At 40.8% G+C, this 144,179-nt stretch overlaps 2 protein-coding genes across 2 annotated transcripts; both read left to right on the top strand.

Moving 5' to 3' along the window:
- The first annotated feature begins 57,229 nt into the window (after window positions 1-57,229).
- On the top strand, window positions 57,230-82,127 carry ARGLU1 (arginine and glutamate rich 1). The gene is given in 4 exon segments (NM_001194022.1): window positions 57,230-57,820; window positions 65,486-65,711; window positions 68,009-68,092; window positions 81,107-82,127. Coding segments are annotated over 4 exon segments (822 nt in total). The 5' UTR covers window positions 57,230-57,473; the 3' UTR covers window positions 81,272-82,127.
- An 8,218-nt stretch (window positions 82,128-90,345) lies between these two features.
- On the top strand, window positions 90,346-134,507 carry EFNB2 (ephrin B2). The gene is made up of 5 exons (XM_015121426.3): window positions 90,346-91,165; window positions 113,184-113,467; window positions 130,079-130,171; window positions 130,895-131,008; window positions 132,421-134,507. The coding sequence occupies exons 1-5, from the start codon at window positions 91,044-91,046 to the stop codon at window positions 132,807-132,809; spliced, it is 1,002 nt and encodes a 333-aa protein (XP_014976912.1). The 5' UTR covers window positions 90,346-91,043; the 3' UTR covers window positions 132,810-134,507.
- Window positions 134,508-144,179: the final 9,672 nt, after the last annotated feature.

Raw genomic sequence — 144,179 nt, 5'->3', positions numbered from 1 at the left:
TAATGACAGCTTGGTGGGAACCTGGCAAGGGCAGAGGACCTTCTGCTTCCTCTGTCATCTCCTCACCTCTGCAGTGAGTGCAGTGAAAAGTCCCAGGTTCCTGATGAGAACTGGGATTTTTGAGGACTTACCGCCTTTGACCTGTAACCTACTGATAACGTGCTTGGTTTCATTTTGTTTTCTTGCTTAACAAAATCTCCCATAATCTCAGTGAGATAAAATGGGGGGCGGGGAGGATACTGGGCTAAGAAGAGAGAGTGTTGTGTGGGTGCAAATCAAGCCGCAGCGCCCAGCCTCAGTAGAAATCAGCATTGCACCTCCATGCTTAAACACAATAAGTATTCTTCCAAAAGTCATGTCACAGTCTACGTTTCCCAAAAACAGTGGCAAAAGTCCCTATTGAAATGGATTGCTCATTGTCTGGTTTGAGACACTGACAAGAACAAACCTGCCGAGGCCAGCTGGCCGTTCGTCACTTTGGTCAAAAGCAACATTGTTCCAGTGGGAAGGGATCCCGAGAGGAGGAAGGAAGGAGACCAGGAGGAAGGTCACTGGGGCAGAAGACCTGGCCTCCTGGAAGAGTCAGCCTCCCAAATTACCAAGTTCAAGGGCCATCTGATACACACCAGGGGCCCAGAACTTTTCTCCACGGGAGGCTTCTGTGCCAAGCGAGTCTGAACTCTCCCCTGAAGACAATGGGAAACCTCTGATAGTTTTTAATCAGGCAACTGATATTATTATAAAACAGCCATGTCTTCACACTATCATATCATTCTAATTCCTAGCATAGCATCTATCCATTCATTCACTTGCTTGAATTGCCTGTCTTCCCACTAAAATGTAAGTTCTATGAGAGCAGGAACTTTGACTGTATTGTTCATCGCAGATGCCTAGAAAATAACCCAGGTAGGACACTGTACACATTCCATAAATATTTTTCCTTGAATAAATATTCGTATTTTAGAAAGCTTCCTCTGGTAGCTTTGTAAAAGCTGTGGATAATGGACTGAGGTAGGGTGATGGGGTGGAAAGAGAGAGCAGAACTGGACACCAAGGCAAAAAGTAGGGAACATGCACTAATTTAACTCATGTCCACTTCCAAACAGGTTGTGATATTGGGGCTGGGAACTGAAGGACAGAAGCCACAACGTACAAGCCATGGGGACTTACAAGGCATGCACAGGTATTGTACAGATATAAGACTTGGGGGGCGAATCGGGAAGTTGGAGGGTGATGCAAACAGGTGGGAAGTTCAAAGAGGCCCGGTACCAACAGAAGGATAAACCAGCGGGCAGGAATCATGGAGATCGGAGGACAGGGCGCAGCATCTGTAGTAGGAAGTAGATGCAACACTCCCTGCAGCCCCATCCCCCCAAAGAAAGGCACGCCAAAGAGGAAAAAGCCTGAGAATACAAACCTTGGGAGAATAAATGTATAAAAGGGGGCAGACATATTAAGAGGGGTGAAAAAGGGGTGGTTGTGGCTGCTGTGATGTCCAGACAGACCCTGTCATCCTCTCCACAGCTGAGAGTGTTGGTGGGTTGGGGGTCAGTTGTCAGGGCTCTCCACTGAGTCCCTCCCTGGAAACTGCTCCCAGCTGAAGACAGCCACCCTGCCCAAGTTCATAGCATCGTCCCAGGGGCAGCTGCATCCAATGACTCATGCACAAAGGTGGGATGCAGGGGCCCGGCCCCTTCCCTCATGGTGGTACAGCTCTGGGAGGCCCTCTCAGGTCAGACTCCATGCAAGATTGACCGAGTCCTTTGCTGCAACTGCAACAAAGCTCAACATCTCCTTCGGCCCAGTGTGACCGCCTTTACTCCTTTATAGGTATACGCACTAAGATCACTCCCCAAAAGACTTTTCATGGAAATTTTTACCTCCAAGTCTGTTTCCCAGAGAACTTGACTCAATATAGTTGGTGCCAGGAGTGATCCAAGAAGATGGATTCTAAAGTGGAACTGCAGAGCTGGTTCATCCTCCTGCTGGCTGGCAGTGAAGCCCCAGCCCTGCTTGCTGGAGAAGTGCAAGTGTCAGAACTTTCACTGGTGATGACCTGGGGTGTGACAGAATACCTTGGTAGATGGCAATCTCCCAGGCTTTTGAGAGTTAGAAAAAGTACCGATCCTGAGAACAATGGACTCTAATGGCTCTGGCCGAGTCACTGGAAGCCTTAGAGAAAGATAATGTGAGGCTCAGGGCTGTGAATCATCATTGAAAGGAAAGTGAAAGGGAGAAAGCCTCACTGGAGGCATTGGAAGAGACTCTCATCTCCCGTAGCAGGAGGACTGAAAAAGCTATGGATAAAGCCCAGGAATTAACTATAAGAATAGCAGCACTTCAAAAAAATTTGAATTCTTAGCTCTGGTTAGTCTGCTATGACAATGTCAGGGGCCTATTAGGGATCAGTGGGACATCAGAATTAATGCTCTCAAAACCTCAACACTTGAGGCCAGGCACAGTGGCTCACTCCGTTAATCCCAGCACTTTGGAAGGCCCAGGCGGGCAGATCACCTGTGGTCAGGAGATAGACACCAGCCTGGCCAACATGGTGCAACCTGGCCTCTACTAAAAATACAAAAAATTAGCTAAGCGTGGCAGCATGCGGCTGTAGTTCCAGCTACTCGGGAGGCTGAGGCACAAGAATCACTTGAACCTGGGAGGCGGAGGTTGCAGTGAGCCGAGATCGTACCACTGCACTCCTGCCTAGGTGACAGAGTGAGACTCTATCTCAAAACAAAACAAAACCTCACACTCCATTCGGAGCCCTCTGGGCCTACAGAGATGGCCCTGACCTCCCTGTGAGAGGCTGTGCTCTGCCCTTGCTTGAACATGATCTAGAAGTCTCTGCGTTGCAAGACAACACACGACTCCTAAGGATCCATCCCCACCTCCTGCCTTGACCAGACCCATCACTACAGTCAAGTGAGAAAGCACGGGGAGGGGAAATGCAGAGCCTGCTGAGCAAAGGAATGAACCATGTGCCTAAGGGCAGCAGGCCAATGTGCAATGGCCAAAGCCAGAGACTGTTTATGGGACTGAATGAGGGAGATGAATCAAAGCAGGGGAAGCATGAAGTTAGAAAAGGGTGAGTTTATTTATATGGGCGCAGTTTACTGTGATAGATGATTTGCCACCCTGACAAGGACTCTTGGAGATGTTTTCATCACACTGCTAGGATGACTCCTGGAACTTTGGAGAAAATTACAGCCCACATTAAGTAAAGTTGAAATGGTGCAAGTGTGTGATAGATGATGGAAGAAGAAATAAAACAGATCTTAATCTTTGAGTCAGTTTATCTGACCCAGAATCCACTAACTCAAAGGGAGGTCAGGTTCTCAGGGGCACCCATGGCAAGGGAACACAGTTACGGTTTCAATGGTTCTTTGCCAAATGTGCCTGTGGTCACTTATTTAAACAACTATACAGTAGAAAAGCAGAATATGCAAACATTTTGAGAAATGCTAGACACAGGGCCTGAGCTGACATTCACACCCAGAGAACTCAGGACTCCTTAGGGCCCTCTATTGGAATAGGATGCTTGTGGGCCAGGAAATAAATGGAGTTTCCGCCCTGATCTGGGTTCCAATGGTCCACTGGATTCATGGACCCACGCCATGGCCATTTTCCTGCTTCCCAAATGTGCAATTGGAGTGGATATACTTGGAAGTTGGCAAAACACCTATATAGGTTCCTTGGCCTTTGGGATAAGAGCTATCCTATTGGGGGAGGCTAAGTGGAAAGCTCTGCTACCGCTCCCCTGGCCAACATAGTCAATAAACAGTATCACACACCTGGGGAAAAGGCTTGGTGCTATTCTTCAACTCCTAAACTATTTGGGGCTGGTGGGCCCCATCATATCCCATTCAATATACCACCCAGACACTGGAGAGTGACAGCAGACGACACCAAACTCAGTCAAGTAGTAAGTCCCATTGCTGATGTTGTACCAGATGTGATTTTTTTTTTTTGATGGAGTTTTGCTCTTGTTGCCCAGGCTGGAGTGCAGTGGGGTGATTTCAGCTCACTGCAACCTCCACCTCCCTGGTTCAAGTGATTCTCCTCACTCAGCCTCCCAAGTAACTGCGATTATAGGCATGCACCACCACGCCTGGCTAGTTTTTTTGTATTTAGTAGAAATGGGGTTTCACCATGTTGGTCAGTCGTGACATCTTTAACCAGAGCAGAATAAGGACGGTCAGAAACAGTTCACATTTACTTGGAACATACAGAAATATGTCCTGCCTACAATCATAATATGATACAGAGAGGCCTGCACCATCCCAACACTCCACAGAGCATCACAGTATATATATATAGTCCACAACATCATTATATCATGTTCATTAGACTGGATGAGCAAGAAGTGGCAAGTATGCTGGAGGCCTCACAAGGGCGCATGCACTTCAGAGCGTTCGTAATAAAATCGATGAACACAAGATCTGCCATATTAGTGAAGTTTTTTGGGGGAAATTAGTGGCCTAGAGAAGCTGGGGCATTTTTCTTAAAGGACAAATGATTGCTTCCTGAGTCACACAATGTGGTTCAGGAAGCAATAAGGAAACACGATGACAGCCTCTTCAGTTTCTGAGGACACCACAGTTCAAATTTGGAAAATACTGCTCCAATCCGCTTACTGGACGACACAAAAGCCTGTCAGCTTGGAGCATAGCTCGGATCGGGAAATGGCTCTGGACCAGGTCTGGGATGTAACACCTAACAGGGTCTGTGGTTTTCATCATATGACCTGGCAGGCCCTATGTATTTGAAGTCTCTGTAATGGAAAAAGATGCTCTTAGGAATTCATGACAAGCCTCAGTAGACTCCAATGTATACCCTTAGGGTTCTGAAAGAAGACTATGTCAGCTGCAGTGAGAATTATAATCCATTTAGAAACTAGCTTTTGGTGCACTAGTAGGATTGCTAGGGGTAGAGCACCAGACTGTGGTACCTCATGTACCATGCAATTGGAATTCCCCTTTGTGAACTGAATTCAAATTCAATAAGTCATAAGGCCAAGTAGCCCCAACATAATCCATTGTAAGATGGAAGTAGTACATTTAGGGTAGTCATGAACCAAAATAATAATAATAATAATAATAAGTTTTGTAGCTTATTTGTGTTTAAAGGGCATTTGATTAAAGGACACAAATAACCTACAAAACCAGATGATCCTGGCCTGCATGTTATCACCATTGCTGCACTTGTGTCTCTCCCTCAAATCTTTATAATGGCTGCATGGAGAGAGGTCCCTGATAATCATCTGACAGAGGAAGAGAAAAGCCAAATTTCGTTCATGAATGTGTGGTTTGGTCTGGGAGTGCAAGCTAAACACAGGTCCTCTCAGGTGTGACATTAAATAGAGCATTAAGGGGGAATGCTCCCAATGGGCACAGTGGTGTACCTCTTCTTCCGTTTTGGTTTCTTGGTGAGAGAGGTGGTCATGGTAAGAATATGTGTAGATAAATGGGCAGTGGTGAATGACTTGACAGGTGTGTCAAGGACCTGAAAGGAGAAAGGTTGAAAACTTGGAGACGCATATGTCTGGAGAAAACATGTGGCTGGATATAAGGGAGTGAGTTCAAAGTGTGAAGATCTCCATGTTACATTTGGATACCCACTCGAGACCCTCCACTGCAGAACAGGCACTTAACAACCTGGTCAGTGGAATGGCTCAGCCAGTTGACATCTGTCATCCTCTGTCTTTGGCTGCTCCAGTTCAGCTGTAATTTAATATGACCAGGGCAGCCATGGTGCAAAGATAGAGACTATACATGGGTTCAAAGCATGTGTTTCCACTTTCCAAAGCTGATATAGCTCCTGCTGCTGAATGTCCAACTCATCAGCACCAGAGACAACCCTCAGCTCCAGTATTGCACCATCCTCCAGGAGACCAATTTGTCTTTTGGTGGCAAATTGACTACACTGCGCCCCCGCCACACACACACCCCATATGAAACAGTGACACATCATAGCTTGAACTGACATATTCTTGGTATAAGTTTGCCTTTTTTCCTTAGCCAGTACCAATATCCAAGGGCTAATATAGTGGTTGATCCACTGACATTGAATTCTCATAAAACATTGTATCACACCAAGAAAACTATGTCACATGAAAGGAGGTGTGGCAATGGGCATATGGCCATGGGATCTACTGGCTCCATCACACAACCAGAAGCTGAACGTCTGTTGGAAAGACCTTTTGGAAATGCTGCTGAGATTCCAGCACGGAGAATATACTCTCTGAGCAAGGGGTGCCATTCTCCAGAATGCAGCATATGGTAGGAGTCAATAGATACCGAGGACTACGAACCGAGAAGTAGAACTAGTGGCCCCTCTTACGATTATTGTAAATTGAGCCCATTGGAGAATTCATGCTTTCCATCCCCATCACACTGGGCTCTGCAGACACAGAAGGCCTAGTTCTCTGAAGAGGTATACTTGTAGCAGAGGTCACAGTAAGAGACACACTAAATTTTAAGCAATGGCATCTGCCTGAACACTTCAATCTCCTCATGCCATAAGTGTCTATCAGTCAACAAAAGGAGTGGTCATCCTGGCAGGAGAGTTGAGCCTAATCATCAAGAGGACAGATACCTGCTTTTACACAAACGGAGGCCAAGAAGAAGGTGTTTGGTACGCAGGTAATCCACCAGGTTGCCTCTTGTTTTTACGATCAATATTAAAAGTAAATGGATAAATGCAACCTCCAAAACCTAAGAAGAGCATTGTGATCAGGATCTTACCCCTCTCAGAAATTAGGGTCACTTCAGCAGCTACCTATATCAGCAAAAGTGGTAACTGGTGGTGAAGGGACTCTAGAATTGGCAGTACAGGAGGACGATGATGACTGTCAGTTGCAGCCTTGAGATCAGCTGCAGAGTTTGTGGTTCATCCTAATAACCTTCCTCTCATAACATACTAGGAAAAGAGACTGCTATGGCTTGAGTGCCCCAGCCACACTTCATGGTGGAACCCTAATTCCCAGTATGGTGGTGTTGGGAGGTGCTGCCTTTAAAAGGTGATTAGGTCATTAAGACGGATTAATCTCTTTATCTGAAACTGGGTTAATTCTCCTAGAAATAAATTAGTTCCCATGAGAACATGCTGTTACAAAGTGAAGTCACCTCTCATGTTTGGTCCCCTTTGCACACACCTGCTTCCTCTTCTACTTCATCACCATGTGGTGATGCAGCAGGAGGCACTCAGCAGAAGACAAGCAGATGCTGGTGCAGGCTCTGGGACTTTCCAGCCACCACAATTGTGAGCCAAATAAACCTCTTTTCTCTATAAATTATCGAGCCTCGGGTATTCTTTTAAAGTAACACTAAACAGACCAAGCAAAAACTTATGGAAGCTGTACTCAAAACTTATTATATGAAAGTAATGGATATGACAGCATAAGGGGAAGATTGTAGTGGATGCTGTGGCGAGCTACTCAGATTCACTCTACAACAGTTGAAGAGAGCTCCACCCAAGTTTTGATCCCCTCCCAGAAAGCAGCTCTGAGCTCTGACTCAATGACTGACCAATGATAATAAAGACCCATCCCCCCATCTCAGGGTAGGACAACTCCAAAGGACCATCCCTACTCCAGAGCTCCCCAGAAGCTCAGAGACTAAGGAAGAGTGGCTAGAAAGAAAAGAGATAACGAATAAGGAGGCATGTCCCAGAAACTAGAGATGAGTTGCTAAAAGAAGAACAAATGGGCCTAATAGACATTTACAGAACATTTCATCCAACGGAATACACATTCTTTTCTTCAGCATATGGATCATTCTCAAGAATAGACCATATGTTAGATCACAAAACAAGTCTTAAAACATTCAAACAATTGAAATAATATCATTCATCTTCTCTGACCACAATGGAATAAAACTAAAAATCAACAACAAAAGGAATTTTGGAAACTATGCAAACACATGGAAATTAAACAATATGCTCCTGAATGACCAGTAGGTCAATGAAAAAACTAAGAAGGAAATTGAACAATTTCTTGAAACAAAAGAAAATGAATACACAACATGCCAAAACCTATGGGATACAGTGAAAGCAGTACTAGAGGGAAAATGTATAGCTATAAGCACCTACATCAAAAAAGAAAAAAAATTCAAGTAAATAACTTAATGATGCATTTTAAAGAGCTAGAAAAACAAGAGCAAGCCACACCCAAAATTAATAGAAGAAAAGAAATAATACAAACCAGAGCAGAAATAAATGAGTTTGAAATGAAGAAAACAATACAAACGATCAACAAAACAAAATATCGGTGTTCTGAAAAGATAAACAAAATTGATAAACTTTTAGCCAGACTAATGCAGAAAAGAAGGGAGGAGACCTACCTAAATAAAATCAGAGATGAAAAAGGAGACATTACAACTGATACTGCAGAAATTCGAAGGACCATTAGTGGCTACTATGAGCAACTATGTGCCAATAAATTGGAAAATCTAGAGGAAACGGATACATTCCAGACACATACAACCTACCAAGACTGAACCAGAAAGAAATTCTAAACATAAACAAACTGATAACAAATAACAAGACTGAAGCTGTGATAAAAGTCTCACAGTAACGAAAAGCCCAGAACCTAATGGATTCATTGCTGAATTCTACCAAATGTTTAAAAAAGAACTAACACTAATTATATTCAAACTATTCTGAAAAATAGAGGACAGGATACTTCCAAACTTATTCTACAAGGTCAGTATGATCCTGATACCAAACTGAAAGACACATCAAAAAATGAAAACTGCAGGCCAATATTTCTGATGAATATTGATATAAAAATCCTCAACAAAATACTAGCAAACTGAATTCAACAATATATGTAAAACATACTTTGTCATGACAAAGTAGGATTTATTCCAGGGATGATTCAACATATGCAAATTATCAATGCGATACATCATATGAACAGAATAAACGACAAAAACTATATGATTATTTCAACTGATGCTGAAAAAGCATTTGATAAAATTCAAAATCCTTCATAATAAAAACCCTCAAAAAACTGGGCATAGAAGAACATAGCTCAACATAATAAAAGCCATCTGTGACAGACCCACAGCTAGTATCATACTGAATGGGGAATAACTGAAAGCCTTTCCTCTAAGATCTGGAACATGACAAGGATGCTCACTTTCACCACTGTTATTCAATATAGTACTAGAAGTTCTAACTGGAGCAATCAGAAAACAGAAGGAAACAAAGGGCATCAATACTGGAAAGCAAAAAGTCAGATTATCCTTGTTTGCAGGTAATATGATCTGTTATTTGGAGAAACCTAAAGACTTCACCAGAAAAATATTAGAAATGATAAACAAATTCAGTAAAGTTGCAGGATACAAGATCAACATACAAGAATCAGCAGCATTTCTATATGCCAATAGTGAACAATCTGAAAAAAGAAACAGAAAAGTAATCCACTTACAATAACCACAAATAAAATTAAATACCTAGAAATTAACCAAAGAAGCGAAAGATCTCAACAATGAAAACAATAAAACCACTGATTAACAAAATTGAACAGGACATAAAAAAAGCAAAGATATTCCATGTTCATGGATTGGAAGAATCAATATTGTTAAAATGTCCATACTTCACAAAGTAATCTACAGATTCAATGCAATCCCTACCAAAATACCAATGACATTCTTCACAGAAATAGAAAAAACAATATAAAGTATATATAAAACCACAAAAGACCCAAAATAGATAAAGCTATCCTAAGCAAAACCAACAAAACTGGAAGAATCATATTATCTGGCTTCAAATTATACTACAGAGCTATAGTAACCAAAATAGCATAGTACTGGCATAAAAACAGACACACAGACCAATGAAAAAGAATAGAGAACCAAGAAACAAATCCATACACCTATGGTGAACTCATTTTTGACAAAGGTGCCAAGAATATACATCGGAGAAAGGACAGTTTCTTCAATAAATGATACTGGGAAAACTGGATACCATATGCATAAGAATAAAACTTGCACCCTATCTCCTGTTGATTTTTAGTTTAGAAAAAACAAATCAAAATGGACTAAAGACTCAAATCTACACCCTCAAACTATGAAACTACTATAAGAAAACGTTGGGGAGACTCTCCAGGATATTGGTCTGAGTAAAAATTTCTTAAGTAATACCCTATGAACAGAGGCAATGAAAGCAAAAATGGACAAATGGGATTACATCAAGTTAAAAAGCTTTGCACAGTGAGTAAACAATCAAAAAAGTGAAGAGACAACCCACAGAATGGGAGAAAATATTTGCAAACTACCCATTTGACAAAGGATTAGTAACCAGAATATAAGGAGCTCAAATGACTGTAAAGGAAAAAAAAAAATCTAGCAATCCAATTAAAAAATGGGCAAAAGATTTGAATAGACATTTCTTAAAAGAAGATATACAAATGGCAAACAGACATATGAAAATGTGCTTAATATCACTGACCATCAGAGAAATGCAAGTCAAAACTACAATGTGATATAATTTCACCCCAGTTAAAATGGTTTTTATCCAAAAGATAGGCAATAACCAATGCTGGAGAGGATGTAGAGAAAAGGGGACCTTCGTGAGCACTTGGTGAGAATGTAAATTAGTACAACCACTACAGAGAACAGTTTGGAGTTTCCTCAAAAATCTAAAAATAGAACTACCATATGATCCAGCATTCCCACTGCTAAGTATATACCCAAAAGAATGAAAATCAGTATATTGAAGCGGTATCTGCACTCCCATGTTTATTGCAGCACTATTCACAATAGCCAAGATTTGGAAGCCACCGAAGTGTTCACTAACAGAAGAATGGATAAAGAAAACATGGTACTTATGCAGAATAGAGTACTATTCAACCATCAAAAAAAATGAGATCCTGTCATTTGCAACAACATGGATGGAACTGGAGGTCATTATGTTAAGTGACATAAGCCAGGCACAGAAAGACAAACATCAAATGTTCTCACTTATTTGTGGGATGTGAAAATCAAAACAATTGAACTTACAGACTTACAGAGTAGAAGGATGGTTACCTGAGGCTAGGAAGTAGAGTGGAGGATGGGGAGGAGGTGGAGATGGTTAACAGGTACCAAAAAAGTAGAAAGAATGAATAATACCTAGTATTCGATAGCACAACAGGGCAACTATAGTCAAAATAATTTAACTGCACATTTAAAAATAGCTACAATGGTATAATTGGATTGTTTGTAACACAAAGGATAAATGCTTGAGGATATGGATACCCCACTTTTCGTGATGTGATTATTTCACATTGCATGTCTGTATCAAAACATCTCATGTACCCCATAAATATATATACCTATTATGTACCCATAAAATTTTTTTATAAGAAGTGTGTAGAAGCTTCTTGAGATTTGCTGTAATATAATCTAGTTAGAGAGGCAAAGAGGGAGAGTTGTGGTGGATGTAAGTGAAAATGAATTGACCATGATAATTGCAAAGTTAAGTAATGAGTACAAGAAAGTTCATTTTCTCTACCTTGTAAATATTGGAAATTTTTCATAATAAAAAGTTAAAAAGCAGAAAGGGAGTGGATATTGATAAATACTGTTTAGATGGCAAATAAAAAATCAGGAAGCCAAGGCTTACCTTTCCCTCATCTCAGTGGCACCATCTTCAGCACCAGGAGTACAGCAATGAACAAAACAGGTAGCAAATCTTGGCCTGATGAAGATTACATTCAAGCGAAGAGAGACAGACAATAAACAAAAATTAGAACTGGGAAGGTATTTTGCGCACCTGTGTGTAAACTTGCTTTTTCTTTCCTCCCCTCAGGGTACAAGATGTAACCTTTGAAGCATATAACTGGTTCAGTGGTCGAGAAAGTGCAGAAAATATTATACGAAAATGCTAGGGTCACAGATTCCATATACAAGCTCTTCCTACACCATGCTGTTAGGTACCCCCAAACTGACTATAAAGCAGGAATATAGTTTCCTCCTTTTCAAATCTTGCATGACTTCATGCATGGGAAGTATCACACATAGAGAACCCAAACCCAACTATGCATCCCTCTGGAATGGTTTTTACTGGAGGCTCTGCAACAGGCCAGTTGGTTAAAGCAGCTTCATACCTACAGCCTCTGTCATTCAAGGTGGCTGGGAGGACTCGAGTCTCTTTCCCAAGATATTAATCAAAAGCTCCATTATGTGTCATTGGCTCTGATTGGGTCATGTCTAGCTATTGTCACCAGATGAATACAGTGCACTGATTGATTTAGGACTAGATCTTATGCTCCTTCCCTGAACTGAGGGCGGATTCTCGCTCACAGACATGAACTAATCATGTATGAATGGCAGGACTTGTTTTGACAGTAGAGTTGACAGCAGTTGATGATGAATTTTAAAGAAATAATAGAGGAATGATTTTCAATAGGGGTGTCACCACTCAGAAGGGAGTTTTGAAAATTTATGGGATTATTTCTGATTGTCAAATCATTAAAGGGGAATGACTGGAATTGAGTAGTCAAGAGCCAGAGATGCCAGATATCACAGCAATGTGCAAAGGTAAAATAGCCCTTTGTCCTGCACAACTTTTGTAAATTTCATCCAAAATTAGGACTGAATGTATGGATGATCTACAATCAGGTAGAGTTGCAAAGAAATGTGTTTTCTATGATACTCCACACCACTCTGACCTACATCATAATAAAAAAATTCTTTTTATCTATATTTACAAATCATTAATAAGGTTGCACTCATTTATAAGATTACCATACTTCCTAAATTTTGTCACTTTAATGGCCTGAGTCTGTAACCTATTGTCTTAGTCTCCTCAAATTGCCATTAAAAAAATCACAGACTGGGTGACTTAAATAAAAGAAATGTATTTCCCACAGTTGTTGAGGCTGGAAGTCCAAGAGCAAGGTGCCAGAATATTAGGTTTTATTCTAAGACCTCTTTTCTTGGCTTATAGGTGCAGCCATTTCACCGCGTGTTCATATGACCTCTTGCGTGTGTGCGCCTGGGTTGGGAGACGAGGGAGAGCTCTCTAGTCTCTCTAAGCCTAATGGATGTTGACCATTTTTAACCCCAATTCCCTCCTTATGGTCCCCACCTCCAAATACAGTGGCATCGACTGTTAGGGCTTCAGCATAGGAATTTAGGTCGGAACAAAACATTCAGTCTGTAACATTTGTCTTGACCTGCTATTCATGTGTATTAGTCCGTTTTCATGCAGCTGATAAAGACACCCCAAGACTGGGTAATTTATAAAGAAAAAGAGGTTTAATGGACTCACAGTTTCACGTGGCTGGGGAGGCCTCACAATCATGGCGGAAGGTGAAAGGCACCCCTTACATGGTGGTGGCAAGACAGAATAAGAGCGAAGAGAAAGGGGAAACATAAAATCATCAGATATCGTGAGACTTCTTCAGTACCATGAGAACAGTATGGGGAAAACTGCCCCCATGATTCAATTGTCTCCCAAATATGGGAGCTATAATTCAAGATGAGATTTGGGCAGAGACACAGACAAACCATATCACCATGTATTCAGTTAAGGTTATTTCCCTCATCCTCTTATTTTATACCCTTGTGGAGAAAAAATCCACAGGCTGAGAAGAATTTCCTCGGGGTCACTGGGGAAAGAAGGGCCTCAGGCATTCAAGTAGGGCAGATGGAACATCCTGAGGCTGAGCAGAGAAGGAAACAGTGAAGTTATCATCAAAAGTTACACACATTTGAGGGGGAAAAGGCTGTTTAAAAGGGCATTGAGGATATACATTTTTTAAATATCATAGCATTTGTCAAGGAAGACATGTAGGTTCTATAAACAAATCACAGTGTTCATCCAGGGAACTAAAGCATCAAGGATCTTATTGTTAGTTAAGATTTTTAACTTAAAATATATGCCGTGAAGATTGCTTGGCTGTAGAGGGGCTGATTTAAAAAAAAAAAAAAAATATATATATATATATATATATATACATACACACACACATATATTGGAATAACTCTGGTTATCCTAAAACTAGTTTTAACCTAACCTTGGCTTTTAATCCAGGGTCTACTTGGCTCTCTGCTCTTTCTCTGCCCTGAACTTTCTGTTGAGAATGATTTCTGATCTTACTCCTGTCATATCCAAATAATTCCCTAAGAGTAGACGCAAGCATCTCACTACTTCATTGTGGATTATATTAGTTACATATTGCTGAGTAACAAATTATCTTAAAATTTGGTGGTTTAAAACAACAACATTTATTATCTCAGTTTCTGTAGGTCAGAAATTCAGGTACAACTCAGCTGGTTTCTCTGGCTCAGGGGCTCTGATAACAGCTGCAATCAAGTGGGGATGGATCCGTGTCTAAGCTCACACATGTGGTTGTTGGCAGGATTCCGTTTCTTGCAGACTTTGGGACTGAAGGCCTCATATCCTCCCTGGCAATGTGCCCGAGGTTGCACAGGGTTTGTTTCAACATAGGCCTCTCTATCTGGCAGCTTCCCTTATCAGAACAAGCAAGAAGAGCCAGAAAGAAAACGGGCTGTGTTGGGGGAGTAGAGAGAGAGAGAAGGATGGAAGTCACAGCTTTTGTAATGCAATCATGGAAGGGACATGCCATCACTTTTGCTGTACCCTCTTCATCAGAAGAGAGTTAGGTCTAACCCACACTCAAAGGCAGGGAATGGCACAAAGGGATAACTGGGAGCCATTTCAGAAACTACTAACCTCATGTTCCAAGTATTTACATATTAAAACATATTGTCCTGTTATATATTGCATACCTTTTATTTCTCCATTTTATTATGGCTAAGGCATTTTATTTATATTTTTACCCGGTGTGTAAGTTACAATGTCAATGAATTTCATTTTGGAGGGAAAAAAAGGAGCAAACATATTTGTGTTAAAAAGGGGGATGTTGAATCTGACAAAGTTGTAGAATACTATCCTAGATGATGGATAGTCCTAATAGGATAATGTATTCGAGAAAGAGAGAGAGAGATTGACAAAATGAGATAGAGATAGGAAAGAGAAGTCCTTGAGAGCCAGAGGAGGTGGGAACCTGAACACATTAGAGGAGTTAGATTTTGACAAAAAACAGAAAAATATGTATTAAAGAAACTCAGAGGGAGTAGGATAATTATTTTCAAATATTTGAAAGGCCATCTACATTGGACAGATTCTCCAGAGGGACATAACTAATATGATAGATGAATATATAAAGGGGAGTGCGTTAAGGAGTATTGACTCATACAAACACAAGGTGAAGTCCCACAATAGGCTGTCTGCAAGCTGAGGAGCAAGGAAGCCAGTTCAAGTCCCCAAATCCCAAAAGTAGGGAAGCCGACAATGCAGCCTTCAGTCTGTGACTGAAGGCCCGAGAGCCCCTGGAAAACCACTGGTGTAGGTCCAGGAGTCCAAAAGCTGAAGAACTTGGATTCTGATGTTTGAGAACAGGAAGCATCTAGCACGAGAGAAAGATGGAGGCCAGAAGACTCAGCAAGTCATCTTGTCCCACCTTCTGCCTGCTTTATTCTAGCTGTGCTGGCAGTTGATTAAATGGTGCCCACCCACATTGAGGGTGGGTCTCCCTCTCCCAGTCCACTGACTCAAATGTTAATCTCCTTTGGCAACACCCTCACAGACACACCAAGGAACAATACTTTGCATCCTTCAATCCAATCAAGTTGACACTCAATATTAACTATCACATCATCCTGTGAAAGAAAATTATATTTGCTCAAAGTTGCCCCAGTTGATAGAATGTAGACTAATGAATGGAAATTAGAAGGCATAGTGATACATGAACAGGAAAGAAAACATGTTTACCCATCAGAAATGTTTACTGTCCAAGATAAACAAGAATTCCCAGGAAATGGGTTTAACAAACCTAATTGCATGCCTGCGTGTGTTCTCACTTATGCTACCTCATCACATGATGGGAGCATTAGAACAAGAACTGACTGGAATAAATCCCATCACAATTCCTTCCACCATGAGGTTCTCTGACTTCATGAACTGACTTTTACTAAGAGACTGTTTTGTGAAGACATCTGAGCTAGATCATTTATCCATTCTCGACAAGCTTTGTTTGTTTGTTTGTTTTAGAAGAGAAGCTTTGCCTTTTTCATGTATGTACTGCTTATATGGAAGCAGAAGTCAGCATCTTCTCCAAGCTTCAGATTCTACAGGGCAAAAGACACTAAAAGCAACAACACAAGGCAAATGGCCGAAGTCCAAGAGAGGGCTAAATGCAATGATTTCTTCATTCAAAAGCATTTCTTGAATACCTTCCATGCGCCAGTTCTGTGTTAATTATTGGAGACTGTGTAAGGGATTGATTACAATTCTAAGCAAGATATCCTCATCTGAGTGAAATTACGTTCCTAACTAGGTCAGGGACACAGAAAGACCTAAGTAGAACTTCTTAACTACCTCCAAAAATCCCAGATGTGATAGACTGGGATATTGATAAAGATTCATTACTAAGTTAAGATGGTTTAAATTTGGACACAGATATGAGAAGTTTTTCTCCAAATATCCAGTGATGAGGCATAGAGCAATTGTCTTGAGTTGGCTGCCTAGAAGTAGAGCCTGAGAGAGGATGTTTGTAAGTGATTTATTGAGAGTCATCAGGGACGTGCAAGGCAGCAGGATAGGGCAGGAGGCAAAGCTCAGTAAGAATATGCATTATTTCAACTGGAGAGGAGCTTCAGTCTGAACCTGCAAGGAGGCTCACTGCACCTTGATGCAAGGGGGCAATGTTTACATGCTTGTGTCATTAAGTCATCGACTTTTGCCCACATGGATTTAGCAACTTGTCACTTATGACCTTCATCAAATCAGGTTCAGTGATGAGGTGGAAATGTACCTATTGAGTGTATCCAAGAGAGAGTGGGAAGGGAGAAATTGTAGACAGCGAGTGTAGACAAGTCTTTTGAGCAGTGTATTAGTCCATTCTCACACTGCTATAATGATACTACCCGAGACTCGGTAATTTATAAAGTAAAGAGTTTCAATTGGCTCATAACTCCACAAAGCTGAGGAGGCCTCAAGAAACTTACAGTGATGGCAGAAGGCCAATGAGAAGCAAGAACCTTCTTTACATGGCAGCAGGAGACAGAAGTGCAACGGGGAAATGTCAGATGCTTATAAAACCATCAGATCTCATGAGAACTCACTCATTATCACAATAACAGCATGGGAGAACTGCCCCCATGAGCCAATCACCTCCCCCACTTGACACGCTGAGGGGATTACAGTTCAAGATAAGATTTGGGTGGGGACACAGAGCCTAACCATATGAAGCAGTGATGCTGCAAATGGGAGCAGGGAAAGAGGGAAATGCAACTGGATACGTACATGGGGTCAAGTGAGTCTTTGTAAAAAGGAAATAATTAGGTCATGTTCCTGTGTTGATATGGATCAACTAATAGAGAAGAAAAGTGGTGAGACTGAGCGAGACAGAGGATTGAGGCGGTAGAAGGAGTAGAAGCCAGTTCACACACGGGGAGCTTGGCCTTAGTGAGGACTGCTTACTTTTAGCAATATGAGGAAAGATGGAGCCCAAGGAAATACTACACATAAATGGGGGCAGGTACCGTGGTAGGAGCATGTGCTGAGTCTCTTCTGACTGCTTTTAGCTTTTCTCTGAAATTAAAAGCACATCCCTCGTGGAGAGTGAGATGCTGGGACATTAAGAAAGCGAGAAAAGATGTGGGAGGTTTGAGGAGAGAAAAGAGAGTGAGAAAATAAATGGAACAGGGAAAGTGATGGTTATTAAATAAATAATTTTACTAATTCCAATAGTTTTTCAGTTGATGATTTGAGATTCCCTAGGTATACAGTCTGAAAACAATCATATCTCTTATTCTTTGTATATCACAGCATGTCCTTTATTTCTATTTCATTCTGATTTTAGAAGCCAGAATTACACAACATGAAGTTCTGTTGATTTTTGTCTCCTAAGTATCTCTCATTCCATCTGCTTCTCTGTCTTGGCTACCATCATGTCAGCACAAGCCTGGACACTACAACAGCCTCTTAATTAGTCTCCTGACGTTGTGTTTGGCCCTCTTCCATCCATTCTTTACACGAGGGCCCAGGTGATTTTTTTAATACACACGTCTGATTCCTTCGCCATCACCCTAAACCCTACAAGGGTTTCCTGCTGCCTTTTGGCTGAAGATGCTACACAATCTTCTCCCTGCCCATGTCACCATCCTCACATCATACCTCTCCCGATCACTCCCTGAGCAGCAGCCTGTGTGGTTTTCCTTCTCAGCTTTCCCAGGAAACCACACTGTCTTCCCTCTGAAACACACTTAGCCCTTCTCAACTTAGCTCAGAGTGCCTCTTCATCAATCATTTCTTGTAAAATATGAAAGACAAGTAAAGAAAAATGGAAAGCACATTGAGAAAAGTAATATTAATGTATGCCTAACTGATGTTTGTAGTGAAGCAAGAACATGAAGAACAAGCAATATTTGAAGAGATACCCAGAATTTTCCATAAAGTCATCAGCACATAAACTCAAGTACGCAAAAAATGCCAACCAGGACAAAAAAAATCTATCCACATCACAGACAAAAAACCCGGACACATCACAGTGAAGCTGAAAAATGCCAATGACAATAAGAAAACAATTTTTAAAGAGGAACCAGAATAAAAATACATTATTTTTTCTAGTTCTGTTGAAGGATAATTGACAAATAGAAATTGTTTATATTACAGAGCACGAAGTGATGCTTTCATACATATGTGCATGGTGAAACGATCCCCACAAATCAGCTAGTTAATATATCCATCACCTCACATAGTTACTGTGTGTGGGCGGGGGGATGGGTAGCATTTAAGATCTACTCTCTTAGCAAATTTCAAGTACACAATGCAGTATTAACAATAATCTCCAAGCAGTATGTTAGCTCTTTAGAGCTTATTCATCCTGCCTTACTTGAAAGTTTATACCCTTTGACCAACATCTCCCCATTTCCCCCATTCTCCACCCCCTGGCAAGCACCATTCTACCTTTGCCTCTGTGAGTTAAACTCTTTTAGATTCCACATATGAGTGAGATTATGCACTTTCTTTGTCCTTCTGGACCCGGCTTATTTCATTTAACATAATGTCCTCCAGGTTCATCCATGTTGTCACAAATGGCAGAATTTCCTTCTTTTTTTAAAAGGCTGAATAACATTCCATTCAGTATGTACTATACTATATATTATATATGTTACATTGCCTTTATTTCTTCATCTGTCAATTGACACTTGGGGTCATTCCACATCTTGACTGTTGAGAATGCTGCTGCAATGAACATGGGAATGAAATACCTCTTCAACATACTGATTTTATTTTCTTTGGGTACATATCAAGTAATGAGGATTGCTGAATCACATGGCAGTTCTCCTTTTAACTTTTTAGGAACCGCCATACCGTTCTCCAGGTAACCACACACTCTTAATTAGTAATGGCTGTGCTAACTGACATTCCCACCAATGGTGTGCAAAGGGTCTCTTTTCTCTGCATCCTCGCTAACACTTGCTATTTTTTGTCTTTTTTATAATAGCCATTCTAATAGACATGAGTGATATCTCACTGTGGTTTTGATGTGCATTCCCCAAATGATTCTGATGTTGAGCACTATTTCATACATCTGTTGGCCATTTGTCTTCTTTTGAGAAATGTCTATTCAGGTCCTTTTCCCATTTTTGTAATTGGGTTACTTGTGTTTTGTTTTGTTTTGTTTTTTGCTATTGAATTGTTTGAGTTCCATATCAGACAGATGCTTTGAAACATTTTCTCCCCTCCTATAAGTTATCTCTGCACTCTGTTGACTGTCTCCTTTGCTATGCAGAAACTTTTTAGTTTGATGCGGCTCCATTTGTCTATTTTTGCTTCTGTTGTCTGTGCTTTTCGGGTCATATCAAAAAAATCATTGCCTAACCCAATACCGAAAAGTTTTTTCTTTATATTTTTTTCTAGTTGCTTTAAGATTTCAGGTCATACATTTAACTCTGTAATTCATTTGAGATTATTTTTTATACAGTGTACAATAAGGGTCCAGTTTTATTCTTCTGCATGTGGATATCCAGTTTTCCCAATACCATTTGTTGACAAGACTATCTCTTCGCCATTATGTCTTCTTGGTGCTTTGGTTGAAAATTAGCTCACTGTAAATGGATAGATTTATTTCTGGGCTCTCCATTCTGATTCACTGGCCTATGTGTCTGTTGTTATGCCAGTACCTTGCTGTATTGATTACTATAGTTTTGAAATATAGTTTGAATGAGGTAGTGTGGCCTCCAGCTTTGTTCATTTGCTGAAGATTGCTTTGGCTATTTTGTGGTTCCACACAAATTTTAGGATGTTTTTCCTATTTCCGTGAAAAAGTTCATTGGAATTTTGGTATGGATTGCAGTGAATTTGTAGATCACTTTGGATTAGTATGGATATTTTAACAATATCAGTTCTTCCAATCTGTGAATATAGGATATCTTCAATTTCTTTGTTATCTTCAATTTTTTTCACCAATGTTTTATAGTTTTCAATGTACAGGTCTTTCACCTCTTGGTTAAATTTATCCTAAATTGGCCTCTATTTTTTTTTTTTTTGGTTGCTATTGTAAACGAGATTGTCTTCTTGATTACTTTTTAGTAGTATATTAATCCATTTTCACACTACCATAAAGAATTACCTGAGACTGGGTAACTTATGAAGAAAAGAGGTTTTATGGACTCACAGTTCTACAGGTTGTGCAGAAGCATCACTGGGAGGCCTCAGGAAAACTCACAATTATGGTGGAAGGCTAAGAGGAAGCACACACATCTTACACGGCCAGGGAAGGAGAGAGAGGATGAGAGGGGGAAAGTGCCACACACTTTCAAACAACCAGATCTCATGAGAACTCACTCACTATCACGAAAACAGCATAGGGGAAACCACACCCATAGATCCCATCCCCGCCCACCAGGTCCGTCCCCTGACATGTGGGGATTGCAGTTCAACATGAGATTTGGGTGGGGACACAGAGCCAAACCGTATCAGATAATTCGTTGTTAGAATATGAAAACACTGCTGATTTCTGTATGTTAACTTGTATCCTGCAACTTTACTGAATTCATTTATTAGTTCTAACAGTTTTTTGATGGAATCTTTACAGTTTTTTATATACAAAATCATGATGTGAAAAAAGACAGACTGTCTTTAATGGAGTGGCTATTTGATTTCCAGATGATTTCTTAATGGCAACAATGGAGACCAGGATTGAAGAAAGATACTGTCAACCTAAAACTGTAGACCAGTAAAAACGTCTTTTAAGAACAAAGGTAAAATAAAAACATTTTCAGACAAAGATTAAGGATTTTCCATTGGCAGATCCTCACGATAGAAAAGCCTACAGGTGGAAGAAAGAGTGACTCAGACGGAATGTCTGAGATAAAAGAATAAGTAAAGAGCTAAAGAGGAGTAAGTGAATAGGAAATTGGAGATGTAAGCCAAAAATACTCATGACAGTTGGAAAGAGAACTTAAAGAATGACTGAGTTTTCTGCATCCTTAAATTTTCCAGATGGAGAACAAAGACATTGATTAACTTTAGACTTTCATAATTTCAGCAGATAATTAGATGTCTAAAATTTCAATCTTTGTATTTTTAACTGGAACATTTATAGTTAATTGACAAAGCTTAGATGTGAAAGGCAAAATTTTGAAACATTAAGAGAAATATGGAAGACACTTGTGACCTTGAGGTAGCAAAGAATTTTCTAAAACAAGACACTAAACCATTTATCACAAAGAACAAGATTGATAAATTGGAGTATATTAAAATTAAGGATGTTTGTTCATCAAAAGCTGCTGTAAAGAAAGTAAAAATACACGACATAAAGTGGCTAAAGGTATTTACAATAAATACATAAAATATCATTAGTATGACAAGCTATAAAGAACTCCCATTGTTACAGGAAAGGGGCCCTGATCCAGACCCCAAGAGTGTGTTATCAGATCTCATGCAAAAGAATTCAGGGCAAGTCCATAGAGTAAAGTGAAAGCAAGCTTCTTAGGAAAGTGAAGGAATAAAAGAATGGCTACTCCATACACAGAGCAGCCCGAGGGCTGCTGCTTGCCCATTTTTATGGTTATTGATTGATTATATGCTAAACAAGGGGTAGATTATTCATGCCTCCTCCTTTTAAACCATATAGGGGAACTTCCTGATATCGCTATGGCATTTGTAAACTGTCATGGTGCTGGTGGGAGTGTAGTAGTGAGGACCACCAGAGGTCACTCTGGTCGCCATCCTGGTTTTGGTGGGGTTTGGCCATCTTCTTTACTGCGAGCTGTTTTATCAGCAAGGTCTTTATGACCTGTATTTTGTGCTGACCTCCTATCTCATCCTGGCAGTTAGAATGCCTTAACCATCTGGGAATGCAGCCCAGTAGGTCTCAGCCTTTTTTTTTAACCTAGCTGCTATTCAAGATGGAGTTGCTCTGGTTCACACGCCTCTGACACCATCACTCAATAAGAAAAACAATAAAAAAGATGTAAGGTGGAATTTTACAGAAGAGGAAACCCAAACGACAATAAACATATGAAAGGTATTTAACCTTATTAACAATATAGGAAATCCTCATTAGAACCACGATGAACCAGCTTTTCACGTCCAACAGTTGAAAAAATTAAAAGTCTGATTATACTAAGGTTATCAAGCATGTCAAGTAATGGAAATGCTCATAGAATGTTTGAACAGTGTAAAATTGTATAACTGTCTTAAAGAAAAAAATGGCAATTACAGTTAGACCGAAAATCTACAATCTTATAGGGCAGCAATTCAATTTCTAGATAATCTCTTACATATATGATATATACAATAACATTCATAGAAGCATTATTTATATTAATAAATAAAAAGGAAAAAACTGGAAACAACCTAATTATCCTTCAATGATGGGAAAGATAAATAATCTGGATATATTCATATAATGCCATACTATCCATTGAACATTATTAAGATACACATATCAATACGTTAGAATCTCAATTCCATAATGTTGAGCAAAAAAAGCAAAAAAACGAAACACAAATCTAATCTTATAATGGACAGAATAATATGTTTTACCAAACAGACAAAAAATATGTGTAGTTTAGGGAGACACACAAATTTCGGGAAACTATGAAGAAAGCCTGATGCGCTCCCTCCCCCCTTCCTTCTCTCTCCTCCTTTCTTTCCCTCCTCCTCCTCCTTCTCCTTCTTATTTTTCTCTCTTTCCCTTTTCTCTCTTTACTTCTCTTCTCTCCTCTCACATCCTCTCTCACACTCACTCACTCACTTCCTCTCTCCCAACTCCTTCTCTCCATTTCTCCCCCTTGAATGAAACTACAACTCAACTTCCCTCCTCTGGCTGGCCTGGGTGCCTTTGCTCTATTAAAGCTCATTATTTTTATTAAACGCTAGGATCAAAAAAGAGACAGAGAGAGAGAGACAGAGAGAAGGAAGGAAAGAAAGTAGAAGGTATGGGGATGATTATCACAAAATTTGGGAAAGTGTTTAAATCTGTGGAAGCAGGCCACGGTTTATGATTTAGAAGTGTCACTTGGGGGACTCCTAGGGGCTGGTAACATTTTATGTTACTATTTTAGACATAGATTTTTGAATACCTCTATACATTTACATATATATAATATATATAAAGAAATATATATTTATGTATGTTTTATATGCTCTTGAATGCATGACATATTTCACAATACATCTCACATTGTGAAAAGTAAATAGCGTATGAGAGACAGCAATAAATGTAGACAACTTTTTCCAGATGTCTTATTGTGAAAACAGAGCCGAGAATGGTGCTGTAGCTAGAAGAGAATGAAGGTCAATAAAAGATCCTTTATAATGAAGGTCACTAAAAGATCCTTTTAAAGAAGGGAAACAATATAGCTTGCTTAAGTGCCCACGGGACTGAGCCAGCAAAGAAGGAGAAATGGATGGTGCAGAGCAGAGAGGCAGGTAACTCCAGAAATAAAGACCTGGTGCAGGTGAGTGAGGAAAGGTGGTGCAGAGGAGAGTTTTTGAAGGCATTTGCCTCTCAAAAACAGCACCCGTGTCTCACCCCAGTGACAAGAGAGAAAGGGCAGAGTCCGGATGTAGATGTAGACAGGTATGTTGATTTGGTAGCAGAAAGATGAGGGATTTCCCATCTGACTGTTTGCAAGTCAAGGGCAGTGGCTAAGAGAGGGAATTAGAGGGGGCCAGGTATAGGGTTTCAAGAAGAGTTGAAAAGTAACAAAGATCTTGGAAAATATGACAGAACCATGAGGGAGTGTCGAGTGCTCACATGGGTTTGTGGTCACGAAATTTCAGTGAAACCTTCCACCTGGTGTACAATGTTCCCAGGGAATTTATTTATTTATTTATTTTTGAGACGGAGTTTCATTCTTGTTGCCTAAGCTAGAGGGCAGTGGCCTGACCTCGGCTCACTGCAACCTCTGCCTCCTGGGTTCAAGCGATTCTCCTGTCTCAGCCTCCTGAGTAGCTGGGATTACAGGCACCTGCCACTATGCTCAGCTAATTTTTGGTATTTTTAGTAGAGATGGGGTTTCACCATGTTGGCCAGGCTAGTCTCGAACTCCTAACCTCAGGTGATCCACCCGCCTGGGTCTCCCAAAGGGCTGGGATTACAGGTGTGAGCCACCGCGCCTGACCCAGGGAACTTTTAACTTCTAATGGGTGAAAGTGCAGAGGAGCTGGATACTTGAGTTGGGTAGTTGGTTCACCAGGGTTGGAGGATAAATGTAAGGAGTAATTTATCATGAATTACTATAAAAGGAAAACAATCAGAGAATTGAGAATGTTAGTAAGGGAGGAAAGATTTGAAACAGTAATGGGTAAGGAAGTAGTAAAGTCAAAGAACTGGGATTCTTGTGTAATTGAAGAATGGTGGAAGGAGACAAGAGGAAATGAGCTGAAGGAAATAGAGGTGGTCCATGCAACACGTGAATGAATGAGCCAACTGCAGACTGTTGCCTACTTTGCACATTGCTAGGAAGAGGTCAAGAAGTCCTCATGGCCACCCTGTGAGAAAGCATCCTTAGGGATTATTTGTCTAAACAGCCCCAGGGAGGCCAAAGAGGCTTGACAGGAGGGCTGCCAAATGGGCAAAGTCAACAGGTGCACCTCCGGAGTTCCAGATGGATTTGTAGGGGAGTTATCTGGAGCTTTGAGAGCAGAGAGAGTTGAAGAGTAAATACTGAGCCCTGCTGAGGTTCACAGCAGTCATGTCCAGGCACGGGGAACAGAAACAGGAGGGGAGCCAAAGGGCAGAACTGAGTAAACAAAGAATGAAGTGCATGCTCAGAGGGCAGGCGGGAATCAGGCGAGAAATCCAAAAGAGTTTTCATGAAAATTGTTGGTTGGATGCCTCTTGTGTTAGTCTAGGATCATGGCACAGGGTCGGTGCTCATTCCTGTGAAGCAGCTGATTGTCATCTCAAGACCCTAACTTGGAAGCATCAGGTTTGGAAAAGACAAACAGTGGTTCACCTAGAAAGGATGATGAGACATCTGTTCACACTTATATACGAAGGTGAGCACTTGAGTGAGTGCCTCTGTGAAAGGTCACTGAGAAATTGTGGCAAAAAAGAAAGTAAGTCTGCAAAGAGCATGAAACCTCCCAGAGGCAGGCTTCTATGTAAAGGCCTTCAAGCACAAAAAAATAATCAGCACCTGGCAATTCTGAAATCTAGACATGACTGCAGTCTTGAGGCTTTTGTACTCTTTCACACTTTTGCCACACCTAGTCAGAGATTTTAGGAATATTGCAGTGCTTCTATTAAGCAAAGATCATGAACTCTAGAAATGGTTGATTTATGTGGGCATTATTCAGCAGATGCTGCTTCTCTTTTAGGGACAAGGATATAGTTCTAAGGGTTGTTAAGTTTAACATGGGGTTCCACGGCACATGAATTGCATGATTCTGTGTCCTTATTTAACGGGTTATGCTTAGCTTCCTCCTAGACACAAAATCACCCAGATTTTTTAAAATAAAAATATTAGCTCTTTCATTATAAAAGAAAGTCTTGCTTGTTGAAGAAAAAACAGCAACTACAGAAAATGTTTAAAATGAAAATTTGTTTTCGACAAAACCACTTCCCAAAATAACCACCATCAATATTTGAAGAACAATTTTCTGGGCATCATTTTCTGTTTAGGTGCACACATACATATATATTTCAATCTAAAATGGAAACTCTGTATATGTTATATATTTTTTATATATATGTTTTGCAATTTTGTTTATGTTTAAAAATATTTGTGGGCATCATTTATGGCAATAAGTACACACACACATATTCATTCTTAACGGCTGAAAAGAAAATTACAAAAATGAGACAATTTATTTAACTGATCTCTTATTTAGGCTATTTAGGCATTATAACATTTGTAGCTTTTTACTATTTAAAAATGTAGTAAGGCCCAGGCAGGCAGATCACCTGAGATCAAGGTGATCAAGAGTTTGAGATCAGCCTGGCCGACATGGTGAAACCCTGTCTCTACTAAAAATACAAAAATGAGTCAGGCATGGTGGTGGGCAACTGTAATTCCAGCTACTCAGTTTGGGGGCGTGGGTGAGACAGGAGAATCACTTGAACCCAGGAGGCGGAGGTTGCAGTGAGCCAAGATCATGCCACTGCACTCCAGCCTGGGCAACAGAGCTAGACTCCATCTCAAAAAAAAAAAAAAAAGTGGTGAAGCTGAAGTGTGGTTAAATAGCTATATATTTGCCAATTTATTTCCTAGGGATAAGTTTCTTGAAGTGAAGTTACTGAGTTAAAGGGAATGCATTTTTAAAGACTTCTAGTGCACTTTGGCAGATTGCCCAGGAAAAGTTTTTCCTTCCTTCTAGCTGCATATAAAAATGTTCATTTCCTTTGACTCTTAACCACATTGGGTATTATCTTTTACATGTTTTCTAACCGGCTGACAAATGTTCTTTCTTTTTCGGTTGATTTGTATGTGATTGCTAATGAGAGTGACACTTTTTTAACGTTCAGTAACTTAGTATCAGATGTTAAATAAGTGACATGTACAAGCCTCAAGGAGTGATAAAATGTTGAACGTGGGGAGAAGCACAGGATGACCTTCATGGGCTTGGGGAGATGAGGGTTCTGGTAGCTGAGATCAAGAGCAATAATAGAAAACTGCATGTGCAGGTTTGGGGAAGACAGTGAAAATGAAGACTCTCCTCTGGGCCAGGGTGAGTCTGAGGGGCTTGGAGGACACATGAATGGAGATGCTCAGTGGGCAGTGTGATACACAGGTGCTGGAACTCAGGAGTTTGGGACTGCTTGTAGGACTTAAGAATCATTAACACACAAGTCTAGTAAAGACTGTAGTTTTGGAGGATGTCATCAAAAAGGAGCCCAGGAGTGGGTCTTCTCTCTGTGTACATCTGTGTCGTGGTCTCCTCCTCCTTTAAGGACACCGGTCATATCAGATGAGGGCTCACCCACATGACCTGATTTTACCATCTTTACCTCTTTAGAGGTCTTGTCTTCAAATACAGTCACACTCAGGTCATGAAGGGTTAGGACTTCCACATACGAATCTTGGGGAGACACAATTGAGCTCATAACACATGCTATACATGTTTTTAAAACTCCCCCCAAGTTGGAATCTGTGACTGTTCAACAGTGCCAGTAGAGAGCTAGAGGGTGCCCCTTGTAATTAGAGGGGCGTTGAGTTGCTCAGGGTCCTGGCAGGAAAGAGACAGCACAAATAAAATAAGTGATTGTCGCGAGTCTAAGGAGACCAAACGGTGAGATCGGAGCTAAGAGAAAGCAGTAAGATGTAACGAAGAGCCAAGCACGGCACCATTTTACTCTGCGGGGCAGAAGAGGAAGTGGCTAGCAGAGATCAGCGCTGCCGGATCTGCTGGTGAAGGCACCTGACAGGGCCAGGGCCTGCCATTGAGAAACACAGACACTGCCGAGCAGGGAACATGAGGCTAAAGCACCCAGTCACTCTCCTGCTGCGGGGCCTTCCCCTTGGCTGAACCCTGAAGGCAGCTAGAGGGCAAGGGAACCCATATGACACATCCCCATGGCCAGCCTTCCTGGTCAAGGGAGAGGCAACTGGAGAATACCTAGCGGTGACACAGCAGACTCACATTTACCCCTGCCTGGAAAACTGCAAGTACAAATCTGGACACCCAGCTCTTCAGCAGTGGAGTGAAGGAAAACCCCTGCAGGGCTGGTTCAGAGTGTGGCAGGATAAACATCTCTGTAGCCAGAGCTGGGCTGCACAGGGGGAGAGTTGACTTGGAGCCATGGTACTCCCAGCCAGGAAGATGGCCTGGAGGGCCACTTGGATCTCCATAAAGAATGTGTGGAGTGGACCCTTGGAAAAGCAGGTGCTCAGGGTGACTGGGAAAGTTAAATATTTCCCATGGCGGCCTGTATAAGTTTCCTGCGGCTGTTGTAATGGGTACCACAAATGGGATGACTTCAGAAAACAGGTATCTACGCCTACAGTCCCAACACTTTAGGAGGCTGAGGCAAGAGGATTGCTTGAGGCCAGGAGTTCAAGAACATCCTGGGCAACATAGAGAGATTCTGCCCCCTGTCAAAAAAAAAAAAAAAAAAAAAGGCAGGTGTGTATTCTCAGCAACTTGGGAGGCTGATGAGAGAGAAATTGCTTGAACCCAGGAATTCAAGGCTGCAGTGAGCCATGATTCAAACCACACACACACAAAAGAAAGATTTCTGGAGGCCAGAAATCCGCAATCAGGCTTGAGTCAGGCTACATTGCCTCTGAAGGCTCTGGGGAAAACCCTTCCTGCCTCTTCCAGCTTCCAGCGGCTCCGGGCGTTCCCTGGCTGAGGCGGCTTCACTCCCTCCTCTGCCTCTGTGGCCGCACAGCCGCCTCCTCCACTGCGTGTGCTTCAGCCTCAGCACAGTCACAAACGTGGCTGACAAGACCAAGTACGGGAGAAGGAGAAGTCGGGAAATGAGGACGTCTCAAGTGGCAAGGTCATGAGAGATAAGGAAAGGCAGAGAAAGTGGCACGGATTGAAGGAGACGTAAGGAGACTTGGGGGATCCTAAAACAGATAAAGGACATTCACAGAAAAACAGGGGAAATTCGCCAAAAAAAAAAAAAAAATCTAAATAACGTTTGTGTTTTAGTTACCAGTACTGTGCCAGTGTTGAGTTATGAGTTTTGATGCATACAACGGAGTCCTGTGAGATGTTAGCTTTCGGGGAAGCTGGGCAAAGGTAGGAAGGAATTCTGTGTAGTATCCTCACAACTCTTCCGTACGCCTAAAATCATTTCAAAATAAAACCACAAAGGAAAAAATAACTCATCTGTTGAAGGCTCCTGTTGGCTAAAAAGGCATATGGGCTCCATGAAGCAAAATCTTAGACCAGCACCAAACGTGCAGGAGTAAACACTGAGTCCATACCAGGGAGGGTGGAGGTGAAACTGCAGCACCCACCATGTGAGGTCAGCCAGGCGGGCTGCAGACAGAGGGCACTGCCTCCCAGCCTCTTCCTCAGCCCAGCCGCCGCACAGTCAGATAGAACCAGCGGGCCTCACCTTCTGATAGAAAATTGAGTTTAAATACAGCAAAAATAAAAAGTAGAACGCAAGTTCGACTTGGACAGGAAATACATTTACTTAAACTAAAGCAACTCTCAAGGGAGTGTATGCTGCCTGCCAGAGAAGTCCAGGCTGAGGTCCAGAAGATACAGGAGGGCTGAGGTGCCAGAAGAGTCGGTGGAGTGAGCAGGCGTGAGTCTGGCTCCCTGACAGGTGTGGCGGAGAAGGGGGGATGGAGAGCGCGTCACAGCTGAGAGCCACAGTGAGAAAGTGAGATGGTGGGCAAGGAACAATTACACCAACTGAAGTGAAAAGAAGGCCTTGTGGAAGGCCTGTGAGAGAGAGTGTGGCAAGGTTTAGATGCTGCACACACCCTCACACATACACTGCACACACCAAACACACACAAAACACACAGTACAACACACATCACACACAACATGCAGCATAACGCGCACACCTATCACACCACACACACAGCACAACACACGCAGCACGCCATGCCCACACACCACACACATACGACCCACACAATGCACACAACACACATCACCAATCACATCACACACACACACACATCACACATCCTTTGCATAAAATGAAAGTAAACACCTCATTCCTTGATCCAAAAATATTACATATGGAAAAACTACATTTGGTTGTAACATAACAATTTATTCATATTTCCATGGTAAGATATTTGTTCCATCTTTCCTGTTTCCTCCCTCACTCCTTCTACTGGGCCTGGTGCCCGGGAGCCCAGCTCCTCCTGGCCTGGAGAGTGGAGCCAGGCCCCTGCAGACATCTGGAGGGCTGACCGCCTGCTCCTGGGTGTCAAAGGGCAGGCCAGCGGTGTCACTGCTCTGTGCACAGATGCCAGGATTCCTCCCCCTTCCAAACCATCCTGTCCTGCCTCCTCCACCCTCGATGCTTTACTTCCTCACTGCTTCTTGCTGTCTCCTTCTAGAAAGACTTCGATTCTAGATCTCCCACTCTCCCAATTCAGCTAGTTGCCATTTTGCTTCTACTTTCCACTGTCTAAAAATGCTCTGAATTCGTCATTCATCTGACATTGTCCTTCCTCCTATTCTTTGTGTTTTTTGTGTTAATTGTTTATACCCTTTTATTAAAATTACTTTTCTGTTATTTCAGTTGAAGATTAGAGAACGTATAGAAATTGTAAATTACATATGTTCAGGGCTCTGTGTTTAAACAAAAGTCCCTATAATACATTTTAATTGTGGAAAAATGTGAAAAGAGCCTGGGTAATCCAGCAATTAAACTGAATTCCTTCTCATCTGAGAAAAAGTTTTGCTTTCATCCAACCTCTAAGTTTTTCAAAATAAATGCACACAGAAGCATGCACAAGCTCATCTATATCCTCATTTGCACCCACCCACACACACTGCAGAGATTCAGAGACCAACCAAGGAGCACTACATTTGAAATAAAGTGATCTCAGATTTTTGGCAATAGGAGTGCTCAGCATGATATACAGCCTGTGTAGATAAAAATCATCATAACTTTCGCCATAGATATAAATGGGCTCCAAGCATGCATGACTTTGCATCTTAATCCTGTCACTATCGAGTGAAGCAACTTTTACGAATCAAACTTAAGCAATGGAAGCTGGTTATTTAAAATAAGCTGGAGTCCCTAGTCATCTAAACAAATAAGAGAATTGTGGACTTAAATTTCTGGGTAGTATCTGGTTTTGCTCCAATCTTCAGACGTCAATCACCCAGCTGAATCTTTAAAGCCATACTCCCTACCACAAGCCAGGCTTTAGAGGACAAGACTCTCAGCTTTCAGAGGCTGCAGCCCCTACCACTCCTGCTCAGAGGCCACCAGTCCCCAGGCTCCCGGCCGGCTGCAAACCCCCAGCCCACTCTGCAACATTAGAAAGCAGTGATGAATCCGTGGCATTTGTTTTAGGAGTGCTGCTGACAGGATTGGCGTGAGAAGGGATGTAGCAGAGATAGTCCCCAGGAAGTTGGAGGCAAAACACTGTAATCTTTCTTTTGTTTTTTTGAAAAGGGGGTGAACTTGAATAAGGACTTTGAGATCCTCCAACTCTAACCCAAAAACAGAACTCCACAAATATAAAATCTTCTGAGGGCAGGCATCTTACCCTTCATCATTACTTCATCTAGAGGATCTAGCACAGTGCAAAGCACATACATTTTTATTAGATGAATAAATAGTATTACTAAGGAAAAGAGTTCAATAAAAACCCTGCACATGTACTGGGTCATTTTACTTTTTTGTTTTTGTTTTTGTTTTTTTGAGAAGAGTCTGGCTCTGTTGCCCAGGCTCGAGTGCAGTGATGCGATCTCGGCTCACTGCAACCTCTGCCTCCCGGGTTCATGCAATTCTCCTGCCTCAGCCTCCCCAGTAGCTGGGACTACAGGCATGAGTCACTACACCCAGCTAATTTTTATATTTTTTAATAGAGGCAGAGTTTCACCTTGTTGGCCAGATTGGTCTTGAACTCCTAACTGCAAATGATTTGCACACCTCAGCTTTCCAAAGTGCTGGGAGTATAGGCGTGAGCTACTGCCCCCAGCGAGGTCATTTTACTTTAAACACTATTTCTAAAAAATTTTATCATAAGAAGTTTTAGGTTTTTATTTCTTAAAATTTAGTAATACTTTCTCTTGTTTTTCCTTCAGGGTCATGTTAAACAATTATTCAATACATATGGAAATGTAAAATATCAAACCACAAGCATAGTTTCATTTTTACATTTAACTATTTAAAATATGAAAAAAAAACCCAAATATTTAAACTATAGATCAAAAAGCAAATGTGTACCAGGGTGTGCAATACATAAAAACGTAAGTGTAAAACCATTTCACCTGGAATTTATTTGCTTATTTATCTATATACAAACAGGTGGAAAATGCAACTTATTTTTCCCCAAATGGTTAGTTAGCAAATTATCTCAATATCAATAAATAAATATCAATTATTTATCCACTGGTATATAATGTCATATTTATTATATACTAAAAGTTTATGTGAACTTGGATTTGTTTTTGAATTTTCATTCATTCATTCAACCATTTTTACTGAGCAAATACTATGTTCTAGGCACTGTTTTAGGCACAAGGAATATGGCACTGAATAAGACAGGCAAGACCTCTGCCTTTTGTAGCTTTTGTTTAAGGAGCAGGCACAGACATGAATATGATTCCCAAAAAAGAGGAAGAGCAAGTCACAGTGCAGGAGCAGGTGACTGTGTGGGAAAAGGCTGGGAGCCATGTGAGCCAGCGTGGGCAGGACGGCCTCTGTGAGGGGTGGTCTTTGGGCAGACACCTGAAAAAAGCAGAAGGGATAGGAATCATGCAGGGAGTTGTGAGTTGGAGTGAGGACGTCAACCCACAAAAGTATGGGGGTAAAGGAACAGGAAGCACAGAGAGCCTGGGGCAGGGACAGGTTGGCATCCAGAGGAGGAGCCAAAAGGCCACTGTGGCTGGACTGAAATAGATGAGGAGAAGTTTAGAGGTGTAGGTTGGGGTCTTTGGGGGCATGGTATTTGAATTCTACTTTATATTTGGTGGGAAGCTAACGAAGACTTGTTTGCTAGGGAGTGTAGTCTGATTCACATAGATTAAACAAGCAATTTTGTTGCTATGTGCAAAGAACTGGCATTTGTGAGGCAGGGACAGGATGAGAAAGGCCAGGTGAGAAGCACTTGGACGGGTATAGGAGACGAGGCTGGGGATACAAAGATGGTGAGATGGAATCAGCTCAAGCGTATAGTTAACTGAGAGCTTTCCAAACCGGCTGATGTATTGAACATAAGGAAGAAATTTGGCAATGGAAGGAAATTTGGAGATGGCTTGAATAAAGGGGTGAATGGTCATGCCATTCACTTAGGTGGAAGAACTGGGGGCATGGGAAGTTCCAGTTAAGAACACCACATTTTGTTTGGAACATGTTAAGGTTGAAAGTCTTCCTATCTATCCAAGTGGCAATGTTAAGCAGGTGATTGGATATACAGTTGATCCTTGGACACTGTGAAGGTTAGGGGTGCCAACCCTCCGTGCAGTGAAAAATCTAACTTTGGACTCCCCAGAAACTTTACTAATAGTCTAATGTTGACCGGAAGCCTTACTGATAACATAAATAGCCCATTAACACGTATTTTGTATGTTATATATATTATATACTGTATTCCTATAATAAGTTAAGCTAGGGAAAAGAAAATGTTATTAAGGAAATCATAAGGAAGAGAAAATATATCTACTATTCACTAAATGGAAGTGGATCATCATAAAGGTCTTCATCCTCATCACTGTCACATTGAGTAGGCCGAGGAGGAGGAGGACGGACCAGTCTTGCTGTCTCAGGGGTAGTAGAGGCCGAAGAGGTGGAGGAGGTGGAAGGGGAGGCACGAGAAACAGGCACTCTCGATGGAACTTTTATTGGAAACAAATTCAAATGGAAACGGACCCACACATTTTAAACCCGTGCTATTCAAGGGTCCACTCTACAAATCCGGACTCAGGGGAATGTTCAGGGCTGGAAACACAAGTTTGGAAAGTGGGATGGGGGTCTCCGGTGTTCAGGTAGTGTGCAGGGCCTTGAGGAACTCCTTGGAGAAAGAGTCTATAGAGATGAGAGGAGGCCCAGGGGAAAGGCAGAGGAATGACCAGTGAGTGCGGAGTTGGGAGTGGCTGGAACCAGGAGAAGAAAATGCTTTGAGAAAGCGATAAGGAGACTCCCTGTTGAAGTAGCTGAGGGGTGAGTGAAACTGGGACTGCACATGGTCCCCTGGACTTGGTGAGCTGGAGGTCACCAGCCATTCTGACAAGAGCCGCTGTCACACAGGAGTAGGGCTCCCAGCGGGGAGAGGAGTTGAAGGAGAATGGGGAAAAGACTAAGAAACAGTGAAAACAGAGATAGGTATATGGAGAACCGCTTGGAAAAATATGTAACCAGGGAGGTTTTCTGTTCATTCGTTTTTAAAGGGAGCTAATTTAGCATGTTTGCACGCTGATAAACTCCAGGTGAAAGATAAAGGAGACATGGCGATCAGAGGGTATAAAGGCAGGGAAAAGAAGTGATAAGATCTGGACCCGATTCAAGGGTTGAACTTTGTTTAGGGCAGGGACAGTTCTTCCATTTCTATTACAATCCCTTCATCTGACTCTCTAACCTTTTGCTAAATCCACAATGACCTAACTCTAGAAATCTATGGAACATTTTAATGTCTGATAAAACAATAGACATTTTGATAAAGTTATTTTTAATCTCTATTTAAAAAGTTTGTCTTGAGTATTTTAGCACATTTTTTCCAGGCAGGTGATCTTAAATTTTTAGTGTGAAAGTAATTTCAACTACTTTTACTAACTGAAGCGACAATACATTCATGTGGTTCAAAATTCAAAAGTTACAAGGAATATACAATAAAAATCTCTCCTTTATTAGTGTCTCCCAAACACATTTTTCCCACCTGGATGGCAACAATGTCACCATTTCTTGAAAATTCTTCCAGAATTATTTTATGCATATATAAACAAATATTGCTATTTTGTTCTCTTTCTCCTTTTTGCACAACTAGTGACATACAGCTCTGTCTGTTGCTTTTTTCACTTAAAATATATCAAAGATGTTTAAATATCAGTAACTAATGAGCATTCTCATTCTTTAAAAAGACAATCTGATTTAAAAAAAAAAAAAGCTTCTATGAAGTAAGGCCACATAAGAGAAATACAAAAACTCGAGTAAGAAATGGCAAGACAGACCGGGTGCGGTGGCTCACGCCTGTAATCCCAGCACTTTGGGAGGTCAAGGCAGGCAAATCACAAGGTCAGGAGATCGAGGCCATCCTGGCCAACATAGTAAAACCCTGTCTCTACTAAAAATACAAAAATTAGCTGGGCACAGTGGCGCGTGCCTATAATCCCAGCTACTCGGAAGGCTGAGGCAGGAGAATCACTTGAATCAGGGAATCAGAGGTTGCAGTGAGCTGAGATTGTGCCATTGCACTCCAACCTTGAGACAGAGCGAGACTCTGTCTCAAACAAAGAAAGAAATGGCAAGACAAAACAAAATAAAGCAAAACAAAAATAAAAGGAAAAATTATACAGAAATGAAGATAAATAGGAAGGCAAGCAAGGGATAAGAGATACTGTTGAGAACACAGTAAGAGAAATAGAAGATAGAAATGAGAAAAACATGCAATTGAAATGGAAATTAAAAGTTTAATAGGATTCAAGAGAAGATGAAAGACTGAAAAAAAAAAACCACTGTACTCACAGACTCTTCCCACCTATAATAACATTATCAATAATAACAATAATAGAATAGAACATATTAATAATTTAAAAACTTCCCTCATATAAAGGAAGACATAATTTAAGTGGAAAAAAAGTCTCCCACTATGTCCAGGAAACTGATTAGAATCATCAACACAGATACATATCCTAGTAAAGTTATCTGACCACAAAAATAAAGAAAGACTCTGTTGGGCTTCTGATTTCTTCACAGCAATATTCAAAACCAGAAGACAATGGAGCAGTAACCCTAAGATTAAAAAAAACAAACAGCAAGAACAGAAAACCTATGACTCAAGGATTTTATATCGAACCAAGCTGTCTTCAAATACAAAGGTTCAGCGATTTGAAATTGATGACCTCCCAAGACATGCTCTTGAGGAACTCTCAGAGCAAGAACTTCAGCTGACTAAAATCACAACAGAATTACTGACTCTAATGTGGCAATTAAGGTTAAAGAGAAGAACATAAATGTCATATATGCTGACGATGTAGAGATGACACAACTGACAAACTTGAGGAGGGGAAGAGAGAAGGAGGTAGAGTCAATCCACACCAGTTGCTGGGAGTGGATGATGCACTTTAAAGATGATATATCAAGTACTAGAGGTGTTAAGCAGATTACACTATTCAGATGTAAAAACTGAGAAATACAGCACTATTGATTAAAAGCAGCTTATAGAATAAAGGGAGGGGAAAGATTCTAATATCATTGCTATTTTTAAAAAGTAAAGGAGTAAAGTATGTGCAATATTACGTTTATCAAAGTAGCCAATAAAACCAAACTTTAAATACAAACACTCTACACATAAAGCAAAGAGAGCAGATTATATAATGAAAGACTTTTTAGAAATACCCTAAAAACTGAAATACAGCACAATATTATGTGAAAGAGCTAATATCAAACATTTCTGTTAATCATTAAGGGAAAATAGGATTAACTCATCTATTAAAAGGAAAAGATCTTCAGATATGATCACGAAACAAAATCCAACCCTATGCTATGCACAAGAGACATGCACCACAAAAGCAATTCCATTCCACTGAAAATTAAAAGATGGGCCAAGCATTACCAAGCACATGCAAACAAGAAGAAAGTTGTGGTCTCAATATAAAGATCAGACTGAGTAGAATCTGGGCCCCAAACCATTAAAGGTGACATGAAGGGTGGTTTTTAATGCACTAAATACGCCACCAGCAGTATTCACCAAGAGATTCTAGGAGACACAAGGAGAAACAGACACAACCCAGCAGTAGAAAGAGACTTTAATTAATTTCTCAGCATATGACAGATTCACAGGACAAAGAAAAGGCAAGTATCAGTCGTCCAAAGATACAGTGATTTCAATATAAACACCGAGGAAAAATATGTTCAGTTATATTCAAGACAAAGGATGGATTTCCTAATATAAAAGAGCTCCCCAATGTTGATGAGAAAAACAAGAAACTTAGAAAAAGAAGCAGGCAAAGGATATAGACCGCTCATAGAAAAACCAGTGTGAATAACCCTTAAATATATGAAAAAATGCACAACCTCACTCATAATATGAAAAATAGTTACTGAAACTACACTGAGATCCATAATATCTAACTAATCAACTTAGCAAAAATCCCCAAGTTCTCCAGCATACGTTGCCAGAGAGGCTGTGGGGAGGGCAGCACTGGTAGCTGTTAGGAGTGTTCCAAATGGAAAAGGCCAACTTTGCAAATGCAGGCTTTGGGGGATTGTCTATGAAGTGCAATCAGTGAGTTCCAGCAGTTCACAGGGTGCAGCAAGAACTTCCTTGACAGAAAGAAACGTGAAAACGATATGCAGTTAACACTGTGAAATTTAGCAAATGAAAATACAAGTTGTTCAGTTACATTTGAATTTCAGATAAACAACACTTTGCTTTTAGAATAAGTGTGTCCCAGGCATTGAGTATGTTCAATGCAGTATTTGTGGCATGCCTATTCTAAAAAATGATTGTTGTTATTTAATCCAATTCAAATTGACTGGGTGTGTCCCATATTTTATCTGGCAACCCTATATATAGTTAAATGTATAAATGGCCAAGAAGTCATCAAGCAAAAGGCATTCTTGATACTTAAAGCTTGATTTTGAGAGTTCAATCATTTAGCAACTACATTTATTTTTTGTAAAACACATCACTGTACAAAGGGCCTAGAAAGTCAAGCCTCCAGCTCCCAGCAGTTCTTTGAGAACAATTCACAAAGCAAAGTGCCTTTTCCTCCCCTGGTCTTTCTTCCTGTTATTAGGTGTGTCACTGTAAATTGTTTATCACACGTGTCTCCACCTTCTGTAAATACTGTAGCCAAGGCAGTTTCACTATCATTGAAGTCTGACTCAATGAAACCCTGCAACAGTCACAGTTATTGTTCCGGCCAATGAGATCTTCACTCACAGGTTGAATGGAAAGAAAATAGCTTCTGCAGGGTAATTGATCATCCTTCTGTATCAAGATCCACAAATGCTTTTCCCTCAGTTTTCACAGAACCAGGAAGAGCAGGATGGTTTTGTTTTATTTTGTTTTGTTTTTAAATCCAGTGATGAGGGGTCTGACATGGTAGCTATTCCAGTGGTTAGCAGTGGTGGTTTCCAAAAAGCTCTCTCTGAACGTCTGTTTATGCAAAATGTAAAATGAACTCACCCCGAGATGTGCACTTTTTAAAGCTGTAAGTGAACAAAAGCTATATTCTCTGTGTTGTGTTTTTAAAAATGATATACCCATATTTTTAAGGAAAAAAATTACTCATTCCCTTGTTAAAGTGCAGTAAGGCAGATTTTATTCAGGGCCATCGCCATAGGAGTAGGGAGCACTGAAATAGGGTTTTGCAGCAGAAGAGAGAGGGCAGGTTCAACTTGCAATACAGTAAGGAAAAGTAGACATTTTCAGCCAAGAAACAGGCTGGAGGTCATTGGGTACAAATTAATAAGAAGAAACATTAGGGGTGAAGGGGGATTTTGGTTAAACTGACCTAATAGGATTCTCACTGAAGGCAGGCTAAAGTGATCAATCACCTGGGAGACGTTGGAGGATGAGGAACCTGATGAGATACTGATAGTGATCAAATATAGAGGGTGAAGGGTTCTGGCTAAATTGACTTAGCAGGATTTTGGACCATGCAGAAAACACAGAAGCCCAAAATTCAGGACCAGTTGAGAAGGGAGTTCAGAAAAGCCTGACTAGAGTTTGCTTGCTCAAGGAGAGAATCTTTGTCAACACACACACACACACACAAACGCATTCACAGCCTTAAAAAAGCAGGCTTGTTCTTTTCCCTGCACTAAGATGATTTTATTTTAATCAGGGTTCTCACTTTTCTAGGAAGGGCCACACCTTTTGCTTTCTTCTGACTCTTTATTATTCATAAAGAACATCCCATTTGTATTATTCCATTCTCACACTGCTATAAAAATACTACCATAGACTGGGTAATTTATAAACAAAGGAGGTTTAATTGACTCATAGTTCTGCATGCCTGAGAGGCCTCAGGAAACTTACACACATATGGTGGGAGGGGAAGCAGACACCTTCTTCACAATGTGGCAGGAGACGGGGTAAGTATGTGAAGAAGGAATTGTCAAACATTTATAAAACCATCAGATCTCATGAGAACTCACTCACTATCATGAGAACAGCATACGGGGAACCACCCCCATGATCCAATCACTTCCCACCACATCCCACAAATAACATGTCAGGATTATGGGGATTACAATTCAAGATGAGATTTGAGCGGGTGGAGACAGCCAAACCATATCATTCTGCCCCTGGCCCCTCCCAAATCATGTCCTCACATTTCAGAAGACAATCATGCCTTCCCAACAGTCCCCCAGAGTCCCAACTTACTCCAAAATTAACCCAAAAGTCCAAGTCTACAGTCTCATCTGAGACCAGTCAAGTCCCTTCCATCTAGGAGTCTGTAAAATCAAAAGCAAGTTTCATTACTTCCAACATACAATGGTGGTATAGGAGTTGGATAAATGCTCCCATTTTAAATGGAAGAAATTGACCAAAATAAGGTGGCTACAGGTGCCACACTAGTCCAAAATCCAGCAGAGCAGTCATTAAATCTTAAAGTTCCAAAATAATCTCCTTTGACTCCATGTCTCACATCCAGGGCACGCTGATACAAGGAGATGGGGTGAGTATGTGAAGGAGGAATTGTAGGCTCCCACAGCCTTGGGCAGCTCCTTCATGGGCTGGCATTGAGTGCCCACAGCTTTTCCAGGCACATGGTACAATCTGTCAGTGAATCTACCATTCTGTGGTCTGGATGACAGTGGCCCTCTTCTCACAAATCCACTAGGCAGTGCCCCAATGGGGACTCTGTGTGGAGGCTCCAACCCCACATTTCCCTTCTGTACATGAGGGCTCCACCCCTGCAGCAGACTTCTGCCTGGACACCCAGACATTTCCATACATCCTCTGAAATCTAGGCGGAGGTTTCCAAACCTCAATTCTTGACTTACATGTACTTGCAAACCCAACACCACATGGAAACAGCCAAGGCTAGAGGCTTGCAGCCTCTGAAGCAATGGTCCAAGCTGTACCTTGGCGTCTTTTAGCAACAGCTGCAGCTGAAGTGGCTGGGGGATTAGGGAGGTCCTGGGCCTAACCCATGAAACCAGTTTTCTTCCTAGGCCTCTGGGCCTGTGACAGGAGGGGCTGCCACCAAGATCTCTGACATGCCCTAGAGATGTTTTCCCCATTATCTTGGTGATTAGTGTTCGGCTCCTTACTACTTATGCAAACTTCTGCAGTCAGCTTCAATTTCTCCCCAGAAAATGGTTGTTTCTTTTCTATCGCATCATCAGGCAGCAATTTTTCCAAACTTTTATGCTCTGCTTCCCTTTTAAACATAAGCTTTAATTCTAAACCATCTCTTTGTGAACACATAAAACTGAACACTTTCAGAATAATACTGGTCACATCTTGAATATTTTGCTGCTTAGAAATTTTTTCCACCAGATACCCTAAACCATGTCTCTCAATTTAGAAGTTCCACAGATCTCTAGGGCAGGGGCAAGAACTCAGTCAGTCTTTTTGCTAAACCATAGCATGAGTCACCTTTACTCCAGTTACCAATAAGTTCATCATCTCCATCCGAGACCATCTCAGCCTGAACTTCGTTGTTCACATCACTATCAGCATTTGGGCAGAAACCATTCAGCAAATCTCTAGGAAGCGCCAAACTTTCCCACATCTTCCTGTCTTCTTCTGAAACCTTCAAACTGTTCCAACCTCTGCCCATTACCCAGTTCCAAAGTCACTTCCACATTTTCAAGTATTTTTATAGCAGTACCCCACTCTCTGCAGTACCAATTTACTGTATTAGTCTGTTCTCACACTGCTTTAAAGATACTACCCAAGACTAGGTAATTTATAAACACAGGAGGTCTAATTGACTCAGTTCCATGTGACTGGGGAGGCCCCAGGAAACTTACAATCATGGCAAAAAGGGAAGCAGCTACCTTCTTCATAAGATGACAGAAGAGGGTGTGAGGGTGTGAAGGAGGAACTGTCAAACATGTATAAAACCATCAGCTCTCGTGAGAACTCACTCACTATCACTAGAACAGAACGGGGGAAATGGTCCCTATGATTCAGTTACCTCCAGTTGATTTTTCCTTGACATGTGGGGATTATGGAGATTATCAGAACTACAATTCAAGATGAGATTTAGGTAGGGATACAACCAAAACATATCACCATTTTTATTCGAGCTCCTAACATCTCCATCACTTTGCTGATAATGTTTCAAGTCATTGGTTTCAAGTGAAACTTTGCAGTCTGTAAAAGTGTCACTGGTTTTAAGAGAGACTTTGAAGTCCTCCCAACTCCTGTCCATACCTACCTGATACCCAAGGAGCCCTGTCACCTGCTGCCATCTTGGATCATTGGTAACCAAGGTTCTGTCCCCACAATCCATAGTCCTCAGGAGCATCTTTTGCTCACTGTGGATGACTGTGGCTCTGGAGACACTGGTGGATACTTACTTTACAGAAGACTATGAGGTCCACCTCTGTGAAATTGTGGACACATCTTTACAGTGGCCATTCCAAAAGGAAAGGGGGTAAGCCTGCCCTTTCTTAGCTGCATTATAGCTTATGCTGACGGTATGTCTCTTTGAGGTCATAGTTTCTCCCTCGAACAGGAATACTGCCTTTAGCAAACGGGTAGTAAATAAACTAGATTTCCACAACAGGTACCACTGTTCCTATGGCCAGAGTGTTTAAAGCTATTTTCATGTTTCTTTGTAGTAATTTTTCTTGAAAGGAACCCTGCCTTTTTCCATACAGCTGGGCCCTGTGAAACCATATTAATTTTTTATCAGATATACAATCTAGAAACGTTGTTTTGTTTTTCATTTTTTAATTGTGAGAAGTCGTGAAGGTACACTCAGTGAAGAGAGTGGTGTAACGACCCATATAACCTCTGCTTAGACGTAATTATTGTTAACATTTTGCTGTATTTGCTGCTTATATTTTTGTCACTGTCTGTAATACACATATCACGAAATTTTATTCCTAAACATTTTAAAATATACCATTAAAGTCTTAAGGCATTTTCTTACATAATCATAATTATCATGGTCATACATAAAATTAACAAAAATTCCTCAACAGCATTCAATACCCAGTGTCCTTCATTGTCTTCAAGGTGCCCTTTACAGGTAGCTTGTTCAAACTTTGATTGATTCAGTGTGGACATGCATTGCATTTAATTATCTTATCTAGGAAAGTCAGCCTCCTTTCAACACCTTGGCTGTTTGTTTGTTTCTCAACATTGATTGTTGACCAGTCTGAGTCCAGACTTTGTCTACAAGTAAACAAAGACCCAAATCAAAATGCTTCATAAAATATGGGAATTTGTTATCCTATGTAACAAAAAATCAGGAGGGAGGGCAAGGCCACAACTGGCAATCCAGTGGTTAAGCCAGTGGCTCAACAACATAATCAAGGTCACAGGCTTTCTCTTTCTTCTCTGCTATCTGCATCATGCTAGCTTTCATCCTCATGCTCATCCTATGGAAGTTGCAAGAGAACTGCAGCACTTTTAAGCATCTTAATCCCATATGTTTAGACAAATCAGAACATTCCTTCCAGTGCCCCTTTTATAGAATGAGACAAACTTTCTCAGAAGTCTCCCAGAAGGATTTTCCTAATATCTTTTTGGCCAGAATTGTGTTACATGCTCACTCCTAAACCAGTCACAGGCAAAGGGAATAGAGCAGCAATGACTGTCTTCAATACATTAATATTTACCCCCACAGGGGCTAAGGAGGGACCGAAACCACATGGCCTCATGACACCTGAACAATGTAGGTTATTTGTGGCAGTGAAGTGTGGAGGGAGGCTGGTGGTTAGGCAGTCAATTGCATTGCAACGAGTCTTGTCCTAAGAGGCCTTGTGTATTCTCAGTTCCACATAATATACATATTATTAAATTTTTCCTTCCAGATTTGGACATCAGTCATGCTCTTGATGCATATTCACAATGAAAAGCAAAAATGCATCTGATGTGCCTTATTTATCTGGCTGCAATGATCAGGGGTTAGTAGCCCACAGACCAGCTGTAAGGTGCATCTATATTATGACTGTCCAACGCATCCCTCTTCTGCAGTGTAGGGATGTACCTGCCTCAGTCCCTGTTTTGTTGCTTATAACAGAATATCTGAAAGTGGATAATTTATAAAGAAAAGGAATTTATTTCTTACAGTTATGGAGGTTGGGAAGTCCAAGGTCAAAAGGCCATCCTGGTGAGGGCCTTTTTGCGGGTGGGGACTCTCTGCAGAGTCCTGAGGCAGTGCAGGATATGACATGGTGAAAGGATGGAGCATGCTGGCTTAAGTCTCTCTTTCCCTTCTTATAAAGCCACTAGTTGCACACCCATAGAACTCATTAATCCAGTAACCCATTAGTCCTTAATTTATAAATGGATTAGTCCAGTCATGAGGGTAGAACCTATTTAAGGCCTTACCTCTTAACACTGTCACTTTGGGGACTAAATTTCAGCACGAGTTTAGGAGGGGACAAATGTTCAAACCATAGCAACATTTGTTTTGGGACAAATTCATCTCAAACCAGATGCTATTGGATCTGGTTTGAAACCACCGGATCCTTATTTTTCCTACAGCAAAATAGAGCCCTAAGACACCGATTCAACTGTTCACGACCTGGAGAAACCTGGTAGAGGAAGAGGGCAGTGAGAGAGGGAAGACAAAGCAGTCAGTAACAGTAAATAATCAAGCCACTGACGCTGTGCGCAGCTGCATCCTAACCCTGCAGGGGAAGCTGGGAAACAGTGTGGAACTTAGCTGGGAAGCATTGCACCTGAGGAGTCAGGGGCTGGCACAAGGGGAAGTAAGCGAGAACCTGGTGCTGGGTATGCATGGAGAACAAGACCATGCACCAGGATGAACGGCAGAGGGTGCGTACTGATGAGCAGTGGGGAAGACAATCTGGACGGGATGGGGCAGTCTGGACAGATACAGGCATCCAGAGGATAGACACCACTGATAGTTAGGTTGAGAAGCTTGGATTCAAGTGGCAGGCACTTACATGCCATTGACACCTTCAGAAAAGAGGAATGAAGTCCTGGGCTTGGATGGAGACTAAGAGCAGAGAGAAAAAGATAAAGGAGAAAATCATTTTGGAGATAGAATGAATAGGACCAGGGCCAGATCCAGGGCCAGACCCAGGGCCAGTTGACCCTGTAGTCACGCAGCACCCTGAGCTCACAAAGGCTAGTACCTAGCTTAATGCTCCACTACTCCCCTCTTGAGATTCTTAATCTTATCTTTGAGTATGTTTTCTATGTGCAGTTTGATGATAAATGAAGCATGCTGTGGAGTGGGGGACCTTGCAGCCTTGGCTCACATGCAACCTACCTTCACCACTTCCCCTGCCCAAGCTGGCAGCACCACATCTAAGGTCAATGACAGAATGAGCCCCCACTCAGATGTTAGCTTGACCCAATGTGGAGGTCATGCATTGGCCATGGATTTTGCATTGCCTTTGGAAAGGAGGTGTGCCTGCCTGCCTCAGTTCCCTCACTCTCGGCTAGGACATGAATCCCAAGTTGGTGGGCAGGGAGTGTGAGGGTGGTAGCAGGATGCTTTTGAGGGTCTGCCTTTGCCTGTGGACTCTTTCCTTTTTCAGGAGGAAACCAGACATTAAATTACAAGAACAACAAAAACAAACATTAGCATTGAAGCTCAAGAAAGAAACCACTGAAGAAATGAAAAAGCTTTGTATTTTAGTATCTTTAACAACTCTATTTTTCCTGCTTTTTGAAGAAAATGCCCTGGTGTTTTCATTTGCAAGGGGTTTTGCAAATTATGCAGCCAGTCCTGGATAGGAATGGGTACCTAGCAGAGGGGGAAAGAGTGATAAATCAAGATGGTGCTAAAGTTTCAATGGTGGATGACGGGGAAATCTGACAAAACTCAACATGTTTATGGAGAGAACACAGAAGACAGGTGTGGGCTCAGAATTAGAGTGCCTGGATTCAAATACAGTGCTATTCAGCAGCAGCCTGTGACCTTCCTAGACAAATGATTTAAGCCCAACCAGTTTCATTTTTTTCTTCTGTCAAATGGAGGAAAACTAATATGTTACTTATTTCTCTCTCACTTCTTATAAGGATCCATGGAAAATGCTGAGCTTTCTATCTGCCACATGGCAAATTGGTATTGTTATTGGCCACCTGAGGGGTGCTTTTCATCCAGTTACAGGAGCTTCCGCATTCTGAGTCATTCATGGGTGCCAATATGCCTGATTGGAGTTTTCTGGCAACTTCTTCCCCATGGGACTTCACTTTAGCCAAGCCAGAAAGAAATACCATCTCCATTTTCCACCTCCGCCCACCTCCTGACTGCCTTCTATTTTCATAAACACAATAGCTTTGCTTCTGATGATTAATAGTCTTGGGGACTGGTGCAGTGGCTCACAGCTGTAATCCCAACACTTTGGGAGGCCGAGGCAGGCGGATCACGAGCTCAGGAGTTCAAGACCAGCCTGGCCAATATGGTGAAACCCTGTCTCTACTAAAAATACAAAAATTAGTCAGGTGTGGTGGCATGCACCTGTAGTCCCAGTTACTCGTGAGGCTGAGGAAAAAGAATCACTTGAATCCAGGAGGAGGAGATTGCAGTGAGCCAAGATCGGGCCACCGCACTCCAGCCTGGCTGACAGAGCGAGACTCTGTCTCAAAAAAATAAAAAATTAAAAAAAAATTGTATTGGATTTTGGACAATTCCTAAAGGAGGCTGAGAAGGACACCTTTACAGTGAATGGGGTGGGCCCACGCAGACCCTTCAAAAGATGTCTACAAGAAATACCAAGGCTAGCATTGTTGTGGGTGTGGAGAGCAAATGAGGCAAAGAAATGACTTTCAGCACTAGGCAATACATGGTAGCTATATCTGTTATGAATAATAATATGAAGAACTAGAATTGAAATATTAAGATTAGATGTGTTTCTACCTCATTCTGCCCTAGACAGCTAAATGCGGCATAATAACGTCCTCTCAGATAAATGTTGGCTATAAAATTCAGTCTTGAATCTCTAATGATTCGATTGGTACAATTACAGGAAAAAACCAAATCATAGCTCTGCTAAGGACCTGTGGAGTCCACTCAGTGTGACCTTTCATTTTGCAGTTAAGGAAAGTAAGGACTAGAGAGGTGCAACATCTTATTCAAAATTAAACAGAAACCCATCAGTATCATCCAACTAGAAGTTGATGCCATTTTCGTTGTATGTTATGTGAAACACGTATCTGTTAAAAGCATTATGATGATTTTAAAACACACCTGCACATTCTTTTAATTCTTTCCATCCAGAAGTTGAGCCTAGTTCTCCTTCCATTAAACCTGGGCCAATTGTAGGGACTTCACTGGTAACCAGTAGAATATAGCACAGCTTTTGAAGCTATGATAAAAGCCTCTACTGCTTCTGTCTAATTCTCTTGGGTCACCTGCATTTGGATCACTGAGCTGCCACAAGACCACCATGTTGTGAGGAAGCCAGGTCTTATGAAGAGGCCACATGAAGGTAAAACAGCTGATAGCCTCAGGTGAAGTTTCAGGCAACAGCCAGCATCAACTGCCAAACTGGGTCATGCTCCCCATTCCAACTTTGACTCTTCTCAGCTCAGCCCCCAGACATTGTGGAACACAGACAAGCCATTCTCACCGTGTCCTTCTATGAACTGCTTACCCACAGAATTTTTGAGCATAATAAAATGGACGACTTTTTTGCCACTGTGTTTTACGGTGATTTGTTAACCAGCAGTTGAAACAGGAGCAGTATTTTTGTTCTACTACAGACTTTTGGATGGGAAGCAGAAAAGAAAAATTCATTCCTAGTCTATTTTACTTTCACTCAAGGCCAACTAAAGCCAGAATACTGTATTTGGTTTGAAAAGAGAAATGAAATAAAACCGGGCTCTGCGTTTTCACTTTCTGCCGCACAGATTCTTTGAGGAACAAATAGAACGCAACCCCAAGAGGCTTTTCTTTTTTAAATGTCATGAGATTTTTCAGAAGATGATAAACGTTTGCTTGGCAGTATAGCTCCCAAGCAAACATCAGTCAATTAATCACACATATACAACAGTTTTTCTGTGGAGAAATTTTTATTAAAAATACAAACACTTTAAATGCTAAAAATACTTTCCATGCTTTAAACATCTCTTAAAAAGTATCTGAAAATATAAGTAAACAAAGGGTTCCTCTGCTCTAAAGTACAATACAGCGGATTTACTTTTATAATGTAAACATCATGTTTTCTCCTAATGCTGAAAGCCAAGTAAACACCAAGGTGGGCTGAGGGCTTGTGTGGGTCAGATGTGCTTTTGGCAGCCACTGAGTTTGCCTGATGACAGTCTAGAGGGCAGGCAGACATAGTCAACAACACGGAAAACCAGGGCAGTGTACCCAGTATTTTTATTCCTTTCCTAGGGCTGCTATCACAAATCACCTCAATCTTGGAAGTTTAAAACAACAGAGATGTCTTATCTCATGGTGATGGAGGCTAGAAATCTTCAATCGAGGTGCCAAGAGGGTAGAGGTCCTGAAGTTTCCAGGGGAGGCGCCTTCCTGGCCTTTCCGGCCTCTGGTAGTGGCTGGCAGTGCTTGACATGACTTGGAGCCACACCACTCCCATCTCTGCTACGCGGCGTTCTCCTCTGTGTGTGTGTCCATGTCTCCTTTCCTCTTCTTATAGGTACCTGTCATGTTGGATTAAGGGCCCGCCTACTCATGTATGACCTCATCTTTACTCAATTACATCTGAAAAGACCCTATTTCCAGATAAGGTCATGTTCACAAGTACCGGGTGTTAAGACATCAACCTACCTTTTAGGGACACACAGTTCAACCCACAGCAGTGTCCTAAACAAAAAAATCTAAATAAATGGCTGTGGTGGCAGGAGGAGATGACGATTGATCCGGGGCACCCCTGCTGCTGCTCTGCATGTGGCCTGAAGACCCTGGGTGTAAATACCGACTGGCTGTGAAGCTGTGCGAAAGTGATTCCCCTCACCAGTCTCAGAGTTCTTACCTGTGAGTGGGGGCCGACTGAGACTACTGGCCCTGGGCAGGCCCTGTGAGCACATCCTCCTGCGAAACGCTGACACCCAGGCTGCACCCCAGCCAGCTGAACCAGAGCTTGCATGTTACCAGATCCCTCGATGATTCTGTGCACGTTACAGCTTGAGGCTACCTAACACAGTTCTTGGTGCATAATGATTTGCCAATAAATGCTAATCTCTTCTATTCATAAACACCACAAAAGCACTTCAATAAAACAGCTGAGTTTACATTTAATTTAATAACTATGGACTGCAATAAAAGGGAGAAGGGAGGAAAGTAGGCCATGTTTAAACTAACTTCCTCCTCCAGAAGGAAACTGACTAACAAACAACATGCTGGGTGAGACACTAACTTTTGGGACTCTTTTGAATATCTCAGCTTTCTTTTTTTACTTAAGCAAAGATTGCTAGGCTGAGATGGGAAAAAGCCATTCAGAGAGAGGAGGTAGCTCAGACAAATTTTTGTAAAAGGTCATGTTAACTGAAAAAAAAAAACCAGGGGAGTTTAGAGATCATTAGTGTACGATTCTAATGAGAATTTAAATATATATGCATAGTAAAATATAAAAACAACAACCAACCAAATAAAAATGCTTGGAAGTCATCTCTTCCCCTCTCTGAATGACAACAAAAACAAGCTGAAAGTCAATAACTTTTCTTAGATCCATCACAGAACTGAAGTGGAGGATAAATCGGCACCCTGAAAACTGAAGAGATGGGTGAAGAGGGAGAGCACAGATCAGCTCGCTGGAGGCAGAGACCACTGCAGCTGGTGAGAACATTTGAAGGGTGCCGCTGACCAATCGCCAGGGGCTGAGGGTAGACTAACTTGAGAGTTAAAAACTCTTGGGGACACGAGAGCAGTGTTGTGTGACACACTTTGTTGTGGAACCCCACCAGGTTCTCATGGTGAAGATACCCCACGTGTGGCCAGGGAGAAGGGAAAAGTAACCATTTTGAAATATGCCCAGATCACTCTCCACCACAAACACCAAGCCAGAGCTTTATCCTATGTGGGGCGAAGGAAATGACCCAACTGTAGCCCCCTCTAGCCTGCCTTCTCTGGCACGAGAAGAGAAAAACCATTTGAGAAACACTGGTGAAGGTCACAGCCCAGCGACATAGTCTCACTGAAACACTGAGACCTGGTCGTAGGATCGTGAACTGGTTCCCCATCCCACACCTTATCCCACATCAACAGGGCTCCCGTTTAATAGCAGGGTTGCAGCAAAATCAAACTTCAAGGACCAGACTCATAAGAAAAAGTTCCTAAGGAACCCACAGACAATAGAGGAGCCAAAAAGCAGGACAGAGGACAAATAAGCTTCTGACACATACAGCTACAAGGGACAGTAAGCACAGCCTCACTTCTAGCCAGAAAAACATCAAACTTCTCACCAAAGGCCTGTCTACTTGAGTTGCCATAACCCAGTACATCATGTCTGGCTTTTCACAAGAAATTACAAGACATGACAGAAGGCATGGAAAAAAACCATCTGAAAAGATAAAGCAAGCATCAGAGTCAGACTCAGATATGGCAGAGACTTCAAAATCATTATATCAGGAATTCTAAGTAACTGTGGTTAAAATGTTAATGAAAAAATTGGACAACATGCTAGAACAGATGGGTAATGTAAGCAGAGAGATAAAGATTATAAGAAAGAAGCAAAGGAAATCTTAAAAGAAACCAAAACCAATTCCGTAACAAAAATGAAGCATGCACCCTGATGGGCTCATGAATGGACTGGACACAGCCAAAGAAAGAATCAGTGAGCTTGAAGAGACATAAATAGAAACTTCCCAAACTGAAATGCAAGGAGAAGAAAAAAAATATTTTAAATGAAATAGAATATGCAAGAATGGTGAGACATAAAAGGCATAACACACATTAATGAATACCAAAAGGAGAACAAAGAAAGTGAAGGAGCAGAAGAAATATTTAAAGATTATAATAATGACTGAGAATTTTCCAAAATTATTAACAAAAATCAAACCATAAATTAAAGAATCTCAGAGCACATCAAGCACAATAAATACCCCCAAATCAACACCTGAGCATATCATACTCAGTCTACAGAAAAACAAAGACCCAGAGAAAAATCTTGAAAAAAACCTGGGGTGGGGGTGGCATGGTAGGGGACACGCACCCAGAGAGGAACAAAGATGGGCATTCCAACAGACTTCCAGGCAAGCGAGAGAGTGGAGTAAAAGATTCAAAGATTTGAAAGAACAAAAACCCATGTAAAATTTTGTATCCTGCAAAATTATCCTTCAAAGATGATGGAGAAATAAAGACTCAAATCAACAAAAACTGAGGGAATTTGTCACCAGTAAATCTGCCTTGCAAGAAATGTTGAAAGAAGTTCTTCAGAGGAAAGGAAAAAGACATAGGTCAAGAACTCTTCTCTACCTAAAGAAAGGAAGAGAGTTGGGGAAGGAATAAAAGAAGACTCTTAGGTTGTGCTTAGAAGCCCTTACTGCTGACAGTGTTGAATTTTACCTGTGTTCTTAGAAAACAGAGGAGGCTAAGAAATTTCCCATCCTTTGTGTTAGAGGAAATGACTTAACTTCAAGATCCCTCTTCCTTGTATTACTTAAATTAGATTCATGGAAGCCCCCTGTATTAGTCTGTTTTCATACTGCTATAAACTGCTGAAGACCAGGTAATTTATTATTTTCAATGGCAAAAAACGCAATTACTTTTGCACCACCCTAACATAAATGAAAGATTTAATTGACTCACAGCTCAGCATGACTGGGGAGGCCTCAGGGAACTTACAATCTTGGCATAAGGCCAAGGGGAAGCAAGGCATCTTCTTCACAAGGTGGCAGGAAGGAGAAGTGTTGAACGAAGGGAGAAGAGCCCCTTATAAAACCATCAGATCTCATGATAATTCACACATTATCACGAGACCAGCATGGGAGAAACCACCTCCATGATTCAATTTCCTCCATCTGGTCTCTCCCTTGACAAGTGGGGATTATGGGGATTACAATTCAAGATGAGAATTGGGTGGGGACACAAAGCCTAACCATGTTACCCCCTCCCCGCCCCAATTTACTTATGACAGGCCAGACATGGGCCTTCCAAATTCTTATTCTTTGCCTCATAAATTAGCTTAACTACTTTTCCCTTGAAATTAATGGAAATAAAATGCTTGTTTATTAAACTTTGGTTAAGTTTCTCTCCTTTCCCCAGGTCCCAGAACCTTGGCCCACCATCAGCCTAAGCCAGTCTTCATCCACTCCTAACAACAGGCTGGCCTCCAGAAGAATGTTCCCTATCCACTCTTGGGACCCCTTCATCCACTTCCTCACATCCAGTTCTTTCTCAACTTGTTTATTCCTCCTATAAAAGAAAACCCTTTTGCCTAACTCTTGAGATGCCTGCAGATCTCATGTGTAGAGTGTTCTATTTATTACAACAGTCTCCCCACAGCCCACCACCATCCAACCTCTTCCAATGATACTTTTGAAGAAAATCTCTCCTAAGTCATGGTTTATTTGACACTGTAAATTTGGCCTCTCGCTTTGGCCTGGTTCCATGTCAGAGCCTGCCAAGCTCACACTCCCATCTCAGGAATCAGCTCCAATCACCATCCAGTCCAAGCAAGTTGCTGGGAAGTATGTCCTTAGCCTTCTATGCTCACAGCACCAAGAGCTTTTGCTGCCTTCCTTTTCAGGCACTTGAACAGAAATGACAGGGATCTCCAGGTTTGTTGCTGCTGGAACCATCAATATGTGCTTTCCCTAGTCAGGAGGTAATTTTTTCCCACCTCTTGAGTAAAGAATTCCCTTTTTGACAAGCTTTTTTTCTCCTTGTTTGTTTGTTTGTTTTTGCATACAGTCATACTCACAATTAGCCTTGCATAGCATAGGGCCTCCTGACAATGGTTTTAGATGAATTGTTGATCATTTGGCTTAGGAAAAAAAAATGTACGATGTGTGCAGAACTACACGTTCTGAATTGAATCATAAGATAAGTTTTTGGAAGCTAGAGTTCTCCAGATTTCCAGATTTTATTGCCAGAGCAGTGATGAAAGCGGTTTACTCATCTTCAAATTATGTAATATTCTGTAATTTTGAATTCTCTCTAAAACTCTTCAAAGAACCCAGGCTGCTAAGAAAAGCCAGACAACACATTCCATATGGATTTGCTCATTACGAATGTTTTGTTGACCGCCTCCCATCACGTGCTTCTAGGTCCTAGGCCTGAGATGGATGACCCCAATCTTAGACATGGATGCCCACTCCACCCACCCCCTGCCCTGAACCAAAGGAGCTCACTTTTTAGCTAGAGAGATGAATATTAAATAATTAATGAACATTTTTTTAAGTTTATTTTCATTGTATTGAGGTTTTCCTTTAAATTATTGAACACACTTATATGTCATTTTTAAAACTTACAAATAAAGTGCTGCCAAGGAGACAACCTGCCAGGGGACTGGGAGTCAGTGGGATAGGGAGAAATGGGCATAAACTGGGTGTCAGACAGCTCAGGAAAAGTTAGGTAGGTGAGATTCTAAGAAACAACACTATAGAGAACGGGACCACGGTGCCCAAGGACTCCACCTCCACTGTAAGTGTAGACATAACTCTCTGAGCAACCAAGATGGTATTTTCCATTAACAAGGCAATCAATACTTACGATGCTTCGTGGGCATGTTGCAAAATACATCTCAAATTTTGAAAAGTTGGCAAAAACAATTGAGGATCGGTAATTTAAGAATTAGGAGTATATTAGTCCATTTTCACACTACTATAAAGAACTGCCCACGACTGGGTTACTTATAAAGGAAAGAGGTTTAATTGACTCACATTTCCGCATGGCTGAGAAGGCCTCAGGAAACTTACAATCATGGCCCAAGGGGAAGGGAAAGCAAGGCACCTTCTTTTTAAGGCAGCAGGAAGAAGAAATGAACCCAGGAGGAAATACTGCGTATAAAACCATCAGATCTCATGAGAACTCACTCACTATCAAGAGAACAGCATTGGGGAAAACCACCCCCGTGATTCCATTACCTCTACTTGGTCTCTCCCTTGACACATGGGGTTTATGGGGATCACAATTCAAAATGAGATTTTGGGTGGGGAAACAGCCAAACCATATTAAGGAGGAAAGATACATTCATGAATCTCCTATTTTTTACATTTAGACTGTTCTTTGGAATGATCTGGATTTGAATGATGTGTTATTTATATTTGGCTATCCTAATTATTCAAACATGAACTGAAGAAATACTTTTATTGGAGAAGGGAATGGAGGAGGGAGGCAACTAAAAATTTTAAGAGTCTGAAAACAAAACAAAACAAAACAAATGAAGCCAAACTTATACTCAGGATAAAAAACCATGCAATTCTTTTCTTTCAAGGTGTATTCGGCATATATTTATCGAGGTTAGCTAAGCCATAGGGTGTCCATGGACAGAAAACAGTCAAGATGCCTAGAATTTGGATTCTGGTCGCAAAAAATAGTCAATAAAGAAAGACATGAGAAAATAAGGTGAGTTCAGGGAGTGTGAAATGTCAAGATTTTGGTAATTACACTATAAAATGCAGGTATTAAATATGTGTGTTCCTTATTCCTTCAATGCCTCCTCAGAGATAATCTCTGGTAAATTAGGAGCTTTCATGCACATTTTTTCCTTTTTTTTTTTTTTTTTTTTTTTAATGGAGGCAGCCAAAAGACACGGCCAGAGCCTGAGCAGGATCAATATCATCCTCTTTTAAAAGCTCCACAATCCCCTATACACCTACATCCAATCTCCAGTGCTCTTATAAGAAGAGGACAGACATACAGTAAAGATGGAGACAGGGACTAAAAGCCAAGGAATGCCAGCAGGCACCAGGACCTAAGTGAGAGGCAGCGAACAGATTCTTCTCCAGAGCCTCCAAAGGAACCAACTTTGCTGACATTTGATTTTGGACTGCTGGACTCTAGAACTGTAAGTGAATACATTTCTGTTCATTTAAGACATCAGTCTGTGGTACTTTGTAGGGGCAGCTCTAGAAAATTTATACCTAACTCAATGGAAATAACTATCTTTATCATTAGACATCATTCTGGATTATATATATATGTAATGTACATACATATTAAAATTCCAGATGTATCCATATATCATATCATATATTCATACCATGTATGGATATATAAACCACATATCTCACTCCCACTGGTTAGATAGGTACAGATATGTACAGACAGATGGTTAGATTGACAGAAATATTTCTATTATAATGGGGGTAATTCTATACATTCTATATTAAATGTGATTTTACTTGAATGTATCTGCAGTAAAAGAATAGGTCTATCCTTCTATTGCACTGTTTTCCTATTTCTGTGCTAAAATCTTGTCGTTCAGTTTATTCAATTTTGTATAGAGCAAACCCGTACTATTTGCTACGCTCTAAAGGTTTGTGTACCCTTCCAAACCCAGATGTTGAAATCTAATCAGCAATGTGATGGTATTAGGAGGTAGGGCTGCTGGGAGATGATGGTATTAGGAGGTGGGGCTGCTGGCTTCGCCCTCATGAATTGGATTAGTTCCCATCTTAGTCCATTCAGGCTACTATAAGGCTACCTCAGACTGGGTCATTTATAAACAGCAGAAATTGATCCCTCAGAGTTCTGGAGGCTGGGAGTCCAAGATTAAGGCACTAGCAGATTCAGTGTCTGGTGAGACCTCACTCTCTGCTTCATAGTGACACCTTCTTTCTATGTCTCCAGATGGTAAAGAAGGGGTGAACAAGCTTCCTTGGGCTTCTTTTATAAGGCCATTGCTATGGCTTAAATGTATGTGTCTCTCTAGAATTCCTATGTTGGAGGCTAAAATTCACTATAATAACATTAAGAGCTGAAGCCATTTTGGAAGTGATCAAGAAATGAGGCTCCATCCTCTTGAATGGGATTAGTATCCTTATAAAAGAGGTTGACAGGAGTGTCCTAGTCCCCCCCGCTTTTTTTTTTTTTTTTTTTTGCCCTTTTGCCTCCCATCTCTTCCCTCATGTGAGGATACAGTGTTCGTCCCCTTCTGTGGACCCAGCAACAAGGCACTGTCTTGGAAGTAGATAGCAAGCCCTTATCAGACACTGAATCTGCTGGTACCTTTATCTTGGACTTCCTAGCCTTCAGAACTCTGAGAAATAATGTCTATTATTTATAAATCACTCAGTCTAAAGTATTCTGTTATAGCAGTGGGAATGGACTGAGATAGGCACTAATTCCAGTTATGAGGTTAGAGCCCTCATAACCTAATCAATATCCCAAAGCCCCAGCTTTTAATACTATTGCACTGGTGATTAGGTTTCAACATATGAATTTGAGGGAACACAAACTTTCAGATCCTAGAAGTGCCACTGAAAGACAGCTCAGAGAGCTAGCTCGCCCCTTCTGTCACGTGAGGGCACTGTGAGTAGGTGCCTTCCGTGAGTCATCTGTAAATCTCTGGGTCCTCACCAGCGACCAGATCGGCCGGCACCTGGATCTTGGATTTCCAACTTTCAGAACCGTGAGAAATAAATTTGTTATTTATAAGCTGCCTAGTTTATGGTATTTTGTTACAGCAGTCCACACAGACTAATACACTTCTCTTGTTTCCAAGTTTTCTTGATAATTATGTGATCTTCCACATAAAACTTAAAATTAATTAGTTCTAAAACACATATCCCCAAGAGAATTTGGGACTCTCATGAGAATTGCACTAATTTTGTAATTTGACTTGGGAAGAATTGACAATATTTTTGATACTGACTACTCATCTAAGAATACAACATGTTTTACATTTACTAGGGCCTTATTACTGCCTTTTCAGTAAAGGTTTATAATAAAGATTGTGTAACTTGTTGAAGTTTATTCCTAAATCTTTTATGGTTTCTGTTGCCATTGTGGAGAAAATATTATTTCATTTTTTAATACGTTTTTGCTTATTCAAATAATTCTGGTTATTCTTCTACTGAGTTAAGCTTTATTATTGCACTCAATTTTAAAATTGAGGCACCTAGATTTTCAAGGGTTCCTGTCATCTGCAAATATTAACGTTGCCTTTTCCTTTTAGGGCTCAACAATGACACAGTTTGTTGTACCACATAGGGACGAAGCTTTTCGTGGCTACGGTTGAGGAGGTGCTGGTTATGTGCAAGGGCTTTGCACAGTATGACCTAGGTGCACGTCCCTGCTCTGTCACTTACTAGTTGTGTGACCCTTATTTAACCTCTGTGGACCTCAGGGTCCTATCTTTGAAACGGGAATAATAGTAGTACTTAATTCAGAATTGTAAGAATTAAGCACTTGTTAATACATTAAAGCATTTAGAAGGTACATTAAACCCTATAGTAAGTAAGCATTAGGCTACAGTCATCAAAACCTGCTGCATACTTACCTCCTGCAAGTCTCATAAGCACTTCAGAAAGTGTGGTATCTCCATTCTACGAACGAGGAAAGTAAGCTCAAGACAGCAAGTGCTGAGTGCAAGTCACTTGGATATACATTTTAGGGCTGCCCCGCAAGACCAGCTCCTAGAAGATAACGCAATCAATCAATTTCTGCGAGGCAGGACTTAAATCGCACTAAAACGTGCTTAATTCATTCAACATGGCGTTGGCACCTTACCAGGAAGGAAAAAAACGGAGTACGCCAAGGCGAAAGGGAGAGCCTCCATCTACTGCGTCTCAGGCTTCCGCCAAGACTGACGGAAAAAAACGAGTTCACTCGGAAGCGCTCGCCTGCCTTCGGTAAAAATCGTCAGAAGGCGGGGCCCACGCTTCGGCACGTTCCGCGCAGGGCATTGTGGGAAGGGCGGCCGGTGCAGCCGAAGCTGCCATCTTAGGGGCGCCTTGCGCTGCGGCTTTCTCGGTGGAGGCGGCCTTCCTGGCAGCGGTAGACGTCGGGAAAAGGCAGAAACTCCGTTGGCCGACACCTTTCTTTCCTCCGGCCTCTGTAGGACCGCCAGCCCGCGTCCGAAGGCGGAGGCGAGGGGAACTGGCCGCGTGAGGGGCCTGAGGCCAGCGGTTAGAGCGTCGCCCGGAAGGATGGGCCGGTCTCGGAGCCGGAGCTCGTCCCGCTCCAAGCACACTAAGAGCAGCAAGCACAACAAGAAGCGCAGCCGGTCCCGGTCGCGATCCCGGGACAAGGAGCGCGTGCGGAAGCGTTCCAAATCTCGGGAAAGTAAACGGAACCGGCGGCGGGAGTCGCGGTCCCGCTCGCGCTCCACCAACACGGCCGTGTCCCGGCGCGAGCGGGACCGGGAGCGCGCCTCGTCCCCGCCCGACCGCATCGACATCTTCGGGCGCACGGTGAGCAAGCGCAGCAGCCTGGACGAGAAGCAGAAGCGAGAGGAGGAGGAGAAGAAAGCGGAGTTCGAGCGGCAGCGAAAAATGTGAGTGTCCGCGGAGGGATGGACCGGGGCATGCGGAGAACGGGGCCCTGGGCGAGGGCGTGGGGCCGGGGCGGGACGGCGCGGGCTGGGAGAATGGCGGGGACCGAACGGGGCTGAGGACCGGGCGCGGGAACGGGCCGGAGAGGCGGCGGCGGGGCCAGCAGGCTTGGCTTTTGGAAGGCCTGGGGTGGGACAGACCCAGGAGTTGTCCGGGAAGGAAAATTCGAGGGCTTGAGCAGAAAGGGCTTAAATAGGAGAAGGCGATTTTGGCGCGTGAGAGGAGTGGTGTCCCGGAAGTAGGGATGGAGTTCGGAGTGAGGTCGGAGAGCTGCGTCGGCTAGTGAGGCCGGGAGAGCTGGCCTGCAGATGTGAAGGGTGGTGAGCGTTTGCTGGTCGGCTTGAGAAGAAGAGAGAAGGGAATTAACCTTTGAGATGCGAATCACAGCTGGCCAGAAGCATTCTTCTATTGAAGCTCAAATTTGGGACAGAACTTAAGTACTCCCGAGAATCATACACTTTAGGTGGTCCGCCAGAAAAATGCATTTTCACTTTAGTGTATTCCTATTGTTAAGGTGTCTGGATTGCTTTTTTCCCCTTGAGCCTACACCCTTACCCCTTTCTTGAGACGGTAAAAAAAAAAAAAAAAAAGCACAGACCTTAAGTGTACACTGCGATGAGTTTTTTTGGCATTTGAATTCACCTGTGTAATCACCATCCCAAAGCCTACCCTTTTTTAAACTTGCTTTCTATTTCTCTAGCAAACACGTGGAGTTTTGTTGTTTCCCTTGCACTGTGCTTCTTCAGAAAACACTGGAATAGTTGCTTTCGTTTTGGCGTTGCTCACATGAGGAATAGTGAAAACTAGAGTTACAATGTGTTTCCGAAAATGTCAGCTCTCCAGTATTTCTGGCTATGAAAGTAGATGTGGATAAATAATCCCAAACTACAGGAACTTTTGGGTTTTAAAGTTTAGGGATTTGTTGTGTGTTTTGCTTTAAGATCATCATACTTTGATGCTCTGGGTATTCAGTTCCCAAAAACCACATTGAAAAGTAGATTTGAACAGTCCTACTAACTGCCTATTTAACCAGCCATACTTGGTCAGTTTGGTCAGTTCTTCAGTGAATATTTAGAAAGTGCCCATGAAGCAAGAACGTTACTGAATTTATGATTTTCTCGAGGCGAGTTTATGTGTACTGAATTGTCCGTAGGGTTTGTAGTTTTCTGTAGTTGCGTTTGTGTTAGGTAGATTTTCCAGCACACATACAGCTTGTTCTAAAATAAAGTTACTAAAAGGTAGGACTGGAGCACTAATACTACAGAGGAAGCTGTACCTGGAGCTGTTTTGCTTCCAACATTCCTTTAAAACACATGCAACACTCATTTTTCCTATACTTAGAACTGTCAGTGATATATATGAAAATAAAGGTAAAGTAATTATTTCAGATTAAACCTTGATTTTGTAGAATCCAACTTTTGGGTCTGCAACAAGGCCCTTAGCTGTAAAGTTCTCAAATAGCTATCAATAGATGGATGTATAAAAAGTTACCTGAGACATTGCTGAGATAATTTCTTCATGTGAAAACAAAGGAGTCCTCCATAGAGGAATGACTTGCCTTCCATTAGAAAGCTAAGATTTGTAGGAAAAATGAAAAGAAACTTGGTATGCAAAGAATAAATAGAAGCATTTAGCAGGCTTCACATGGATAGCAGAGAAGAAATTCAGGAATGAAATATGGCAGATAGAGGCTGTATGGTTCTCTGGTTTGAGAGAAGACACAAACTGCCAATAGTATTTAGGAATGAGAAGGGGCCAGGGCCAGCAGCCACCTGTACCCTAAATTCCTGGGTGCCGTGCAATAGGCGTTACTTAATATATTCTGATGCCTTGGAAACAATGCAAAAGAAACAGTGGAAAGACTTAAGTATTGGAGCTTTGGGAATGGAAGGAAATAGTTTTCAGTCTACATATCCTGTTGGTTAGTTTATTCTTTTAACTGATGTTTATTGAGCATTTAATAAGTGCCAGACACTGTGCTAAGTGCTGTTCATATAAAAATGATTGGCCCTTCTCCAAGAGCTTGATCTAGCTCAAAGACAGATCATTAAATAGGCAATAATACAGTGTAGAAAATTTAGTGACAGTAATATAAACTGTGTAAAGGAAGTATCCTGTGAGGGTGGAGGAGATAAGACTATGACAATGACAGGCAAGGTATAGGACATATGTGGAGCACAGAAAAGAGCCTCCTCCCCCGACTCCTGCCAAAATAGAGGAAATGGTCTCAAAAGTGGAATAATCAGGTGACTGTTGACTTAGAACACGAAGTTCTATAAATATTTAAGTCATGGAGTGACTGGAGAGGTAAATAGAGGCTGGGAATCATGTTAGGGTTGTTTTATGTCATGGTAAAGAGCTTAGATTTCATCGTAGAAACAGGAAGGATTTTAAGCAGGTAAATGACAGGGTGCCTTTTTTGTTTTGATTGTTGTATAGGATGGAAAGTAAGAGGTGGGTACAGAAGTTTACACAGGAGTAGTGAGGATGGTTGTCGGAATGGAAAAGAGGGACAGATTTAAGGAACATTCAGGGTATATTAAATGGAATGTGGGACTTCAGAAAAAGAATGTTGATTCTCATGTTTATAGTGTGGCTATTGCAACTCATCTACCAAATGTTTCAGTAACAACCGTGTGGCAGGTACTGGTAAAAATGTCAGAAACTTTGTGAATAGCGAATATGGGAGAGGGAAAGGGAATAAGAGAATGGTGCCTCCACTGTGAGCACTGGTTTTGGATACATTGTACTGAGTTTATCCAGAGTTGATCATGTGAGACTGAAGCCTAGCTAAGAGGGGCTTCTCTGAATGTCAGTGAAACCTTGAGAGTATATGGAATGACCCACGGAGAGTGTGGAGAGAGGAGAGCGGTTCATTCAAGGGACTGAAAGAACCTGAGGACATGCCTGTATTTGCAGTTGGGAAAGGGGAGAAAAGCCCATGGTGGAAGCGGAAAGGAATATGGTAAGAATGCATAATGTCAGGTGCCCTTTCAAGAGGTCTACTTAGGTGGAATGAGACTGTAAAATAAGAATCAACTGCTGGATTTAGCTAATTAGGAATTCTTTGGTAAGATTGGAAACCTTATCCACTTAAAATTCTGAGTTGTTGAATAAATCACCTACCTCTAACCTCTTGCTTATTGTGAAAATTGGAGATAATGTATTTAAAGTAGGTGATATTTGGCATATAATAGTTCCCAGTAAGTAATGTTATTTAATGTAACTTACTTACATGGAGCCAGACCAAGCCTGATGAATTTAAGAAGTGATCTTACAAGTTGTAATCTTGATGCTTAAAAGGTAGGCCTTTACATTTTTTAAGACCTTTGCCATCAATTTTGAATAGGCAATTCACATGGTTCAAAATTCAGTTCAAAAGATCTTCCTCTCATCCCTGTGTCCCAGCCATTCAGTGTGGTTCTTCTCACCCCTCCCCCACACCAGTAGCACCACTTTCTTAAATGCTCTTTTGAGATGCTGCATGCATGTTGTATTAACTGTTGAAAAATAGACAACTGAAAATGACTTGCAGCAAATCAGGAAAATGTTAATGGCATAGTAACTTACTCTAGCCTGGGATGTCTAGGTTCCGATATCCTCTGTGTTCAACTGGCTGACAGGTAAAGAGCCTTCTAAATTAGAGTGTCTACACTGAACTGGGATCTATATGAGTGATTCTTAGAATACTTGGACAGTTTATTGTGAGAGCAAAGAAGAGCTTTTAGGAGAAAATTCAGTATATGAAGCCGCATATTTTTGGAGGCTAAGGCTCTGACAGAACATTAAGGCATAAGACCTAGTTGATGTTAAGAATATGTATTTATTTATTTATTATTTTTGTAGAGACAGTTTCACTATGTTTCCCAGGCTGATCCTGAACTCCTGGGCTCAAAGAATCCTTCTCCCTCAGCCTCCCAAAGTACTGGGATTACAGGTGTGAGCCACTGTGCCTGGCCTATACTTTTTTCTTTCTTTCTTTCTTTGGTAGTTAAATCTGTGTGCTTGTCTTTGCCTCTCTCATTTGTCCTGCAGAAACCAGTATAGAGTAGTAGTATAGTGCTTGCTTGAGATCATTAGCTTTGGTATCTACGTAGGTTTAGAGAAACAGCTCAGCAACATCCAGTGTGCGTGAGTCCAGAAACTTAAGCTCCTTGTTCTTAGTTGCCACAGTAAAAATGAGATACATACCCAATGCATAGGAATAATTATGTGATTTAAATGATTATATGGTATATAAAGCTTTCGGCACAATATTATATGTTACTTATTAAGTAATAAGTAAATGCTGTTTGCTAATAATTATTAAGCAATTCCTAGAAGTAAGCCCCTAGGATTGAGTTCCTACATTTTAAAGATGTTTTAAAATAATGGTGTCAGTTACTCTGTAGGGAGTAATACTCTTAACAGTGATGAGGTGCTGTAGCCTTACTGTTTTGTTTTTAATCGTTAGCATTTTAAAGTTCATTGTGACTAGTCTTTTTAAAATACCTGAGAGCACAGATAAAGTAGAACCTAGTATTACACCATTTCCATTGGAAACCTGGAAGATCTTGATTTAATGCTTTCATCAGTATAGCATATTATTGGCAGGAGAATGGATATTCAGCAGAGAAGCATGAGGAAAACATTAGAGAAAAGAACATCATGAGGGTGACAACTATGGCAAGGGTTTTAAGGAGTGAATAGGCTGTTAGGTGATACCTATTTTGCAAGACACTAATGACCCACTCAGGAAAGTTCAATGCCTCTTATGGGAGTAGACATAATAGTGGTTTTATCATTGATTATGATGATAAATTTGCCGTCAGTAAAGATGAACTCATGCTTAATTCAGTTGTATATGTGCTCATTGGTTTGCTGAATTCAGTGTATGGCGAGGGCATAAAATTGAGCTTTCCATCAGCACTGTTTCTAAAATTTGATTTAAAATTTTTTTTCTGATTACTGAAGTAGCATTTTTAATTTTACCAAGAAAAACAGCGAAGTTATGTTCTTGCTAACACTTGAAGGCAAACAGTTTTGCTGTGGAACCCAGAACCTTGCCTGTTGCAAAGCTTAGTTTTCATGTTCGGATGCCTTGCAGTTCCTCCAGGAACAAAGGGAGATAAGCAGCTTTGTGAGAAACTGCACTAGGTCATTCATTTCTCATTCTCCAGTGTTTCAGTTGAGCATGGGACTTTCCACTTGCCCCCTCCCTGTGGGCTATAAAGTCGCTGAGCTGTAGTTAGATTTGACTCCTTAGCAGCATAGCAGCCCACGGCCTGCCTGTACTGCCTGTTATATGGGCCCTCTGGTTTGATGTCATCAGTGGAAATAGAAGCAGGGAACTGACAACATTCTGATTTGGCTTTTGCTGTAAGTAAATTTATTTGGCTCATTTTCTGCTTACTGGCCAAAGCTATGGAAATGAGGCCCTGTTAGCCACTGCACTTCTGCTGAGGGATGGCTTGACTGCCAAAAATAACCTTGAGTATGTATCAGTTCTCTTCCACCTTCGTCAAATTCTTAAGTTGGCAACTTTACTCCTAGAGCCTTCTTTCTACTTTGTGTGGAGTTTTAATTGGAACTGTGTTACATTATCCTTTTTTTAAATAGTACTATGATCCACTTAGTATTGCTAGTTACAAGTCACATCGTACTGGCTTTGAAATTTTAAATATTAAGTTTCTTCTTAGGCTTCTCTACATTTACTAATTTCAGAAGAACCAACTAGCAAAAGTGTGTGTGTACACACTTTATTATGAGAAATTTACATATACCCAAAGGTAGATTACTATTATTATTGTGTACTCATTATCCAGATTCAACAGTTGTCAGCCTTATTTCATTGATTAGTTCTCTTTCCCTTTGGATGAAGTAGAGAAACAACATTTTATATTGAAATGTGGTTTAATTTCTGTTGAAGTTGCCATCTGGTTTCCTTTGGTGATTGATTTTTTTAGTGTTGGGGAAGATACCTGCTCTCTTACTGAGCTGCTGTAGATGAAGACTTATTGAAACCACTCGAATACTGTATTTAATTGGAAGTTAAGGCAAAGGAGCATAGTTAAGTCTTAGGCTTTCATACCTTTTTTTAAGAAAACTTAGTTTTGGAAGGGAAAAGGGAAATATTTAAGAAACAACAACAGAGTCCTGAGAATGGGTGTTGCAAACGTCTAGGACCTTAAAGATACTTTCTCTAGTACCTACTGTCTCCTTGACAGAAGAATGTAGAGGATAAATGTAGAAACTGAAATGAATCCGATTGTTTAAGACACATTGGTGTTAGTGTGTTATCACTGTGAATAAGTAACAGGAGTTGAAAATGAGAGCCCTTGGATGAGAATTGAATCATCCTGAAGAATAGAGTTAAGTTGAAGTGGATTGGGGTATTTAAAGGTCACTTAAAAATGATAAAGTCTTTACTAAACAGGTAAATTGAATGACTCTCATATATATGTATGTCAATTGAGTCATCAAAAGATAAAGGTTGTGGGTTTTATTTAATTTTGAGGGTTGTGAGAAAGTTGGAACGTGAATCGGCCTCTGAGGATTTAGATTTACTGCAAGAGCCTCAGAATTTATTCATTCAGCACAAATTATTGTCTCAGAGTGCTATTAAGTAGAAATAGTGTGAACAATATATGCAATATAAAAATTTTTAGTAGTCACATTAAGAAATCGATGAAATTATAGTGTATATTTTTATCCAAAATATAATTTTTAACACACAATCAAATAAAAATAGGAGATCATTTATATTCTTTTTCTTCATACTAAATTTCAGTTCGGACCAGACACGTGACCAGTGGCTATCACTGAATATCATTGGTATAAAATGTACAGAATTTCCACAGTGGTGCCTTGATGAATGTCAGTAATTTCAGCACAGCATTTTATTTTGAGTAAATTGGTTTATAATATCAGAATGGGATTGGAGTAATTAAAACTGTAGTATCATGCTTTATTGAACTTTTTCTGGTAATAAAAATATATTTTTACCCACTTTCGTATTTCTAGAGGAGCTTTTAATTGAAAATCAATTAGCAAAAGGAAGAAAAGACAGTAGGAACTATAAAGCTAAAGAACTTCAGTTCAAAACTTAAGTTGGTCATAATATCAGTGAAAACTACGCACTATTACTCCAGCAGTCTGAATCTCTTTAGTCTGTGTATGTTCTCTCTTTGCTTAGCGGGAAATGAATTCAGCCAGTCTGAGTTGCCTGCTACGTAATTTCTGCTTACTACTTTGTAAGCCCCAGACGAAGGGATTGGCAAATGAGCAAATCTATATATTTTAACAACTTGTCCTCTGATTATAAAGTCGATAACAAGTAGTTTTCTGTGTCATATTTATCGTTCCTAAATTAAAACTAATGAATTAGGCTTTTTGTATATACCAGTTCTCCTGTATTTAGAATATGATAAAGGAAAAAAATATTTTATATTCATTTGAATTTCTGTGTTAACATCTGTCATTTCCTTAAATGTGACGTGAAAATGAATTCTGAAAAAATCACTGAATAATATCAGGCTCAATGGCTTGATAGACTTAAAACTAGTTTTGTTTAAATTTATAGTTTTTAAAATAAATATCTAACTCGTTTTTTTCGCTTTGTTTGCTAGTCGACAGCAGGAAATAGAAGAAAAACTCATCGAGGAAGAAACAGCACGAAGAGTGGAAGAATTGGTGGCAAAAAGGGTGGAGGAAGAACTGGAGAAAAGGAAGGATGAAATTGAACGAGAAGTTCTCCGAAGGGTGGAGGAAGCCAAACGCATCATGGAAAAGCAGTTGCTCGAAGAACTCGAGCGACAGAGACAAGCTGAGCTTGCAGCACAAAAAGCTAGAGAGGTAACGCTCGGTCGTTTGGAAAGTAGAGACAGTCCATGGCAAAACTTTCAGTGTTGGGTTCTGCCTCCTGCTCAGTTCAGAAAGAGATGGAATACAGACTATCTAATTCCTTTCTCGTCTAAACTTAACATTGCTGCGAAAGTTAATTTTTTAGCCTATTCAGAAGTGCTGACTGATAACTTAAAAGTTGGAAGCTTTCATAAAACATATTCAAGGATACTTTTTGATTTAATGGAACTGGCTATTTGAGAAGTGTTTGAAACTTTTGCCATGGCTGCAGGACTTACATTCTTTTTTGGGAGGACGGTGGGGAGACAGGGAGTGGTAAAGGGAAAAGGTTAAAAATCCACCTGTGGTTGTATATTCTTCTATTCTATCACTCTGTTACCTAGACTGTGAGAGGCTTTTGCCTTCAGTCAGATTAAAAAGAGCAGGGCCTAACATTGAGTGATAGCACCTGCTTTGATAAATAGGTTTTCTCACTCTTCTTTTTTTCCTTCTTTTATCCCTCACTCCCTCCCCTAAACCCTGCTTCAGCACAATGGACTAATTCTAGCATTCCGATCATAAGGCCCTCCATTTTCCTAATGTGTTTCAAGGAATCTTTTTAGGAAAAATATCCAGATTATTTATCCACTTTTTTTAGTATCTACTAACAACTCCTTTTTTTCTCTAGAGAGTTATGAAGGAACAGGTTGTCCTTGTCTGGAGTCAAGCTAAACACATGATTTGTTTTATCAGCAGCTGGAGCAGAAGTTGAAAATGTCTTTCTGTGAGACAGTAATTTGCTACTGAAGCTTTATAGCTTGTTTGCACTGATTACTCCAGGATCCAAAAACTTGGTGAAAGTCACTGAAACGCTCAAGGCAAATTACTTTACAGCCCTGAGTGTCTTATCACCATAGTTTGCATACTGAATATGAATCCAGTTGGTGTGTGACGTAGGAAATCCTGTAGTTGTTTTCTTGAACTGAAATATTTGACTCAAAATAATTAAGACTCATTGTCATTTTTCATCTTGGCATTATTGTGGACAAGTTGACATATTAAATCTCTTTGCTTTCTGGTAAGCTTAGCTTTTAAAATGCATTTTCCCTTGTCCTGTCTTTAACTAGATATGCATGCTTATATTTATAGTGGGTTTCACAGACTATAAAATTGAATGTATGAAATTTTTATTTATATCAGTGCTTTTAATAATGAAGATATTTTTGGAGTAATGGTGCTGTCTTGTAGCGAGTTATTAATCATAGTAAGATTTTTTTCTCTTCATTTGCTTTTTTGTTTCATATTAACAATTTTTTTTTACACGGACACAACTCTCTGACAGTCTTTCCAAATATTAAAATCATTTGAATATGTATGCTGTGATCTGAACACTGCCCAAGCCATCAAGCAGTCTTCATACAGTTTGCATTATAAAATCTCATTAAATTCTCCAAGAAAAAATAAGTTGAAGAATTTTATTTCCTGACCATGCATCCCCTGGATTTCTGAGTTTCAGTTCAGATTGTAGATGACAATATAAGCTGCCTTCCGAAATTGTCAACATCTGAATGTTAAGTCCATTTTCCCCATGGAAGAAGCCCGTAGTTCCATGAAGTATGGATTACCATTTGTATTTTTCACTAACAGTAAATGTATTTTTCTTATTAATTGTTTGCCTTAGGAATGATGAATTACATTTTTTGTTCCTTCTTACCATAAACATCTGCATTCCTCAGCTCAGCCTTCCTTGTATGTTGTTTCTTTATAAATGGTTGAGCTGCTGATGCAGGTATTGCCAAGCTAACAGTACAAATCATTTTAAAGAGGAAGCTGGCGCGTATGGCAGCCGAGGAGCACACTCTGCAGGACACTGGACAAGACAGTAAATATTCAACTTTTAATGCTGATTAAAGGAGTATAGGTAAAGAATACGTAGGTATACATAATTGGTGAGACAAATATTCACTTTATTTATATTTTATATATTATTTTTTTAATTTGGTAAATACTATCCAGTTTTGTAGTTGTCCTTGTTGATTTGTGTGATATTAAAGTATTAGTAATAATTGCCAGGAAACTATCATTAGGGAGGGTTTAGTTGGTTGCTGTTTGGACTGGGAGGGATGATTTAAATTTAGTGCTAGAAACCAATTTTAGTGACTGCACAGTTTATCATTTGTCAGACAGAAGGTAGCTATAAAGCTACCCTGTAAGTCATATCAAAAAAGTTCAGAGGAAGATTAGTAAATATTTATCAATAAAAATAAACATTTTGTTTTTCTAATATCTTAACATATCCTCCCCTTTAGGAGGAAGAACGTGCAAAACGTGAGGAGCTAGAGCGAATACTGGAAGAGAATAACCGAAAAATTGCAGAAGCACAAGCCAAACTGGTAAGTGTAAAGCATTATGTGAAAAGTGTTTTGTATTTTGCTTTATTTCCTTTTTTCAGATTTTGTGGACTTTTGTGCTCTATAATTTGACTTATTTTTGAGGGGGTTCTTTGGACTAACTTTAAAGGCTTTTTGAGTCAAGAATAGAAACAATTGCGATTTTTACTTCCAATCTGGACAGAACTCCAAAATTTGCAGAGATTTTAAAAAACAAGTTTTCTGGGGAAATTGTTTTGTTCTGTATCCCCAGTTTTATTTTTCCTAACCTCGTTCACATTTCTCATATGCCTAAAAAACTAATAGCAACAACAACAAAAGCTTGGGGGTATATTTAAACCACCCGTAATATGCAGCATTTTACTTTGTATTAGTTGGCTTGTTACCGGGAGTAGATAGTATTTATTTGATAGTAAGTGCACCAGAGTAATTTCCTATTCCTAGTTTATAATCTTAACAAGAAATACAGAGTCTTCGGTAATTATGTAATATAAAAAGATGGGGGTGAAGGGAAGCAAGTTGTAAGCTCCAGTTACATGGTATAAAGAAATTTTGTGGTTATAAATACACAGAAAAATATCCGGGTGGGTCTAATTAGTTAACGGTGGATCCCATTGAAAGTGGGGATGAATAAGAATGTAAAAAGTTAATATGGGCAGTTGTTTCTAGAGCATCATCTTCTTAAAGATAGTGTCCTCTGGATAAGAGATAAGGCTAGAAATATTCCACATAACTTAGTGAGCATGGCACAATGGATTCTGGATAAATATCACCTGGTATTTGTGAAGGCCATAGTGGAATCTATTGGAAAGCCATAATCCACTTTCCCAAAGAAAATCTTAAAATCTGCTACAGTCGAAAAGGCAATAGGAATGTGAAATGGATGAGTCATTCTAAGTTACATTGCTGCATGCTTATGAATAAGTATGTGATAACTTTTTTTTTTTTTTTTAGTGATTCCAGGATTCCATGTAAGGAGAGAACCTCAGTGCAGTTAGGAAGAAGAGGGAAAGTGTACAATCTGAATTTGAGGTTAGAAGGTTGAGCTTTGAAGGGTAAAATACACTCTGGTTTCCTCTTTTGTGGATGTTTCAGAAAAGAGGAAAAAATATGGTTGACAGTTAAATCATTGAAGCAAAATTATTGAGCAGGTGGAACTAGACCTCCTTTTAGGACATGTTAGAGAGACTGGATAGCTATGCTGGGTTCATTATGTGGGTGGCCTGGAAGCTTGGTGTGCCCTGCCAAGATCTTGATCCCTTCTGACCCTGTGGTAGCTAGGGGATGGTTGGCCTCCTTACATTATTCTTACAGTCCTCTGTTGTTTGCCCACATGAAAAATAAAAATATGACTTTTGGTGTGTGATCACTGGAAGAAGTATTGGTAGTCATAATGTAATGCTTCTCAAATGGTAGTAAATGTTCAGTGTTTGTTTTTTAATCCCAGTTTGACTCAGACCTCTATTTTGCAAAATACAATTAAGATGAATTACTAGAAAAATGAGGTCGTATTGCTGTAAAAACTTCTAAAACACTTATATTGATTTGTCCTTGTTGGGGATTGATTAGTTTGTAGATTGTAAGTGGTCTATGGGCCATGCTTAACATGAGCACTTTTCCAGATCGCGCAGATTTAGATTTGATCAGAGTGACACTCTTCTCATTTCGTTTTGTTTTTGAGATGGAGTTTCGCTCTTGTTGCCCAGGCTGAAGTGCAGTGGCGCAGTCTCGGGTCATTGCAGCCTCCACCTCCTGGGTTCAAGCTATTCTCCTGCCTCAGCCTCCTGAATAGCTGAGATTACAGGCACCCACCACCATGCCCAGCTAATTTTTCTATTTTAGTAGGGATGGAATTTTACCATGTTGATCATGCTGGTCTTGAACTCCTAACCTCTGGTGATCCACCCATCTCCGCCTCCCAAAGTGCTGGGATTACAGGTGTGAGCCACCACTCCTGGCCCAGAGTGACACTATTCTGATGGCATGCTTGTGATAAACTTCAGGTAAAAAACATATCTTAGGGAAAAAGAGGCTTGGATTTGAGAAAGTTGAGTAAGAATTAGAACATATTTAACATGTTTGCTTACAGTGTTCAATAAAGTTGGAAGCATAGTAAATTGGTACTGGAGTTTTTTGTTTTTTTTTTTTTTTTTGATAGAGTCTCCCTCTGTTGCCTAGGCTGGAGTGCAGTGGCACAGTCTCGGCTCACTGCAACCTCCCCTTTCCAGATTCAAGCAGTTCTCCTGCCTCAGCCTCCTGAGTAGCTGAGACTACAGGTGCCCGCCACCACACCCAGCTGCTTTTTGTGTTTTTAGTAGAGATGGGGTTTCAGTACGTTGGCCAGGCTGGTCTCGAACTCTTGACCTTGTAATCCGCCCGCATCGTCCTCCCAAAGCGCTGGGATTACAGGTGTGAGCTACCACGCCTGGCCAAGAAAAGTTTTTTATTTGGTTCTATTGGTAGTCATATGCTGGCAGGAAAAGTAGGGTATTCTTTGTGTAGGAGGAGACGAAAAATGTGTAAAGATGGCAAGGAGGTACACATTGAGGCCCACTTAAACTTTTATTGCTTTTTTCCCTCCCTTTCCTCTCAGTTTTGAGCACTATTCTTTAATCTTTGTGTATGTTTGTTGGGAAATATATAAAATATATTCAAACTCCTATTAAAAGTACTTGATACCATATAAAGCAAGAAGAATTAGAAACATTCTGGCCTCTAGAAAATGATGAATGATGAAGGATGATCAAAGGTAACTACTAAAATCTGTATTGAGAAAAGCAACTTGATGAAAAAGTAGACAAGCCATTAAGTGCTTTTAAATAATTTAACACATTTTGGAAATAAGGACAACTCCAAAAAAAGTTTGTTACCATGGAAATATTTGGTAAGTGGTATAGGTAGTGTGAGGTAATGACGTAATTGCCCTGGGTGGCCTGGGAAACCTTCCTAGAAGAGGTAGTCCCTTGAGCTGGGCCCTGATGGATAGATGGAAGTTCTATTAGAAGGCAGACAAGAGTGTGAGGAAATGAAACAGGGCAAAGGCCTTTGGGGTAGTAGAATAAAACAAAGGCAAGGGTGTGGAAACTTGAGATACTGGAAGAAGTAGCTGTAGTAAAGTAGCGGCCATCCAACCTTACGTGTGCTAAGAAGTTTGTGTGGCAAGCGGATTACAGAAAAGACAAGTTGATAATGAAAGTACCCTGGAAGTGGGGAAAGAGATTTCTTAAACATTTTAACTGAAAAAATAATACAATGATGTTACAGATCAGTAAAGACTAATTTCCTAATTAAAAAGGAGATTTGTGCACAGGTAGGATGAGAAGCAGCTACAACAAATTTCTGAAAATGTATCTCAACCTCAGTAGAGAAGCAAAGAAATGTCCCCCTCTTTTCTTTTTCCTTAATAGAAATCCCCTAAAGCCATTGTTTTTCACAGTGTCCTCTGTGGGCAAGGTTATGATACAGAGACCTCTTTACCTGATGATCATGAGAATTTAAATGGGTATAATGGTTTCAGAAGACAATTAACAGTAAATCAGTAAATATAAAAAAACTTTAATTCTGTGTCTAAGAATTTATCTCATGAGATAGACTCATTTACAAATGAATTTACATACAAAGATATTCTCAGATTATTTAAAATAGAAGTATCCATGTTGTTTAATTAATTATTATTATACAATGGATTTTTCTGTAGCCAAAAAGTATTTGATAATTCAGGGGAAATACAAAATAGGATGGAGGTAGCTAAATAAAAAATTTATATGTCCAATATGATCCTTTTATTTTGAGAAACATATACTTGCACATTTTAAGAGACACACAAATAAGCCAAAATGCTAAAAATAGTTATCTTTAATTGCTAGTCTTATGTGTAACTTTATACTTTTCTTCAGTTTCTACATGCTACAAGTAATGTATATCACTTTTTTGATCACATACAAATAATAGTAAAGAAATTAAAGTTATACTTTTGATTTTTTTTTTTATTATACTTTAAGTTCTAGGGTACATGTGGATAACGTGCAGGTTTGTTACATATGTATACTTGTGCCATGTTGGTAGCCTCTTTTGACAAAAGTTCACAGATTGAATCCCGTAATGACTGATAAGGAATGTGATAGCCTAGCCACAAGGAATGTGTTAGCCTAGCCACACGAGCTCACCCATATATGAAAATCATTGTTAAGTGCTCTACTCCATGGCTAGTTACTGTTTTTTTCAATTCCACATTGTGTACCAAGATATTTGGTTTGTCAACAGAGACAAAAAAAAAGTATTAACCAACAAACATACTTTATTTACAAAGTAAAAGCATCCAAATATGACTTGATTTGGCTTTTTGGCAGATTGTTCTTTGTTCTTGAGTTAGTGTTGGCGACATATAACTATCTTTAGGTATTTGAAGGGTTGGTAATACAATGGAAAATTTTAATTTTCTTTTGTTAAAAATAGTGCTTAAATTTTTTTTGAAGTCTTCTCCATGGTGTTTTTATGATGTTCCTTGGAAAATCTCAAGATACTGTTCCGAAATGTATGTGAACTTTACTTTTTTGGAGAGGGAAACAGACTTAAAAATTGGGGATAGGTTTTGCTATAGAATAAAATACTCTTCCAGAAGGTTGTGTCAGCAGGAGGAAGAAATCCTCAAACTATACCCTTGTCAAGATGTTAAAATACAAACCATGCAACCTGGTTAGTGAATCTGGTGTAAGCACCTAAACTATGATAATAGACTGATAGTTTTTAATAAAATTTTAGGTAACATACTGGTCAAAGGAAGGACAAATTACTTTTGATGGGAGACGGGGGTGTTTGGGGTTTTAAAGTATATGCAAGTTATACTAGATTTACAGATCTCTTTACTAATGAAATAGTTTTCTTCAGTTGCCAAATTCATTGTGTTATATACCACTTTGTATTTCACCAGTTTGGTTTCTCAGCAGTTTGAGAGAGGAAAATATAGTGCCATGTTTTAAAGTTGCTTATATATCAATTGTGTACCACATACATAAGTTTAAAATTAACCAGAGTGTGCTTTGCAATGGAGAGATGGCTCTGAAAAATGTAAGCAGGGATTTCTTTTAAATGAGTTTGTATAGTAGGCTGAAAAATCCCTTCTGTCCTCTCTCCATGCAAAAGAGTCTATATTCTAATGCCTGGAATTTGAATGTGCCCATATATGACAAGGAGGGTGGGGCTTTTGCAGATGTGATTAAGTATCTGCAATGGGGAGTTTATTCTGGATTATCTGGTGGGCCTTAAATGCCATCACATGTATTCTTAGAGAGGCAGAGGGAAATTTTAGCATATAGCACAGACAGGAGAAGAAAGCTAAGTAAAGACAGAAGAGAGAGATTTGAAAATGTTGGCTTTGAAGATTGAAGTGATGTAGGCTGAAGCCAAGGAATCTGGCAGCCACCAGAAGCTGTAAGAGACAAGGAGCAGACTCCCCCCTAAAGACTCCAAAAGGAGAATGGACACCCTGCTGACACCTTGCCTTCAACCCAGTGATACTGATGTCAGACTGCTGGCCTCCAGAATAAATTTATGTTGAGCTATTCAGTTTGTGGTAATATGTTACCTAAAAATGTGGAAGTGGTTTTGGAATTGGACAGTGGGTAGAGGCTCCAGTTTTGAGTCACATGATAGAAAATGCATACATTGCCTTTAAAGACTGTTGGCAAAAATACGGATTTTAAAGGTGTTTCTGGTTAGGGCTCAGAAGCAAATTAGGAACATACTCTAAACTGCAGGGAAAGAGATCCTTTCTATAAGTAATAGAAAGCTTGGGTGAATTGTGTCCTACAGTTGTGTGTGAGGCAGAACTTAAAACTTTTTCGTATTTAGCTGAGAAGAATTCTAAGGAAGTGTTGAAGGTGTAGCCTGGTTTCTTCCTGTTTATAGTAAAGTGGCAAGAAGAGCTAAATTGAAGAATGAACTGATAAGTATAGAAAGAACCATCAGCACTTGATGTTGAGAAAATCTCAGGCTATTCAGATGGCAAAAGATGTTCACTGTTAGAAAAACTGGCTCTGGAAAGAAGGCCAAGGGTATTGCTAGACAACCTTTTGTTTGTGTTGAAGAAACTATGCGTGTAACTCATAGGTTCCCGTACTATCTAAGTAAAAGCCAGAAATAGATGAGATTATCCAGGAAATATCTGTGGAGAACCATGTTTAATGATGTGACATGTAGGGGACCTCCAAAGTTTCTGAGAATGTTGTTTCAGCAGAAACTGCCAACTGGGACTGAAAAAGACACATGACATAATGAAGGAAGGTGTTTAGACTCCTGACAGAATCCACGCACATAGGAAAAATGATGTGAAGACAAACACAGAGATTTGAGGATATTGACCTTGGAGTTAAGTGTCCACATACCAAGAAACCTTGGCAGCCACTAGAAGCTGGAAGAGGCAAGGAACGTATTCTCCCCTAGACTCTGTGGTGGAAGTGTATCCCTGCCAACACTTTGATTTTTGTTCCAGTGATACTGATTTTGGACTTCTTGCCTCCATAATAGATTTCATCCAGTTGCAATTTGTCACAGTGGCCACAGGAAATTAACACAGTTGGAAAAAGAATAGGGTATCTTGTAGTAGAGTGATCATTTCTATAAGTTGAAATGGCACAATACTTAGGAAAAATAAGCCACCAAATGTAAATGTCAAACATTTTAATTTGAAGTGAAGTTTCGGATAAGTCAGATAAGGATTTTCGGAGAGCGAGAGGTTTTTTAATGATTGATAATATAAAAAGCTGGTTGAAGACCTTATGTTAATGTATTTGAGACAGTAATTTTAAAAATAAATTTCTGGACATGAGTGAGTGTATTGACATTGTGAAGGATGGGTTTGTAGGACACAAACTGGAAACACGAAGTCACTGAAGGCCATTCAAAAGATGGGGCCTTGAATCACCAAAGTAGCAGTTCTTAGAAACTGTAAGAGAGAACTGATAAACTTGGTGAGTGAAGAGGTATGAAAAAGTGGAGACGCAGGGGGGACGTCTGTTGTAGGAACCAGAAAAGACCCTCCTGATGTAATCATTCCTAATAAACTCATGCCAGGTATCCCCAGGCATTTAAGGAATACTTAGTGCACAAAATAGTGAATGACTAAGACAGAAGAACTGGTGAAAAGAGAGAATGTAGGATACAGAACATTAAAAGAGCCACATCTAGATAATACCTTTATTTGTCAAATTTTAGAACAGAAAGTATAAAGAAAATCCCGAAGGCATCAGATTTTCCTTGGCAAAATTATGCAGTGGTCTCTCCAGAGCTCTCAGGCAGTGCTTTTTGTACATAATATTGCATACCAAGGTCAACCTCAATCACTTCCTCCTTTTGAAACAGTTGTCTTCACTTCAGGTAACGTGGAATCCATGGAGATATTATCTAAGGTTGAAGTTTCAAAAATGATTTGTTATAAATGTCACAAGAGGGGAATTAAGAATAAAAAGGGGTAAAGGGAGGAGTAGGTGGTGATATGAATTTAGATGGTAGCTAATGATATCCCATAATGATGGTTTGTCATATTAGAAACCCTGAGGAGGTAACCATGAGAATAAATATGTTGTCACAGGGATGGAGGGGATCCTCGTGTTTCACCTTTCTGTTATTTAACGTCGTACATGGAATACCTTAGAAAAATTTACTGACGTAGTTTACTAAGTGTCAGAACTAATCGTATCAAATATATTTTTTTCATTTTTATTCATTGGTTATCTAAAGTGGGATATACATTTAAAAAGTTATATGGAAGGGAAGATGAATAAAGGAATTAAAATTAGAAATGGCAGAGTGGAGAGTGGATCAGGCTATTTATCTTGGAAGGTTTAAAATGTAGAAATCACATTTCTGAAGAGTGACATAGTTTCTAATTGTGCTGTTTTTCGTCCATTTCTATAATCACTCTTGATAACAAATATTTATATGTTTGGATTTTTAAAATTTTATAAAGTTATGTATATTTCAAATGGAGAATAGATTTCAATATCTCTGCTACAGGGAATGTTGCTAAGGACTACCTTGATTAAATTTATAGACAGTTTAAGATGGAGAATGCTTATAAAAGTAATCTTTATAAAATCAGTAGATCCTCTGGATAAAGACGGTAGGGCAGAGGCCAGGCGCGATGGCTTATGCCTGTAATCCTAACAATTTGGGAGTCCAAGGCGGGTGGATCACGAGGTCAGGAGATCTAGATCATCCTGGCTAACAAGATGAAACTCCGTCTCTACTAAAATACAAACAAAGTCTCTACTAAAATACAAACAAATTAGCTGGGCGTGGTGGCACGTGCCTGTAGTCCCAGCTACTCCTGAGGCTGAGGCAGGAGAATCACTTGAACCCGGGAGGCAGAGGTTGCAGTGAGCCGAGATCGTGCCGTTGCACTCCAGCCTTGGCAACAAGAGCAAGACTGTGTAAAAAAATAAATAAATAAGGCAGAGGTTACTGGGAGGGGTAAGTAGGCCTTTTAACTATAATGGAACATTTTATTTTTGTGTATTTCTTCTCACCAGTCACTCTTTAGCTTGGGGTACAAGGTTGAAAGCCACCTTTGTGATATTGAACAGGGTTATTGGCATAATGGCTAGGAGAGTCTGCCCCAGTGTAATGGTTCTGGTATTGTGGATGTTAGCTTTCTCCTTGGCCTCCAAGCTTTCCACTACATAATCCTTGTGAGTGAGTTGCTTAGTATTATTCATCTGTATAAATATATCCATCCCCAACCCCCCAATGCAAATAGTGCTTTCTTGTGCATAAATGCGAAACAAGCGGGAAGAGGAGCAATGGTTGTATTCTCTGGTAAGTAAAGTCATCAGGAAAGAAAAAGTTACTGCAGAGAGAGGGTAGGATTTAGGAACATAACCTAGCAAATAAGGTATAAGGTCATACCACGCTTACAGATGGTGGATGAACAGGACACCAGCTTTTTCACTTGAGAGGCTGTATTAAAATGAGAGAGGACTGTTTGTGTTTGAATAGTCTTTTCTGTTTTTGTCAAAGTGTAATTAAGATTCATGCTTAGTTTAAAGCCATAGTAGAACAAAATACCAATGTTTGTGTATAGATAGTATATTCACCTCATTTTTAAATAATTACATTAAATACTTCTAGTAGGCACTGTATGCCTAGCACTGGTGATTAACATTGTTGAGTCGTAGTCCCAGAGAAAATCACCTCCTCTGTACGTACATACATACACACTTTTGCCTTCTGTATTTGTAGACCTAAATGAAGAAACTTGATTCTTTACCCAATCTAAAGTGCAGAATTAGTATTTTCTCTGAAGGAAGTTGCTTTACTTTAAAAATCTTGTTTTTAATTAGGCAAAACGATCACATGGTTCAAATTTTATTTTTTTAGGAAGAGAAACAGTGAAGTCCCTTTACTTTCCACCCAACCCAATCCCCACATTCCCAACCCCATCTCCAAAAGGTGTACTCAGTTATGAGTTCTTAAAATCTTTTCAGAATGTCTGTAAACGCATATTCAGGCAGATACAAATGCATAATATTTTAGTTCTCCTTTTATTGCACAAAGGTAGCATGTATACATGGAACTTATTTTTTTCATTTAACAGTGTAACTTGGAGATTTTTCCATTGCAGAACATAGGGGCCTCCTTTTTTCCTCTCTTATTTGTTTTTAACAGCTATACAATATTCTGCTTTATGTATCTTTAGTAATTTCTCTAATGTACCCAATATTGGTGGATATTTGGGTTTTTCCCATTCTTTCTATAAACTGTGTTGTAATATGTAACCCTGTAAATATATCAGTTTCGCGTGGGTGTAAAACTGGCACATTGCTGTACAAGTATATAATGTAAATTCCAGAAAATGTACTTGGTGGCATAAAGTATTATGAAGATGTAATTTTGATAGTGTCAGAGTGCTGTTTATATGGTAGCATATGTGTGTTGGTCCAGTTTTTGCTGCTGTAACCGGGTAATTTATAAAAATACTTGGCTCAGGGTTCTGGAAGCTGGGAACCCTAAGAACATGGCACAGGCATCCTGTGAGGTCTTCCCATGGTGGAAAGCATCACATAGAGAGCAAGCTAGACAGAGAAGGCCCTAGAGAGAGAGAAAAGTGGTAGCCAGACTAATGTTTTTATCAGGAGCCCATTCCCACAGTAACCAACCCACACCCCATTCGGGTGATAACAGAATTAATCCATTCATGAGGATGAACCCCTCATGGCCTAATTACTGCTTAAATGCCCCACATCTTAATACTGTTAACAATGCCCATTAATTCTAGCAGTGAACTTGGGTGACATTGAAACCACAGCAATGTGTTGTCACACTTTGAATTTCTGTCTTATAGGGTAAAAAATGGTATATTTGTAATGTTCATTAGATTTCTCTTACGGATTAAAGTTGTGATGTTCTGCTTTGTGTACCCTCACTCTCCAGGACTCTAGTCTGCTTTTCTAGGGTTGAGTTAGAACCTTAGAAGAAAGTGAACCTGAGTAATTATATTGATAAAATGTTTCTTAGGCACATGCACGCATGCAAAGAGCCCTTATTACATCTTGATTCAGTTGCACACACTAAGCTCTTATCCCAAATTTGTGATGATTTATGAAAACTGGATAAAGTGATTGGCATATGAATTCACTAATGATGTCTGGAAGCAGGTAATTCTTTGTGTTGTAATATCAGTGACAGCCTAAGGAAGAGAGTGGCTATTTGAAATAGATTCTGATGTACAGGTAGGATTTCCATAGAAGGAAAGAATGGCATGAGCAAAAGACGGGGGAACAAGATAGAAAGGAGAATTTAGAAGAGGAGTAGAAACAAAGTTGGAGCCAGGTTATAGAAAATCTTAAGTCTTAGAGAAACATACTTTAGGAAGTTAAGATGTATGCCATGGACAGTGGATATCATTGGAAATTTGAGGACACGAGTGAGCGAGCAATGGTCTAGAAAGGTGAGTCTGGCAGTACCGTGTAGGATGGGTTGAAGGACACACTGGAAACAGGGGCGCCATTTTAGATGCACAAAAGATACGTGGCCCTAAACTGGCATGCTGGCAAAAGAAATGAAAATAAACTCTAGTCAGAGAATATAAAACAAGAATTAATAAACTTGACTGAAGAAGGAAGAGATGAAACAAAGCTACAGAATTTGAGTGGCAGAAGAGAAAATGTAAAGGGCAGATTTATTTTAAGGATAAAGTGGAAGAATTTAAATCTTAAACGTGTTGAATTTTGAAGCAAGTCCTAGGTCTCCCTGGTGGATGTGTCCAGTAGCTAGGTATAAATGTAGCATAGGAAAATGGTTTTAGAGAGCTGTGTTTTAAAGATGCATTTTAGCTCTCTGTGGATTTTCCACCTTGGTCACTTGCCAGATTCTCTCACTGCTTGTAATTCTGATCTTTGTTATCTCTGACCTTACTTGACTGCTGTTGATTTGTTCCAACACTTGTCTTTTTAGTCTATGCCACATTGCTGTCTAAACTTCTTTGTGTTCTTCTCTTTTTGCTACTTAAGATAAAATTTAAACATTTTGTGTTGCATAGCGGAGTCCTGTTACCTTTTCCATCTTCCTTTGCCATAAAGCCTATAATCCAGTCACATTACACTTTATTTAAAAAAAAAAAATTATCATTGGAGACAAAAGAAGTGATTGTGTGGAAAACCTTAGTGTGTGGCATTAGAGAATGTATCGAAAGAGAACATTTTTAAAGGAATTAAGTGAACAAAATAATTTATTTAAATAAAGAGAAAAGTCACTGAATTTAATAGATTTTGACCATACAGAAGATAATTTTAGTAGAATAATGGAGATGGAAGCAATGATCTAAAGTTTGACTTTGGATGGGAGGAATAGGTAGGCAGCTCAAAGGATGCAGTGAACACAGAAAGAAGGGAAAAACGATAAATCATGATAACTGATACTAAAAACTCCAGAGTTAGAACATGCTTTCTCAACTTTGGCACTGATTAGATCATTCTTGGTTGTGGGAGCTGTCTTCTCCATTATAGGATGTGTAGCATTGTCCCAGTCTTCTACCTGCTGGATGCCGGGAGCCATTCCCAGTTGTGGCAGCCAGAATCATCTCCATGCATTGCCTAATGCCCCCTTGGGGAGGGGATTAAAATTGTGCTTGGTTGAGAATTGAAGATGTGTGTATGGTATCTGTCTAGGAAGCGTGAGAAGGGCCTGACTTCGGTAAATAGGGGAATCTGTAGAAGAACGCAGGAAAGAAGTCGCTTGACATGGAAGGAGTTGAAGGCACTGCAGGAGTGGAATCAGTTATACCAGTGTCCCTTTGAAGTTCGATAGTACTTTATAGTTAGGTCAGAAGGTTTTCTAATATTTTTCTTCAGGTAATTGGGTCTGTGGTGTTTCTTGGTTGTCTACTGATACTATAATATAGTCCCTTTTTTTTTCCAGCATGATTTGGCCACACAAACAAAAACCCCAAGTGGAGATTTTTTCCTGTGTTTTTGTTTTTTTTGTGTGTATGTATGTCCTTCTAACTATAAATATGGTAATTGGTAGATAACCTGCTCTTTGAGTAAATCTGTGCCTTGGTTTATAAGTAACAATCTATTAATCTGGTAGACTGAAGTTAGAGATAAAAATAGGTATAGAACAAAATCTGTCATGATATCAACATGTGATTTGTGGAAATTAATTTCTATTTCCCAAATGTATAAGTGCTTTTCCATAATTTGTTCATTTGTTTTCATTAAAAATGAAAGAAAATGTAGATATAATTAATAAAGGGTTCTCTTTTAATTCTTTTTTCTCTACCACTTAAACTCTATGACCTTAGTCAGATTTTATGACACATGCCATTGTGTGTAAGTTGTCACCTCATAACTAAAATATTGAGAAGGCATAGAATTCATAGAAAGTCCTTGTTTTTACCCCTTTTTTTTACATTTGCATTAAAATTTTTTTTGTAGATACATAACAGATACACCTGTTGTGGGGGTACATATGATAATTTTTAATACATTTCTACAATTAATGTTTACTTTTAACTTTCAGGCCGAAGAACAGTTGAGAATTGTTGAAGAACAAAGAAAGATTCATGAGGAAAGGATGAAACTAGAACAAGAACGGCAACGTCAACAAAAAGAAGAACAAAAAATTATCCTGGGCAAGGGGAAGTCCAGGCCAAAACTGTCCTTCTCATTAAAAACCCAGGATTAAATTGCAAACTCTGAACTTTTTACAAAGAAAAATGGAAAAACTTCGTATGGTAGCTTCATGTTGAAGTGGTTTTTTGTTTTTGTTTTTGTTTTCGTTTTTTTAATTTGTAAAATCTGGAAATTTAGCTTGTTCTAATAGGGGCTATGCTCTGCAATTCCCTTTTTTTTTTTTTTTTTTCTCTTTCCTTTCACTAAGTCAAATCCTTATCAGATCATTGTTGTCTTCTAAAGAGTGACATATTTTTCACCTGTTTGGATTCTATATTAGTGGTCTGAGGAAGAGCAGATCACATTGTAAAACTATGGATGGTCTGATAAGGCTTTTACTGACCCCACTGACTTCAGAGTTATACTCTGCTACATCATAATGCTGGTTTTGCTGACTTTTTGTTTTTTTATATATTTATAAAAGAAGAAAAAGTTGGTGATTGCATTGGGAAATTCCCAGGGTATTACTGGACCTATGTGGTGTATTGTTAAACCAGTGTCCTTGTGATACTGTTGCTCTTGATGTTCCTGATACAGGTAAGGAAACAGTTGGTCAACTCTGATACAAAGTACATATACAGTTCAGTATTGGTCTCTGTTCAGTTTGTTTTTATTTCATTGACAAACTCAAACCAGCATTCCCCATTGTGTAAATAAATGATTTTGCTGAATAAAGTAAAAGTCTTAAATTCATATGTTGAAGCAATTTTTTTTAAAGTTATGTTAAGTCTTAAAGAGGGTGGTTCACTTTTTGATGGTCAACCATTTAGAAGTCTTAGAACTATATTTCCTCTTGTTTATGCTTTTAACATAGGGTTTATATGTACATCTAATATACTTGTGAATTAGTATTTAATGGCTATTTTTACAAATATCAACTTTATGCTGATAGAGCAAATGGCATCAGTGTTACCTTTAAGAAAGACTGACAACACCCAGAAGATTTAAATTCTCAAACCTGTGCCTCTGTTTTAGGATATAAGTATTATCACAAATTATACTTAATAAAGGCTAGAAAAATGCTTTTAAATTATGGAATCTGAGATCATTTTAGAGTGGGCCATCAGAAAGAACTTAGCTTTATACTGTCAAAAAAAGGCTAAGATGGTCAAGTCATTTTCATTGTGTAGTGTACTTGCACGTTTATTTTTAGGACAAACACATTCGAACTTTATGAAGTTTTTTTGTTTTGTTTTTGCATGTGGAATCTTATGGATGGCTTTCATTTTTTACACTAGAATCTGCCTCATTTACTCTTACATATGTTTAAGTATACTGGCATAAAACATTCAAGAAAAGGATATTGATCTGAAATGCTACCTGAGATGCATAAACATGTCATCAAGTAGAGAAAATGTTGCCCAATATTTTTGAGACAGTTTGATTATTCTTAAAATTTGAAAACCTAAGTTAATGAGATGACTAAATGGTAGATTATTTTGTGTGTGCATGCTAAGAAAAAATGCTTTAGTTTTGAGCTCTTCAATGAGTCTAATTGTGGTAAGGAACAATATAAAATCAGTTTAAAGATCTTTAAAGGTAGAATTTTAAATAGGCATGAACTATAGTGAGAACTTTTAGTAAACATGCTACCTACTCTAAAATCAACCATTTTATTTTCTTAAAGAATATAGGTTGCCTAAAAACACTTTTATCTCTAAATATAGGTTAGCTGTTAATTATTTCATGATTTTTTTTTTTTTTTTTTTTTTTCTCCAATGTAACTTTTTTTGGTGCAGATTCATGGTTCCTAAGTTCTGTATTCAAGTTTTTGGAAATGTTTATTTAAAAACTGTTCTATACAAGTGTTCAAAACATTGTATCTAAAGAGAGTGGCCTGGACTTAAAATATTTGAAATCAGCTTATGCGTGCCTTTTAATTTTTTTTTTAAGTTTCTTACTGCCACATATGGTGTGAAATGACAGTAAGTTGCTTAATGACATACTGCAGTATCTGCTTGCTGTTGGAGACTCAGATGAGATGTTGAAATTGTTCCTGTGCTTGGTAACTATTCTCTGCCAGGCTATAGGAAAGAGGATGTAATTGTTAATACACACCATCCAGTCTTTAATGTGCTGCAACAATGTAGTAATTTGTTTTTTTCATTTGTTCCCACTGCCTTTGTGTACATAGAAAACTTAAAAATTTCCCCCAGTCTGTTAGCAGTTAAGATGTTCCCTAATTTATTAAATATGCCTTTATTCACAATTTGTTTTTTTTAGGTTATTCTTAATGCATTATAGAATTAACTATGACTTTGTTTATTTTTATTACAGTATGTAGTTATTGACATATTGTGGTTTGCAGAATTATCAATTGTATAAACTAAACCTTTAAATTAGCTTGGTGTGAGGACTCTTTAATGCTTTAAGTTGGGGAAGGGGTTTGTAGTAAGATTTTTACCTACTTCAGTTACCCTTATGAAGATGCAGCAAATCAGACTATTTCTATCCCCAGTAATCTCCGTATTCATTTACTGTGCTGGTATGTGTCCATAGCCTTTTTTTTTTTTTTTTTTTTTTTGTATCACCACTTGTCCTAGATTTAGCAGTATCTTAAGAATTTTCAGTGGTTTGTATTTTTTCAATTGTCTAAGTATAGTAAGCACAGAATCCTGGCTTATTAGACTTTACATGTCATTTCCAATGCCTCATTTTATAATGAGGAGCCTGTCACTTCACTGACATTTCTCAAAAGCTATTTCTATCCGTTAGTGCATCTGTTTTCAGTTGTCTCAATTTTCTGCATCTTTACACCCAAAACCATTCATCTGTTTTGTTGTGTTAATGGCCATGAGAAATACTGAAGACAGGCTATCTTAATTTTTGAGGCTCTCCCCTTCCAGGAGAGCCTTGTGAACAAGTACTAGTGTTATTAATCAGAGGACCTCAAGGGACTGCTGAAGTAAAAAAAAAGGCCTCAACCTAGAAGTCTAGAATGAGTGTGGAAGCCCAGGCAATAGGCCCTACTTTTTTGATTTGTTGAATTGCCATTTAACAGTGGTCTTGATTCTTTCACTATCTTTGTTATCTGTAATGTTTTTTGTTTACTCTTGTGTTGGTTTTGGCTTTTAACGTCCGTGATGATGGAAAAATGTGCAGTAATCTAGAAGATTTGCATTTGCTGATAAACTACACTGTTCACTTTGTAGATATGCTTAAGATGAGTGGATTGTATTACCTAATATGTCTGTGTATCTGTCCATCCATCCATCCATCCATCCTTTCTTCCATCCATCCATCATCCATCCACCCATCCAGTATTGGTTCTGATTTAGTGCTGGGAAACAGTGGAAGTGGGGGATACAGAAGACCTAATTAAGGGGTTTGTGTGGGAGAGAGAAGTAACTAGCTGCTTCCTCCATTAAGTATTTCCTTGGAACTTTCTTCTGATTTTACAAAGTAATACAAATCAGAATGGTTGCTTTTACATCTATGTAAGTGTTCTGCAAATGGAATGATAAGTGTTTTTATACCTAAGTCATTATTGAGTTTAGAAATTAAAACTTCATTGGATGTCATACTTGAAGATTTATCTTTTTCTGAACCTCCAGTGGTTGATCAGAGGATATTGGGACAGTTCTATTTTTATACTTTTTATTTTTTGCTCTACCTCTAAAGAGCCAGTACATTAGAGAATAGTAACAACTCCAGTGATCCAGCTGTTTCATCACTGTTTTTGCATCAATGTTATAAAAGTGTATTTGTTTTGTTTTATTTCCGCTCCCCGCCCCCCCCCCCCCTCGCCTCGCCCGGCCCCGCCAAGATGGTGTCTTGCTCTGTTGCCCAGGCTGGAGTGCAATGGTGCAGTCTCGTTTCAGTGCAACCTCCCACCTCCCAGGTTCGAGCGATTCTCCTGCCTCAGCCTCCTGAGTAGCTGGGATTATAGGCACCCGCCAGCACACCTGGCTAATTTCTGTATTTTTACTAGAGAGGGGGTTTCACTGTGTTGGCCAGGATGGTCTCAATCTCCTGACCTCATGATCCACCCACCTCGACCTCCCAAAGTGCTGGGATTACAGGTGTGAGCCATCGCGCCCGGCCAAAAGTGTATGTTTTTAATGGAGTGTGATTTCTAAGATTGCTAAAACTGTTGATTACCAAACCTAGGCTTATTAGGGTTAGAATAAAATGGGTTTGTTTACCATTTGGATGATTGTCATTTTCTAGCTTTTCACTTTGGATTAAAGAAGTGACAAGTAGAAAAAAGAGTTAACAAAATAATACATTATTGCAGTTGGTTTTAAGTACTGTTGTAGCTGTAATAACTTGTTAAGTAGTATAAAGAGGCAAAAAAAAAAAAAAATGATTTTATGGACCCAAAAGAGGAGATCTGTTAATGATTGTTGTCAGAAGTTTTCCTTATGAGTATTTAACTTTAAAATTTTCATGTGTGTTTATATCAAATCAGTCTGAAAAATCCTGTTTAGAGAGGTTAAATATTAGAATTAATCATGCAATCAAGAGAGTGCACAGCTAGCTAACCATTATCCTTCGTTTATGTCCACCACACCTCTTAATCCAGCTTGGAATGAGGAGTGGAGTTTGGTCCTCCACACTTGGTTTGCAAATAAAGAGATGAAGTTTCATGCCACATGTGCATGCTTGTTGGAGCCATTCGTATTTCCATGTATGCTGTTTTTACATTAATAATGCTGTAAAAGAAATGAGAGGTTTAGCTTCAGATTAAAATGGATACCCTGTCTCTACTAAAAAATACAAAAAAATAGCCGGGTGAGGTGGTGGGCGCCTGTAGTCCCAGCTACTCAGGAGGCTGAGCCAGGAGAAGGGCGTAAACCCGGGAGGCGGAGCTTGCAGTGAGCCGAGATCCGGCCACTACACTCCAGCCTGGGTGACAGAGCGAGACTCCGTCTCAAAAAAAAAAAAAAAAAGGATACTAGTGGAAAGTACAGTAGTTTTCTTCCATAGGGAATATGTGATAGTCTATAAGGTACGAGTTTTCTCTAAACTTCCCAGAGAGAAGAATGATTCTCTTTTGACCAAGAGCCTAATGTAGTATTTTTCCTGCTGAACAAATAGACTCTAATATAAAATGTTTCAGTCTTTTAACAGTCTGAATTTCAGAATCAGATGGGAGAAGGGTGTTTAGCAAAGTTGATTTTTTTTTTTTTTTTTGGAGACAGAGTTTCACTCTGTCGCCCAGGCTGGAGTGCAGTGGCGAGGTCTCACTCAGCTCACTGCAAGCTCCGCCTCCCGGGTTCACGCCATTCTCCTGCCACAGCCTCCCGAGTAGCTGGGACTACGGCGCCCGTCACTGCACCCGGCTAATTTGTATTTTTTGTAGAAACGGGGTTTCACCCTGTTAGCCAGGATGGTCTCCATCTCCTGACCTCGTGATCCACCCGCCTCGGCCTCCCAAAGTGCTGGGATTACAAGCGTGAGCCACCGCGCCCGGCCAGCAAAGTTGATGTTAAGAAAGAGTTTTATTTTCTCCTGTCAGATCTTTCCCTCAAGGATAAATGGGGGAAAATGTGATTTGCTAAAGAGTGCTGAAAACGTCAGTGACTTGTATGAAATAAACAGCATACAATGCCAGGAAACAAAGGGTATGATTTTGCGAGAGGCTTACAAGCTACATAGAAAATTTATGGCTTGGCCGGGCACGGTGGCTCAAGCCTGTAATCCCAGCACTTTGGGAGGCCGAGACGGGCGGATCACGAGGTCAGGAGATCGAGACCATCCTGGCTAACACGGTGAAACCCCGTCTCTACTAAAAAAAAATACAAAAAAAACTAGCCGGGCAAGGTGGCAGGCGCCTGTAGTCCCAGCTACTCGGGAGGCTGAGGCAGGAGAATGGCGGGAACCCGGGAGACGGAGCTTGCAGTGAGCTGAGATCGCGCCACTGCACTCCAGCCTGGGCGACAGAGCAAGACTCCTTCTCAAAAAAAAAGAAAAAAAGAAAATTTATGGCTTGGACAACACTTAGTCAACACATACCAAATTTATTGTTGTGTAATGTTAGATAAGCTTTTGTTTTTGTAGAAGTTCTGTTACATCTTTTGAAATACGTCCTAGAAATGATGGAATACTGTATAAGGAATATACAAGAAACCACCATAAGTTCTAAAGACAAAAACATGCCTAGAAATTCAAAGGGGTAGGAACATAACTACTTAGATGCATTTTTTGTTGGAGGTGGGGGATTCCACTCTTTTTAAGCTCTGATTATTTGTCATCTCATTCTACATTTATTCAGCTTTGTGTTAACCTTTATAACTCACTACGGTATTCTTTGAAATTCCCAAATCCTTATTTATTTGACTTTTGAAAACTACTTTTTGAGACCGAGCCCCACTCTGTCGCCCAGGCTGGAGTTCTGTGGCGCGAACTCAGCTCACTGCAAGCTCCGCCTCCCGGGTTCATGCCATTCTGTCTCAGCCTCCCGAGTAGCTGAGACTACAGGCGCCCGCCACATGCCCGGCTAATTTTTTGTATTTTCAGTAGAGACGGGGTTTCACCGCGTTAGCCAGGATGATCTCGATTTCCCGACGTGATCTGCCCGCCTCGGCCTCCAAAAGTGCTGGGATTACAGGCGTGAGCCACCGTGCCCGGCCTTCAAAACTTGCTAACTGTAGAACACAGTGAAGTAACTTCCTCTGTTGAAATAAAATCTCATTTGATGAGGGTTTAAATACATCTGCTAAAAGTATAGATTTCTCGAAATACATTGATCATGATTCAAAGTGTGGTGAATAAAAAAAATTTCTTTACCAAGTTTTCCTAATAATTTAATTGTAAAATGAAGTCCAAATACCAAGAGATATGACACTGATGTGATTGGTTCTTGGTTTGGCATGCTTTGGAAATTCTACTTTGTCTTGTGTATGCCAGTATGACCTACTTTTTGCCTGGCATGTTATACAATAGTAGATACAAATGGCTTTGAGGTGATGCTTTTAACTACCAAAATTACCATTAAATAGTAGAATGTCGACATCTTGGAAGTGAGTTGCTACTGCTGATGGTTTTCACGTCGTCTGCATTTGAATCTCTGTTGACTGAAACTAAGCTGTGTATTCTCACACTTTATACCATAGATTTTTGTGTGTGTAGGATTCCTTTTCAGTCAAATACGCACTTTGTTTTGAAAAGGAAACGATTTAAAAATGTATATTTACATTTGTCCCAAGGTAAAACGCTTTGGATGTGAGACTATCCGATTTACTGAAAATGTTATTTTTGGAAGCTGTCGTATTTTCAGACAATGCAAATTTCCTGTATTTACTCTAGTTTACTTGGAGAGGAGGATGTAGTGAGGTAAGAGGTCACAATTTAAATTTCACAATATAAGTTTGTCAAAAGGTACTGAGTACACCAGTGTTCTTTTAAAAGATCATTTAAGCTAACTTTATGTTCCATTTCAATGAGTTCCTTAAATGATATTTTAGCATATTAAAAACTAGCCCTTTCTCATCCTTTTCAAGTTAGGATTCATAGTGCCTACTCCTTCCTGGGTTTTTGGTGCTTCCTGGGAATCCGCTGTTCAAATCGGCATACCGTGGTGGAGCCTTTTTAAAATATGTATTTTCTCAGTTTGAAGGCTTATTTAAAATTAAAATAAATTATGAAAGTTTTCTGCTCTCAAAGATCTGTTTGGAAGAGTAAGTGTATTCAGTACTTCCTATGCCTTAATGTGTTTTCGATCTTAAACTAGTCTTCACAAGCTTTTACCACTCGAGATGTATACGTTAACTTAGACTAATGTTTAAAAACAGATACTTAAAAGCAACGTACCATAAAAATCTTCAGAAATTGTTACAAAGAAGAGTGAAAGAAAACAAGGGGTTTTTACCATATGCATTTTCTGTTTTAAATTTAGCGTAGTGGATAATTTGTTTTAAAAATACATAATTTGTAGAATTACTGCCCAGTTTGTGTTTGAAACATAAATCCTGGGGTGGACGACATTAAATTAAAAAAAAAAGTGGGCATACAGTATATTTTAATTTTTCACACTGAATCGTACATTTGCGCTGTGCCTTATTTCTACCGTGTTCTTCCTACTGTTGGACATACAAAGAGACTTTCCTTAGAACTGTGACTTGATTAGATGCTGCAGGATACTGGATCCGGTCGGAGCACCGCGGAGCTTTCGAGATGCGGAGAAGCAAAGCTGGCCGCTAGTGGGCGCTGTGGCTCCGTGGAAGTCACGGACGAGCGTCGGCACCGGCGCTCGACCGAGAAAGTAGTGAGTTGTTCCTGCCAGCTCTGCTCTGGGGTCTTGCAGACGCCGTGTGAGAAGCACATGCCTTGACTTTTCCATCTCACACTCTCTAAATCTCTGGTCACTTTGGGAAGCCCGCGTGTCTCCTAGGGTCTAGTGAAACGGTCCCTGAGGTCGTGCCTGTGCCGGCGACACGCGGGGAAAGCTCCAGGGGCGCCAGGAGGGAAGGGAGACGCCCGCAGAGAAGGCGGGAGGCGACGACGCTCGGGCCCTGATTAGAGCTGCCAATTCCGACGCCGCGTCGCGGGAATCGTCTTGCAATTCCCGGCCCCACTGACTGAAGAGGAGCTGTAGGCGATTGGTACCAAAATCAAGTGGGAAGCCCTCGCCGAGAGGCGTTGGGAGAAGCGCGCAGAAGCCGGGAGCTCTAAGGGTGTGCACGGAGTGCAAGTCCTGCATGCGGGGCAGCGCCGCATCTGCGGAGGGTAGGTGCCGAGCGGAGCCCGTTGCCTTCCGCACCGCGCGAGGTAAAGCCGCGCCCACTGATTCCGCCAAGGGGGAAGGCGCACCCGGGCGCGGGGACAGGTGGCCCGCTACTCTGCCGTCGCTGTTTCCGTCTGCACAGCGCCCAGGAGGCCTCTTGCCGCCCCGGGGGCGCCCTGTGCACGCGCGGAGCGCTTCTCCTGCCTGGCGTCTGCTCCGCTCCCGCCGCCCGCGGGAGCCGGGGGCGGGGCTCACCTGTCAGCCCGAGCCCCGCCTCATGGCGCCCAATGTCGGGCGGAGATGGCGGACGGACGGACCGGCCGCCCAACCAGCGCACGGCTCCTGAGCCGCGGGCCAATGGCCTTCGCGCGGCGGGGCGGGGCCCCGCGTTTATAGCGCTCTGACAGCGCGCCGGCCGCGCTGACTCTCCTCGGCGGGGACCGCGGCGCCGGCCGAAGTGAGGAGCTGCGCACGCAGCGGGTCCCGGCGCCCTCCCCGCACACAAAGGCCCGCGCACGTCCGGAGCCCGCGGCGGGGACCGAGCTCCCTCCTGCCTGCCTTGGGGACCGGGAGCCGCGCGGACTGAGGAGGCTCCTGCGCGCCCGGAGGCGTCCTACTCCGCTCCGTGCTCCGGGACATGGAACCGCGCCGACGCGGCGCCCGCGCACTCGGGCCGCTGCCCGCTGCACTGGATCTATAATCACAGGCGACCCCGCTCGGGGCGCAGCGCCCGTCGTTCGCACCGGTAGTCTCTGCTCCGGGTCTTTGTGTCCCAGCCCGCACCCGCCCCGCGCCCACCCGCTCGCCGCGGCCGGCCCGGCACCCTGGAGCCACACGGGAGTCGGCAGTCCGAGCTGCGTCTGGCGCGGCGCCCCGGAACCCCAAGTCTGCCGCGCCACCGCGCCCCGCGCGTGCGCTCCCGCCCCGCGCCCTGAGGGCCCTGGAGGGCGAGCGCACCTGGCCCGGCGACCGCTGGAGCTGCGCAGCGCGCCCCGGAGCTGCTTGCGGGCGCCTGCTCTCTTCCCCGCCAGTCTGCCCTGGAGGATTGGGGGTCCCAGCCTGCGTCCCGTCCGTCCCTTCTTGGCCCGGAGTGCGTGGAGCTGGGAGTGGCTTCGCCATGGCTGTGAGGAGGGACTCCGTGTGGAAGTACTGCTGGGGAGTTTTGATGGTTTTATGCAGAACTGCGATTTCCAAATCGATAGTTTTAGAGCCTATCTATTGGAATTCCTCGAACTCCAAGTAAGTGGCGTCCGCGATCCCCCTAGGTCCTCACCCCGGGGTCTGCCGCGCCGTCCAGGCTGGAGGAGGGGTCAGTCCGCGGGGCCTCGGAGCCTGTTTCTGGAACCTCGGTTCCCCGTCCCCCACCCCCAACCCCCGTCCCATTTCACTAGGTGGAGACTCCTCGCTCGCCTTTCCAACCCGAGCGCCCCTGGAAGGGACGGTCTCCCCGCCTTTCCTCCCCCGAGCGCTCCCGGGCGCTAAAAGCTCCTATCGGCTCCGGTGACACGTCCGGGAAGGTATCAGATGGCGATACCTGACCCTCTGTTGTTTTCGAGGACGAAGGACATGGCCACAGTCTAGGCTGGCCGGCGCGCAGGGACTGGCGGGCTCTGGAGAGAGGCGGAGATGCTGCATTCACCGGGAGCGCGGGCGGCGGGGTCCGGGGCCCGCGGGCGACCGGGGTGGCAGGACGCGGGCAGCGGAGCGCGTGCTGGAGAGGGGAGCCTGGGGTCGCTACGCTGCCCGCAGAGCGCTGGAGCCGGTGCACCTTGGCACCGCGCCGCCAGCCCGAGGGTGCGCGGGGAGCTCGCCTGCTTCGCAGGAGAACTCGGGCGGCGAGCCCTTTTCTCCGCGCCCGGGAGACGGGCCTTAGGCTTCTCCCTGAGGGCCCGCCGCACCTCGGCCTCCCGCTTCGTTCATAAGCCGGTAGCCCCGGAGTATGCGGTCTCGATAGCCGACCTGATTGTAATGCACTTTCTATAAAAGCTTAGGGCCTTGCCCAGTCGACACTGCTCCTGAAGCCTTCTCCCTCGGGACCCTGGTAGGAATGGGATCCTTAGGATCAGACTCGCTCTTATCGGACGCTACAGCCGGGAGCGAGCCAGGCCTTGTGGAGAGTAACTTTCAGTTTGGGCCACCAGAGTGCATTCAGAATTTGGAAAATGCCATCCATCCCTAAATCTGTGTGGTCATAACTCGTAGTCATTTGGCCATTCAGTACTGTATATCCCCTGATTTCGAATCACAGCCAAAACATGTTTTACAGAATCATGGAATTGTGGTCTCGGGAAACTTGGAGAAGAAGTATGCAGACATTAGCTGGTTTCTGGAGAAAACGTTTGAGATCAGAAGTAAAATCAATGACCTAATTGAAGTTGAACAAGTTGGGCCTGGTTTTAGGAGAAAAGAAATGGGGGATTGATTTAGAAATCACGTCTTAATTAAAGGAGTGTGTCCGTTCTCTTAAAAGTGTCAAATTTCAAATTCACTAACATGTTAACCAAGTATCCCTTTACGAAAAGGGCAAAAACGTCGGTTACAAATCGGTTTAAACAAATGTTTGTATGATGCTAGAAGGCACTTTCAACACCGCTCATTCAGAGAAGTTACTTAGCTCAGTCTCCTTCTATGTAGTCTGCTCTTGCATGGATTGTATTTTTAATGTAAATTATTGTATTTTCTGATGAAGTACTGGCGGCGGCATCTTTGCATCGATGCCGGCTCGGGAGGCGCCAGGTGGTGCCGGAAGGAGCCGGGCTAGGACCTCGTGCTGCAGCGGGCCCCGGAGTCCGGGGGAGGCAGGCGGGCGGGCGGGCGGGCGGGCGAGGCGGCCGCGGGGAGCCCGCGGCGCAGCTGTCCGCCCGGTGCCTCCAGAGGTCACTCTTCCATGCGGAATCGCGCAGCGCCGGGCCTCGCCCCTCCCCCAGGCAGCCTGCTCCAGCCACTCTGCACTTTCACTGACCGGCTCTCTTTAGGGCTGATTTTTTTTTTCTATAAGGATTTAATATTTCTGCTTAAATCTAGTTGAAAAAATTCCGTTAGCCTCTTCAGCGTTTAGTTCAGTGTGTGTGTATCTTTATCTTTGCGTTATTATTAACTATTAGTTTGTGTGTATCCGGTAGGAGGATTAGAAATACCTAGTTGAGAGAAAAAGAAAGGTAGAACAATAGTTATTTCAACCTAAGGTTTCGACATTAATAACTTCTTTTTGTAATGTGTTGAGGTGGGGGGTCCCGGGGGGAGGTGACAGGTATTTACCCCCCCCCCCCCCCCCGCATTCTGATGATGAAGGTGAGTGTGTCTTTCCCAGCTAAGTCCAGACCTGCGAGGCCCCTGCGTTTCGGGAAGCCTGCCGTTTGCGCGGCTGAGGTTGCTGCTGCTGTCTTGTCCTCCACAGGCAGCATTTCTTTTAAAATTCTCCTGATAACGGCCTGCCTGGATGACTGGATAATGTGTCCCTGGAAAAGGTCTCCTTTGCAGCTGAATGCTAGCTCCAGAGATCAGAAAGATTTCTTCCTGTAGGAGCCATAGGAAAGAGCCCTCTCTGAGTTTTTGAGAATGCATACAACGCCCTGATGCCAGGGGGTCGCTTTCCTTGGGGAAGTTTTATATTTATTTCCGGGGGAAAGTTTCAGTTGGTAAATATGATGTGGCAGGAAGGTAATCAAATGCATTGAAGTTTCACATCAGTTCCTATGAACTGTGGAACAATTCATTTGTAATGAAGCCGCCATCAGTAATTAGATTTGTTTCATTCAGAGGTCAGCTTTTTTAGCAGGTGGTCGACACAGGGAGCATGCAGCAGCTGTTTGGATACAGGGTCCAGAAAACCCTTTGTAAATTCAGCGTCTCCGTAACTACTTTAATCACATTGTTGGCTGGCCCGACGCTGACTGTATGTAATAATGGAAAGATGTCCTGCGTGCTGAAACAGTAGCTGCCCTGTTAGGTTATTCACATTGCTTTGATATGTTCTGGTAGAGTTGGGTCTGTTGTAGCCATTTTGGTTGTTTAAAGTTTTTGTTTGTTTTTTGTTTTTTGGTTTTTTTTTTTTAATTCAGAGAACAGTAATGCCTAGCTTCCATTTTTAACTAACACTTCAGTGAAACATTTTTTTCCAAGAGGGAAAAAATTTTGGCCTAAGTAAAGTAGTAGGCTCTTTTTCAAACAAAAATTAATTTAATTTTAATGTGAGCAAATCTGTATTGATATGGTGTTCTTCAATGCATTACACTGACTTTGTTGAGAATTTCGAGTACTCATGCCTTACGTCTGGGGTTGCCATTCCCTATGCATCACATACTAGTTAGTTAACATAGCATGTGGCTTTTCCCATGTAATTTTTTCTCTATGTAATACTGGTACATAGAATGACTTGATACAAAAGAATGGCTGGCTAATATCCAGATAACGTATAATACATGGGCTTCACCACAATCAGGCTCTGAATAAATACAGACCTGTCAGAGATTGATAAAATAAACTACAATGGATAGTGCTGTTTAAACAGTCCATTCAATAACATATATAAGCCAGCCTGCCTTCCATTGTGTCTGAAATTCTTATTTTTGTAGGTAAACAAATGCACATTCAGCGCTGATTGAATAGCCCCTTGAACTATGCTCCACAGTTTGCGTTTGGGTTAATCTTGTCGGTTTTAATATAGAGAGAAAAAAGCTCAAAGCACCAGGGGTGGAATTGTTAGTGCTTTCACATCCACATTCCTCACATTTTGTCAGGATGATAAACTGTAGGTAATGGACTGTCGTCGTTCTACAGGACAACTGAGCCAGGCAGAGCACAAAGACCAAGCAAAAACGACACCTCACAACATGCTTGGTAGCCTTGTTTTCAGATGAGAATTTATTTGAGAATCATGTGTCTAGGGACTGCACATCTTAACCTCAACAATTACAGCTTCAAGCCTCAGAAACAGGAGCTAGAGGTTAAGATGATTTGTTAAGCACTCGGTTCTAAATCTTTTACAAAGCATAAGCTGTTGACGCTTGTTCTACTGATGCAAAGAAATGCAAATGACTCCAACATTTCCAAAGGCTTCTGACTTAAGCTAAAGTATGTGGACAGGTGAATTAGCCATTGACCTGAAGACCAGCTAAAAACTACGCGTTTGAATGGTTTCTCCATGTAGAGTCAGCTGAAGAACAATTGGTAGATTTATATTAAAACCTCTTGTCTGTAAACTTACTGAGGTACATCCTTCAGTTGGTGGATCAGTGAGATAATTGCCTTCAGATGAACATGTGACTGGAGCAACTAAATCTTTGGTGTCTTTCCTTCCACTGAAATCTTCCAGGTAGCTCCCGAGAGCTTCAGTGTGACACCAAACTCCGGGCGACGTTTTAGAGTGCGTTCACCTAATGGGAAACTATTAGATCCCAGCATGACTGCAGTAATGCGTCATAGGAATGGGAGTGGCAGGGAAAAAGGAAATACAGATTGTAGACCCTAATACAGAAATTTTTAGGAAAGGTATTTCTTTAACATTTTATGAAACCTTCATTCTTAAAATGCTTAATTGCAAATTAGACAAAAAAGAAGTGCTCTTCTAAGGAAGATGATTAAACTGGTCCTCCTATCAGCCTAATCTCTGCCTGCCTTTGCTGCTGACATAAAGAACTTGTTTTTCAGGTCACTTAATATACATCTACATAGATTTGCTTATGAGCTCACCCTTTGTGTAGCGGAGTAGAGCCTTAAAGAGGAGTGCTCAACTGTTTAAAATATTTTGATTAAAATATACAGAACCCATAGAACTATAAGCTTCTAGTCAGGAATTAGCTCTTTCAGGGAAGAGCTCCCCCCTTCTTTTTAAGGGGGGAATTAGAAAGAGGCTGGGGGAGGAATATAAGAACAGCAAAGAAGGAAGGATAGCAAATGGGACATGTTCCGAACAGCTTGGAAAAACTCCTGTGGCTTCATTGTCTCTATGAAGCCAAAGAATACAAAGACATAAGTAATTCAGCCCTTCTCCCATGATGGAAGGTGGAAGCCGTTGACATGCCTCCCCTGTTTAACTTGTTTAACTCCCATTTTAAATTCAGCACGATACTGGCCGTGTGAACTCTGAAGATTTCTTTAGTAATCCATTTTGTAGTTCCGAATCAAAAACAAAGTGAAAGGGTCTGACACAATTTGCTTTTATTTTTAGGCAAATCAACCCTGGTCATAGTTAATAAGGGGATTACAACTCAGACTAGGTCTTTACAGATGTGATGTAAATCAAGGGCAGAGTATAAAGAAACTGATCCCTTTTGATTGAAGTATGGTAAAAAGGCATAGAGAAACTAGCAGCAGTAATCTGATTGTATGGCAATAAAACCACCATTTTCTGTCTTTCAGATAAAAATAATGTGGTAAATCCATGCAGTTCATAAGATGTAAAGGCAGATAAAGGGTGAAGCCATGGCAACATATAGATTAGCTTGATGTTAGAAATGACACGTCTCTGAAAAGGGTGCGGGACGAAGGCCCTTGCCTCCAGGCTGTTGGGCATTATGTGAGAACCACACAGACTTGGAAACTGGGATTAGGAAGTATGAAAGCTCTACTTGTGGTCTGGGATGGCTGAGGCGGTAAAGAAAAGCTGCTCAGTTCTTGCTCATTGGTGGTGGATAATATGGCAAAGGTAGATTTCATTGACAGCCTTTTTTATAGATTGAGATCGAGGCTGATTAAAACTTCAGATCACTGCAGTTGTTAGGGCCTGGGAGATTTTCCTTTTTAACTCCTGGCCTAACAGCGGCAGCCGTTCTGTAGGATTAACTGCACTTCGCGGTCGTTGCCTTAATCTATTTGGGCTTCAGGCAGGGACATGCTGGGAAGGAACAGAGAGCAGAGGGGATAGGTAGGGCTGGGGTTATCTGAAAAGAAAACAGAGACCTTTTGATTTCAGCCATCTTTTCAGGCCCAGCTCCCTCGCCCGCTGCATGGGAGAAGCAAAGGTAAACAGGACGCATTGTCCCTCTCCCTCAGCCGCAGAGCTCTTCTGGGAGTTTTGTCTTTCCCACCCTGGAAAAAAAGATATAATACAGTTTTTAAAAGGGGAGGGGGGAATTCAGTTTTCATTCAAATGAATAGTAATCCAAGATGCCAGAAGCAGTGGGCTCTACCTACATGTAATTTTACACATAAATGTGAGTCTTAAACTTTGAGTTGAATGGGGTAGGCTACATTACCGTAAACTACAGGATTATAAAAATGTTAATGCTGCCCAGCTTTAAAGTCAAAAACAAAAAAAATCTCTGTGCTGTTGTTGTCCTGAACAACCTTGTAAATAAGCTAGACTTTTGTTTTTGCCTTCCATACTCTCCATTTCAGCCATGAAACAAAATAAGTCATTGAAACCACGATTGGGTTCCATGCAGAGTGACATCCGCAATTGGGTCAAGCCAGAAGGAAATACTTGCTCGATTGCCTCCTATTTGGCATCATAGAAAAGTCTTGGCACTTCTTTGGGAGAGTCTGAACTCCCAAGACATTGAAAATGCCAAAGGCTGCAAACACCCTGAGTGTCTTTCTTGATGGAGTGCGTCTTGGTGTGTTTTACAGAGGGGAATTCAGTGCTGTTGTTTTTTGTTGTGTTTTTGTTTGTGTTTTTGTTTTTAACAGCAACATAGGGCCCTTCTAGACTCTTGGATTCTCTAAGTGTCTGACGAAAATGGTCATTAAATAGTAAATATTATATTTTAGACCCATTTCACTGATTTTGTTCCAGATTCTCAACTGACTTGAGCATCTGTTTGGGGCTGTAGATATATTGCCTTTGTTGCCTGTTTTTCTCATTACTATGGGAATTACTATAGCCACTACTATGTAGCTCTCATAGACTGAAAACATTTTTAAAGTATTGCATATAGGCTGGCCATATCCAGTGCCTGTTACTTTACCTTCTTTTTCTGACTTAATTCAGCAACCTGTATTAATAGATCCATTTCATTTGTCTAGCTTCATCAGAGAAGGGATACCCCCTAATTTACAAGCTGGTCACATCCAAGCACCTTGCATTCTACACTTGACAATGATTGCTAATGGCCCATTCAACTAAAGTATTTGCTTGTTAACAGGGAACAGAGCATGATAAATGTCCAGCAAGCTTGCCGCCTCCTTCAGCTTTTCAAACGCAGACTGGTGCATATTTATGGCAGGCAAATGACAAAAGAAAAAGCTGAATTGCCCTGGCCTCCAGCTTTCTATCAGAAACAGGGTTAAAGTGATTAAAGCAATCATTCAAGAAAGCCCTGCCATTTGTTTACTAACCTTCATCCAACATTTAGCTTTGCAGTCTACCTGTGAGAAGATATTTCAGAAGTATTAGAGATAAGGAAGGAAGATCTAGCAAGTCAGTGAAAAGAGTAGGTGACCGGTTATAAAATGCTTTCCATGCACATCGAATGCCAGGCAAGCCTATTTCTGTTATTCCAGCAGAGATCAGCAGTGGCTCTAGACTATTAACATGTTTTCCTTTCATGTATAAATTCAAATATGTAATTCTAGTCCAAAACATTCTGTGGCTGGTAGGTACATACTTGCTGATTTCAAATAAGAAAACATAGCAAGGGAAAGCTCCATTAAACAAGTTGTTTCTGCCCTTAGTAATTCTCTAAACAAAATAGGAAGAAAAAGTGGGTAGTAGTGGAGTATTAATAGTGTGCTCTTTTCATTCTCTAACCCCCCGAGTAGGTAAGCGTTCAAACTGCTCTGTGGGGGGCATACAGTTAGAGCCCCGTGAATGAACCACTGCTGTTCTGCCATACTTTATTAATTTATTTATATTATTATTTTATTGTTTTTATATATTATAATTATTTGTTTATATTACTAGTATATTTTCTCAATTTAAATCCTGTTGCATCCAATTTTAATTACAATATTTGTATCTGTCTTCCCATACTTGCTACCCACGTACATACCCATTGCCACTGCGGCCTCATCCATGTTTTCCGTGTATACCACTCTCATATCACCCCAGAATAATTATGAGTGCTACCCAGACTTTTGAAACCAGTAGAGTCAACATGTTTGTGTTTGAGGAAAGCCTGTAATGCTTTAGCATTTTTGGCAGGGGTGTATGTGTGTTTAAGTGGGGTGGGCGCAACTCTGTATTGTCTGCCCATTCTACTGTTGTTCCCAATCCACGCTCCCTGCGGGGCACCTAACCTGTGTGCATGGCAAAGAATTTCCGACCTTCAGAGCAAGAAGTGTTTCTCAGTTGATCTCTTCCAGCCTAAGGTTATAGCTGGTGAATTACAATCATTGCTCTTTCCACACCTTTACCTGGACTTCCCATGGCCCTAAAATATTTGCCCAGATTCAGAATTGTCTAATGAGTGAGTGGGGCAGGGCAGATCATGTTCAAGACCAGCTGAGAATGTACCTAGTTGCAGAAGAAGTTAGAAAATGTCATCTTTTACTTATCTACCAGAAATATATTCGAGGTACATTTTATATTTTTTTAAAAAAGCGAGTTCTGATAGGCCTTGAATCCGCCCTTTCTATGGGAAAATGAATCATTATTATAATGGACTATCCAGTAAAGTTCATGATTTCTCCTAGACATGTTCTGTCTCTTTCTGACATAGATGAAGAGTGATCTCTTTAAGTCTTTTCTTCGTAATCCGTAGCGCTTTGTACTTTGATGTACTTAGAAAAAACCATTTACACGGTACCTCATGATTGATGGGCAAGTCTTCACCACTCTGCCTGTCCTAAAAGTCAGGGACACACCTCCTTCATTTCATCAGTCCCTACTTCTGTCCAGCATTGGCATTCAGTAAGCTTTAGTGGAATGGACAGACAACCCAGATTTGTGTTGATGGCAGCTTACCCTGTCTTAACTGTCATCCTTCTGCTACGAGACGTGGATGGGACCTGAGTCCATGGGACTGCTCAGAGGTCCCTGGCTCTTGAACTTTAGGGCACCAGAATCCCCTGCAGGGCTTGAGAAAACACGGGTTTCTGGGCCCCATCCCCAGAGTTCCTGATTCCTGAGGTCTGGGGTGGAGCTTGAAGATGGACATGTTTAACAAGCTCCCAGGTGATGCTGGCCAACTGCTGCCTCAAGGCTACACTGAGAACCGTCGCCCTACACCAGCCTTTCTGGGAAAACAACTCAACATGAAAGCTGTTTGGGAATCTCTGAAGAAATCTGTGGTCCCTGCCTTGTTGGGGGAGCAACAGGAATCTAAACCGTTGATGGTGGAGAATTTGTTGTTAATTCAACAAGCAACTATTCAGTGTTAGGCCTGTTACTTGGCTCTAACAATACAAGGCAGAATGACCTGTACCCTCGAGATTTAAAGTCTAAGTCCAGTAGAGAGAAACCCAGGTGGGAGCAAGCATATTTAGAGGTAGGTGCCTGGTGCAAGGTGGGGACGCAGAAGAAGGGAATGGCATTTGCCCCTGGAGGGGTCTGGAAACAGCCCAGGGGAGGAGGAGCTTGAGTCTTGAAATACTGTGGGTATCTCTAAGCAAAGTCACAGTAGACAGCTGAAATAAAGAAAATAGTAAGCAAGCCAAAGGAACAGTATTTCAGCCAAGGGCAGTGTGTGTCTATCACGTCCACCTGTGAACATGCCCCAGGATTCCCTACATCAGGCCATTGCTCAAGACAGATGCCTCACAAGAACAGCTAAACCACTGATTTCAGCTACCTTTTCATGTGAGAATTGTCAGTACCTACTGCTTTTCAAAATAAGTATGATCATAGATAGGTGAGACTATTCAGTTTCGCAAAGACAGTAGGGCAAGTGCCATTGTAGTTTAATTAAGGGCACATGCTTTAGAGTTGGGCTATGTGAGTCCAATCCCAGTTTAGCCATTTATTAGCTGTGTAGCTTTAGGAGCAGTAGCCTTAGTGTCTCTCAGTTGTCGCATCTCTAAAATAGGGACAATAATATAATAGTGCTGAATAAAAGAGTAACACAATTTTGGTCAACATTTAGTGTATTTAAAGAGCTAAGCTCCGTGATTGGCACAGTGAACCAATCAATAAAACACCAGTTGTTATTAATAAAAGTCAGTTGAATGTGTACTGTGTGCCTGGCCATGGTTCAATTTGCCTTTGCATACAAGGAAAAAATTAAAATACTCTGTTAATAAAGACTATAGCATAATACTTTCACCTTGAACTCCTTGATGTTAATTTATTTTGTTTATCTGCCAAACTTCTACTCATTCCTTATGACTTTCTGCTACGTGAGACACCCTTTGTTTTTCTTTTGTCCTGCTAAATTAAGTTCTCTCTCCTCTGCTTTCCTACTTTTGGTGCTTTCTTAAAACACTTTTAACCCTGGACTTTCTCATGCCACTGTGCAACTGTGGACTGAGCGAAGGCTCTTTGAATTCATTTTGTGTATTCTAGTAGAGAGTACGGTGAACAGTTGGGTTGTTGAATGAATACATTAATTCAACCTGGAGGGATGGGCAGTGTTGTATTTTTTACATGGATCTTACATGATATTTAGAAAACTGCCTAACTGGTGGATGTTGTTTTATTAACAGCGTTTTGTGTATAGCACTCACTATGTGCCAGCTGCTGTTCTAACTGCCTGACAAATACCCCTAAAACCTTCATGGTAACTGTGTGAGGGAAGTACTTTTATTGTATCCATAATACCAATGGGGAGACTGTGGCCAAATTGGTTAATTAACTTAGCCAAAGTCATATTGAACTAATAAGTGGATTTAAACCCAGCTAGTCTGGGGCCAGCGTCCCTCTTTTAATCCTCTGCCTCCTGCTTATTTTGGTGCATGGAGTAGTCTTTGTCATATAACTAAATTAAGCATGCATTTGCTTAAAACAGTGCATACATGATGGATCAAAAAGTTTGTGGTATAATTGTTTTAATTCTGTCATTATCCATTTTGATTTATAGTCACGTTCTTATGATAGTCATGTAGTTTTAAATGGAACCTTTGAATCTTTGATATAATAAGTTTATGTCAAATCTTGGGTATAATAAGATTATACCCAATGGAAACAAAATAATGATCAGCCCATTTAAAGGATGACTGGAGAGTTATTACAATATATAATAGTCATGCATATACTGAGTATTATTCCTTTGACTGGTAAGATTTTCCTTTTAAAAATTGAAACATTCGATTGTTCCTTGTTGGGAGAAAAAGAGGTCAGATTTTTGAGGGGAGATCCATTTGGTGAGATGCTGAGTGTGTGTCAAGCTAAGGAGATAGTATGACATCTTTTTTAGAGTCTAGTCACAATTAAATGCCATTTTATTTTGGATTTTGGGATTTGTGCCAGCTTCCAGCTTGTCAGAGCTGAGAAGACTCAAATCAAGTCCAGGCTTATTTCTACAGCAGACTGGGATTCTGGCTTCTTGCCTGTGGATTCATTCAGTACAGCCCATCTGGCTTTTGATGTTCTGCAAGTTTGGAGCCATTTGTTTAAGGAAGCCAGGCGGTGAATATTGGTGGGCCTGGGGTTCTCTTGACTCCAAGTGGTGCCCCTTGGTTTGCATTTTCACCATGCTTAGCATCTGCTTACCTGGAGACCACGCAGCCGCCGGCCAGAGGTCTCCAGCAACCAAATCTTCATGCCTTTTAGAACTCAGGGCCCCCAGCACATCCTCCTTCCTCCTCCTTGTCCAATTATTTTCATGCCGTTCTCAGTAGCTGCTTGTTTGAATCACTTATAGTATTTAACTTCTGGGGTGTTTTTGGGTTTTGGTCAAGGTAATTCCAGGCTGGATGTGGTGACTAAGCAGGAAATAAATGGGTCGTTCACAAAGTTACAGTGGAGCGCTGTTTCTGTTTTCCTGAGTTGCACAGTTGTGGGGATGATCCGTATGGAAGTCAGGAACCGAGTCTGATTTTGCCCCCTTTTGATGTTAGCACTACAGACCTGGCTGTTTTGTAGCCTGCTTTGTTTTTCTTCCTTTTCTTCCCTAACTCCACGGGCTGTGGCAAAGCCCTGAGACGTGCAGGAAAATGTCTCCTGTCATACGCCCACAGCAGACCTAGCCCTGACCCTCCTCTGAAGCCCAGGAAGGAGGTATATATGAGGCAGCCTGCTTGTAAAGCAATTGCACACAGCCTTATAAACTGTGTTACTAGGCTGATTATGCCTGACTGGCAAGGTGAATCTCTTATAGCAAGAGAGAACTTGGAGAGTGTTATCTCATCTTATGCCTTATTAATTTGTTCATTCTTTAATTACACAGACACCTATTGAGCGCCCTGTTTATGCAAGGTACCTGGTTGGGGGTCAGAGGGAGGGTCGCATGGTAAACAAGACAGACTCAATCCTGGAGGAGCAGGAATGGCAGCCCGTTGCTGGGCTGTTGGCCCCACCAAAAGGGAGAAGTTTCCCTTTAATAATACATGGGTGAATCATTTTTGTCAATAGGCAAAATTCTTTGTAGTTAAAAAAAAAATGTGATGGTAGGAAGGAAAGGGATGGGCAGAGGGTTAAAACAAAAGATATGCTTTCCCTAACTTTAGATGGTCATATTGTTGTGCTTTTCACTGTATCTTAATTCAATTTCTTTGCGTTTTTTTAATGCCAAGGCATTCCCTAGATGATTTACGTGAGCCTTTCATCTCCGCGATTTTTCCCACTCAGGTAAATAAGCAAATGGATTTGAACAGAGAACCAGCTGGAAATGCCCTTTGAATTTCTTTCTCTATGAAAACCATTTTTCTTTCTGGTGCCTCACCTATAAATAACAGGAGTTCCACCTTCCTTTATAGACTCTTGCTAAAAGCGTGGTTTGGAACAAGACCGTACAGGTGCACACAAATTACAGTTGGGAAAGAAGCCTGCAGTGCATCTTGTCTCTGAGGGTTATGAAATCCTCCTTTTAGTAATGGAGCCAGCATGGTCAAGCCAATAGGATGAAATGTGGCATTTGTGAGATCACACCCCTTCTCACTTGCCCACTGTACATAGCATCCCAGCCTTACTCTTCAGATCTCCATATTTTTTCTTATCTAGCTGCAAAATTCATGGGCTGGTTTTTTTGGGGTGTGTGTGTGGGGGGGGTAAATAAAGACCTGCATTTTTATTTTGAGATAGGTGGTTGAGTTTTGTCTTTAATTTCATGGCCAAGATTATTAACTAGTCTCTTAACTTTCGAAAAGACAACAATGATATTTGGGGATCACACACTTAAAGTTAGACTTCTAGATGATTAATACAAAAGTAGATGATATTTCAGCCTCTGCCTGTTACATACAGGTATGTCCCTCTGTGAATTGGAGGCTTTTATGACAGTGAAAATCATGGCACAGATAAAAATTAAATAAATATTTCTATTATTTTACTGAAGAAAAAAAAAAAAACTTAAACTGTGAGAATACTGTCTTGGAGCATTTTAAAATCAAATTAACTTTAGCCACAAGATTAACATCAAAAGGACTCAGTTTTGTGCAGCACTGTGGCCTATGAAATTTAATACTATTTTGACTCATACGCTAATTGTAGACTGACAGAGGAAAATGGATTGTGTTTAAATAAAAGGATGCACAGCATCACACGCACCTCTATCAAATGCAGGTTGAGGTCTTTGGGCCAGGAACTGGGGACCCTCTAGCTCTGTTATTGCAGATTCAAGTTTGACAAATGAAACTTTCCTTTAGACTGTAGTTTAATTGCTTTTTTTCAAAGGTATGCATGCTGAAGAGGCACAAACACACCTCACCTTGAAGAGTTGCTAAACTGGTTTGTGTGCCTATCGGCTCACTGTGTGTTTGAATTTCTGTGCTTCTCATCTTTCCTTTTCTTGAAAAGATGTTGCTTGTCATTGGTGTGAATTGTACCCCCACCCCTACCCACCTAGTCTTTGCTGTCAGATTTATACACTTTAATGGTTCCAAATTGTATAGCCTGCTCTTAGACCCCTTTTCTTTTCCTTGAATAAATCAGGTTCATGTTGCAGATGATATTTGTTTTAGGAAAGTGTGAAAGAAGGGGCACCTGTGAAAACAGGCAATTGTTCCAACACACATATACATTCAAATTAAAGCAGAAAATGTCAATTAAAACCTCCAATTACTACCTTATTTCTTGGAGGTTTAAAGCCACTGAGAAGATAGTGGTGCACTCGCTGGAAGTTTTAAGGTAATTACTTTTTACTCTAAGCCGTGGTATCTGGTAACCTAATTCCGTATAAACCTGACACCCTATCGCTACACCCCAGTATTTCTCTGATTTCAGAATAAGTCTGTGTAGAAACTTGTTCTGATGTTAAAGTGCAAAAGGGGGCAGTAAAGTGCTATCCACAAAAAAGGAAAAAAACATTTTCCGAGTATTTCTTATTACTGCCTGTGTCTTTCTTAGGCCCTGCCTTTATTTATTCATTTTATAACAAAACTCTTATGTTTGGAGCATTGAGAGAATATCTTATTAAGCTGTTGCAGCAATCTAGCATTAAATGGAAGTCATGCAAGACTGAAGATCCTGCCTGGTGATGAAGTGTGCCATCAAATTCACATGCTCATGATGCAAAGTCCTTCTTTGGGAGTATTCGTATCCCCAAGTGCACCGAGCACTTCGGAAAGGAGCCTTGGTCTTTGGTGTTAATGCTCTTCTAGCTCCATATAGACATGGCAGGCCCAAAGTACATGGTGGGGTGAAGGGTCAAGGGTTTGGGCTTATCCAGAGCAGCGTGCATCCTTTGTCAGGAGGTGACTGGAAACACCAGCCAATTACAGCAGAACTGCAGACTGCTCATCCGCGTTCGGAATTGCAGACGAACCAGTTTGCACTCTGACTTCTCTTCTGCACTGTGGGCTTTGGCGTTTAATTAAAAATTAAAGCCTTTTATGGAAAAAGTACATGTTTTCCAAAATGGGGTAAATCTGAAGTGTACTTAATACAGAACACTGGCTTGGGAATAAAATAAACCTGTGATATTACTGACTTTTGGTTGGTAGCTGCTAGGCTGAGCCTCTTTGTAAAGCTGGGATTTAGAATCTTTGAAATGTTTGTACAGTTCAATGATTAAGCATAAATTGTATATATTCCCTATTTTTCACTTATTTGAGTAAACAAGTTTGTTACTACAGTTTCTGTGGACTCAGAGATTTATGTATTAAATAGGTCACAACTTAACTAGGATAATTTTATTTATCTGCTTGCTAGGGAATTGCATCAAAAGTTTAAGTCTATAGGCATTAAATATTTCAAATGCTTATTTTTAAAGTCAGTTATGAAAGATAGTACAGTTTTTCTGAAACTACATTAAAAAATTATGTTTTAATATTATCACAAAAGCACTGACTATTTATTGCAAAGAAAACACAGAAAGCTAAAAATCATTCGAAGTCCACCATTCAGTAGCCCAAAGTGTTCTCAGGTAAAGGCGGTGTGTGTGACCATTTGTTTATGGTTGTCTCCTTGCAGTCAGCAAAATAAACAGAACAACATACCATGTATTATTGATGTGTATATTTTCAACTGAAATCAGCCATCTGCTTACAATGACCATAAACACTAATGATATAATTTTTAAATGAAAAGAAAAATAAAATTAATTCTTTGTGGAGAGTAATGCGAATTGACTTATGAATCTCGCCCTACTTGGCAGTTTGCTCCAGAGGTAGAAGAGCTTTATGTGTGGGCCTCCTCCCCCCACACATTTATTCCACTTGCACGTGCGTGCTCCAGCATCCATGTCAGGACTCCTCCCCTTGTCCTGTTACATGAGTAACATGGCCCTGTTTCTCAAGTGCATGATAACTGCCATAATTACACATAAATATTAAATATTTAAATAGATTTTTACATGTGTAATATTAGGTAGAAGTGGCTCTGGATCGAATCTGACGCTTTTTAAATAGAAGCTTTCCCACGGCATTTACAAGCACTGTCATCATGTCTGTGTCGATTTGGGTTTACCTGGCCTAGTTATCTGTCTGGACATAGAAACTTGTAGTTGCTGTTTGTATCTTTTTGTTCTGATCTCTTTATTCGGTGTCAGCTGAGTATTCTTGCGTCAGTTACTAACATATTAACTCATCCTTGTTTGGAAACTTTGGCATCTTCTTCCATGGTTTCCCTCCGTGGATCTGTCGCGTCCCTCAGGAGAGCCAACAGGTATATGTTCACACATTTCACTTGTATTTTCAGAGACTACACCAGCATCGGGTGGGCCCCCAGCGATATGGGTTTTCTTCTCGGTTAATCTACGCTCTTTGGCCAACCTTGAGAAAACTTGTAAGAAGGCATCAGATGTTTGTGCTAAGGTGCATGTAGTATGGTCAGAGGAAGAAAGAAGCAGGGAAAGTGGAGTAGCTGTGGGTGGGAGGGGGAGCAGGGAGTGCAATTTCAGGTTCACTACACAGCTCTCCATAAACTTCTCCACTGCTGGCTTCCCACGGATCCTCCTATTATATTGGGCAAAGTGCAGAAATAGAGCAGGCAACCACTGCCTCCATCCTTTTCCCAGGCACCCTGTGAGACCTGATAATGCAATACCGGTCAGCAGAAAAGTCCAGACTTGACATCCCAGTGTGCCATGGTCTGGTCTGTGAATGAAAATCACATGACGTGACCTCTGAACTCTTAAGTGACTGGTTTATGTTTTCAGTGTGTTAGGCCCGTGTTTGAAACAAGCATGTGCTCATAGTGTAGGTTAAAACTTTCTGCTGTCTTCATTAATTATGCTATGTTCCAGTCTATTAATATTAAAGAATATTGTGTTGCATAATGACTTTTTTTTTTTTTTTTGGAGATGGAGTCTTGCTCTGTCGCCCAGGCTGGAGTACAGTAGTGTGATCTCGGCTCACTGCAACCTCCGCCTCCGGAATTCAAGCAGTTCTCTGTCTCAGCCTCTGAGTAGCTAGGATTACAGGTGCCCGCCACCATGCCCAGCTAAGTTTTGTATTTTTGGTAGAGATGAGGTTTAACCATCTTGGCCAGGCTGATCTTGAACTCCTGACCTCATGATCCACCCGCCTCAGCCTCCCAAAGTGCTGGGATCATAGGCGTGAGCCACCACGCCTGGCAACATAATGACTATTTTTTAAAGTTTTTACAATTATGACTGTGAAGTTGAAATGTCTAAATTATAGAGATCCAGTTTAGATTACTAAATATTTATGTCTAATTGAGATTATTAGACTTAGCCAAAGTATCCATGTAGAAGTATTAGAGTCTAAATTGCTGAAAAACTTGAAAAAGCTTGGATTAAGTTCAATAGGTAATCCAAGAGGGAAAGTAGATTCCAATATCAGATCATTTCACCATAGGCATGTTAAGTTTGGAAGCCCTACTTGAGTGTTTCCAGTTTTTTCCACATTATATTGTCTCTATATCTGATTCCAAGGCAGGGCATCTATTGTCTTGCTTAGGACTGATTCACTGGGAAAAACCGTTGGAGTTGCCTATTTCCACTCAGTATGCCTCACCCTTAGAGCAGCTTCCCATGGTTCCCAGGGAGGCCCTCCAGTGAGAATGCACCAAGCCACACGCCACGGCCTGGGAAGCAGCCCTGAACCTGGAGGTTCTCTTGATGGAAAGGAAGAGGCAGCCTTCCCCTCCCAGAAAGACAGTAGAGAGCCTGCTCTGACTTTGCTCAGAGACGGAACTGGTCTGACTCAGTTCTCTCTCCTCTGTGGGACATGAATCACTCTTGGTGGTCTTTGCTTTTTATTTGAGCTTAAAATCAGCAGACTTTATTAAATGACACCCCCCTCTAACCACTTTCTGTCTGGGCGAAGTTTGATGAGAACAGCCTCCCCCCATGTGGTATGGGTTGTAACTGTGGCAGTTTCCTTCTACTGTTTTTGGTTACAAAGTGAACCATTGTCTGAACACACAGAAAGAAATCTGTATTTGGCATCCATAATGTCAAGTCAGTTTAGTAATTTAAAATTAGCCAGTTGTCATCATCATAATTCTTTTTAACACTTTCAGAGTTAGCATAGGAGACGTGTATTGTTGAGTATTACAAAATATTTAGGGCATAGATAGATGTGCTATGTAGTTTGATTTATTAATGTGTCTAAGCAATCTAAAAGTAACAGAGTCCAAATATAAACCCCATCACTTCAAAAATAGGAACTCTGTTTACTGACCTGATTATAACCTATGGAACTCAATTGTTTTCCATTAAAAAAATGATAGTGTTAGGAAACTCACCCTATTTGCTTTTCATATATATTCTGCTATTTGCATAATTGTCTGGAGTCCATATGTAATATTAAATGTAAAACACAAATGCCACGTAGCTGGTGTGTTTCTTCCTCACCTTTTGGTTCCTGGCCTCCTGGGGAAGGGTTGCATATCTGAGCCATGGTCTCAGATGACTGCCTTGGAAGGAGCCTCTTCCCTTCAGGAACCACTGATGTGTGCTTGGTGTGGAGCTGGACTTTCCCTGGCTCTCCATGTGACGCTCACATGTGCATGTGTATTGGCTTTCTCTTGATTTCCCTTAACTTCATGGCTTATCTATGAACAGCTTGATTCGGGGGGGGAAAAATGTGTTTCCCAAAGCCAGAGTTATAGTTGAATGTGCTGCAGTCAAAACCGAAAAGTGTGCAGAGAAAGGGGGCTTTTCCTGTCATGCTCATTGGGCACCAGTGTGTCTTCACCTGTTTTGTGGGTTACGTCCATGTGTTGTGCTGAAATGAAGAACATGGGATGTATGGGGCTTTGGACGGGGCTGAGCCAAAAGCAAGTGCTCCAAAGCAGCTGTGTTTGTATTATTAGTGGTTCTGGAGGTGGCTGATTGCCTTGCATTTTAAGTAGAGAGGGATTGTAGAAGACTGCCAATACTTAAAACTTTTTTCAGAGAGAAAGGGTCAGAAACTCCATTTGCAGGGCTCCTTGCTCTCCAGAAACACCAGTGTGCCTGGGAGGGCATCTGCGGAAATCCGGTCTCTCCTCCTCAGTATATCCTGTCCCGACTCAGTGGTTCTGTCTTCAGAATTCCCTTCATGTCTGTGACCTGCAAATGGTGGTACTTAATTCGACTTCAGTTTGTATAAATGTTAGCTTCTATTTGTTCATTCCTATTTTTTGTTCAACTAATACATTCTTTATTGAGCATCTACTCTGTGTCAGCCCCTTGGGCATTGAATATTGAATTAGTCACATGTGGGACTTGCCTGCCCTCGGGGAGCTAGACTATAAATTCCGAATGATCAGCGATCTCTACTTTGCTGTCACTCACAACGTCTGGCACAAAATAGGTTACTTGAGTTGTTATACTCACAGTACTGTTGTCTGCTGCCATGGTGCTTTAGGAAGTGTAAGAGTTCCCGGGAGGCAGAGTCTAATAATGCAGACTGCACATATCCAACACATGGCCAGGAGAGCTGTAGTTCAGGCTCTCAGCTCAACTGCACTCTGTCCACTGAGAAGCCATAATCTCATCAATTAAAGTGACTGTGTGCTATGGCTGTTTATGTATATGCTTAAGAAGTAAAAGCTGCTAAAGCACTCAAGTATTGGGGCCTTTTGTATTGATTTAATTAAAGGAGCCATCATTGTTTTAATGAGCTCTAGAAATAATTCTTTTGAAGAGCCGAGGATCAAATTCTTGCCTCATGTTTTGCCACAATGTGTTCCGAAAGGTGAATTAATGCGTTTGGAATCATCAGGAATAGTGAGTTTTGTCAGGATTTACTTTTTACGAGCATATCACATATGCATATTGAAATGTGAGCCTCCCCGCCACATTTCCATTTTGATAAGCATCCCCCTGGGTTGCCTTCACTGACCATTAGAGATTTTTCTCAAAGTTGGACAGTACACCCTGAACGAAAACTTTACATCAAGAAAGGCCTGGAGTGTTTGTAAAATGAATTAAAAGGCTCATTCAATTTTTATGTGACTTATGCCTTCTGAAAATATGGCCTCAAACACGAAGATCCCCAAAGCCACATCAGCCCCTGCATCCCGTGTTTCCAACCTCACCACATCAGCACCAGCAAGAGCTGTCGCTGAGACAGTGAGTGATGAGAGTCAAGAGGAGTGACTTGCATGGCCTGGAAGGAAACCTCCTGTGAATCTTTAGTTAAGTAGGAAAAAAAAATCCTCATGAAGGAAACAGGATCTTGGGAGCATTTTGAATGAAGAAAGAGCTTAGTGAGCCAAACTTGAGACATAGGGTGTAACGTGGGAGAGTTTTAAGATTTGCAGAGATGTACAGCTTGGAAGGGGGTGTAATGCTTTTTCTTAAAAGAGCTGAATGAATGGTTGAGGAAATGGGTACATCTGGCTTGGTAAGGATCCTGATCTCTGAAGCCTGGGAAGCCCCCGGGGCTTGTAATTTAGGAATACTTCCTCTAATAGTAGCTAACCCTTATATAGTGCTGTCTGTGCAGGCTACAAAAGGAGCAGATCTAGGATAGAAAATGTTTGGAGTGGTATGAGAAACCCTAGGCAGGAATTGACTCCCGGTGTTTGTAAACCTTAAAGATGTCCTAAAAAGGTCAAGGAATAAGACAGGAGAAAAAGGAAGTGTCAGGAAGATGATCAATTTAATGTTTATGGAATTTAGTTTGTACCTGCTGCCCAGCATCTTGCCTGAGCTTTTTAACCTCAGCAGCCCATCAGAATTACTGTGTGTATGTTGGAGGGGCTGGGGGAGATAAAGAAATTAGCCTCATCCACAGACATTCTGATTGAGTCTGTTACTTGAGAAACTGAATTGTGTTTTGTCCATAAAAATGATTAAATTGTCTAGAGAGAACACATTGGCATTCACAAGGTTGAGGGGATACCACAGAGAGGCTCCCTGTGATCTGCATTTGTCAAAAGTTCTAGAGAATTCTCAACAGTACACACATGGTTGTTTTAAATATATCATTGTTATAAAAATTCATTTTTAATTCTGTTTCACAGAAAGATTTTTTTTTGAATGAATAAATGTCCTATGTCCTTGCTAAAGGAGCTCAGTTAAAAAAAAAGGGGACCATCCTTCTCTTTTGGGGGTTGTACAGTAACACATTCCCAAGAAAGAGGTAACAGCCACATACATTTTTCCTGCCAATAAAGAGTGCAGGTTTTTAATATGAATCCATAATATGATTTCTGTTATGTTTGTGCTGCTTCATAACCACACTCATGCATTTTTCAGAAAATTAATACCATTCATTAGCATAAATCATAAGCTATTCCCTTGGTATGGGTTTGAAATTGGGGGTGCCCTATCATCCTTGCTTTATCTCTTAGTGAATTATGACCCTGTAGTCATCATGGCTGGTGGGTGTCTCTGGTTAAAGAAAAGGGTTGAATTGGAAGGATTCAGAGGCAATTCTTTGTTCTCAGGCTTTAATATTTTAATGAGCCTGCAGGCTTGGCTGCTTACGAACGAGCTGGGATTTCTAAGTGTGTTGTTAGTGTTAGCACTTGTAGAAGGATGTTCATTAGGAAGTTCTTGTTTCAGATTTTCAGAGAAACTCCCCATTAAGAAAGATCATTCAGGAGCATGGCTAGCAAGAAAGAGGATAGGGAGGAAGGAGGCTTTTAGCTATAAGCATTAAGGGAATATTGTATCAGTAGTCTTAGTTCTAAAGATTTGCTTCTGAGAATTAATTGGAGCAAATACGTCTCAAGGAAAGAAAAAAAAAGATTTCTAGAGCAGGGACAGTAGTTGTTGTCCTTGCAAGTAGAGGACTCTTCATTTTGCAGCTGAATCAATACTACAACTAATTATTTCTGGTTATCTTTTATGCATTTGTAAGACATTTCTTTTGTTCAGTGTAATAAAAAACCCATTGTTTGATCAGTGACTAACTAATTATGATAAGTAATTTGAAACATTCTTGATGAAACTTGTCTGTTAATTAACATCAACAGCAAATGGAAACTAACAGGACAACAAAGTATTAGTGGATCCACTGTTCCCTCCAATTGATGAGATCTGTCTGTGGCATGCCCAATAAACTGAAGCTGCCAGTGGTTAAAAAATAACAAACATGTGGGATGATCTGACTCGCCATGGAGGAAAAGTTATTGTCAGGTTACACAAAGGAGTACTGAAATATTACGAGCGAGGGGGTGGTGAAGAAATGTCAGCAGGTAGCCTGGTCCTGTGGCTTAGAGTAAGGAAAGTGGTTTCTTTCTGTCTTTCCTTTTCCTTTCAAAGCTTAATTCCAGTATACATTCATCCCATATTGATCTGAAGGAAGAGACTTTTGATACATAAAAGCATGAATCTGAAAATATGTAGTATGGAATTATCAGCATTGCCTGGCTATCTTGTAACTGTCATTAGTACTGTTAATTTTTTATCAACTCATTGGCATTTTTTTCTTATGCTTTTAGATTTCTACCTGGACAAGGACTGGTACTATACCCACAGATAGGAGACAAATTGGATATTATTTGCCCCAAAGTGGACTCTAAAACTGTTGGCCAGTATGAATATTATAAAGTTTATATGGTTGATAAAGACCAAGCAGACAGATGCACTATTAAGAAGGAAAATACCCCTCTCCTCAACTGTGCCAAACCAGACCAAGATATCAAATTCACCATCAAGTTTCAAGAATTCAGCCCTAACCTCTGGGGTCTAGAATTTCAGAAGAACAAAGATTATTACATTATATGTAAGTATAATTTTATTCATTTATTTTATAGAAATTAAGATAAGCTATATAGGTTTGTATCAATTTTTTGTCTCCTTAAAATTATTGTGGCAAATAATTTGGTGAGAATCTTTGCTGAAAAATTGTGCCCCCCCCCTTTTTTTTTTTTCAAAGAAACCTTCATTGAATTTGGGACCCTGTGCTAGCAGTATTCATTAAGTATACATACCCAAAGAGAGAGAAAAAAAAAAAACACTAGAATTCTTAATAGTATTGAAATAAATGTGTTATATGAATATATTCAGCATCTCTACTGACAAAACCATTTTTAAGGACCATTGGTGGATTTTGATAGGTAAATCTTGTGCATTGCGTTTTCTCTTCACCCATCCATCCATTCATTCACTCATTCACTCATTCATTTCATATTTATTCTGTGCCAGAAACTGTGCTTAAGGGCTAGGGATTCAGCAGTGAAAGGTGGTAAAATAGCATGCTTTCCTCAAGAAGTTAGCAGTCTAGAGAAGATGGAGCTCATAAATTAGAAAGATGGGGATGACAGGCGAAGGTCACATTAAAACCAGATTCAGAAGAAAAAGACAAAACTTGGTTTTCTCCATGAATTACTGTTTTTTGCGTAGATATATGTAATTTGACACGCTGTTTCAGGAAGAGATGGTATGTATCCTTTGGGTCATAGTTGAGGCTAACTCGTGAGGACGTGAAGTCAGCTGATGAGCACATTTCGAGCCCACGCCTACTATGTGCAGATCTCTCGTCAGCGTCATTCCCAGGGCCCCAGGTTTTGTTAAAGTCTAGGCGACTCAGACAGCTGTTTGCATCATTCAAGCAATGAAGTCTTTTTTCTTAATTAATTTGGTTTAAAATTACACTCATAATTGGGTTGACTTTTCCAATGGCTTGGTTACCATAGACTTCAGTTTATTAGGGAACTGCTGTCTGCCACTGGTTTATTATTTGCTCCAAGGTGGACTCTAAAACTTTAAGTAGGAGAATCTTGGTGATTGAACTGAAACTCTTGCGTCTCAACCTATGAGCTGCACTTTATTGTTATTTTATTTTTTTAGAGACGGCGTCTAGCTTTGTTGCGGAGGCTGGAGTGCAGTGGCATGATCACAGCTCACTGTAGCCTTGAACTCCAGGGCTCAAGTGATCCTCCCACCTCAGCCTCCAAGTTGCTGGGACTACAGGCGTGTAGCACTGCACCCAGCTCAAGAGCTACACTTTAAAGCACAGAATGAAAACCTATTTTTAAAGCCAACTTGACACGTAGAGTAGCTTACCGAGAATTAGTAACAACAACAACAAAAGAGAGTGGTAGAGTATATACTTAGTAAGGAATAATTATTATAAAATAAAAGCATTCTGAAATGAAACAGGTAGATGGGGTGGTCAAGTATGCAGAATAATAGGGAAATCTTTGAAAATGTGAAATAGTTACCAGGTAAAATAAATGGAAACTTTAAGCTTTTGGAAGTCTAGCAATGTGTTTATATTAGTGAAGACTTTTTTTTTTTTTTTTTGAGATGGAGTCTCTCTCTATCGCCAGGCTGGAGTGCAGTGGCGTGATCTCAGCTCATTGCAACCTCCACCTCCCAGGTTCAAGTGATTCTCCTGCCTCAGCCTCCCGAGTAGCTGGGACTACAGGCATGCACCACCACGCCCAGCTAATTTTTGTATTTTTAGTCGAGACAGGGTTTCACCATGTTGGCTAGGATCGTCTGGATCTCTTAACCTCGTGATCCTCCTGCCTCAGCCTCCCAAAGTGCTGGGATTCCAGGCGTGAGCCACTGCACCTGGCCTTAGTAGAGACTTTTAAAGTAAGACTTTTTCAGCGAAAACTACTGTTTAGCATAACATTTACAGGGAACCGAAACTGATCAGATGCATTTATTAAGGAGGTTAATGCCCCTGGGTGGGGCGGGAGAAAGAAGGTAGTGGTACGGGAATAGTGGACACACTAAAGATGAGATGCCCTAGGGCAGTGAATGCATGTCCCTAAGGCGTGGATGCAGCCCAAGTCCACTGATATGCCAACAGACCCCGAGTCTCTCCCCTTCCTTTAGCTTATGACTTCGTGAAGAATGCTCTGCAAATTCTAAGTTCCCATTGGGCGCAAGTGGAATTTTAGTAAACATTAAGAGTTTAACCTTTAGTGTGGAATAATATACAAGATATGCAAAGAAAGAATTGTTTACCAACATCTCTTTGCTTAATGTAGTGAGCATTTAGTAATTGCTTTTAATTAATACATGAGAGATTTGTATTTAGAAGCACAGTTTATTTTCTAATATTAATCTACACAATAATAGCATCTATTATTTTCTTGTTTTGGAAACTCTTCATGCCGCACTAACAGGTTCATCACAGTTACTGAGCTCCTCTGGCCATCAGAGCTCTCCTTAGAGTTAGGATTTACCATGCAAAAGCATATAGTAGCCTGGGATAAATGAATGTTTCTTAATATGGAATTGAGGGTCTCAACTTTGAAACTACGAGAGGCTATTTGGATGTTGCTTTGGGGGACCGTCATAAGGGCTGGGTGAAGGACTCAGGGCTCAGGGCTCAGAAGTTTGCCAGGAAGTCCAGTTTAGACTTTCAGCAGACTTGAAAGACTTCCACGATGGCGTAGGCAGAGGAAGGCGTTTCAGATACTTGGGAAAATATAGAAGCCAGTTTCTCACCCACCCTACAGCAAAGCTCATTGATCTACAAATTTCCCTAGAAAGGAAATGGGAAATGCCGAGAACAAATGTTAAAATAGTTTTAGAAATTAATATTGACTTTGTATTGCTTCTGCAAAAGTTCCAAGACACCAAAACAATTAATGGATTTTAAAAAGTCACTACTTTGCGTATCAGACAAATGCACACACATACACACAGTCAAGCTCTGTACTGGCTTTTTTGAGAAGGCAAGTGTTTGAAGTTAGTAATTTTTATATCAGTACATTTATAAATAGTGCTAGGTAGCATGACGGAAAGTATTAAAATTTACATGTATATTTTTAACACTTCAAATCGTTGGTTCACTTTGAGACAGTACGTAATATTGGCATTTGAGTTGCTTTAATAAATGCTACAATGGGTTTAACCCCAAATCTGAGTGTCTAGTTGGTAAGCGCCTTCACAACCAGCAGTGTTACAATAAATATCATGTTTTCGTGTGCTGGTTTCTTTCCATGGAGAGGAAAAAGAGATCTGATGCTTTGGAGGAGTGCTTGACTTTCTTCCACCAATGAGGAGCAGTCCAGAGGGACTGACTTGCACTGTGGAGTACCCCCTACATGAACAGCATTTCGAAAAATTCAACCAGGAACCTAGAGTCCTACTTGCTAGTCCTGCTTCCTGAGCTTAATGAGAAAGTCACTTTATTTCTTTGCACTTTAATTTATTTCTCTAAAAAACACTTTTAGTATTGTCATTGTTCTGGCTAATGGTGGCGGTCTCCTCCACTTTCACGCCATCTTAGGGCTGGGCATACAAATCCAATATAGGATCACTTGTTAATGTGGTTTCAAATGGACAGGATCCTCTGTAAATTCTTTAAAAACATTTCATTTGATTTGTGGTGCTACCTGCTTTAAAATATAGTCATCATACTTGTGACTTTCAGACATGAATATGAATTTTTAATTTGAACTGTATTTTTAAACACTAAGTATTCACTAAGTCCCCTTAGGAGATGATGTGGCAAACTGATATGCGTCCTCATTCATTCTTCTCATAGATGGTTATTTGCTTTTTAACTTGTGGCAAAATTATATACGAAGGGTCACCAACTTACAATGGTTCCACTTAAATTTTTCAACTTTCTGATGGGTTTATTGGAGTATTAAGTGTATTTTCGATTTAATGATATTTTTCAGCTTACCTTGTGCTTATCAAGTATCAAGACATAGCCCCACCTAAGTCAAGGAGCATCTGTATATGGGTGTTTATTCCTGTTTAGAATTGACATTTTCAAGTGACCTATTTCAGTAATTAGCCCTGGGCCTAATTTGCATAATGAGATCTCCTAATCTTCAAGTGATGCAAAGATGGAGATATTATGGCCATGTGGTCTGAAGAGACCTTTTGTTTATTATGTTCAGATCTTTGATTGCCTTAAAAACAGAGTAGCTCATTTATATAACCTATAGTTATTTTTATTATTGTCTTTAAAGTTTTTTTTAATGTTCATGAAATAACTGTTTTGAAATTGCCAATTTTCAAGGGAAGCTGTGTCTTAGACTTACTAAATGCTCCAGTTGTTACTGGGAAAGCCTTCTTGTGTTTGTAGCCTTTATCCATAGAGTTTTCTTTGCAGTACTTTCTGTGCCTGGTTTAGTTTCTTTTCAGAGGTGACACCCAAAGCTGAATGAGTCAGCAGGTTTGGTGTGTTGGCCTTTGCAACAGCTGTCCTCACGAAGGTTCTGTGGGCTGGTGGTTCTACCTTCACATAAAACCTTGCAAAGTAACCCACAAAGAGGTTTTCGTCACACTACCAAAATCATGTGAGTCAGAGATGGATGAAAAATGAATGCCATTGTGTTCATACTTTTCAAGTGAACAGTAGCTACGGCAGAGCTGTTAGACAAAGAAAACGGTATTAAAGAAGCACCTCCCAATTTAGCTTCATGTGGCTTTTGCATTATTTTGCTGCAAATCCATAGCTAAGACACATCTTGTGGCATAGTCCATAAGTCATCTTTTCTAAGGACTGTTTGATTAAAGGTGGTTCTGTGAGATCCACCCTGTGGCATTCATGGCATCCTCTTGGAGGCCTCCCTCACTCTCCATGCCTTGGCAAAGTCTTCCTTAAGAAACACTGAACGAGTCTGGAGAAGCTGCCATTTCTTAGGGCCCTCATTGGTTCAGTTGTCTATAGCTTTTTTTTTTTTTTTTTTAATAAAGAGCATGTAAAATTGGAAGGCTCCACAAACAGCTTTGCTTTTTTTTTTTTAGACATGTACTCCACTTCTAAGCAAAATCACAAAGTAAAATGCTTGCACAAATATAATGAAACAATATTCTTAAAGAATCAAAACAGAGGAACTTTAGAGTCTTGCTTATGTTGTTGAGCATATATTTGTTTTCTTCTCTGCTTTTGATTTACTTATTTCTGGGGTGTAGGTTTGGCAAGTAGCACTGAAATGTACTGAATGCACTGTTCTTTAGCAAGATAGTTACGGGAGCTTTCAAATGTCCTCTTAACATATAGATTTCTTTTAGAATACAGAATGATGTGTGGGCTGTGTAAAGCGATTATGTGCTTTATTTGATGAATTATTTATGTACTATAAATGTAGCAAAAGCCACATTTCCATCATTAAATGTAATCCCATTTGGTGATACAACAACATCAGCCTGTCATTTGGGTCCTCTGACTGAGGGGTGAGGATTTATGTTTGATACCTTGCGCATAATGGCTGAGTTCAAGCATTTAAACACATTTTTATTTTTAACCTATAGCTGTCATCTTTGTAATAGGATATTCATCAGAATGTTGCCAGAGACTGTGCATTTGGGTTCTTGAGGGATACAGCACCACCACCACCCTCCCCCTGTCCAAGAGAAACAGATCAACATCTTAGGTTGAGAGTCTGGGATCTGGAAACCCCGAGTTCCTGAGTGCCCTTTGGCAAGTAACTTAACCCCCCTCTGCCTCAGTCTCTTCATCTGTAAAGTAGGAATAATGACAGCACCTGCTTCACAGGGTTGATGGGACTCCAGATGGAGTGGGATATATAACATGCTTATTACTTCCACCCTTGACACCAAATGCATATAACTAAGAGTTAACTTTGGAGCAGGGGAGGAAGTATGAGGCTGCAGGCTAGAGGCAGAACTGTGCTCGGCTGCAGGCTAGAGAGGATGGGCCCCAAAAGCTTGGCTGATTTGACGTCCATCCATAAAATGGAACTCCAGAGAGTTTGCACGTTTCAGTCATGCTGCATAACTTAATTATAAGATCTTCTCTCTGTCTTCTTTGAGTGTTATAAAAGCTCTTTTGTCCTTGAGCTTCCTTTACCAAGAAACATGCATTTATGTATCTTTTTGTTCATGGAATTGCCCAAGCTTGTTAGCAGATCCTTTGTAAGACCCAAAAGAGACAGACAGAGGAGGAGTCTTCAGATACATACAATCATTTTTCCCAATTTCCATGTCACCAGCCTTGCCAGGACTTTTTCTCAGTTCCCTGTTATACAAAGAAAGGAGTGTATCTTTATTGATAATTTTAGCAGCATCCTAATGTGGTATAAATCGTCTTCCAGAGAAGAAAATGTGTCAGGGTTGCGTTATCACTGAGGCTAGCCGGGAAAGTAGATCAGTCCATTAGTCTGATAATTAGAAGCGTTGTTTCTGTTATTTCTTAACATCATGTGAACTCCTTTTCTGGCTGTATTAAAGGTTTTCTCAGTGTGTTTCAGTGAGGCTCCTTATTGAATTTAATATGAATAAAGATAAATTCTTTACACTTAGGGATTAAAGTCTCAGCTTCTGCTTAACTTGAGATTGCACTGAGAAACTTCTGGCTCTCAGGTATGATGGAGTCATGACCATGGGAATGTCGGTCCCATATGGCTCAGTGTGTAAGAAGAAGCTGTTGTGGATGGAGACTCTGTTCACATTACATGACATCACCTAAGCCATCATGACAGCAAGAATTATTTAGGAATGGCTCAGAATAAAACTGCCTTCATTATTTCATAAAATATATCTTGGTATCTTTGGCACCTGCGTTTATGGCTTTTTCAAGATTCACTGGGATTTATAAATAATTGGACAATACTGGAGACCTAGTACAAGTATGAAAGAGGACAGGCTTCTTTTTTAGTAACCTTTAAACATTCATCCAGAAGATAAAACTTTAAAGCAAAATAAAACACGAAAATAGCCAAGACGCACAGACAAACAAATATAGAGTTCTTAAGAGTCACATTTGTTCCTGAAGTTTCAAAAATCTCAGGCTGGGTGTTTGATCACTTAGGGAAGTGTTGTGGCCTTCACATACTCTTGTCTCACTTTGAAGTCTAGAGACACAGGTCTTAGAGCAATTTTTATCACTGTGAGAAAGCTGAAACTTAGAGAGTGTGAGTAGCTTAGTACAATTCCATTGGCCATCAAATGTCAGAAACAAAACTCAATCCAGGGTCGCTGGACCCTTAGGCCAGCATTGTTAGTTTACAGCAGTGCCTCCTGGGTCCAAACATCTAAGTGCACATGTAGCAATAGTAAAGATAGTATGCAAGCATACATAACACATATACAGAGACAGCGGACTATATGTACACACATGTTGCATGCACAGCAACAGCAGAGAAGCTCATGAACTATAAAGGATGGACTCGCTGCTTGTGTCAGACATTTTGGTACTGACGCTTTGTCATATATTGTGTAACATATAACCAGCTTGCAATCATCTGCCCCCAAAGTTCAACTAAAAATCCTATAGGGTACTAGGAAAGGAAGGCCATGGGGAAAAGGTGGTTATGATGGCAATTTGTTAGCTCTTATGAATTTTCTTTTTTTTTTAGACATACTCTTAATTCCATTTTTCAGTAAGTCTATACTGTTTTGTGTTTTTGTGTTAGCAAGTACTTTGAGCCCCTCAGTAGAAAATTGCTACATAATATAGTTATTAAAAATAAAAATCTCTCAAACATACAAGTAGAGGTGGTATGAGACTTCAAATTGCCTTAGCCAATTACAAGTGCAACAGTTTCGCTGACTGGCTGGCTGGCTGGATAGACAGACCGATGGATTGGCAGACCCTCAAGCTGGAGGGTAATTGATCTCATTACAGAGGAGCCAGGCTGGGTGACAGTTCTTCTTTGCAAGGGGCTTTTTGCATTGGTGAAGTAGCCCGTTTTGTTGTTCCTGATGTTAAACAGGAGATGAAGCAAACATGGGAAATTGCTCTGGATTCTTAGAGTATAGAACATGTCCCCTGGACGGAATAAGGTTCATGTGTAGGGCAAATTTAGACAGGGGCACCTGATTGGGATTACTGCTGGTCTCTAAATGGTCCAAGCAAACAACATGTCCATCTAAGCTGTGATGCCACGAGAGTGGTGCGTTTTCTCCTCGGCAGTGTTATATTCTAAACTGTCAGCAGACATTAATTCGGTCGCTGGTGAAGTCCCACCGCCTAGAGATGAACTCTGCCTCCGATGGGTGTTTTCCACTTCAGTGCCACTCGTCTTGCAATTACTGGGTCATTAATATCATTGCATGCAATTAGTGACAGTAGAATGAGCTAGAGGGTTGTGGGATGTGCACCCTCCCCACCATGAGCTTTTTACTCTGACCCTTTCCTAGCTCGACCTTTTCGTATTTTGGCAAGGAAATTTTAAGGGTCGAGACTGTCAAAATCCTGAGAGTAGGCACTGGATTATGTGCTGGAAATAATTCACTCAAACACATGCTTCTTCGTGGTCGCAAATATTTTCATTAGATATTATCACTATCCCTTCTCTGGGAAGTTTCATTTTTAAAAATCTGATGCTTGGCCGGGCGCGGTGGCTCAAGCCTGTAATCCCAGCACTTTGGGAGGCCGAGACGGGCGGATCACGAGGTCAGGAGATCGAGACCATCCTGGCTAACACGGTGAAACCCCATCTCTACTAAAAAGAATACAAAAAACTAGCCGGGCGAGGTGGCGGGCGCCTGTAGTCCCAGCTACTTGGGAGGCTGAGGCAGGAGAATGGCGTAAACCCGGGAGGCGGAGCTTGCAGTGAGCTGAGATCCGGCCACTGCACTCCAGCCTGGGCGACAGAGTGAGACTCTGTCTCAAAAAAAAAAAAAAATCTGATGCTTAAGTATAGCTAATATAGACAATAGGGAATTATGTTTTTATCTTTAGAACTCTTGCATTATTCTTTTCTTTAAAAATGTGAGCTTAGTCATTACTATTGAAGTGGTCATCTGGCCACCTATTTTTAAAACACAATTCCTCTGTCTTAGTAGATTTTGGCCCATATTAAGCATATTAAAGCTGACTTTTTTTTTTTTTTTTTTTTTCAAGACATGGGGTTTTGCTGGGGGCTTGTACACAGGAGAGAGAGAGAGTCCAGTGGCAATGGGCTGGACAGGATATCCGCATGGCCCTGTGGCAGTGAGCTGGGCAGGAAAACTGCAACTGCTTGCAAACAGCTTGTAGTTATCTATAGCATTTCCACTTAAAACCATCCCACTAATGACTTCCACCTGGCAACCTTCATTTAATCCAGAACTTAGGACCTCGAGTCCCTGTACAGCCCATGTTCCACAGGATGGGCTGAGGGCTCAGATGTGCCTCCTAGACAAGGAATGACTCTCCACATTGGCCATCCCCAGATTCCCTAGCTCAAGACACAGGTTCAGGTGTGTCTAAGGCTGGCTCTTCTATGTGAAGTTATTTATTCTTTACCATTGACTCTTATGTTCCCACTATGTTAAGTTTTTCTGAATTACTGTGGCAATAAGAAACAGTCCCTTAAATTATACTAGAAGAAAAGCCTTTTTTTTGTTGTTTTTTATTTTGAAATTTTTTTCTTAACTGAGAGATTCCACCTGCGTAAATCGTCATAACTTTTAACAATAAGATCTTAGACTTAGAAAGTGATGTTTTTCCTCAACAGAATTTATTAAAAACCAAGACACCAAGGTGTTCCAAGCAATATTTTGAGGGGAAACAACTCCATAAATAATCTTATGTGGTTAGACATGTCTCTAGCAAAACAAAAAAAAGTCAAGGGTTGGGGGAAGTGACGTTTATTGCCAGTACTGTCTGGTCTTTCTCAGAAAAGTGTCAGTGTACATCACTGAGCCTGGAGGGTATGTTTTCTTGATCTATACCCCCTATGTGTACACGTGCTTGCACGCACACACGTGGACATGCACACATGTGCACCTGCCATCACTGCTTTCTGCTCTTCCACCTTTTCACTCTGAGTGTCTGTAGCCAGTAGCTTTCCAGGTCTGTATTGTCAAAGATACCTATGGCCCTGAATGTCTTCACTGAGTGTTACTTGACATTCGTACGGTTTTTACTGGTTAAAAGGCTTTATGCGAAAGCTGTGATATAATTTCTCCTGTTCTAGATATGGTGTTTATTGCTTTCTTTTGTGACTGTACTCTCAGTAGATTGACCTCCTCCCTCAGTGTCCAAGCCTAACATAGCATGATGGCACCTGCAAACTCAGTTCTGTATGCTGGTATCCTTTCTCTTCCCAAGTAGAAGTAATTAAGTAATATATGTCATCAAAACCTTTTAAGTGCACATGTAAACAAAAACAACTTACCATACTGCTTCAAAGTTGTTCCATTTTTAACACTCTTATTTCTGAGCTCTGGGTAGAATATCCTATTATTGTTCATCATGAATATTTGAAAGTAAGGAAATAAGACTGTACCATTTTCTTTAAGAGCATCCATTTGTACTTGATAGCATCTTCAGTTATATTTCAATGCTGGCAAACAGGAGGGGAGGTCTAAATTGTGACTCAATTTTAGAATCTACTTTTTCCAAATTATTCTGTTTAGTGCAGAAAACTAATTAATTGTGTTGCATAGAAAAGTCGCTGAAGCTAAGCCAGTTATTACTTCTTAATGCATGATTTACTGCTTTAAATTTTCAAAACACAACCATAGCAATATGGTATTAATTCAAGTGATTCTTCCTATCATATTGAACAATGTGTTCACGGGTGAAAACCTCACACATCCTACAATCACTGATAGTTTATACAGGGTTTTAGCTGTGGCTCCCTGCATGCAAAAGAAAGAGTTAATCAAATGTCAGTGAGAACGGTCTCATCAAGTAGAGAGCTTGTTTTGTTTAAATTAACTTTGCTAAATATAATTTTCTTTTTGAAAATAAATTCTTCTGTGTTTTTCTTTCTTCAAGTGAGGCCATTTAGGGAAGTATACCACATAAAACTTTTGCTCTAAGATAAGGCAAATTTGGTATTACAGGATGAAGGGCTATGTGATTTGAAGTAATGCTGAATTTGTTAAATATATTAAGCTAAACAAAAATAATGAGGCCCTTGGAAAGACATGATTATATTTCTCATTTTTCTCATTTTAAAGCCACAGTGAAAAACACATAAAAGGAAGAAGTTAGAAAAAAATGAATAAAATTGTCTTTTTCCTTTTGGCAAATTAAATAGATGTTTCTGTTTCAGAAGATTTTATTAATTAACTTTAAAGAAACAGTCATTTATTTTTGGCATTCAGTGAACATTATCATTTCCATGTTTAGAACTTTTCTTCTAAGTTAGCATCTTAAAAGATAACTGTGAAACTCAAGGCATTCAACTACATTAATTTGAGTTTCAGAAATTGAATTCTTGTTTCTAGAGTACATAGTTTGAATTGATGTCAGGGTGTTAAGTAGGTAAATCTTAGCTTCCTGGGTTGTATATTCACATTAATTTTTTTTTTTTTATCAACCTTCTTATTTTTCAACTTACCTTTTTTTTTTTTTTTTGGACACTCAGATTTGATATCCCTGTGGTAGAAGAAAACAGTAATGTAGTTTGGTATATTGTTGTGTTTATGTTTATTTTAAAGTCACGGCTTTGCTTTCCATGTTGTTACTGGATTATGCTTTTTTTAGTTCCTCAGTTTGCCAAGATAACAGTCTTCCGATCTTCAGAAGTCTATGTCGAGCTTACAGAAACTGATGTGTAGGAAGACTAGCCTAAGAAATCCAAATTAGCAAGGCTAGCATGTGAGAACATGCTGGAAAAGAATAGCTCCCATAGATACTGACAGAGAATGTTCATAAAATGCTGCTTGTTTCGTGGTCACATGAGAGTGAGTTGTGTCCAGTACAGCTGTATGTAAGGGCAACATTTTTATTCTTACGACTGTGGTTTTCATGACCCTGGATGCTTATTATGTCTCTCTGGTGGACTTCTTCAATGGAGTTGATACAAGTACTTGCTTTCAAGTGTCCATCAGCCCTCTACTCCATCCCGGCCCTATACAAATACAGTACATTTTTAAATAATTTGAAATACCCTCCGTAGGGTTTATATTTCTTCGTGCTTCATTCTTTCCGTAAGAACTGTGATACCATTATTCTGTAGGATTTTTTTGTGCTTCCCCTGTTTCGAATCTCTGTGCCAGTGAGACCCATGTATCGGCACAAATCCAGAAGTTTGACTGCCCATCTGATTAGCACACGCTTAGCAATGTGGTGGACTAAACACAGCCAAGATGTGGGGCTGGAGCTTAGCCTCCTGGGAGCGGAGCAGTGAACATCAGATGAAGACATGTGAAAATGGAGTACTACTTCCTCTTCGCGGGGATGGGCTGAACAGCACAGCCAGAAATATTCTTGCCCTTCGAGTCTGCTTTATAGTTACTCACTGGTACTCTTTTTTTTCCTACTCAGATAACCAGTATACTCTTCCCAGTGACTAAGAACTGTAGGTGCAAATAGATGGCAAACCGCAGATGGCAGCTGTGTGGTTTCAGATGTGCTCCTGAACTTAGACGATGTGAACTCAGGGAACTTTTAGACAATGTGAACTCAGGGAACTTTTAGACGATGTGAACACAGGGAACTTTTATGGCTGAGCAGTAATCTCTGCCCACTGGAAATTAGGCCCTGGGGGGAACAATGTAGTGACTTCTGTATACTTACTACATGCAATTAGACTGCTGAAGCAAAAGCTTTTAAAAGCAGGCTGTAAAATGCCCATGTATCTTTATTAAGCCTATTTTCCAACTGGATAGAGAAACTTTTCTAGTAATTTTTAAATGTATAAAGTCTACTGAGCCAAGGGGGAAAAAATATCTGGGCACTAAAAGCTTAGTTGTAACAGTGTTACTTTTTCTGTCTCTGAATGATTAAATGTGATTTCATCTATTTAGCAATACTATGATTGTGGCTGCATTAGATCATGCTGATAGAAAGATACAAAGAAAAACTTAAGTATAATGAACTAACAATTTATTTTCACTCTTTCTCTAAGTTAAAAATTCCTAGTACATTCAAATGAACAATGAAAATAATTGCAAAATTGTCTCCTGAAATGGAAATAGATTTTTTTTTTTATTTCCAAGCATTAGCATTTTCTTGTTGTTTTTCAAAATCAGCCACTAAGCCTTTCAAAGCTTCTTGGTGACTATTGCAGGAGAAATCAGAATATTAATCTTGTGGTTTTATTTCAGAGTTCGCTGCCAGGAAGGAGGTACAGTTGGGTTAGGAGACTTTTTTTAAAGCTGTGTCACTGTTCAAGGAGAGGGGTTTGGAAGCTTGGCATAAGAATTACATTCCGTGATGAGGATGTAGCAGGGGAGAAGAAAGGTGATTTTCACTATGGGAAGTTATACTTACATCAAGTATAAAATAGACTGAAGTCGTTTTGAATTATGTTATACTTGTAAAGTTTACCTCCTGGAGTTTCAGTTAGTACCCACGTACTAACTGGATTAAAACAGGGTTATTCATGACAACTTAGATCATTTCTAACTTATGGCAAAAATCTTCCCTGGTGGAACGTGTAACAGTATTTTCAGTGCCCCTTTATAAGCAACCAAGCATTTGGGATGTTAATTTAATGTTAGTAGTGAATTTTTCAGTCTCTTTCAGTAACCTTTGCAAGTCACAAGTTGACTTAAAAGGAAAAGAAGTAAAATCCTGAATATAGCTGAAAAACTGTCCTGGCTCAGACTGTTCAGCCCACTTCTGCTCACCACCCTGCAAGCACCCTCCCCCAAACAAGCAGTAGCCTGGGGCTTCAGAAGAACCTACAAAAGCAGCATCTGTAGATTTTTCCTTATCCAACTCTAAGACTTGAAAGTTTCCCTCTTCCCCCCACACTTTTTTTTTAAACCAAGAAATAAAAAAGTTTTCACTCTTAAAGGTGCAAAGCGGTTTCATTCTTATGCAACATAGCCTTCCTCCTACTGTCTTATAGTCTGTGGATGTTAAATTATAGATTCCAATTGAATTTTAATACTCTAGAGATTTTACATTTGTGGTTGTCAAGACAGCATTTTGGGTAGACCTAGGGAGCTCCACACAAAAGCATTGATATTCAGAAAAGGCACTGACCTAGAAATTAAAAGAAAAAAACTCAAATAATGTTCACCTCTTGTGCTTCCAGTTTGACGAAGCAGAAGTCATCAGTAGTTTCTCCCTCTGCAGATGCAGTTCTCAATTCTATTTACAATTAACTCTGCTCTACTGTGCATGTCTTTCTCTTCATGATATTCATTTAATTGTTTTTCTTTTGGATCTGAATCTTTGACTGTCTTTTCCCCTTAAGATTAAAATAAATAAATGTATATTCCTCCCCTTTCTTTCTGTGCACTGCCCTTCAGATCTCATTATGTCATTTTTCAGCTTAGTGTTGAAACTTTCAGCAACAAAAAGTAAGTCATTTAACTTTGAGTTTGAGTGCACTTTTGCATGTAGGTTCATTTATGTGCATGTGCATTTAAAAACATTGGGATTCCACTTGAATTAAGTAAACCAAACATTTTAAACTATCAGCCAAATACAGACATCAGCTTTTCACTTTTCTGTATATGCAGACACATCCTAATTTGTTAGAAAAATCAAACAGGAAAATTCTCAACAATTAATTGAAGATATGGCACTGCTCTGAAATGGTCCAGAAATAGGGTCTGCTCATAGAAACTCACAGTTTGAAGCCTTTGGGAGGAAAGGATACTTTGAAATTTAGGCACATATTTGGAGGAGGGAAAAGGGAAAGAGCAGAATGAAGAACTGAAAAAAAATCACACACCAGGGCCTGTCATGGGGTGGGGGACGGGGGAGGGCTAGCATTAGGAGATACACCTAATGTAAATGATGAGTTAACAGGTGCAGCATACCAGCATGGCACATGTATACATATGTAACAAACCTGCACATTGTGCACATGTACCCTAGAACTTAAAGTACAATAAAAAAAAATTTTAATAGTCACATTAAATAATTAAAAAGAAAAAAAAAGAACTGAAGAAAAGACCTTTTTTAGATTCACAGAAGTGTACAAAATTTTTAGGTATTTTTTTCAAGCTGTCTGCTGAGCAGTTTCTTAATAGTCTACAATGTTTGTATCTACAAACAGATACCGTCTGCTTCTTACTACCCTTCCAAGACCATTATTATTATGGCAATTATTGCTCAGTTTCCCAGCAACAATTTATCCACAGTTACAGAAGAATGAGATGCGACTGTGAGACTGTAAAGGTTAAGCAAGCACTCAGAGAAGCACAGTGACATGTATGCACAGAAGGGGCAGCCTTTGTTTTGAGGAAAACAGTGAAAGTAAAAGTAGTTCAAGACCAGAAGACAAGTAAATAAGTGCCTTAGTTTTGTAGTTAATATAATTTCCATGGAATGCCTATTTCTCCTATAAATGCATACAGAACTTGTTTGCTGACCCACTATTTGGAAAACAAACAATCCCATTAGAAGAATGTCTTTGGGATTTATTTTTACCAGAAAAACAATCCTTTTTTCAGTCCTTGCAAAGTACAATGTTACAAGACAAGACTTCGATAATCAGGTAGAAAATGGATTTAAATTGCAGAAATGTATATGAAACACTTTTGCTCCTTGCCCCTTGAACTTTAGGGGAATGAAAACGTCTAGCACTCTCCACCTTCTTTTCTCTCCTGGAACTTGAACTGTAATTCAAAGCCTGTGTCTCATTAAAGTACCTGGCAGCCTATCTCTGGACAGCTTGAGTTACAAAGCTATTCAGAGACCTCGCTGGTCTAAAGAGACAGAACAAGGATGTGTTTAAATAGAGCATAGGCTGTTGAAAAAGAAAATGCTGAAAATGGTAAAATGATTCTGTCCTTCCTTCCAGTCCTTACTGCCGAGGTGGAGTTGGTGAACACCAGCAAGTGGCTGATAAAAGTCCCCACTTTCTCTCAGGGCTGCACCGGACCCAGAATGAGTGGTGGGCATGTGTGTGAACCCTCTATTCAGCCAGAGTTTTCCTGCAACACGTAGTTTGGTTGAAGAGGTTGACTGAGGTTGACATTGGCAGTAATAACACGTGTGTTCTTCTGATTTACAAAATGATGGAGGAAAAGGGAGATTTTGAAGACCTGAATTCTGGTATACTTCTTAAGCATGTATAAGGCTGAAGAAAGAAGACAAGGGTTGTGGGAGGCTCCTGGTCTAGTGTTTAGAGAACTTGGATGCTTGACAAACAGAGCGTCAAGCTAATTGTTCTTGAAGCAGGAAATCTGCAGTGGAGGAAGCAGGTGTGGGGGGATGATTACCACGTTTGGAAATGGCTGCATTAACTATTTTGCTCTTCTGAGTTTGGCCCCAAAAGAGTCCATAGACTTTTTGAAAGATGCCATCCCTTTTATTTATAGACTAACATTAAATCAGTCATTTGTGAAGGAAGGAGAAAGTGCCTAAATAAATTTGGAGTCAGATAGCATACATGCGGCAGTGTTTCCAATATCCATTTCTCTTTATTTCTTTTTCTTTTTCTTTTTGGCTTTCAGCATCCCCATACTTTCAGAAAACTTGTGACTAAGAGTGAATTCTTATTTTTCAAATTGTTTTCAGACATTTCATGTTCATGTAAACTTGGCTTATTGATTTCCTGATTTTTCTTTATTTTTTTGTTTTGTCCATTTTATTTTTAATCAGCTACATCAAATGGGTCTTTGGAGGGCCTGGATAACCAGGAGGGAGGGGTGTGCCAGACAAGAGCCATGAAGATCCTCATGAAAGTTGGACAAGGTAAAGACCATCTGCTGCTTCCTGACGCCACTGTGACCTGGTGTAGCCCCCAGCTAGTGTGGTGCTAGTGTTGCTGACGCCCACCTTCATTCGCTCTTCTCTTTAGTTTTCAAAGCAAACCCTTCTGCACTTTGAGCCACTGGCAGATTTCCTCAAGTCAATGTACTAAGCTTTTATTGGAGATCTCTCTAAGAGTTGAGGTCAGCAAGGTAGAATGTCTATTGCCATAGATAGATAGATAGATAGATATTTCTTTTTAAAAAGCAAAACACTTTGGTTCAAAATCAAAATATCCAGAATGAAAACTAAAAGCTTGTGCAGTTTTGCTCATTTCTGAATCTTGACTACAGAAGAGTTTTGTTCATTGTGACTTTTCCAGTGTAGATAACCTATTGCACAGAAAGAAATAATTCTTCTAATTAAAAATTGGTATAGTAGTCAATCAACTTGCTCAGTTAAATTGAAATGTCATCTGCAATGCTTTGCCTGCCAAATGCAAGAATCCCTATAGTTTCCACAGATGGCCTCACGATCTAAACCTCTGAAATAACTAGTATAACCATTTTGTTTTAAAAGAAAAATTATATTCTTGTATTTCACAGTACTTTGCATAAACACTCTTATGTTCATTGCTATTCATGCCTGTTGAAATATATATGCAGCTCCTAAAGCTAGATATTGTCAGATGTCTGTGCCGTAATTAATCATTTGTTTTTCATGTAGCTGCAGGTTCTGCTGGATCAACCAGGAATAAAGATCCAACAAGACGTCCAGAACTAGAACCTGGTACAAACGGAAGAAGTTCGACAACAAGTCCCTTTGTAAAACCAAATCCAGGTATAACAGCATGATCTGTGTGTATGGAGGAGCCCACATTCTCAGTAGTATCTTAAAAGGTAGAGCAGAGTCTAAGGACTTCTAACCAGTTAGGATTAGCTGGTAGTTACAGTGATCAGGAATCTTTGCTGTCAGTGAGTCATTATTAATTACACTCAATAAGAACAAAATAACTCATTCCAATGAAAGTCATACATTCAAAAGAGTAGAATTCATGAGCTGTAAGTGCCAGTTATTAGAACTACTCTGTCAGGCCAAAGGTTTCATTGGCTGACATTTTATCAAGCTGGTTGTCAATGCCAGCTTAAAGCTGATATTAATGTATATGTAATTAATGTGCTAATCCCTCCTCTAATTATATCTAATCCACAGAGGGCCTAATTGATCCTCTTCTAAATTTTAAATGCTAACATTTTTAAATATTGCATAATAGTATTTTTTCAGGTGGTTATCGTTATTTTGTTTCACATTTGCCATGTAAAAGAAAATATTAAACAGGTCCCTGACAGAAGCGTAGAATACCAGATAAAATTGTCCGTCATTGACCTTCATTTTCTTAACAGTCTTGGAACAAATAGCTCTGTATTTGTTGCCATGCTAATGAATGTTTGATAGAGCAGCTGTTGAGCAGACAGCAGCAGTTTTGTATTAGGGATCTGTGTGCTTGGTTGGTAGTTGTGCGACTTTATCATCTGCAGCAATATGCCATCTCTTTCCAAGAGTCAAGGAGGGAAGTTGTTATTTCTAACTTTCAATGACAAGATGTGTCAAATTCTTGTGACAAACTGATAAATGGATAATATAATGATGCCAGGCAATTTTTTAGTGCTTACCATTTGGGCTGGCAGTCTGTTCAGTGTGAGAGTTTCTGCTGCCTTCCAAATATATTTTAAGTGTAAATCAAATAATACAGACGAGTTACGAGCCGAACATTTTCCCAGGCCCCCTCACTCCTTCCGCGTTCCCGAGCTGTTCTGCCAGGAGGCCGGGCTCTTCTTTAGAAGGCAGGACCTTTGAAGTATCGCATGAAACACCCTTTCTCAAAGGAGGCGGAAGAGCAATACCACATGAGCGCTCACCGCTGACCTGGAGAATTGGCCACTTCCCTTTTTCTTCGCTGCCGCTGCCCCAGGCTGGTTAACACGGGTTAGAGGATGAAGCAAGATCAAGGGCTGGCTGGCACCGACAGTCTGTGCTCTTGCTGGATAATGATACAAAGGAAACCCTGTGGCTTGGGAGGGTAGGAAAGTCCCCCCTAGAGCTCGTAGACGGGGTATTGGCGAGGCAAAGTCCAGCTTCTAGTTAGTAATAAGCCTGGCTTATTTGTCACATTTTTAAGGGTCATAAAAGCAGTCCATCAGCACCGGGACAGCAGTAACCATCTCTGACCTTTTCTCTCCCCGCGTCTGCAGGTTCTAGCACAGACGGCAACAGCGCCGGACATTCGGGGAACAACATCCTCGGTTCCGAAGTGGCCTTATTCGCAGGGATTGCTTCAGGATGCATCATCTTCATCGTCATCATCATCACGCTGGTGGTCCTCTTGCTGAAGTACCGGAGGAGACACAGGAAGCACTCGCCGCAGCACACGACCACGCTGTCGCTCAGCACGCTGGCCACGCCCAAGCGCAGCGGCAACAACAACGGCTCGGAGCCCAGTGACATTATCATCCCGCTAAGGACTGCGGACAGCGTCTTCTGCCCTCACTACGAGAAGGTCAGCGGGGACTACGGGCACCCGGTGTACATCGTCCAGGAGATGCCCCCGCAGAGCCCGGCGAACATATACTACAAGGTCTGAGAGGGGCCCTGGCGGTACCTGTGCTTTCCCAGAGGACACCTACTGTCCCGATGCCTCCCTTGAGGGTTTGAGAGCCCGCGTGCTGGAGAACTGACTGAAGCACAGCACCGGGGGAGAGGGACACTCTTCGGAAGAGCCCGTCGCGCTGGACAGCTTACCTAGTCTTGTAGCACTCGGCCTTGGTGAACACGCACGCTCCCTGGAGGCTGGAAGACTGTGCAGAAGGCCCCATTCGGACTGCTGTGCCGCGTCCCACGTCTCCTCCCCAAAGCCATGTGCTGCGGTCACTCAGGCCTCTGCGGAAGCCAAGAGAAGACGGTGGTTTGTGGACGAGAGGGCTGTGAGCATCCTGGCAGGTGCCCCAGGACGCCACGCCTGGAAGGGCCGGCTTCTGCCTGGGGTGCGTCCCCCCCCGCAGTGCATATCGGACTTGTGACACGGACCTCGGGCTAGTTAAGGTTTGCAAAGATCTCTAGCGTTTAGTCCTCACTGTCTCTCACTCGTTCTGTTACCCAGGGCTCTGCAGCACCTCACCTGAGACCTCCACTCCACATCTGTATCACTAATGGAACACTCGTGTCTGGAGTCCCCTCCTCCAGCCGTTGGCAACAACAGCTTCAGTCCATGGGTAAATCCGTTCATAGAAATTGTGTTTGCTAACAAGGTGCCCTTTAGCCAGATGCTAGGCTGTCTGCGAGGAAGGCTAGGAGTTGGTAGAAGCGGGTGGGGCTGGGGAAAGGGCTGGCTGCAATTGCAGCTCACTGCTGCTGCCTCTGAAACAGAAAGTTGGAAAGGAAAAAAGAAAAAAGCAATTAGGTAGCACAGCACTTTGGTTTTGCTGAGATTTAAGAGGCAAGTAGGAGACACGACAGCACACACAGTGGATTCCAGTGTACGGGGAGGCGCTCGCTGTTATCAAATAGCGAAGTGCAGGAAGAAAAGCCCCTCTTCATTCTGGGGAACAAAGACGGGTATTGTTGGGAAAGGAACAGGCTTGGAGGGAAGGGAGAAAGTAGGCCGCTGATGATATATTCGGGCAGGACTGTTGTGGTACTGGCAATAAGATACACAGCTCCGAGCTGTAGGAGAGTCGGTCTGCTTTGGATGATTTTTTAAGCAGACTCAGCTGCTATACTTATCACATTTTATTAAACACAGGGAAAGCATTTAGGAGAATAGCAGAGAGCCAAATCTGACCTAAAAGTTGAAAAGCCAAAGGTCAAACAGGCTGTAATTCCATCATCATTGTCGTTATTAAAGAATTCTCATCTATAAAAGGTAGGTCAGATCCCCCTCCCCCCAGAGCCCCCCTTCCCCTCCGGATTGAGCCTTACGACACTTTGGTTTATGGCGGTGCTGTCTGGGTGCCAGGGCTGCAGGGCCGGTACTGATGGAGGCTGCAGCGCCAGGTGCTCTGTGTCAAGGTGAAGCACATACGGCAAACCTCTTAGAGTCCTTAAGACGGAAATAAATGATGATGTCCAGGGGGAGAAGGAAGATAGGATGTATTTATAATAGGTCTATAGAACACAAGGGATATAAAATGAAAGATTTTTACTAATATATATTTTAAGGTTGCACACAGTACACACCGGAAGATGTGAAATTCATTTGTGGTAATTAAGTGGTCCCAATGCTCAGTGCTTAAAAAAACAAATTGGACAGTTACTTCTGGGAAAAACAACATCATTCCAAAAAGAACAATAATGAGAGCAAATACAAAAATAACCAAGTCCTCCGAAGGCATCTCACGGAACCGTAGACTAGGAAGTACAAGCCCCACACACCAGGAAGTCGATGTGACTGCATCATACATTTAACAATGACAAGATGTTCCGGCATTTATTTTCTGCGTTGGGTTTTCCCTTGCCTTGTGGGCTGAAGTGTTCTCTAGAATCCAGCAGGTCACACCGGGGGCTTCAGGTGACAATTTAGCTCTGGCTCCCTGCTCCTGTCCTCCCCCGCACCCCCTCCCTTCTGGGAAACAAGAAGAGTAAACAGGAAACCTACTTTTTATGTGCTATGCAAAATAGACATCTTTAACATAGTCCTGTTACTATGGTAACACTTTGCTTTCTGAATTGGAAGGGAAAAAAATGTAGCGACAGCATTTGAAGGTTCTCAGACCTCCAGTGAGTACCTGCAAAAATGAGTTGTCACGGAAATTATGATCCCCTATTTCCTGAACCTGGAAATGATGTTGGTCCAAAGTGCGTGTGTGTATGTGTGAGTGGGTGTGTGGTATACATGTGTACATATATGTATAATATATATCTACAATATATATTATATATATCTATATCATATTTCTGTGGAAGGTTGCCGTGGTAACCAGCCACAGTACATATGTAATTCTTTCCATCACCCCAACCTCTCCTTTCTGTGCATTCGTACAAGAGTTTCTTGTAAGCCATCAGAAGTTACTTTTAGGATGGGGGAGAGGGGCAAGAAGGGGAAAAATGGGAAATAGTCTGATTTTAATGAAATCAAATGTATGTATCATCAGTTGGCTACGTTTTGGTTCTATACTAAACTGTGAAAAATCAGATGAATTGATAAAAGAGTTCCCTGCAACCAATTGAAAAGTGTTCTGTGCGTCTGTTTTGTGTCTGGTGCAGAATATGACAATCTACCAACTGTCCCTTTATTTGAAGTTGGTTTAGCTTTGGAAAGTTACTGTAAATGCCTTGCTTGTATGATCGTCCCTGTCACCCGACTTTGAAATTTGCACCATCATGTTTAAGTGAAGATGCTGTAAATAGGTTCAGATTTTACTGTCTATGGATTTGGGGTGTTACAGTAGCCTTATTCACCTTTTTAATAAAAATACACATGAAAACAAGACAGAAATGGCTTTTCTTACCCAGATTGTGTACATAGAGCAATGTTGGTTTTTTATAAAGTCTAAGCAAGATGTTTTGTATAAAATCTGAATTTTGCAATGTATTTAGCTACAGCTTGTTTAACGGCAGTGTCATTCCCCTTTGCACTGTAATGAGGAAAAAATGGTATAAAAGGTTGCCAAATTGCTGCATATTTGTGCCGTAATTATGTACCATGAATATTTATTTAAAATTTCGTTGTCCAATTTGTAAGTAACACAGTATTATGCTTGAGTTATAAATATTTTTTTCTTTCTTTGTTTTATTTTAATAGCCTGTCATAGGTTTTAAATCTGCTTTAGTTTCACATTGCAGTTAGCCCCCGAAAATGAAATCCGTGAAGTCACATTCCACATCTGTTTCAAACTGAATTTGTTCTTAAAAAAATAAAATATTTTTTTCCTATGGAAAAAGTGCCTTCAAAGTACTTCTCTTCTTTTCTTTTCTTTTCATTTTTCTTTCTTTTTTGTTTGTTATTTTAATTTGCCTTCCTTTACTCTATTTCCCCCAAAATTACAGTAATCCGGAGACTTCTGTCCATGGAGACTGTGTGCCCACTTTTCAAATCGGGATGTGCACATAACACAAATACTAATTTTGCTAAGAGCCGTGAGCTCATTATTCCCCATAAAACCATGAACTCACATTTCAAAAATAATATAAAATTGTATAAAATCCTAGTAATCCTCAACAGAAAATCTCTCTAGTGGCGCCTGAATCACAACAGTCAGAATAGTTACCTACAAAGTTAGCTGTCTCAGGGAAAAGAGGGAAGCGTACTCTTATCTTACACTTAATTCCAAATTGATCTAGTTTCCACAGAAGCAAAGCAGCTGTCTATCGCTTCATTTTTCTTAACAGAATAATCCTAGGGAGAAGGAAAAAGTCAAATGTTTTTGTGAAAACATGGATGAAAGCACATTTTGTGATACTGGTTGAAGGCAAGCCAGAGGCCAGCTGTGAGTTTAAAACACACTAAGTGGTCACCTTCCTGGGGAAGGTAACTATGTACGCTGAGTGGTGTGATTATTTTTCAGGCATCTTGTAGTCTTGGGTATTAAGACTGATCATTATACTTCCTGGGTAGCTTTTTAAACAGCCAAGAGTCGCACCCATAGCAGAGAACTTCACCACCCTTGAGATCTAAGTGCTAAGATCTTTACAGTATCTCAGGTTAATCCCCGCCATAGGAGTGAGACATGGTAGGTAGGGAGGACAGGGAAAGGCCCCTGGAGTCAGGAAGTAAGCCAGAAGAGTTCCCAGGTCTGACTGACTGGCCCCAGACCACAGCCCAGTCAGTGGAAGAAGCCGTATGTTTCAAAAGTCCCCAGGTGATGATGAAAGGCTGGTTTGGACACAGGGATCTACACAGCTTAGCATAGTACTTGTACTAGAGAAATGTTTGTTAAATAAATGCCTCCCTTCATCAACAGCAACAAAAATCCGCACAGACCCAGGGTTTTCGTGGATGCTAGAATCATAGTTTCATCTATTCCCGGATTTTATCCTGCTGCACCCATCTGCCTTCAGTTGCAGATCCAAGTTTATGGATGCAATTTTATGGCCAAGCTGACCCCTCGAACCTATGTACCAAGGTCATTTCTGATTGGGCAAAAGAAAAGAACCAAAGTGAAGTAATGCATTTTCAACCTTTACTTTGTGGTCCCTATTACAATATAAATTACCAAGTACTCAATGTCATGGTTTGGACCTTGTTTTTAGACCACGTTTTCTGAGTAAGCCAAGCTCAGCTACGAAACAAGATTTGTCCACTTGTTCTTTTCACCTGGGAAGAAGGAACCACATGCAGAAGCTCCCTGCAGAAGGCGTATAACCAGATGCCCTTTGTTCTGTCTGAAAGGTGAGCCCAGCCTGCTGTGAGCACATTACTGCTCTGCACAGGCAGGTGTCCCTCAGCCAGCAGCCAGCTCTCTTGTTATCAACTCCCTTTTTGGCAAAGCAGATGGCCATTCAAACCCTGGGATAAAGGTTCGCAATGGAAATGAGAAAAAATAAAGTATTTCTTCCTGGGTAACTACTGTCCAGCTTAGTGTCAGTCTCTGAACCCAACCCAGAGAAGAATTAGCAAAAGGAAAAGAAAACTCCAGAGTAGTAAAACTCACTTTCCTCATGTAGGTTAAAAAAAAGGACCATTACTCTACTTTTTGATTGGGTAGCAAATAGGTCTCAGGTGGCTCAGGAGACACAGTAGCTACTGCAGTACCAAGGACACTAGCCTGGATTTGCTACTGCTTTGGTTTTTACTTTGGATGGATTGTTGAATTTTGTTTGTGATATTTACACTATACACTTACTTGAAGGCAAATTTTCAGTGTTGTCATGGAAAAGAGTATTTCCGAGTCTGATTCATTATTCCAGGTAGAGAATCATTCATCAGTGATTTGAGGGGGGTACTAAAATGCTGCATTTATTTGTAATAAAATACAGCAAACCAGGTAGGTTAACCCATTTTTAGATGTGTCCCAAAAGCTAACGATACATGCAGCTTAAGATGTGTATACTTTGATAACTTGATTAGTGTAATCTCTTTAAAACAATTTTCATATGAAGTCAACCATATTTTTAAAAACAACCAACCCCCTCAAGAAGCCTCCAGGTATACACCAGGTACACAGGCATACTGCACAAGGAAAATAATACTAATTATAGCGGCACAGTTTCTGGCCAGTTGTGGATAGTTAACAAATGTGTTAAATGGATGAATGAGGCACCTGGCTTCTAGCTGTATTTCTGCTACTGACTCATGCTGTGACCTTCAGCAGATCCTTTTATGTTCTGTGCCTCAGCAGCCTCACCTGTAAAGTGAAAGGGATGGACTCTAAGACACCGAAGGTCGCTTTTGGCTTTCTGCAGGATTCGCAGCAAAAAGCCATCACCATTTTCATCTGTACGAAAGTATCTCCATGCAAGCTTCTCTGTGTGCTAGAGTGCTGCAGACACAGCTCTGAAGTCTGCGGAGGTGGTGCCCAGACGGCCCCACCTTGTCTTTTAGCTGCGCATGCCCATCTACCCACTGCCTCCGACAAGAACCCGCTGCCCGGGGCCCAGGGCTCTGCGGCTCTTCACCCATCCCTACAATCAAAATCCAAAAAGACTTCAGAACCAGCAGTGTATTCATACGGATTGAGCTGGTGTTGCCAGCCCTTCCCTCTAATTGTTAAGTGGAATCGTTGATCTCTATTTAAAAACATTTTCAGGTCACTGCAGGCAGGGTCCGAGCACATTTGCTACACCCTTCTACGTGAATGTCTGATAAAGACCCACCACAAACCAGGCAACGTGTCAGGTGGTCACGGGGTCCCCTTCCACCAGTTAACTTAGCCCAACTTAACTTTGTCTTCCTTGTAGACTCGAGATTAATTTAACTTCCTGTTGAATATTTTTCATGCTGGTATCTGGAGCACATTCTTATCCCTCCTTTATTATTTACACCTCTAATTCCATAGTCTGTGACAGAGAACTGTAGAATTGAAAAACATCTTTTAGTTGATAACAGAGCTATTATTTCTTAACTAAGTGCCATTCATGCTTAATAAAGAGATTACGTGTGTGTGTGTGTGTGTGTGTGTGTGTGTGTGTGTGGTATTTTAAAAGGCATGATGACTCTTATCTTAAAACATCCAAGAACAGTAGGGGAGATAAATTTCCTCAAAGCAAATTGCTTAAAATTAACTAGAATCTTACATTGAACACTCCGAGAATGCTCTTCAGGTATATCATTTTTGTGCAGTGCCTTCATTAACACAACATTAAAGGAAGAAAAAAAGTAGTAGAAATTAATTTCTAGCTCTAGGATTCATCAAGTGGGAAAAAAAATGCTCCAGGTAGAGCTCACAGCTTACTGTATCTCCCAGTGGATCTAGAAGTATTTGATCTCCTAGTTCTTCATCAACTGAGTGACCTGCGTGATGTTCAAGATGACAAAAAAAGATGTGAGAGAGGTTTCTATACACATAACTCCAACTTTTTTTGTTTTACATGAATAACTTAGTATACCTTAGATTCCCTTACATACTGAGAAAGCATAGAACCTGTGGAATCTGGGGCACCTCTGTCTCGAACTGCTGTTTCTTCATGTGACCCAAGGCAAATCACATAGCTGGTCCTTGACGTAGGCCAACCATCTGTAATGTGGACTCCCTTGGATACTCATTGAGACTTCCTAAGACTTAGCTCAATCACATGCATCTAATGTTGAAGTGTAGCTCATAAAACACAACAAATCCAAAAATCTCATCTGTTTCCAGCAGCGAACACACAGGTTAGTAGGGAGTCGTGGGGGAGAGGCAGAGCCAGCACTGGTTTCAGTCATCCTTAGCTAGCATCATTTTATTAGACAGGCCTGAGACACCTAAGCAGATTCTTGCTTATTGATAAGTCTAGAAGCTTCATATAATGAACACACACACACACACATATTAATTTATTTGTCCACTCGTATAACATCATTTATTTAGCACTTACTCTCTACCAGGCAGTGTGCTAAATATTAGAGATTATAACGCAAAGGACAGGATTCCTCCTATGAGGGAACTCACAGTCCAGTTAGCAATTTTAAAACCTCATGAATAGCAGTTAGGCATCTTGGATGCAGGCGAGAAGGGAAGAAGGCTTACAGCCGCTCTAGGTCTGAATTCCTGGGGCATTGTTTTAGGAAGGTGTTTGTCTATTTGTAGCTGCCTTTTCATCCACCTATATCTTCTGTTACTGGGAGTTCAATTTCTTTTCTTCTAAATCTTTCATTACATATATGCCGACTGGCTGGTTAGGATGCTAAATTTAGAATCGCTGTTCTGTTCTTCAAGATATCTTAGGAGTTTGCCTCAAGTGCCTGCCTCCAGCCTTAAAGGGCAAATCAAAAAGTTTCCAATTGGTTTCCAGCCCACATTACAACGTGTATGTGTGTTTGAAAGACTGTTTCTTGGCTATAATTGGTAGTTTTCTGGTAGCTCATTCTGAGGAAAGAATTGCAGAGAACTTTATGTCTGCTGACAGTAGTTAGTACTGGACCCAAAAACAGTATGAAAAAAAAAGGAAGTCTGAGTATCTGGGGTGTTTGCCAAAGCGACCTACAAGCTACGTGCAGCATAAGCATTTCAGACCAGCAGACACAGGGCTCCTCCTGCATAAACCCAGGGCCCTGCCTCTTAACTTCCCTCTTTGTAAAAGGGGAGAGAAAAGATAAGGGTCTCCTACCAACTCCCTTAAATATTTCAGATAAAAATAATGACTGCATTAATTACACTTCAACTTACACCAGTTTATTCCTCCACATGGTTGGCTGGGTGTCAGGAAAAGATGAAAAACATTTTCCAGGAGTGCCTGTGTCAGAAGTTCGTATTCTGTGTAGCAGTCACACGTGGACTTATTAAAAAAAAAAAAAGTCTCCTTAAGCATGGTGGAAAGCACTGTTCTCCATTTCCGAAACTGTCAGGTACTTTGCTAAACAGTGGAAAATATACCTTGATAGTTCGGTCTCTGAACCTTCCACTGAGGCCACGCTGCAAGGACTGGGTTTTTTTTGCTGCGAACAGTTGCTGAAAAAGTAGGCGGCATTAACATTTGTGTGGAACACAACGAGTGTGGCCCTTAAAGCCTTGTGTGCTGCGGATGTCAACTACAGGGGAGAGGTAGCTGTCCATCGGAAAGGTGGCATACCAAGTCCTCACCTGCTAAAGATGGCCTGCTGGGACATGCTCTCTCCCTGAGTCACCGCCACCTCAGGGACCACGAGAACATGGATTAAAGCCACATGGCTTTTCATCCCGTGCACTGTTTTTGATTCTCAATTACGCTAACTTTAAGAACAGATTCCAGAAAAGTGTTTGAAATATGGCAATAGAATTTTTTAACCAGCACGGCCAGCCAAGCAGGTACTATGATTACGACAGTGGTTAGGCAGTTTAAAGAGTCTGGCAATGCTTTATAAGGTCACCCCAGCTTTTTATAGCAGCAAACAGAAATCCTTTTGGAAAACTTTTCTACTGCAGACCATCGGCACCCGCCTGTTCTGTGATGTTTCTTGGTTTCGGATATCAATATCTGATATCTGACATGCAAGTATGTCTACCTACGAACTCTGCAGAGCCCTAAAGTAGGGAGAGACTGGAGACCTGTGGCGCTTTCTGTTTGCAGGTGATGTGCTTTTTCTCCCTTTGGTTCTTTTTATTTTTCCTAGTATTTTACTTTGGAAATTTTCAGATACACAGAAAAGTTGAAAGAACAATGAACTCCCAGCTATCTTCTATATAGAGTCAATAATCAGCACTTGGTACCTACGTGTGCGCTCTGTGTGTGTGTTTCTGTGTACATCAGTATGTGTGTATATGTGTATACGGATGTGGACACATCCGTGTACACACATTCTTTGGCTGAAGAATTTTCAGATCTCACAATACTTTCTTCCCACATTTCAGCATCTCAGAAGATGAAACCCTCTTGTATAACCACAATGCCATTATCATTCCTGAGAAAATGTACAAGCATTTCATAATACAATCTACTATCTAATTTATTAAATTTATCTTTTTAGCTTTTTAAAAAAATGTTGATAAAAGGCCGGGTGCAGTGGCTCAAGCCTGTAATCCCAGCACTTTGGGAGGCCGAGGCGGGCGGATCACAAGGTCAGGAGATCGAGACCATCCTGGCTAACATGGTGAAACTCCGTCCCTACTAAAAATACAAAAAATTAGCCAGGCGTGGTGGCGGGCGCCTGTAGTCCCAGCTACTTGGAAGGCTGAGGCAGGAGAATGGTGGGAACCCAGGAGGCGGAGCTTGTAGTGAGCCGAGATTGCACCACTGCACTCCAGCCTGGGCGACAGAGAGAGACTCCGCCTCAAAAAAAAAAAAAAAAAAAAGTGGATAAAAATAACACTATGACTTTATCTGATTAAAAATTATGTTTCCTTTCCCATCCCCTCCTCCATCCCTCAAAGTAAGCACTGACATAATCAGTCTTGCCTATCTGTTCAGAAAAATTATATATGCACACACTTGCATATAAATACTGTTTCTAAAGGATCGGTATAGAGATTGCATCACAAATACTGGTTTATGCCATGTATTTTTGGTAAGTAATATGTCTTGGAGACCATTCCTCATCGGCACATTCAGATCTGCTTTTAAAAAAAAAAAGTCACATAATATGCCTGTGTATTTTGTCCATCATCTACAGGCAAAATATGGTTTTTAAGCTCTTCTGCATACTGCTTCATGAACATATTTTGGTTTGTGGAGAGGCAGGAGGGCTCATCAGATAATTGAGGTGCTCCACTATTTCTCCCAGCCTCACTTGCACATAGGTTGAGGGCAATAGGCTGTAGCTAGAATGATGTGGTGACATAAAAGAACAGGTGCTGGATCTTCATGTGTTCCTCCTTTCCTGCTATAGTGACTATAGATACCACAAGTTCTAGAAGGCACAGCTCAAAGATGAGAGAAGCTTGGTCAGCCTAGGTCCCTGAGTGACTTTGTGGAGTAGAGCCTCCTGCTGGCCTGGGGTACTGTGCTGTTTGCATAATAAATAAAACGAACATGCTAAGCCGGAAGATTTGGGGAACCATTTGTTACCACAGCATAAGCCCAGCTAGTCTCACACACACCTGACATCTCAAGGTACTTTTCCAAATACATCCTTCACCTAAATTCCTTGTGGCGAGACTGCTGTATGAAAGGAAATACCCTTTTGAAATTTTGATAGATACTGCCAGATTGCCTTCCAATTTCCTTCCTCTTTCACTTCTGGTTTAAATACATAATTTGTGTTCCACTCCATTTCTTCTCTTCTCTGGTTTGTTTATATTTTTACTCTGTGATATGCTTTACAACCTAGAGAAGGCTAATAGGATGAAACAGATTAGTACTAAAAGGAGCCTTTAATTTGTTTGTGTATTACTATATTTAAAGTACTATCTCTGTTTTAAGTAACAACTGTTGAAACATTACATATGCCAGCTGTGGAAATTAGAAATAAATCTAATACATACATTTATGTCAAATAATCTGAAGACCCCCTTGTAAGAGCTTAGACTTCTTTTGTTTCATAGCTGTGGATGCATAAGAGTTCTTTCATTTGTGTATTTGCTACTAAAACAGGACTTGATACCTGCTAGTGTGACCAGAGCATGTGATCTTGAGCTGTGGACCTGGAAACATGATGTAGAGAGACTTGTATTTTTGCTTCTAATAGAGAAGACGCCTAAGTGTAAGCCATGTAATTGCAGTCAGCTATGTTGCTAGCACAAACAAAACCGAGTATTCCGGATCAAATAGAAATTTCACCTAATGAGATTTAGGCAGTAATTCTCTCATCAATTTGATATACTCTGTTACTTCTTTCTCCTTTTTGAGCCAGTAAGAGGATATGTTAATAGTTATATAGAGAAATGGAAAGGCACGTGCTTCATTTATTTTGCCAAATATTCACTATCTCCCCAAGTGTCTCCCCATTTATCTAAAATTGTGCCAG

The sequence above is a fragment of the Macaca mulatta genome, chromosome 17 (assembly GCF_049350105.2).
Source record: "Macaca mulatta isolate MMU2019108-1 chromosome 17, T2T-MMU8v2.0, whole genome shotgun sequence".
Lineage (NCBI taxonomy): Eukaryota > Metazoa > Chordata > Mammalia > Primates > Cercopithecidae > Macaca > Macaca mulatta.
This window is presented reverse-complemented; position numbering and strand designations above follow the sequence as displayed.

Bases quoted from the DNA above. Each gene is read 5' to 3' on its own strand.
- EFNB2 (XM_015121426.3), top strand. From the start codon at position 91,044: ATGGCTGTGAGGAGGGACTCCGTGTGGAAGTACTGCTGGGGAGTTTTG. The intron at 91,166-113,183 runs GTAAGTGGCGTC...TTATGCTTTTAG, and splicing joins TGGAATTCCTCGAACTCCAA to ATTTCTACCTGGACAAGGAC. The intron at 130,172-130,894 runs GTAAAGACCATC...TTTTTCATGTAG, and splicing joins CCTCATGAAAGTTGGACAAG to CTGCAGGTTCTGCTGGATCA.